Consider the following 144,179-nt stretch of genomic DNA (forward strand, 5'->3'; position numbering starts at 1 on the left):
GTTTAAGGACTAAGTTTTTTTAGTTATGGTTTGATGGATGGGTTGGGTCACCAGCATCTGTGTTTATCGGACAGATAGTTGATCAATTTCGTAGGGTAAACCCGGACATCTAGGCTTTTGTTTTTCAAAAAGGAAAAAATAAGTTGGGTAAACAACCGCCTGTATATATACTCGATTTGATTTAATATTTATTTAGATCAGCTTGAGCATTCACATCACGTATCATATTTCCAATGCTATAATTTAACTAAATATATTATATTTCTTTAAATTTAACTTTAATTTTTTAATATATCATATCCGATTCTCTGTCTTAATCTATATCATTCATAAATATTTATTTTGTTATTATTTTTTCTTTTATAGACATTCACAAACACGAGATTATGAATAGTAAAAATCTTTATATTTGGAGGATAATATTAATCATTCTTGAGGTTTGGTTAATTATGTGAATTTCGTTCAATTTTTTTTTTTGTGTGTGACTGGACCATTAAGGTTTCTCACTTCTTGCCAATTACGTCCAAATCATTAACTCCATCTGTTTTCATCGTTAAGTACGGGGCAATTAAGAAAAAGTAAAGATTTGTTGGAAATGAAAGTTAAACGAGTTAAGTTATAATAATCCAATGTAGAGGGGCTAGAATACAATATTTTTAATCTCATTTCACTCCTGTCTCGTTCTTCTGGCGACATAGTCCGGCCAACCACTTCTAGGGCATCTCCGGCTAACAACCAAATTAATAATCCCAATCAAAAATCATAACCGCTAAACAAACAAGACCCACTTGTTTTCACACACTAATTTCATTCCATTAACTTCAATTAATCAAGTTAAAGATGGGGTAACGGCCACCATCAAGTCTGGCCACCACCGCCGGCTCCCTTCACAAAATTTACTTCAAATCCAATAAATCAAAATCCAAATCGTGGCTAAGAAATCGAGTTTGATGGTAGGTCAAATGATTCTGAAATTGCAAATCGATTAATCCCGATTTCAGTTGACACCTCTCTCTTGATCGAAAATGAGATTGGAAAGATGGATACGGTGAACCGAGTTTGTGTCGGAATCAGGGCGATGACAGGGGGAGCTGGTGATGGAGGTTTCAGGCAATGTGGTTGTAACAACTCGGATTTTTTTATTATAAAATATACACATATTTCCTGACCCGTTTTCGTCTTTCGGGAAATTTAATCAATAAAATTATTAAATTAATTACATTATATTTTCTTCTTCTTTATTTATTATTTTATCTTTGGGTTTTATATAGAACTAACCTTGCACTTATGTTTTAAACCGTAATGTATCCACTCATAAACTTAAGGGACTATTTAATTATATTCAAAAGATTTTATAATTCTTTAACCCAAATCCATAACCAAATCCGTAACCCGTACCCATTTACCATACCCATGACCCGTTTATCTTACTTGAGCCACAATTATCGATCTAAACTAGGAATTGAATCGTGTTTCTGATTGTCCTTACCATCATCGGCCTAACTAACTAAACCAATTAGGAAACAAGATCACATATGATACGTATTAATAAATTTATGAACCGTCTTAACCTATAATTAAATTATATATCTTAAGCTTGATCATAATGCAATTGCTCATGTCTGCATCTCCTATACAACCCGGCGATCGAAACCCTAAGATTAATTGCATTAATAACGAAAAAGTAATTTCCAAGTTGGTTTTGATTTGATTTTAAAAACTAAATTAAACTAAACGAAGTTGTAAGCGAATAAATAAGCAAGCATTCCTCTCGGGGTTCGGGTTATTGCTCAACACTCTTGTTAACATTCGATGGATAAACCGTAATATCTCAGTTTTGTGTACATGCAATTGTTTGTGATTAATTAAGAACTAAGTACTCGAATTCCTAGAATGCGAGGTTGTTACTTAACAATCAATCAATACTATTATTCCTAGTTCTTCCCACTAAATCTCGATTGTCAACGACACCAATAACATATGGCTCAAAACTAGATATAAACAATATGGACAAGCTACAAACAATCACACAGACACATGATTATACTAACATTGACATTTAGATAATCAATCCAAGTTCAAGAACAATAAACAAAAGTGTTTTGCAAATAACCTTACATCCAGAGAGAAATACCAATGAAACTAGCCACTCATGGCTCGAGAGATCATTCTTGCATCAAGCATCTTGTTTATAACAATTCGACACATAAACAAATGAATACAATCACCCAAAATAGTGTTATTGTATTCAAAAATCGCCTCCAAGCCGTCCCAAGTGAAAAGGTATGTGAAAAGGCAACCAAAAACGGCCTAATAAGAAGACACGCAAGTGGCCCTACGCCCCGGACTGTGGTCCACGGTCCATCCACAGTGCATAAAATGACCACGGTACGGTGAAAACTGTCTGATTGGAGCTGGGTTGACCGTGGTACACGGTGTTGACCGTGGGCCACGGTGGAGCTTTCGCTCATTCTCTTGTTTTCTTCATATTTCTCTCATTTCAACTCCGTTTTCTTCGCCGTTTTCGCCCACGTTCTCGTAATTTCATCCTCTACCTCCTCCTACCTACAAACATATGAGTAACCATAGTCAACTAATTCCATGAAATTAAGTTGGTTAAGCCAATGCATTTATATCTTTTAACTCGCTTAATGGCTTCCCTACGAGTCACTCGTCATATATATATATATATATATATATATATATATATATATATATATATATATATATATATATATATATTATTCGTTTTAAACAAAACCATAATAAACGTATTAAACGTATTATTTATATTTTGACCATCGAATTTCGTTAAGGATTCTAAAACATAAATTTTATGATAATTATATATTTAAACGTTTATAGTAGGTCTCATTTAATATTTATTTAAATTAATTGTACGTAAACTCGATTTTATGACAAACAATGATTTTTATAATTAAATAATAATGATAATAATCCGTAGGGATCAATCGTCTAATCCATAACGTACCGATAATAATTGTAACTCAATCTGCATCGAACTCCTAAATTCATCATACATGTTACATCATTTATGATTCGTTTATAATATTATATTATTTAATTAGGATTATTGTCGATAATTCTCGAAGAGTGTGATTTCACTTTGTTGACATATTCATTCCCGTTTGGCTTAATCGATCAGGTGAGTTTTATCATTCCCCTATTTTACTCAATTTTCACAAACGTTTTGGGGAAATATGCGTATATCATACTATACATACATATATATATATACATATTAAAGATAGCAAACGTGTAATTGTGTGTGATTAATCAAATCTACTTGTTATGTGCTTATTTGTCTTTGTATGCAATCGTTTGACATATCCCCTTGGAGAGGGTTCTCATTCTATTGACCACCGCCCGATTCGCTTGGCAACGGTCTTATTCTTATTTGCTCATGTTTGATTACCTATGCCCGATTCGCTTGGCAATGGTTTAATCGTTAATCTATTTGCTTATGGTTTGATTTCATTACCGCATTTATTACGTTTTGCTTATTTATTATATTAACATTATTTTTTGTGTCAAAATTGGTGATAGACTCACTCAACATATTTGTTGACAAAACTCCATTTTCTACGCATATGTAGGTTGTTTGAAGTTGAAGTATGGACGCTTAGAAATATCTTAGGGTTATAATGAAGACAAACTTGGGTTTAAATTTATTATATTTATTTATTTGAATTGTTTTTGTTGTATTTGATTATTGTGTGTATTATTTGAATAAAATAATTAATAAGATATTATCATTTATAATTATGATAGTATCTTCGAGCTGTGACCAATCGAATCACGCCCCGGCATTTCTGCCTTAGGTTGGGGTGTTGTAGTGGTAATGGGGGTTTCTTGTTAGGTTTTTTTGATCTTGATTTAAAGGTTTGAGAGTGTGAAGTGAAGATGGTGGAAGACGAAGGAGACTGGATAAGGGGGATGAAACGAGAGAAACAAGAGAGATTGATTTCATTTATATTTCTTTATTGATTTTAGTTTATTTAAGTGTAAATAATAATAATAATAATAATAATAATAAACAAAATGGTAAAAAGACATAAATCCTCCTGACTTAACAATGAAAATAGACCGAGTTAACGATTTGGACGTAGTTGGCAAGAATTGGAAAACCTCAATGGTGTAGTTGCAAAAACAAAACTTTTTAAACGAAAATCGTATAGTTGACCAAACCTAATGAATGATTTTAACACTTTAGTCTTCATTTTATGACATAACATTGCCCATAACCTAACTTATCGTCCCCCACCCCTACACCCCTCCCCCATGCACACATATACACACCAAAAAAAGAAAAGAAAAGAAAAAAAAAAGACTTTTCAAAGCGTCGTTTTTTCTTATTCTCAGAGTATCCCCTCATTCCATTCATATCATATGTACGCTACTTTAACCCAATAGTCAATGTCGACATTTGCTGCTCCCGAATGCCATAAAAAACCTCAATTTTAGGAATGTTTTTCAACTTATTTTTATCTAATTTTTAACTATTTGTTTTTATTATTTCAACTAGGATAGAGCATGTGTGATACATAGGTGATTAAAAAATAAAACGAAAAAGTTAAAATTAATAATGTATATATAATAATATACCTAATAGATTAATAAGATATAAATAATAATAAACAAAATTTTACAATTCATAAATGTCAAAAAAACCTATATATAACATTGGATAGTGACCCATGTGATTAGGAGAATGTTAAGACTTAAGATCATTATATTTAAACATATACAAAGGTTAACTTATAACATACTAATAGGATATTTAATGAAATTGTATATATATATATATACACATATATATTCATTCATCTAGAATATTTCTATAACTTATTGATTGGACAGTATCTCAAAAGATACTAATTAAAGCAACAAAAATTATTTAACTTCATTGACATTAAACAAGTACACAATTTGAATAAGTAAATACATCATAATTGTAATTTGAATAAATATACTAAGGTCAACTAATTATCTTCGATCTTGAATATATCAAATACTTGAACCTGTAACATGTATAAAAATAGAGTTTGTCAACACGAATGTTGGTGAGAATACATAAGTTTTAGTTGTATATATATATATATAGGTAAATCACAATTCATATGTAAATGGTGAGCATTACAACACTTACGAAAATGTAAACAACTAAATAGATGTGGACCCGTTCCTATTGATACAAAATCAATGTACTTGGGTAAGTGTATGATCATACTAGATGAGAATAGATGAGGATGGGCTACCAACCACCAAACATATAATAAACATTTAAGCACATAGAGCATAATCATAAAGCATGCAATAATCACACATAGACATAAATTGAATTGTGTTTACAAAAGATGAAGAAATAAAACATGAGTAAAGTTGATAAGGTATACATGCTATCCCAAAAACATAAAAGATGAAAAAAGAGGGTATGTAAACTCAACCTGAATACGGAATATGGTAACGAGTTGATTTTAAGCGAATCGATTGGTCACGCGAGGATTCCCGATAAATTTGTCCTACTTTTTATATAAAGTATGAACAAAATAAACATCCAATTGAAATAAATGAACTAGACATGATAAAATGAGAGTTTATAGCAGATTTGAGATTGATAAGCGTTGCGGTTCAAGTTGTTTTGTTTGTTATAAGATGTTTATGTATCTCGAATTAGAACTTTTAACTCAAAAAGGACATGCATTCTAAATAAAGCATAAGGTATCCTCAATTTACTTATAAATGAAATAAATAAATAAATTATATTATTATGTTTTGTTTCATATTTTTTAGCTAACATACACATAACTATAAAACTTGTATTATATCTTTGTTTAAATAAACCGAATATGTGGCCGAAAGTCAGACTTCATATATCTATATTTCATTTGATGGCATTTCTAAGAAACTAATAATTCCTATTATTTATTTTGTAATGGAAGGAAGCAAAATTATTTAAAGAAATATAAATCATTTATAAATTATTAGTAATCAATTTTTTTAAAGTAATTTGTGCATCACAAAATCAAGTAATAGATATATACAACGTTATAAAGAGTCTCACCTGGCTCACAAAATAAAAAAAAATCAGAATTGAGAATATATATAGAATATATATATATATATATATATATATATATATATATATATATATATATATATAGGGTTATGTTAGAATAAAAACTCACTTGAGTTATGAAAACTCTAGAAACCCGTTCTCAATCACATATTTTTAATTGAAGATTAAATCTTGTGGTCCACAATTAAAGTTAATAAAAAATGTAAAAGTGTATTTACATTTTCTCTCTCCTGAAAACATATATAAAAATTACTAAAAAATGTAAAAAAAAATAACAAAACATCTTTTTTATGTTTTCGATGTTTTGTATTAAATGTAACAACATATATTACTTTTTGTAGGAAGGATAAGTAATTTTGTCTATTGATTTTGAATATGGAGAGTAGAGATTAGTTTAGGGGGAGATCAAGTGTGAACATAAGGTAAATGACATAAAAGGAATAACACATTTGTTAACTTTCTCTCTCCACATGCAAGGCATATGCCAAATTTTCCATCATTTTAAAACGTCCATAACTTTTTTTTACGACGTTTTTATTGAAAAACAAATTCACCATAATAACGGGTGTCTTTTGATCTTTTATATGAGTATCATATTGTAATATAAAAATTAAAATAAAATTAGTGGGTTTTCTACAAATTGTGTTTTACCGAATTGTGTTTTACAAAAGTGTGTTATACAATAATATTTTTCATTGTGTTTTTTCCATTGTGTTATTTACATTGTATCATACAATTGTGTTTTTTATTGTGTTTTTATCATTGTGTTTTTGTTTCATAATGTATTTTTCCATTGTGTTTTTTTCATTGTGTTTTTCGGACTTTTTCGGCGAGGTGGTAGCGGTGGGTGACGGTTGTGGTAGCAGTGGACGGTGGAGTGGTGGTGATTGTAAGAGATGAGTGAAGATGTAATTGGGTTTTATGTAAGTGAGTTTTTGAAATTAATTTAAGTGGATTTTGAGATTAAAGTATTAGACTAAAATACCCTTCTTCCTAGCCTATTTAAAAAAATCAAACTTCTTATTTGAATCTAACCATATATATATATATATAATATTTTAACATAGTCAGTAGATGGTGCTTTTTCACCCTCAACCCAAATCTTAGAACCCTTCACTGATTCATGTTTAAAATTCATTTTTGTTATTATAAAATCGTTAAAGAGCTTTTATCAAGAAGATCCAAAATAAGAAGAACGGTGTGTTTAATTTACCTTGACGCTGTGTTTCCGAGCTTACTTAACAAAAGAAAGGAAAGGAAAGAAAAACATTTTTATTCATTTCCTTTCTTTTCATTTTTCTTTCCTTTCCAACCATTCAATTCCTTCAAAATGGAAGGAAAGAATTTACACTATAAAACCATCCATTTTCTTTTCTTTCCTTTGCTTTCTTTCCTTTAAGGAAACTCGGGAACACACTTATTTGTTCTTTTCTTTCTTTAATAAAACTCAGGAACACAATATTTTTTTTCCATCCCTTCATTTCATTTCATTTCCTTTCCCCTGTTAAATGAAACTCGGGAACAGTAAGTGAGTCTGTGCTCAAACCGCTAACGGCCTAGCTTGTCGGAAAGGAAACATGCAGCGGTGGCTAAAAAGAAAAGGGGGAAAGATCGGTTGAGGGGAGAGGGTTTGTGAGTGCGGTGTGCTGTGAACGGGGTAATCATTATAATGCATATATATATCGGAGATATAACGCGTTTCTTATTTTCGGAAAACATCGTGATTTACGCTCGATATAATTGGTGTTAAATGCACGAATTTAAGTTCCAAAAATTGTGTCGAAAAGATCGGGTAACAGTTTCGAGTCAACACGGGAAGTTAATTTGATTGATTGATCGTTAATTTGTTGTTTAATGTTCACCGGAGTCGGAACCGCATCGCCGGAAAATTCTAACCAGGAGGAGTACGAAGATGATGATGATCTTTTAAGAAAATTTCTCTTTTACACCTTGTACTTTATTGAATTGCAACAAGACCGCTTAACCTTTTATAAAACTAGAATAAGAATTAGTTTAGGATTTATTTAAACTATTTTATTTACCCTTTTTTTTTAATAATCTATAATAAACTTTATCAAACGTTAAAGAACTCGATAACTTGATACAAAAGTAGTAATTATAATAATAATAATAATAATAATAATAATAATAATAATCGGAAACGTTACATATATGATACATTTTATTATCCTTTTGATAAATGACAATACAAGCGACGTGCAACTTAGTAATAATAAGGATCCGAATAAACAAAAAAAAAATATACGGGTCAAGTTTCGGGTTTGAAAAATAACGACTGTTACAGATAAAATAAAAAAATGCTCGTATGGCACCTACGTGACATCATATGTGAAGACTCTAGAATGATGTCACGTGAAAAACTTATTTTGCTTTAGTAGTATAGTTACATGTGGTAGAATGATAGTTAAATAAAGAATAAAGAATAACCACTTGCTAGATAATAACAAAAATATGAATATTACATAATACAAAGAAAATATAAATTAAATTCCATTGAAAATGCAATTTCAAATTTCTATTATGTGATCCGATCTGCCTGAACTAGACTGAAAAATCTAAAGTCGAGTGATTGACATCCAATCTTCGAAGATTTTTGACCCATGAAAAAAATTTTGGGGTCCTCGTATATGTAGTGTGATTAAGTGTATAAAGTTTTCAAATTCTCATAAATTCATAGGTACAATTTAAAAATGCATAATGTGGTTGCTAGCCCAATGGTAATGAAAGATGGGCTGACACCCTTCATGGCTTCATGCCTTGACACTTAAAATCCTCTTGATATCTTCAAATCAAATTCAGCTTTTCTGCGGGAAAAATAATTCCGAAAATTAAACATTGTTAGACATGATTTATAAAATTGCTAAGCCATTTTGATCAATACAATAAAATAGATCTGTGAGAGAGCGTTAACGTACCCGAAAACAATCCCATTTCCAAGGAGATCCAATGGCCTTGATGAGTGATGATGGAGCCATGCCCCAGAAACTCGACACTAATTTTGTATCACTTACATCATTCTTGCATGGGCATGATTCTAAAGACGAATCCTAGTTGTACTTTTGAGCATGCTTGATCAAAACTCTAGAGGTTCCCATTGTATCAACGGGAACCTTTGAGGGTTCTGCAATTTCCCAACTTCTTACGAAAAATAGGTTGGTCTTTAATTGCGGTAATAGCAAATTGGATGCCTTTGTTGCTACAATGATAAAAAATCGGTTCATTTTAAAACTGAGAGATACCTAGAGAATATGCTGTTAGTGATACTCGTAGTTGAAAGTATATGATATTAATGAATTTTTATATAAATGGTTCGTTACCAATATTGTTTGTTAGTCAACAATGTAAAGCCCGTAAGCAAGTTCTAACTTCTAAGAAGTGTTGGGGACTTTCAACGAAGTAAAGCCTAAGCAACTTCTAAGAAGTGTTGGTGACTTAGTCAACGATGAAAAGTCAATTGTCACTGGTCAAGTTCTAAAGTGTCTCCCGGCCACTCTCAAATAATTGGACAACTATTAATTTTTTTAAAACATATTAATAATATTATAGTATGTTTATTTTTTTAATCATCTTAAAACTTTATTTGTCTCAAAAAGGTTTATTCTTGTTGGCAAATAATTTAGTAAAATTTATTGATTAAAACTAAAATTCCCAAAAGTCCATAACAAAACAAAATTTATAAACTATACGTTATATAGTTGTTAATTTACTAATTGCTATATAAGTTATTTCAAGGGCATTAACGTGACTGACTTGGTTGAGTTTAGTACCCTTAATTTTGGTTTGTTTATTTCCATATTGTCCTCGGTATGTCTAGGCTCTAGCCCATGGTAAGGCATTTAACTCATTTGAAAGCAAGTATGGGATGGTATCGTGATGGCTCTTAGATACTTTTAGATCCTACCAACCGGTGACGAAGACTCAAGGTTGAAACCTCCATTAACTCCCACAAATCAGTCTCTTAACCAAGATATTCACAAGTCACAACTAGAGGTGCAAAAAAACCCGAACCCAGAACCGGTTTTTTTATACCCGGGTTTTTAATACCCAAACCCTACCTGACCCTACCCGTAGGGTACGGATAGGGTATGCATTTCAATACCAAAACCTGCACCCGAACCTGACCCGATTTGTACCTAGTAATACCCGAAAACCGGGACCGGTTCCATACCCGGAACCGGATTTTTCCAATATCCGAAAACGTGTTTTTCAAATACCTGATCCATACCCGAAATTACCCGAAAAATATCTGAAAAATACCCCTAAAAAGTGCAAAGCCTTAAAAAATACAATCTATACCCGAAAAATACTCCTAAAAACCAGAAAAAACCCAAAAATAGGGTTTTTTCAATACCCGAAAATAGGGTATTAAAATACCCGGTTTTAGAATACCCGATTCCAATACCCGATCCGAACCCGACACATAGGGTATGATTTTTAGAGGCAATACCCGGCCGACCTGGGTATTGCCAATACCCAATTTTCCAACACCTGATCATACCCGAATCCGGTTCTATACCTGAAACTGAGTATTTGAAAAACCTGATTTCTGCACCTCTAGTCACAACAACTACGCAGACATGACCTTTAAACATAAAGCAACCAATAGCGGGCCAGAGCACATGAGGCCCAACAACAATATATCCATATCAAAAGAGAGCTCATAAGATCCAGCTCAATAAAACACATAAAAGAAGTACAATAAAACCAACTAGAACTAAAAATACATTTGTGTATTATATATTATTTTGCTATTGAATTGAAATATTATGTTTCAACAAAAATATGGAGCAATTGTATGACTCAGAAGGCGCAGTTAAACCACATACAACATTTAATCTCAACTTTGATAACCAAAAACACTCGGTTAACTAAGAAGAGAAACAAGTATGAAAATAAACAAGCCTTTAATAAACACAACGTTCACAAACACAATACACAGTGTGATGTAGATTGAATGTCCGCGGTTGATAGACTGACAGTCCACCCTGGATGGTCCAAAAACTAGTTCGTGTGTTTTGATGTTGTGTCTACAATATGAGGCATTTATGAACCGTTGTTCTCGTCATTGACGGAACTTGAACAGTTACATTGGAGGGGCCAAAAATTTTAAACTAGTCATAAGTTCATACATATAAAGCAACCAAAATTTTTTTCATCAAATAAAGAAAATAAATTCCAAAAAATAACATGTTCTTTCACATAAATGAATATAAGCTTTCGAATAGGAGAGACAAAAGATATAGAACATAGCATAATTACAAAGACATTGGTTATATATTCTACTTCTAAACCGAAAACTCGAGGGTGCCACAACCCCTCCCCGCCCATTGTTCTCGCCCTTTCTGCTCTAAAAACTTGCATATACATATCTAAGTTAAATCTCTCTAGTTTCATAATATTTAACATAAAATTAAAGACGAGGCATCAAGAGCAAAAAAGAAAAGTTGCGCTACAACTAATCATTTCATTCATTCTTGTGTTATAAGGTTATCACTAGCATCAAAGTAATTAAGATTAGTTTGGTTTGAGAGGGGATCACCATTTTTGTTTGGTGACTTATGAGAGATGGTGATCACTAACTTTTGAGATTAGTTATGCATGAAAGGTGGTCACTATCTTGGATCACTGAAACGGTTGTATAAGGTGATCACTACCTTTGAATTAGTCAAATGCTTGGTGTGTGGTAATCTCTTCCGTTCAAGATAAACATTAGTGGAACAAATCCTTATTGAAGTATCGGGGGAGGAAATAAAGTGGAATTGTAACATTTACTTAAACCTCTACAAATATTGTTTTTTTTTATCAACAATACTTGAATTCTAGTTTCTTTCTCTCTCTCTCTCTCTCTCTCTCTCTCCTTGCCCCTTCTCGCTATCTCTATTTGTGTCGTTGTCCAAAGACTTCGCGCGCACATCGCTTTCTCCTCCTCCTTCCTTCCTATAGACCAATATCTGCGTATGTCGGCCACATATGGCCAACAAGGAATCATTGTGGAGGCTCTAACGGACTAAGTATGTCACAAGTTTAAAAAGTTAAAACTTAAAAGAGAGTTTTCTTATTAACCCTTCTTATAAATACAAAATTTTTTGATCATGTAATTTCCTTCCGTATAAAAAAAATAAATTGCAAGAAAAAAGCCTAAACAATGTAATAATATTAATTCGTCTTAAGAAACCTTTTCCCCTAATAGCTCAATAATATATTTTAATTTCATAAATAATTTTGTGTTGCACTATTTGTCACACCCTCAAAATCCACTAATGGAGTTTTACCGTCAGAGGGTGTGAACTGGCAGGATCGGAATCATCAGTTATAATCAAACCATAAAATAAAGTTTCAAAACCATGAAAACGTTTACGAGTAATTAAATGCGGAAGCGTAAAAACCTTTAATCAAAAGTTGCGTCACGCAGGACGACTTAAAACCAAAGATAACCGTTAAAAATAAGTTTGCAGGACAAAAGCGTTTTCAATCAATGCATGTTCCTAAACCGCGCGCCCGCCTCGGCTACCTGAGAATAACATACTAAAAGTGTCAACACAAGGTTGGTGAGTTCACAAGTTATATAAAAATAAATCGTTTAGCGTTTGCGTTCAGCTTTACAGCGTTACAGCGATTTGCGTTACCAGATAGTGTTATGTCAAATTATATATCGATAGGTAGCTAGTCTATACAACAAGTATTACTAAGTGTTCGACACCGAAGCTGACTCGTTTATTAAGTGCCTTGTCACCAGGTCCTCCAGACCATGGTACGTGTTAGCCAAAATTACACCCGCTCGACTTCCAGTCGAGTTTAGCGTTGGGTGGGGTTTGTCAAACCCAGTAGTACTACTCAACAGTGACTCGCTATTCTAAATATTAACCGGTTCGATGTGTAGGACTTCAAATGTTTCGTTTGCCACTTAGCCTTTACAAGTGATATATAATTTATAACAAAATCTTAAATGCGTTGTGGAGTATGTTATCTCCCCCAAGTGAAAAGCGTTTGAAAACAGTTTAAAGAGGGGAAAGTGAAACTCACTGTTTGCGAAGAATTTCCCAAAATAAATCACCAAGATGCGCGTCACCGAAAAACTCTCTCTAACATTCTATAAACAACAAAGAGATTTTTCTAAGTGTCGGAATATTATCGAGTCTCTAGACCCGGCACATAATACCTATGCACATAACATGTCTCGTGTTTCGTTTGTGAATCGTGGGTGACTTAAACAAGTGTTTTTGTGACACATTACATGTGTAAGCAATCATATACGTGTCATGTATTCATAACGTACGTTACTAGCAATTATTCCCCGTAACGGCATTTTAGTCAACAAATAACAATTAACTAGCCATTATTCCCCATGAGGGCAATTTGGTCAAATCATGGCAATCAATTAGAAATTATTCCCCTCAAGGGTATTTTGGTCAAAACATAACAATTATATAACAAGTATCATGTTTCATGCATTTTTACACAACTCAGCAGCTAGTTTCACCGAGACAGAAATCCTACTAGAAAGATTGTACTATTTCACCAATCATAGCGTCTCAATTAATTTACCAAAAATCATCACAGAAGCACATATGTCTTGGGTTTCCAGAACATATTTTATTACATTTTTATTCCTCACAGTTTTCTCACAATCATCAAATCATTACATCAAACTCATAACAGTCAAATTCATGCGCAACAGAATGTTATTTGCAATTCCCGTTAAACGAAAAATCCAATAAATGCAAGACCACTTGGGTTAGGTTCCTAACTCAATGAGTCAACTTCCAGAAGTGGAACCAACCCAATTGGTCTCGTAGTTCATGAGATATAACATTTACAACATAACCTAACAGCAGGTCTAACAGCTCAGCTTTGCACAACGTTTTTGTAAAATCATAAAAGTTAACCTTTACTTGTCCAAAAATTACAAATTTATACTCTATAGAAACTAGACTCAACCTAGTTTACTGTAGTACCAATAATCTCAACCAATTTTCATATTTACACTTCGTTACAGTCACTTAAACATCAAATACACATTCTGTCCAGAAACTGTTTGCATCCAAACTCAACATATTAACAATCTATGAACTATCATGCATTCATATGACCCTCTAGACTCCATAAACACCATCCATGCACATCAATTACATATTACATACTTGATTAGGGTTTGTGTTTGAACTCAAATCAAAGACACAACAATTTACATGCAACAAGATTCAATCTAGTTATCAAATCATCATTCAATCAACCACAATCATATTAGCTATATACATACACAAAATCGGCAGCTTAGGGTTTGTGGTTAACCCAACAAACATCAAAATCAACAACAAGAATGTATAGAATGATCAATTATACCTTCCTAGCACCTAGTTCTTCAATCAAACACTTGATTTGAGGGTTGAATGTGAGTGTATAGTGGACGGCAGCCGTGAGGGAGGGGGTATGGGGTTCCGATCGGGGTTAGGGAGAAAGAGAATAGGTTAGGGTTAAGGTTATTAGTATATATTTATAATAATAATAAGTTACACTCAAGTCCCTCCACTATCAATTGTTGTTTTTCTAACTTAACTAACTAGTTTACATCTTGAGTTAACGTTTATAACCATGTTATCACATAACACATAAGTCTAACACATAATTATCACATAATTACTGTTTTGACGTTTTTCGTTTATTTATCAATCGTCTGCGTCAACTCGTTTGCGTTTCGGTGCAATTCCCGAAAGACTACACATGTAGTAAGTGTTAAGCGTCATTTAAACCCTAGTTTAAATGTAATGAAGTGTGCGTTATAGATTTAGTGATCTTAAGTTTGAATTGACGGAGTTGAGTTAAAGGAGTTAACCTGAAATTGACGATTGTCACATCATTCCCATGTTAAAGAATTTTCGTCCCGAAAATTTGAGTCAAGTCGTGATGAGTGTCTGAAAGAGTAAAAAAAAAAAATTTCAGTTTGTCATATCATCCCCTAGTAGAAAGAAATTTCGTCCCGAAATTTAATTCATACCTCCGGTGATGTCTGACGGTTTGCCGAGTTTCGCGGTTTTCTGTGTTTGGTTAGCCCTTCAAAAAGGTGGGGATACTTTTTCAACATTTGATCCTCGCGTTCCCACGTGAACTCCGGTCCACGTCTCGAGTTCCAACGAACTTTAAAGATTGGAATTTTGCTGTGTTTGAGCGTTTTGGTTTCCCAATCCAAAACCTCGACTGGTTCCTCAATGAAACGTAACTGTTCATCAACTTGCAGTTCCTCCAAAGGAACTACTTGGGTTTCATCGGACATGCATTTCTTCAAATTCGATACGTGGAATCCATCGTGTACGCCACTGAGTTCTGTTGGTAGGTCCAGTCGGTACGCCACCGGACCAATGCGCTCAGTTATCCGGTACGGACCAACATACCGTGGGTTGAGTTTGTTTCGCTTCCCAAAGCGAACCACACCTTTCCAAGGTGAGACTTTGAGTAACACTCGATCGTTCACTTGAAATTCGAGGGGTTTTCGGCGCTTGTCGGCGTAACTCTTTTGGCGATCTCGTGCTGCTGCCATGCGATTTCGGATTTGAACAATCTTTTCCGAAGTTTCGAGTACCAGTTCCGGACCAGTGATTTGGCTGTCACCCACCTCTGTCCAGCAGAGTGGTGATCGACACTTCCGTCCATACAGCGCTTCAAACGGCGCTGCCTTAATACTTGCGTGGTAGCTGTTATTGTACGAAAACTCTACCAAGGGTAAGTGGGGTTCCCAACTTTTTCCGAAATCCAATACGCAGGCACGCAACATATCCTCCAGGGTCTGAATAGTTCGCTCACTTTGCCCATCCGTCTGAGGATGGTATGCTGTGCTCATATCGAGACGGGTGCCTAGTGCGCTTTGCAGCGACTTCCAAAAGTGCGAAGTGAAACGAGAATCTCGATCAGAAATGATTGAGACAGGCACTCCGTGTCTAGACACTACTTCCTTCATGTAAACACGAGTCAGTCTTTCCATTTTGTCCGTTTCTTTAATCGCTAGGAAGTGTGCCGATTTAGTCAACCGGTCAACGATCACCCAGATGGTATCGCATCCCGTCGGTGTCTTAGGTAAACCCGTAATAAAATCCATTGAGATGTTTTCCCATTTCCACATTGGGAGTTCCGGTTGTTGCAGTCGACCAGATGGTTTCTGGTATTCTATCTTGACTCTGGCACAAGTCAGGCATTTTCTCACGTAGGTGGCAATGTCGGCTTTCATGTTCGGCCACCAGTAAAGTGCCTTTAAATCATGATACATTTTATCTGAGCCAGGGTGGATAGAATATCGGGACTTGTGAGCTTCGTCCATCACTACAGTTCTCAACTATTCGTATCGTGGAACCCAAATCCGGTTCTCAAAATATCGGACCAAAGGCGATTTGGTTTCAAGTTGCTTGTTCATGCCCCGCATGAGTTCCGATGGAAGATTATCATCTCTCAAGGCTTCAAGTTGCGCATCGCGAATCTGATCGGGTAAGCTGGCATGAATCGTGAGTTGCAATGCTCGCACTCGTCTGGGTTTATCTGTTTCTTTTCTGCTGAGGGCGTCGGCCACCACATTGGCCTTGCCAGGGTGGTACTTGATGGCACAATCATAATCCTTGAGCAGCTCGACCCAACGCCGCTGTCGCATGTTCAGCTCCTTCTGATCGTAGATATGTTGGAGACTCTTGTGGTCGGTGTAAATGGTAAACTTGGTACCGTACAAGTAATGCCTCCATATCTTAAGAGCAAACACCACAGCTCCAAGTTCTAAATCATGGGTCGTGTAGTTCTTCTCGTGAACCCGTAGTTGTCGAGAGGCGTAGGCTATAACCTTCTCGAGTTGCATAAGCACACAACCGAGACCTTGTATAGATGCGTCACTGTGTACCTCAAAATTTTCCGTTCCCTCGGGGAGGGCTAGAATAGGGGCGCTGCAGAGTTTGGTTTTCAATAGTTGAAAGGCGGATTCTTGCGCGTCACCCCAATTGTATTTAGTGCCTTTGTGAGTTAAAGCGGTGAGGGGTTGAGCAATCTTTGAAAATCCCTCGATGAAACGTCGGTAGTAGCCGGCCAGTCCTAAGAATTGCCGCACCTCAGTCGGAGTCTTAGGTGCTTCCCAGTTTTTGATGGCCTCTACCTTACCGGGATCGACATGGATACCATTCTCGTTGATCACATGCCCTAAAAAGTGAACTTCGCGAAGCCAAAATTCACATTTCGAGAGTTTAGCATACAGTTGTTCCTTCTTCAGCAATTCCAGAATTACCCTTAAGTGCTCTTCGTGGTCAGCTTCGTTCTTGGAGTAGACGAGAATATCATCGATGAAAACAATCACAAACTTGTCGAGGTACGCCTTGCATACTCGATTCATGAGATCCATAAATACGGCTGGTGCGTTGGTTAGGCCAAAAGGCATAACCGAAAACTCGTAGTGACTATACCGTGTTCTGAAAGCCGTCTTTGAGATATCTTCTTCGCGCACTCTTAGTTGGTGATAACCAGATCGCAGATCGATCTTCGAGTAGTAACTCGATCCTTGAAGCTGGTCAAACAAATCATCAATTCGGGGTAAAGGATAACGGTTCTTGACCGTCACCTTGTTCAACTCCCGGTAGTCGATACACATGCGGAAAGTCCCGTCTTTCTTTCGGACAAATAAGACAGGGGCTCCCCATGGCGATGAGCTAGGTCGGATAAAACCCTTATCCAACAAATCTTGCAACTGAGTGGACAACTCCTGAAGTTCCGCCGGTGCGAGCCGGTACGGGGCTCGTGCTATGGGTGCTGCACCGGGTGTCAACTCTATTTGAAATTCGACTTGACGAATAGGAGGGAGTCCGGGCAAATCCTCCGGGAAAACTTCCGGAAAATCTCTCGCTGCCGGTATATCTTCAATTCGTTTCTCCTCCGCGGGTTTCTCAACAATCTGCGCCAAAATTGCCGGATGACCCTTTCGTAGATACTTCTGCGCCTTCATAAGGGTAATGACGCTGGTGGTCATGCCGCTTCTCTCACCTCGGACCGAAATGATCTCGCCGGAAGGGGTGGTAATGTGCACTATCTTATCGTGGCATATAATCTCCGCTCGGTTCTCGGATAACCAGTCCATGCCGACAACGACATCGAAACTACTAAGCGTAAACGGAATAAGGCCGATATCAAAGACATGACCTGACAGTTTTAACTTACATCCCGCAAGTACATGAGTCGTTACTATAGTCTTACCGTCAGCTAATTCAACAGGAAACTTAGCATCTAACGGAATTGGAGTTAAGTCTAAGAGTTGACTAAAGGCTTTCGACACAAAACTCCTATCAGCTCCAGTGTCAAACAATACAGAAGCAAAACAATCGTTTACAGGGAACTTACCAGTCACCACGTGCGGATCATTGCCGGCTTGACCCGACCCAATTACAAACGCTCTTCCCTTGCCATTGCTTCCACCATTACTGCCACTTCCATTACCCCCATTGTTGTCATTCTGTTTCAGCTTAGGGCAATCTTTTCTGAAATGACCTTCCTGCCCACATTCAAAACATCCCTTCGTCGTCATAGGTGGCATAGGAGCACCCTTTGCCGCAAGGTCTCCTCTACATTCTTTAGCTTAGTGACCCATCTTTCCGCATCTCTGACACTTGGCACGGTCACACTGGCCAACATGATGATAGTTGCACCGGTTGCACTTTGGATATTTCCCAGCATATCCGCTCGAAACCTGCCCGTTACCGTTGTTGTTGTTGTGATTCTGAGTGTTAAAGCTCCGAGCGAATTCGGGCTTACGGTAGTGCTGTTGCGGTGGGAGGTTCGAGGATGAAGATCTGGTGTTGTCGAACTTCCTCTTCCCACAGCTCGGGTTGCTGTTGCTGTTGTTGTCATGACTCGGGTTGTCACGGGCTTTAACGGTCGAACCCCTAGGTGGTAACGCACCTTGGGTCACCGCCTGATCCGTCAGTTTGTGAGCTAAACGGATCGCTTGTTGGATCGTGACTGGTCTGGAAGACGTCACCATGCCCTGAATCTGCGGTGCTAACCCATCAATGTACATTTCGATCCTCTTGCTCGGCGGATCCACCATCCGCGGACACATCACAGCCAACTCGTGTGAACGAGTAGTGTAGGCTTCGATTTCCGAACCCACCATCTTCAGTGACCAAAACTCCGACTCCAATTTTGAAATCTCTTCTCTCGGACAATACTCCTCTCGTATCATGTTATTGAACTCCTCCCAGTTCATCGCGTTAGCCAGTTCCAATCCAAGGATCTGGACGTTCGAATTCCACCAAGTGAGGGCGGAATCCTCAAGTGTTCCAGCAGCGAATTTGACCCTACTGGCAGGGGGACAATTGCACATCTCAAATACCGACTCGGCCTTCTCAGCCCAACGCAGGAAGCCTATAGCTCCCTCAGTGCCCTTAAACGTACTGGGCTTGCAGTCAAGGTAGTTCTTGAAGGTACACGCAACACTCGGACCTCCAGCTTGATTCTGAACGTGTGCGGCTAAAGCGGCCGCTACATGGTCGTTCAGCAGAGTTTGGAGTTCAGCTGCAGTCAAGTTGATGTTACCACGTCCACATCCAGCGTTTCTTCCAGCCATTTCCTAGAATCACAGTATAAAATGTTAAACATGAATTTTTCTTTGATATACAACACACCATACATGTAATAAAAAGATAGGTAAGAAAGAAATAAGAAACAACATCACATCACAACCACATATTAATCTAAATAAAAATTCATGATTAAAACCATTGTATTCACTACAAAGTATTTCCAATCAATCCTTAAAATCATAGAAAATTAATAGTTCGGATGGAGACAACCCCTCCATCTAAGTGTCATCATCACTAGATGTCGTCATCTGAGGACACCTCCGAGTGTGCCTCCTTCTCAGCCGGTTCTTCCTCCGGTTCTTCTTCGGGTTCCTCCTCGGGATCTTCCTCGGGATCCTCCTCAGGCTCCTCTTCGGGATCTTCTTCAGGTTCGGCCTCAGGCTCCGCTTCAGGCTCTGCCTCAGGCTCGGCCTCAGGTTCGGCTGCGTTCTGAGCAAGTTGCATTTGTAAGACATCGCAACGCTCTAGAGCTATCTCGGTTCGGGTCCTTGTTTCTTGGAGTTGCTCTTGCAAGTCTATCATCTCGGCTTGCATCTTCATCATAACCTTCATTTGTTGATCACTAGCCTCTCGCATTTCCTTCATTGCCGCTGCCATGCGGGCAATCTCCTCCTTAGTCTCGGTTCCGTCTTTTAACAATCTGGAAACGTTCTCTCTTGTATAGCGCATGTAACCCACGTCACGCTCCAAGCATGAAACAACAGCTGCGAGAACTCTCTCTACAGGTTCGGTTATGGGTGGTAGGGTGTTGGGATAAGCAGGGTGGTTCGGGTGAGGTAACGGGGGAACTTGTTCGCGATAGACCATACGTCTGATCATGTTAGGGTACCAATCCCAGCTAACGTCGTTTTCGTATATGCCTCCGGATAGGCGGTACCTCTTCGGTGCGGGAGCTTCGAGTTCCGGGACTACTCGGGGTGGTGAGGCGGTAGGTAACTGCGGTTCCTTCCCGTGAGCATGCGTCATCGAATCGGATGATGATGAGGGTGGCGTCGACATTCCTACAGGTAATCCGTGTATGCGCGTGCGTATGAGTGAAAGAGGTAAAGAGATAAGATTACAAGACTACACAAACCTATGCAGTGCGTATCATTATAACTAATGGGTCGTCGCGGTTATAGTCTAGTATGCATGCAGCTTCTAGTTCGCTATTACCAATGGCTCTGATACCAATCTGTCACACCCTCAAAATCCACTAACGGAGTTTTACCGTCAGAGGGTGTGAACTGGCAGGATCAGAATCATCAGTTATAATCAAACCATAAAATAAAGTTTCAAAACCATCAAAACGTTTACGAGTAATTAAATGCGGAAGCGTAAAAACCTTTAATCAAAAGTTGCGTCACGCAGGACGACTTAAAACCAAAGATAACCGTTAAAATAAGTTTGCAGGACAAAAGCGTTTTCAATCAATGCATGTTCCTAAACCGCGCGCCCGCCTCGGCTACCTGAGAATAACATACTAAAAGTGTCAACACAAGGTTGGTGAGTTCACAAGTTATATAAAAATAAATCGTTTAGCGTTTGCGTTCAGCGTTACAGCGTTTTGCGTTACCAGATAGTGTTATGTCAAATTATATATCGATAGGTAGCTAGTCTATACAACAAGTATTACTAAGTGTTCGACACCGAAGCTGACTCGTTTATTAAGTGCCTTGTCACCAGGTCCTCCAGACCATGGTACGTGTTAGCCAAAATTACACCAGCTCGACTTCCAGTCGAGTTTAGCGTTGGGTGGGGTTTGTCAAACCCAGTAGTACTACTCAACAGTGACTCGCTATTCTAAATATTAACCGGTTCGATGTGTAGGACTTCAAATGTTTCGTTTGCCACTTAGCCTTTACAAGTGATATATAATTTATAACAAAATCTTAAATGCGTTGTGGAGTATGTTATCTCCCCCAAGTGAAAAGCGTTTGAAAACAGTTTAAAGAGGGGAAAGTGAAACTCACTGTTTGCGAAGAATTTCCCAAAATAAATCACCAAGATGCGCGTCACCGAAAAACTCTCTCTAACGTTCTATAAACAACAAAGAGATTTTTCTAAGTGTCGGAATATTATCGAGTCTCTAGACCCGGCACATAATACCTATGCACATAACATGTCGCGTGTTTCGTTTGTGAATCGTGGGTGACTTAAACAAGTGTTTTTGTGACACATTACATGTGTAAGCAATCATATACGTGTCATGTATTCATAACGTACGTTACTAGCAATTATTCCCCGTAACGGCATTTTGGTCAACAAATAACAATTAACTAGCCATTATTCCCCATGAGGGCAATTTGGTCAAATCATGGCAATCAATTAGAAATTATTCCCCTCAAGGGTATTTTGGTCAAAACATAACAATTATATAACAAGTATCATGTTTCATGCATTTTTACACAACTCAGCAGCTAGTTTCACCGAGACAGAAATCCTACTAGAAAGATTGTACTATTTCACCGATCATAGCATCTCAATTAATTTACCAAAAATCATCACAGAAGCACATATGTCTTGGGTTTCCAGAACATATTTTATTACATTTTTATTCCTCACAGTTTTCTCACAATCATCAAATCATTACATCAAACTCATAACAGTCAAATTCATGCGCAATAGAATGTTATTTGCAATTCCCGTTAAACGAAAAATCCAATAAATGCAAGACCACTTGGGTTAGGTTCCTAACTCAATGAGTCAACTTCCAGAAGTAGAACCAACCCAATTGGTCTCGTAGTTCATGAGATATAACATTTACAACATAACCTAACAGCAGGTCTAACAGCTCAGCTTTGCACAACGTTTTTGTAAAATCATAAAAGTTAACCATTACTTGTCCAAAAATTACGAATTTATACTCTATAGAAACTAGACTCAACCTAGTTTACTGTAGTACCAATAATCTCAACTAATTTTCATATTTACACTCCGTTACAGTCACTTAAACATCAAATACACATTCTGTCCAGAAACTGTTTGCATCCAAACTCAACATATTAACAATCTATGAACTATCATGCATTCATATGACCCTCTAGACTCCATAAACACCATCCATGCACATCAATTACATATTACATACTTGATTAGGGTTTGTGTTTGAACTCAAATCAAAGACACAACAATTTACATGCAACAAGATTCAATCTAGTTATCAAATCATCATTCAATCAATCACAATCATATTAGCTATATACATACACAAAATCGGCAGCTTAGGGTTTGTGGTTAACCCAACAAACATCAAAATCAAGCAACAAGAATGTATAGAATGATCAATTATACCTTCCTAGCACCTAGTTCTTCAATCAAACACTTGATTTGAGGGTTGAATGTGAGTGTATAGTGGACGGCAGCCATGAGGGAGGGGGTATGGGGTTCCGATCGGGGTTAGGGAGAAAGAGAATAGGTTAGGGTTAAGGTTATTAGTATATATTTATAATAATAATAAGTTACACTCAAGTCCCTCCACTATCAATTGTTGTTTTTCTAACTTAACTAACTAGTTTACATCTTGAGTTAACGTTTATAACCATGTTATCACATAACACATAAGTCTAACACATAATTATCACATAATTACTGTTTTGACGTTTTTCGTTTATTTATCAATCGTTTGCGTCAACTCGTTTGCGTTTCGGTGCAATTCCCGAAAGACTACACATGTAGTAAGTGTTAAGCGTCATTTAAACCCTAATGAAGTGTGCGTTATAGATTTAGTGATCTTAAGTTTGAATTGACGGAGTTGAGTTAACGGAGTTAACCTGAAATTGACGATTGTCACACTATTGGGGTGGTGGCCTAATGGTAGAGACAAAGTCTCTTAACATCAAGGTCTTGGGTTCAAGTTTCACTACCAGCAAATAAATTTACCTTTCAAAAAAAAGAATTGATGGCCTCGTGATAGAAATTCTCAGTTAAAGAAAAAAAGGTAATTTTGTGTTTTACTTTACGTTCTCTAGGTATATGTTGGCGTTTACATGCAACATTTCTTGTTTGGAAGTTTTACCTAAAATTTTACAAGATATGACTGTAGACAAAAAACAATGATGATTATCTAATGATAAAAACTCTAAAAATTAAGCTCCTATATCAACCGCTCCTTACCCAAATTCAAATCCTCTTATAGCGGCACTCTCCTTGTAAATGCCACATATGCAATTGTAAGAATCGAACCCGGGTCCTTCTTAGAAGGAAACCTTTTGAAAAACCCCCTAATCACCCAAGCTAACTCATGACGATTATTTAATTATATTTCAATTTATTTTCAATGGCAAACTATCACACTTCTACCATCCACCTATGCATACAATTTACAAGATTTGAACTCTCCACATTTAAAATAGGAATGAGACGCCTTACCACCGCATCATAATTCAATAAATACATATCAAAATATCAGTTAATCAAATCGTCAAATGTTTCATTTAATAAAGCTAAACATAAATAATATAAAACAAAAAATAACAAATATTACAATAAATGTGTCAAAGGCTCAAGTTAAGTAGATAAGACTCAAAGACCATACCAGATCGCACCACCCACCTACTTTAGCACATCGCTTGGTACTCGTCATCGTGCCCGTGAAATCGATGCAAGCAACTTTATATACTATATATTATCTAAAAACCACCAACTGCCAAGAGCCTTGTTCATTCATGATTCATGACAGCCACCACCGTCTAAACAACTATCAAAAGCTAAGACATGAATTTTCAAATAAACATGTCCATCCATTAACCCGAACAAAGTGCACATAAAAAGTAAATCTATACAAAAGTCGGAAGTAAGACCTATACCAAAAACAAATATGCCCGAAAAAGAAAATGCTAACGGATCACAACCTCGTTGCCCATTAAGTGAGTCTGCCTCTGACAACCACAGGATCACCATTGACACGATTGTTTTCTCGTATAGAGAAAGTAGGTGATTGTGCATTTTGTAAAATAATCGTTAAGACCGTAGGTTCATAACATGATTTGATGATGCTTTGTATAGCATGCACATGTATCCATTTTAGAGATCAAATGTTAGAGCATTCACAGTACGTCCATTCTTCGTATTGTGTGAGTGTATTTTTTTTTATTTTTTAAGGTGTGGTTGTGAGTGATTGTAAGTGAAAGAGAGAAAAAATATTACTGTTTATAAATAAATTTTTGTTCACCTTTTACAATTTTTTTATATTTTTTTACAAGTGATTGTGAGCAGTGGATGAGAGAAGAAAAAGTAATGAAAATGTTAAAAAAAAAGGTACTATTTAATTGAAAAATGGATGATATGTGTAAAAGTATAAATTTGAAGATGGAGAATGGATTAAGAATGCCCTTACGTATTTTAGTTTAAAGGTTATAACTTATGTGTAAAAATAAATTTTTTAAACCCAATATCCAACTCAATCAATCTCAATCAAATTTGTAAGCCTAATACTCAACCAAATACACAGATGCCTGATAAAATAAATGGGGTCCAAATTCTAATTTGTTTAAAGCAGGTAAATCTCCACCTCTCAGCATGACCTCACCGATTAATTGCTCATGCTGCAACTGCCGACTGGCCGTTGTTTGTCCGCCCGCCCTCTGCATGTCCTGTTGTCTCTCACCCAAACTCCAAACTCAAGTTCACATTAGATATATTGTATTTTAGTTATGTATTTTAATAATGTTTCAAGTATTTTTTCGATTATATGATATGCTTTTTGATTATCACCTTTTTTTTAATATGATCCAGCCCAATTCAACCAACCGGAATAGTTGAATCGGACAAAAAAAATTATATGCCGATTTGACCCTACACCTACGGTCGAACCAAGCAAAAGTTTTTTTTATATAACTGAGCACTGATCCAAAAAATTTCCAATCACTGTAAAAATTTTTTCCAAGGAAACTATTTATTATTCAAATAATTTAACCTTCCTTTACTCCCACGTAAATGTTTGTTAACGTCTTTTTTCGATTTAAAATGCTATCAAATACAAATTTCTTCTTTAGAGTATTAAAATTGCATTTGATCCATTTTCTTTTGTGGGTGGGTTCAAATTAATTGGCCACTGAAGTGAACCCTTTATGAACTAAACAATTAACACGGAACAACACACTTATTTCATTGATTCATAGAAAACGAATTACAAAGGATATAACTAAGAAGGAGATGAGGATTCAAAGAAGAACTTGAGATGGGAAATTAGACTAGAATCGAGATGAGAGAGAACACCAATTTGCTTAGTAGGTTTTTCCTTAGGGGTCCCCCGGCTCATGTGTGCATACTAAAAGACGGGCAGCAACACTGCAAGAAGGATTCGAACTTGGGTAATAGAAACGAGTCAACGACAAGTGTTATGACTCTTTGGGAGAGACACCGCTGCTACTACGATGGATGCCTTTCGAAAAGGAAAAAAAAGCATATAATTTTAATAAGCTGAACCTGAAACCAATGAATCCAACAAGCCACTTCATATAACTTTCGTATTATGCTAATACGTAATCTTAGTTGTTATTTGATTATAGATATTTGATTATGTTTGATGCATCATTTGTATATATGACCAATATCATTTTACTAAGTATGATGTAATTATTTAAAAAAAAACACAATTATCTAGTAGAAATGTATTGAGGAAATTAAGTGGTGGACCAAGATAAGGGTCCAAACCACTCTAATACATGACTCTTATCTTTGAAATATTATAAAATTTTGTACTTTGATTATTATACATTTGAAACAGTTATGATAAGAGGATGGTCTAGACTTGCAAAGAAATGATGTCATTGGTTAAGCCTTGGGGAAGCACCATTTGTAAGGATGAAAGCAAGCCAACGTTTCAGCTTCAAGAAGAAAATTTAGATGGTGTCAACATTTTGGATATATGATGCATATACACTGAATACGACATCCATCGCTTTAGTTTATCCTTAGAATGAACACGAACACAGTTGGATGACAACTTTTGTTTTTAACTGATATTATCCAGGATTTGTCGTGTAGGATATCTTGTGAGCGATTCTAGGTGACATCACTAGGTAATCTTGTTAGGATTGGATTACTCAGGCCTTGATTTCCGACGAATTATCACTGACATATTACAGTTGTTATATACATTCATTCACCGAAGGATTTTGAACGGATTTATCGGTCGGTGAAACTCATTTGTTTAGTAGAAAAATAAGTTGCAACTATAATAATTGAGTTGCAAGACATCAGTGGCAAAGCTTGGGCTTCGCCATGGCGGTGACCGTAGTCACGGACTCAAAAATTTTCGGGTCGGCGATTCGCTTCGTGTCGGTGATTCGGGCCATGTCGGTGGTTTGATTCGTGTCGGTGGTTCGGGCCGTGCCGGTGGTTCGGGTTGGGTCGGATCAAGCAATATGACATCTATATATCTAATATTTTTTTCATTTATTCAAAACGATTGTTCTTACAATTAAAAAAAAATAAGACCTAAAATATCCATAATATGATAATAATACAGAGCCGAGAGGAGGGTGAGTACCTTAGAAGAAGATTTACTCGTTTGTTCATCATCCCTTTTTTTGAAAAAAAGAAAAAATTGTATCTTGCCTTTTCATGATTTATCTAATTAAGAAGAATCATTAGGGTCAGTTATCCATAATATGATAATAATACAGAGCCGAGAGGAGGTGAGTACCTTAGAAGAAGATTTACTCGTTTGTTCATCATCCTTTTTTTTGAAAAAAAAAAGAAAAAATTGTATCTTGCCTTTTCATGATTTACCTAATTAAGAAGAATCATTAGGGTAAGTTATCCATAATATGATAATAATACAGAGCCGAGAGGAGGGTGAGTACCTTAGAAGAAGATTTACTCGTTTGTTCATCATCCTTTTTTTTGGGAAAAAAAGAAAAAATTGTATCTTGCCTTTTCATGATTTACCTAATTAAGAAGAATCATTAGGGTAAGTTAGAGTAAAATTTCACCATATAATACCAATTACAAGCTTAATTGACTAATTTCCTCAAATCCCAATTCACAATTACAAACCCTAAATTTATAATCCTTGATTTAACAACATAAAGGTAGAGGAAATAGACTATTACCTTGCCGTAGTGGATGAGCGGGGATGACCGGCGGCGGTGGATGACCGGCGGACGGCGGTGGGGCGGTGGGCGGTGGCGAACTCAGAACTCAGAAGGCAGGGTAGAAGGGAAGCAGCGGGTAGGGTGATTGTTTTGAAAGAATTCCCATTTGTTTTTTTTAAGTTATGTTTTGTAAAAATTTACAACAAGCCCCTCCAAATTTGAGTGTTATTAAAATCTATGTTTTTTACCATTTTTATAACTTTTGTTTATAGAAACCGTAAGGTTTTATAAAAAAATCAAACAATGGGGTATTATATTAAAAAAATTGGTGGTGACCGGTAGCTTTTTGGAAAAATAAATTGGCAGTGACCGCACTTAATACCTATAAAAATTTTCGGAAAAAATCGCGAAATTTATCCTATTAACGGAGAAAACGGCAGTAACCAAGGCTACCCCCGGTCCCTTCTAACCTTCGCCCCTGCAAGACATTGTCAGCAAAGCTAACATAACCTGGACCGCATGTAACAAAAGATAGTTTTCGGGTCATCCACTAGCAGTGGCGGGTCTAGACATAAAACTCAGGGGTAACGTTCAATTTTTTTTTACCGGATTTCATACAATGTAAATGAAACAAGATACTTGGGGTGCAAATTTCTCCTCTTCGGTTTTTGAACCTTGAATCGAGCCATTACATCATGTTCTTTTACTTTATTGAACGTATCTCTTTAAATTGCACAAATTAAATCATTGTTCAAATACTCATCACCCATTCGATTACGCAAACCCGTATTGATAAGCTTCATTTTAGAAAAAAAACATATTTTAATGGTTACGTTTGTAATCAGTAAAACCAATGCTAGCTTCAATATTCGATAAAGCAAAGGAAAAGTGGTATGCTTTCGGGTTTTCACCATTACATGAGCAAGGTCACACATTCACCCGCTTTTGCAAATTTATCATCTTTCTTTAAAGTGTGATAAAAGGCCGTACGATCACAATGAAAATACACCATCTTTCTTCATTACTAAAATCATTCGAATACAATTTCGAAAACGCCAGAGATATGCCAAACTTGAAAGATTTAAACTAGACATATTTTCTAATAAGCTGGTTGAGATCTCACTAAATTTATTTCCACATTCTTGAATTTGCCTACGCAAAACCGTATTAAAAATTTCAACCTTAAAATGATGATTCTGTTGAGTATGTTTCTGTTTAATATTTCTCGTTCAAACAAACAAAAAAAAGATTTATGGTTCCTATTTGCTTTGGGCTATAAACTTTGTTTTGACTTTATTTGATTTGAACTTTTAAAATTGATGATTCTGTTGAATCTATTTCTGTTTGAGTCTGTTTCTGCTTTATGTTTCTCGTTCAAACAAAAGAAAAAACTATTAGTTGTTTTTATTTGCTTTGGGCTATAAATTTTCTTGGGAATTATTTAATTTGAACTTTTAAATTGGTTGACTTTTAAACTAATAGAGATAACGTAATATTTTTCCAGGGGTAGCAAAATACGAAATTGACCCAAAAAGAAAAAAATTGACAACGCCGACGAAAAGTTGATGGGTTGCTCATGCTACCCTTGACTAAGAGCTACATCCGCCCTTGCCCACTAGAGTTAGAATCCAAAGCTTTTAGCCGATAGTTGCAGATTTGACATGAATAACAAGCTCTTCTACGAGAGTCTCGGATAGACGCAAAATCTACTCCCTTTGATTTGACAATCTGGGATCAATCTACGTTGCAAATATCTTTACAAAGTCGTTAACCTTACTCATCGATCACCACATACACCTTATAAATACAATCTTCATCCCAAAACAAATCACCAAAAACCATAGTAAGCATTAATTTATTTGGAAACCCTAATACCGAGTCAATGAAACAAAGGTGATTGTCATCATCAAGCTATGTAAAGCCAGACAAACTTATAAAGATATATGTCACACCCTGACCAAAAGTGGCGGGACGTTTCGGGGCGCGACGGATTGCACATGAACACAATGACATTATTAAAGTGACAATATTTAAATAACTTATTCATTTCATTTAACATTAAAACACAACATCATTTCATTTAACATTAAAACACAACACAACCTGTTCATTACAAATAAAAATAAAACAAAAGTACAACAAAATAAATGGTTCATTTCACTAATAACCTAACGGTCCAAAATAAAAAAAAATGTCTTTAAATCTTCAATCAACCAATAATCAAACTTGTAACGTTGCATAAAATATATTTTATCAACACATATGTCGATAAGCAATTCCATGATTTTGTATATATAATATGAGGCAAAAATCCACCTCTCTTATGTGAAACTGTAAATAATAACGGCAATTGCTGTATATAAATCATAAATAAATGAGGCTCCTTTATAACATGTAAAAACTACCAATTACAAGGAGTGTATAATCATACTCATTGAGGATGAGGTAAGCCAACAAAAGCAATAAGCATTTAGCAATTAATCATATGAGGCATATAACACATAATTAAGCAATTATTTTAAGTAATACATAAACTAGAGTTTACGATTTGAGGATCCAAGTCTTAAATCATTTTTGTTTGGGTAAGTATGCAAGCTACCCTCAACGTATAAAAGAGAAAACAGGGATGAAATTAATCACTTGAAAAAAGTGACGTTGATGAAGAAAACTTAGAATAAAATCCTCAAGTAAGCGAGCCTGGTGGTTTAACATGCATGCCCTATATTGAAAGGCTTGGTTCCCGGGATTTTAAGTTAATTTACAAAATACAGTTAAATACATTAAGCATAAAAATAAATGAGATGTATATGAAACTGGGTCTTTGATGTTTAGTTTTACTCACATTTGTTAAGTTTTACACAGGGGAGTTGGTATAGTGTAATTGTGCACGATCTCGCTAATGTAAGCATCAAGATCCGACTTTTAAAAATTTGTTCAGTTTATTCAGTTCGGGACTTGATAAAGTGCTAAATCCAAATCCAACATAACAAAATGTTTAGATATATGAATGACTTCAACGAAATCAGTATCTTAAACAAGTTTGAGAATTTTTATTAATTAAAGTCTCACGAGTTTTAAGCGAGTGTGAGCCGGCTGTAACACCCCGACCAAAGGCGGATTATACATCGGGGCGCCACATATTGTTTCATTACTCGTGACACTATTGGGTGTCAATATTTAATAAATACATTCATTCGCGCACGCGCAGAGTAAACACAGATAACATAAAACATCATAAATCAATATATTATAATCATAATATTCGAACAGCAAAAACTTGTCTTGATACATTTTAATCTAGGTCCAAAATAAAGAAAACTTCCTATGTGTCCACAAGCTCCAGAACAGCTACTGCAAACCTGAACATGTGTTAAAATAAACGTCAAACACTTGCGTGTTGGTGAGAAATCAAGTTTAATACAATACATAGATAACAATAAATCTGCGCGCAACACGTGTATGTCTGGTGTTTAACAAGGGTGCAATCAGATTGTGATCAAGCCTAGATAGATCATAGCTCATAGTTCATAGTTCAATCCGTGCTCCCAATTGAGCACAAAAACGAGAAAACATCTGTGCAAGTGTAAACAAAGAAAACCGTAAACGATAGGTCTCCCGTGTTCATCTAATGGATCCATGAAAACTGCGGAATAGGCCGAACAAAGCGGTTAATGATACACACATACAAATAAACAGCCAAGTAAACGTCCTCAACACATGGGATACTGCGCGACTAAAGCTCATAAACAAGTTTAAGACTCTAAGTTTGTATGAACACATGAACATCCCAAAACATTAAAAGCAAAAAGGGATTGGGTACGAGATTACTCACTTGATAAACGATGCGGTGTAAGATAAAGCAAGAACCAACTTTAAACAAGCACAAGTTAACCTATAAATAAGATTATTGTTTTAATGATTTGTCTTGATTATAAGTTAGCATAAGTAAATTATTATATATAATATATATATTACCGGAAAAGCAGGACAGAACAGGGAGGAAGACGGAGGCAGAAAGGGAGGCGGCAGAGAGAGCAAGGAGAACAGGAGAGATTAAGTGCTTTGTGTGTGTAGTGTTAGGAAAAATAATACTATTATTTATAGAGAAACCCTAGGGAACACAATCCCTAGAAAAAGGGGAAAAAGATCTCAAAAAGCAAAAGATTCCAAAAGCAAAAGATATCAAAAGATACGGCAGCAGGGAAAAAGAGAAAAAGCTGACAGGGAACAGTAAAAAGGCATGGGCAGTTCAGAAAAAGGTACTGGTCAAGCATGGAAAAAGCAGATCTCCAAAGATAATGTCAGTCACTTTTTCTGCCAACCAATGGGGTTGGTGCGCATGCTGCGCCGAAAGTAACTTTTCAGACATAAAGCAGATTAGGTCAACAGCACAAAAGATAAGACAACACAAAAGCAAACGGCTAGATTAAACAGAAGAAAACTCAAAGGGTTCAGCGCGAGAAAGCTCGAGCGCGAAGGCAGACATAGAAGGTCAAGAGAGCGCGAGCGCGAAGGCAGACAGAACCAACCTTAACGCGTCGCGGAAAGAACTACATTTCTAAGCGCGCCGCGGGAAGAATCACATTTCTTAGCGCGCCGCGGGAGGAACTAAAATTCCTAGCGCGCCGCGGGAAGAACTATAATTCTTCGCGCGTCGAGGGATGAACTACGATTCTTAGCGCGCTGCGAGAAGAACTACAAATCCTTAGCGCGTCGCGGGAAGAACTACCGTTCTTAGCGCGCTGCGAGAAGAATTACAATTCTTAGCGCGCTGCGAGAAGAGTTCGTCTCGCGTATCGCTGAAACAGGTGGTCTTCACGCAGGATTCCTTGTAAGGGGTCTGGCGCGTGGAGCTGCGCAGACAACCTTAGGCGGGAAGGAACAAAGGACAAGCAAAGAGTTAGAAGAAAAAGAGGGAAACAAGGCGTAAGGGCGGGACGGCGACAAGAGGGAAAAGAAGGCGGAAAGAGAGAAGGAGAGGGACGGGACGGCGGAAAGAAAGAGAGAGAAAGAGGCGGGAAGGAAAATATATATTATTATTAAAAGTAAAATATAAGTATAAATATTAAATTATAAAAGAAAGAGATCGGGTCAGAGAAACGGGTACCTGGGTCGGGTCGGATCGGGGCAGATGTCACAGTCTCCCCTACTTTAAGAAATTTCGTCCCGAAATTTATCTCGAAGTAGGTTGCGCAGAGAACATGTGCGGGTACTTGATCTTCATTTGATCTTCCCTTTCCCATGTTAACTCGGCTCCGCGCTTGGACTCCCAGCGAACTTTCACGATAGGGATACGACTGCGCTTGGTTTGCTTTACCTCACGATCCATAATCTCAACAAGCTTCTCAACGAAATGCATGGATTCGTCAACTTGAACTTCATCAAGTGGTATGTGAAGGTTCTCGTCGGCTAAACACTTCTTGAGATTGGATACATGGAACGTTGGATGCACATTACTGAGCGCGGGCGGCAGGTCAAGTCTGTAGGCAACTTTTCCTACACGCGCGAGAATCTTGAATGGACCAACATAACGAGGAGCAAGCTTACCTTTCTTCCCAAAGCGGACAACACCCTTCCAGGGCGACACTTTGAGGAGAACAAGATCACCAACTTGAAATTCGAGAGGCTTTCGCCTGCGATCTGCGTAACTCTTCTGTCGGCTTCTGGCAGTCAGCAGATGATCACGGATCTTGGCGATTTTATCGGTTGTCTCTTGAACAAGTTCGGGTCCTGTGATTTGAGCTTCTCCCACTTCGTTCCAACAAATCGGGGAGCGGCACTTACGACCGTAAAGTGCTTCAAATGGGGCCATACCAATACTGGAATGATAGCTGTTATTATAAGAGAACTCGATCAAAGGCAGGTGCGAATCCCAATTACCTCCAAAATCAAGAACACAAGATCGGAGCATATCCTCAAGAGTTTGAATAGTTCGCTCAGACTGACCGTCAGTCTGAGGATGATATGCCGTACTCATATCCAAGCGAGTTCCTAGCGCAGATTGGAGAGATTTCCAAAAGCGAGATATAAAACGGCCATCGCGATCGGATATGATGCTCAAAGGAGTACCATGGCGGCAGACAATTTCCTTGACATAAAGCTGCGCGAGTTGCTCAACACGGTAGTTTTCACGAATGGGCAGAAAGTGAGCAGACTTAGTCAAACGATCCACTATTACCCAAATGCTATCATGTTTGCTTGCTGTCAAAGGTAACTTGGTAATGAAGTCCATCGCTACACATTCCCATTTCCACGTAGGAATTTCTGGTTGTTCGAGCAAACCAGATGGGCGTTGGTGTTCAGCTTTTACCTTAGAACAAGTCAGGCATTTAGCTACGAACACAGCAATATCCTTTTTCATACCGGGCCACCAATAAGTAATGCGCAAATCCTTGTACATTTTATCGGCGCCAGGATGAACGGAATATCGAGATTTGTGCGCTTCACTCAGGATATCAGCGCGAAGATTCTCATCAAAGGGAATCCAGATGCGATTAAGATAGCAGAGAATTCCACTCAGATTAGGGACAAAATGCGCTTCCGCGCCACACGCTAACTCGGCGCGAAGGTTACCATTACTGATGGATGCGCGCTGCGCGTCACGGATACGCGATTCAAGGTTGCTTTGGATCGGCGCAAAGTGAAGATGCGTGCGCGGCAAGATACAGTTAAGCTGGCAGGGTTTTCGGCTGAGCGCATCGGCTACCACATTAGCCTTACCAGGATGATACCGGATCTCACAATCGTAATCGCTGATGAGTTCGTTCCATCGGCGTTGCCTCATGTTAAGTTCCTTCTGATCAAAGATATGCTGAAGGCTTTTATGGTCAGTGTAGAGGATACACTTAGTACCATAAAGGTAGTGTCTCCAGATCTTCAAGGCAAAAACAACTGCACCAAGTTCGAGGTCGTGAGTTGTATAATTCTTTTCATGAACCTTAAGTTGCCTTGATGCGTAAGCGATAACCTTGCCTCGTTGCATAAGAACACAACCGAGACCTTGGTTGGATGCATCGCAATACACGACAAAATCATCATTACCCTCAGGTAGCGCAAGAACAGGAGCTTCACACAACAAACGCTTGAGCGATAGAAAGGCTTCTTCTTGCTTCGAGCCCCAAATGTACGGTTTACCTTTGTGCGTTAGAGCTGTTAAAGGCAATGCGATCTTTGAGAAGTTCGAAATGAAGCGCCGGTAATAACCAGCTAAGCCCAGAAAGGAACGGATCTCGGTAGGAGAGGATGGCGTAATCCAGTTCTTGATTGCTTCAATTTTCGATGGGTCGACATGAATACCCATCTTGTTAACAACATGACCAAGAAACTGTACTTCATCAGACCAGAATTCACACTTGGAAAGCTTAGCATAGAGCTGCTCGGTTCGAAGCTTTTGCAACACCAACCGAAGATGTTGCTCATGCTCGGCCTTGGTCTTAGAATACACCAGAACATCATCGATAAACACGATCACGAATTTATCCAAGAAAGGCCTACACACCCGATTCATTAGATCCATGAAAACGGCGGGTGCGTGGTTAAACCGAAGGACATGACCAAGAATTCAAAATGGCCATAACGAGTTCGAAAAGCAGTCTTCGGAACATCTTCATCGCGGATGCGCAACTGGTGATAGCCAGAGCGGAGATCAATCTTCGAGAAACAAGAGGCACCTTGGAGTTGATCAAAGAGGTCGTCAATACGCGGTAAGGGATACCGGTTTTTAATGGTGAGTTTGTTCAACTCGCGGTAATCAATACACATGCGAAACGATCCATCTTTCTTTTTAACGAACAACACCGGAGCACCCCAGGGCGAAGAGCTAGGGCGAATGAATCCTTTAGCAGTCAACTCTTGAAGTTGGCTTGCCAATTCTTGCATCTCAGCAGGCGCAAGACGGTAAGGAGATTTAGCTACGGGGGAAGCACCAGGGACAAGATCAACACGAAACTCGACTTCCCGAGCGGGAGGGATACCAGGAAGATCATCGGGAAAAACTTCAGGGAAGTCACGCACAACAGGGATATCGCGAAGCTTCTTCTTTCCTTCATCGGGTTTAACCACATGGGCTAAGAATGCAATACACTTCTTCCGCATGAGTCTTTGGGCTTCGGCGCAAGACATAAGTTTAAGACCGCGGGAGGGTTTTTCGCCGTAGATGTGAAGATCACCATTTTCTCGAGGTATGCGAATCAACTTCTTGGCGCAAATAACTTCGGCGCGATTATGCGTAAGCCAGTCCATACCAATGATAACATCAAAGCTTCCAAGAGGCATGGGGATGAGGTCGATCAGAAAATCGTTTTCGTTAAGGTTAAGCGTGCAATTTTTAATCACAGAGTTAATTAAAACAGTTTCGCCGTTAGCCAATTCAACTGAAAAATCTTCTTTTAAGTTATCGCGCGGTCGCGCAAGCTTCTGCTCGAAGGCGCGAGAGATAAAACTTCGATCGGCGCCAGTATCAAAAAGTACAGAAGCATAAAATCCGTTAAGCAAAAATGTACCATTAACTACGTCATTATTCGCTTGCGCTTGGTGCGCGGTTATGTTAAAAGCTCGTCCACGCGTCACTTGGTTTGAAATCTGGTTCACCGGATTCGCTTGCGTAATTTGCACTTGTAGTCTCGGGCACGCGTTCCGGAAATGACTGGGATCACCGCAGTTAAAGCACGATCTGGGTCGTGGGTTTTGGTAGGTTGGTTGTGGGTTCTGCGGGTAGACTGGTGGTATTGGCGCAATTGGGTTGGCGAGAGGGACTCTACAGTATTCGGCAGAGTGACCAACGCGGCCACATCGGTTACATTGCCGACACGGGGTTTGGGTTGGGTGGTGAAGTCTACAGGTTGGGCAAAAGGGTTGATTTCCTGTGTAAGGTTTCTTAGGTGGCGGGGCAGGGAGTGCGGGATTGGTTAAGGCATAGTTATGGACTACAGGAGGTGTTGGGTAGGCTGTCAGAGGGTTAGGCGCGTAAACTGGAGGTTGGTAGATGGGTTGCTGGACAATGGGCGGGTTGGTAAGCGCATAGGCCTTGCGCCTGCGCTTGAGGTTGTTACGGTTTGAGGGTTCAGGTTTGGTTTCTGTTGGTTCAGGGGCAGTCTTGGTGGGTTTGGTCTTTTCTGTTCCCCGCGGGAACAGGGTTCCTGCTCTGACATGGTTGTCGCTGAGCACAGCGGCCAACTCGATGGCGTCAGAGAGGGTTACTGGGTTTCTGGCCCATACAGAATCTTGAATTTCCATGGGGAGACCCCCAAGGAATTTCTCTATGGCTCGGCGGGAAGGGGTAACAAGGTGAGGGACAAGCAGGCTTAGTTCATGGAAGCGCGTCGCGTACTCGCGCGCTTCGCCACTGTATTGCTTAAGATTCCAAAATTCTTCCTCCAAGCGCTTAACTTCGTTGGGAGGGCAGAATTCTCGGGTCAGAATTTCCTTAAATTCCTCCCAGAGCATGTTGGAAGCAGTTTCTGCGCCACGCGCATGAGCTACTCCATTCCACCATGTAAGCGCTCTAGATTCCAGGACACTGGAAGCATATAGGGTTCGTCTGTCTGAGGGGCATTGGGTGTGGAGGAAAGTGTTTTCTATTTTCTCAAGCCACTGGAGCATCACGGTGGCTCCTTCAAGACCTGTGAACTTTGGAGGGTTACCCGCGTTAAAGGATTTAATGTTGTAACCAGAGGTGTTGGTATTGTTTTGGCTCAAAGCTTGGGCTATTGCGGCGGCCATTTCCTGGGAACGTTGCTGCGAGCGTCTGCGCGCGGCTTCTTTCTTCTTGAGATGGCGAGCTGATAGCGGAGGCATTCTATAAAAGTTTTAATTTTAGTTAATATCTTGGTTTTAGCGCAAAGTATAACCTCGAAAAGCTTGGTTTCGCGGAGTCAGTTACTGTCAAAAGTTAAAGTAAAATAAATGACCCTAAATGCAGACTTAATAAAGGTAACAAATTCGAATCAAGAATCGACAATTCATGTATCACCATGACTTTCCGAATTCCCAATTTAAAATATACGAGCAGACGAGTATTGGAGATTGACGATTCATGTATCACCATGACTTTTCAATCTTCAATATAAAATATACAAGAAAATGAGTATTGGAGGTTGACAATTCATGTATCACCATGACTTTTCAAGTCTCCAACCTCAGAACATAATCGTAAATGGAAATTGAAAATCAACTATTCATGCATCACCATGACTTTTCGGATTTTCAAATCCCAACAAACGAATATGCAAGAAAAATCAATAAAAATCGAAATTCAGCAAAAGTCGAAATATCGCGAAATAAATCATAAAATCATATACTGCGCAAGCGCGAGCATATTCATAAATAACGAGTAATTAACAATAAGCGCGCAAACATGAGATTTCTCTCATGCGCGAGAAGGGACTCTTAGGTATTCTAGGCCGTTACGTCTAACCACCTATCCTAAAGTCAACGAGCTCTGATACCAATCTGTAACACCCCGACCAAAGGCGGATTATACATCGGGGCGCCACATATTGTTTCATTACTCGTGACACTATTGGGTGTCAATATTTAATAAATACATTCATTCGCGCACGCGCAGAGTAAACACAGATAACATAAAACATCATAAATCAATATATTATAATCATAATATTCGAACAGCAAAAACTTGTCTTGATACATTTTAATCTAGGTCCAAAATAAAGAAAACTTCCTATGTGTCCACAAGCTCCAGAACAGCTACTGCAAACCTGAACATGTGTTAAAATAAACGTCAAACACTTGCGTGTTGGTGAGAAATCAAGTTTAATACAATACATAGATAACAATAAATCTGCGCGCAACACGTGTATGTCTGGTGTTTAACAAGGGTGCAATCAGATTGTGATCAAGCCTAGATAGATCATAGCTCATAGTTCATAGTTCAATCCGTGCTCCCAATTGAGCACAAAAACGAGAAAACATCTGTGCAAGTGTAAACAAAGAAAACCGTAAACGATAGGTCTCCCGTGTTCATCTAATGGATCCATGAAAACTGCGGAATAGGCCGAACAAAGCGGTTAATGATACACACATACAAATAAACAGCCAAGTAAACGTCCTCAACACATGGGATACTGCGCGACTAAAGCTCATAAACAAGTTTAAGACTCTAAGTTTGTATGAACACATGAACATCCCAAAACATTAAAAGCAAAAAGGGATTGGGTACGAGATTACTCACTTGATAAACGATGCGGTGTAAGATAAAGCAAGAACCAACTTTAAACAAGCACAAGTTAACCTATAAATAAGATTATTGTTTTAATGATTTGTCTTGATTATAAGTTAGCATAAGTAAATTATTATATATAATATATATATTACCGGAAAAGCAGGACAGAACAGGGAGGAAGACGGAGGCAGAGAGGGAGGCGGCAGAGAGAGCAAGGAGAACAGGAGAGATTAAGTGCTTTGTGTGTGTAGTGTTAGGAAAAATAATACTATTATTTATAGAGAAACCCTAGGGAACACAATCCCTAGAAAAAGGGGAAAAAGATCTCAAAAAGCAAAAGATTCCAAAAGCAAAAGATATCAAAAGATACGGCAGCAGGGAAAAAGAGAAAAAGCTGACAGGGAACAGTAAAAAGGCATGGGCAGTTCAGAAAAAGGTACTGGTCAAGCATGGAAAAAGCAGATCTCCAAAGATAATGTCAGTCACTTTTTCTGCCAACCAATGGGGTTGGTGCGCATGCTGCGCCGAAAGTAACTTTTCAGACATAAAGCAGATTAGGTCAACAGCACAAAAGATAAGACAACACAAAAGCAAACGGCTAGATTAAACAGAAGAAAACTCAAAGGGTTCAGCGCGAGAAAGCTCGAGCGCGAAGGCAGACATAGAAGGTCAAGAGAGCGCGAGCGCGAAGGCAGACAGAACCAACCTTAACGCGTCGCGGAAAGAACTACATTTCTAAGCGCGCCGCGGGAAGAATCACATTTCTTAGCGCGCCGTGGGAGGAACTAAAATTCCTAGCGCGCCGCGGGAAGAACTATAATTCTTCGCGCGTCGAGGGATGAACTACGATTCTTAGCGCGCTGCGAGAAGAACTACAAATCCTTAGCGCGTCGCGGGAAGAACTACCGTTCTTAGCGCGCTGCGAGAAGAATTACAATTCTTAGCGCGCTGCGAGAAGAGTTCGTCTCGCGTATCGCTGAAACAGGTGGTCTTCACGCAGGATTCCTTGTAAGGGGTCTGGCGCGTGGAGCTGCGCAGACAACCTTAGGCGGGAAGGAACAAAGGACAAGCAAAGAGTTAGAAGAAAAAGAGGGAAACAAGGCGTAAGGGCGGGACGGCGACAAGAGGGAAAAGAAGGCGGAAAGAGAGAAGGAGAGGGACGGGACGGCGGAAAGAAAAAGAGAGAAAGAGGCGGGAAGGAAAATATATATTATTATTAAAAGTAAAATATAAGTATAAATATTAAATTATAAAAGAAAGAGATCGGGTCAGAGAAACGGGTACCTGGGTCGGGTCGGATCGGGGCAGATGTCACACCGGCCATTCTTGGTATAAAACCAAGTTCGGTTCCGACATACCACAATCTTAGAAATATAAATAATATGAAGTGAAACATAAGTTAAAAAGGTTACAAAAGAGTTTTTAGTGGTTTGACGGTGATTAGCTCGTTAAGACGAGTAGTTCGACTTTTACTTGGTTTTTTTACCTAAACTTGGTTTAAGCCAACATTTGTTCCAACACTTCCAAATCTTAAGTAATATGAGTAATATAAAGTAAAACATAATTAAAAAGATAGGTTGAACTTTTGGTGGTTTAAACATTGACTATCTCGTTAAGACGAGTTTTTGGTTTTACTTGCTTTTTACCCGAAACTTGGGTTCAAGCTAAGATTTATTTTACACTTCCATATCAACCGTATAGTACCTAAAATATAAAGAAAAAGCTCAAATTTGAAGTGTTTCATACAATATGCTTGTTCAAAAGTTAAATAAAGTGCTTAAACGAGTGTTCGGTTTTGGTTCGGTCTTTGACTCTGTATGAGACCGAGGATGGTTACCATATGTCCAAAATCATAGAACTAAATAACGTAAAATTTTAAGACCTAAGCTCAAATAAGAAAGTTAAGTGAATAAACTTTCCGAAAACGACCAAACTGGCCTAAAATGCAAAAATATGTGTTTGAAGGTCCAAAAACCATAAATAAAGATGTAAATGGTTTTCTTAACATAAAATAACTCAACAACTCAAAATATCAAAAACATATACCTGAAATGGATTGAAATGCAAGATTCGGTTCCGTTGACTTTTAAAGTCAAACTTAAGCAAAACTAGCTAGAACAACTTGCAAGATCAAAAAACTTGTGAGAAGAAAGTGAAAATGAGCAGGTGAAATAACTGAGATTGAGTGGGTATCTTTGAGGAAGGATTAGGGTTTGAGGAAATGGATAATTAGTTTATCCGGTGGATAAACCGGTACACTTGATTCTTTTATTTAAATGACTTTTGATTTAAATAAATTATGAACAAGTATAAAAACATTTTTGGAGGGTTCTAGAATAATTATGGGCTAAGTCTTGGTCAGTTTGGATGGTTATAAAACACAAGTTAGAACCTTAAACGAGCGAAAGTTGAACAAATAAATGAAACTGCTGCTGCAGGTGTGTAACATCTCGGATTTTTCAAACCCGTATTCGTTTGGGTATAACCTGACCCGGAAACATTTTTAGATCTTTATTGTTATTTATAAGACTTTAAGTTTCTAATATTCACTTTAGGCCCTTCATACTTTAAAAGATGTTCAATTCTTAATTTATGCATAAAAGATTCATTAATTATCCAATTCTCAAACTACAAGGACTAAAAGCGTCAAAAATCAAATTCCTCCCATTTTGGCCGGAGCACCACGTGGTGGGATGGCCCTCCCCCACCGCGCAGCGCTATGCGCAAGCTGTTCAGATCGTTTTGTTTAAAATCGCTTCATAGTTCGTTTTTGGCCCGAAATCGCTTATTTTTGGATTAAATCAAGTGTTTTAAGCCCCAAGAAGTCCCTTAAAGCCTAGATACATGTCCATATATATTAACCCTTGTCCAAAATCCTCTGGTTATTCTATTGATTTGATCATTAAAGGCCCATTCGGTTCTTAAACAAGTAAGTTACCATATTTAGTTCGATTTAGTGAATCATATATAAACATATCATTATTTCTCTGAAAAAATCATCCCTAAACACTAATACACAAATCCCAGCCGTCATCTACCTCTGCCATACTCCATCTTCTTTGGTTTTCGCGTTAAGACGGTTGGTTTTGCTTGCTTCAGGATCTTTGACTCTTCGTTTCTCCTGATCCTTTCACTTTCCGGGTAAGTTGTAAACATAGAAATCGTTCATATACATTCCCTAGTCAATAACCTTCAATCTGTTTCAGTGGTTGAAGGGTGTTGACTGATCAAATCGTTTAAAACTCGTTAAAGGGCAAAATAGTCAAAATGTTTGACTTAACGTTTTCTCATACTTCTGATCGGATTCAACGTTCGGTCCAGAATACTTTTATTCTCGTAACTTAATTTTAAGGCTATTGACCAAAACCCGACTTCCGAATCGCTGTTCGGATTCTGGTCAGTACCAGCTCGCTTAAATCTTAAATATAACATAACTAGAGTTCTACTCATCCGTTTGGATTGATTCCAGCGGCATTAAGTTCGTTTTTATTTATAGTTTCATATCACAAAGTTTCAAGTTCTGATCATTAATCTCGTTTGAGGCGTAGTGAACGACTCGCTTATTCGTTAGCTCGTTTAATCGTATTTACTAATCGTTTGATATTAATCTAAGGTGAGTTTGATCATTCCTCTTTTTATCTATGTTTTGCAAATGTTTTGGGGACATATGCGTACTTACTCATATTTTCTATTATATATATATATATATATATATATATATATATCAAATAATCACAAACATAGTCATTATGTGTATATCAATTAAATGTTATGTGCTAATTGCTACTTGTTTAATTGTTTACTTTACAACATTTAGAGAGGTCCAACATATCCCCTTGTATAGGGTTCTCATTAGTATGATCATACGACCGTCTTAGTAACCGGAGCCCGATTCGCTTGGCGAAGGTAAACCGACACTTTTAGTCATTGTAATCAATGCCCAATTCGCTTGGCAACGATTCATTGGCACACTATCAAGTCTTTGGTTGTGTTTATGGTTGATATATGTTTGTTATGATTTGATTGATTACTATAACATGTGCTTGTTTGCGTATTTAATATTTATCATTTACTATTTATTTATTATATAACTATTTGTTGTGTCAAAATTGGTGATCATCTCACTCAACATGTATCGTTGACAAACTCCATTTTCTACGTATATGCAGGATGCTTTTTATTGAAGATTGAAGTTGGACACTTAGAGAAGACCTTAGGATATAACAAAGAAAATCGTTGCTTAAGTTTGTTTGGATCATATTCACTTATTTGGAATATTTTGTTATATTTGGATATTGTGTGTATTCTTTGAATAAAATAATTAATTAGCATTGTCATTTATATTCATGATAGTATCTTCGAGCTGTAGGCAATCGGATCACGCCCCGGCATTTCCGCCTTAGGTTGGGGTGTGACAAGGTGGCTGGTGGCGTCACGCAACTAGGTAAGGGTACCTTCGCCACGCGACGCGGCGAGGTAAATTTTCCAGAAACTTTTTTTTTACGATTTTACCCCTGGACTTGTTTAAAACCTATTTTTACGTAAATTAAGCGAGTTAAAGGCCGGTAAGGGTAATATAACAACATGACAAGTATGAAACTAGATTATAACATAAAATTCATCATTTTATTAATATCTAAAAATCTGAAACTCAAAATTGGTCGGGTTTACAATACAAAATTGAACCGAAAATGACAAATGCCGCAATATCATAAGTGAGCATTGTATCTATGAGTAACATGTGATCATTATCATACTTATTAGGTGGTTAGAAAAGTAAAATTCAGGAGTGTTTGCTTGAAATAAGTAAAAATAAACTAGTTATAGATCGTATGAAAACAGAAGTAACTCGAGATAACTTAAATCTGCTGCAAAGATAGGATTTGACTAGCATTCATTTTGTTGCTTACTAAAAGGTTTTATAGACATAACCAAGTATTACATGCGCGAAGCTTCCCACAGGCCCGGGGTCCCCGCCTCCTTTGTTTTGTTGTTTAATAGCATAAATTTACCTGTTTCGTCCGAAAATTCTTATACAGAGTGTAAGTTTACCCGTTTTTGTCTGAAAAAATTGATCCCGGCTCCCCGTTTATGAAACTTTTTATACATATTGAGTCTCCCCCCTCCCACCCCTGGTCTTCGTCTAAGCTTCACTACTTACTGATGTATTGTATATATGAAATAAAGGTCTCTAATTAGTTATTCATCTATTTATTGTTCTTTTACTTTCCTTTACATGGTTTAGCAATGATGAAAATACAGGTTTATATTTAGTGTCACGTTAGTGCAGGAAGCATTAAGAAATAAAATGTGATCAGTACACCTTATTGTGGTTTGGTGACATTTAAACACCAATTCAACCACAAAAAATACCTGGTTTCTTCTAAATGAAAATAATTTAGTGGATTGATGAATATATATCCCACCATTATAAAATATATTATATTATATATGTTGTTAAAAGTCAACTGGGTGAATAGGACTCTTTATTTATAAAATCTTTTTTTTTTAAGAAAAACATGATTTACATCCTCTTGTTACGGTAGATAAAAGATCAATAGCTACCGATTAGAGGGGTGGATATGATGTGAAATAAAATAAAAAAAAAAGTAGAAAAAATAGAAAAAGAAAAACAAAAGTGACGATGATACATATTGAAAGGTAAATATATATGTCCAATGTGAACTTACTACAATAAAAGACTAGCATGACCAATTGTATTATCCTAGGCAAATTTTGCATCGACTATAAATAGTAGAGATTTTTGGTTCATAAGTAATGTTATTGCCTCTTAAATCATCAACGCGTTTTGGGTTTATTTGGCTACTAGTTTTAGAGCCCATGTCACACACGAGATAATTCAAATTATAAAATTATAAGTAAAACAAATAATTACATAGTGTATATGAAAAAAAAATGTATTACATCTGTGCTTGTATCTATACAATGTGTACATAAATTGATTTTATTTATATCACAAAATAATTTTTAAATGAATTTAATAAAAAAAATATCCGTGCAAATTCGTATCCGAGAATGCTTCTTTTTATTGAAGAATTCATTCTCGGTGTCATACATGTATAATTGAAAGAATTTTGGTTATGAACCAATTTCGAAATTAGACTTCTCATACGATAGTAGTTCTAACCACTCAGCACAAAAGAGGCGTTACCTTTATTGATATATTTATCAATTTACCGCCAATCAAAGGAAAGTAGGATATTAAATTGTAGCAATAGATGTTCTTTAAGAACTATATTTTTCTGAGCTACACCATTAAAAAGATTTTGATAAGTTTCAGAGGGCTTCTCGACTTTATCATAATGACAACATAAAAATAACATGTTAACCCATTCAATTTTGTGTATATTTTGTTTCATTTGAGTATAGTTTTGCATGACATGCTTCCCATACAACGTTCTAATCACCATTGAAGAAAAAATTAATGTTGACATAAATATTTCAAATTTGATAAAAGTTAGAAGCATTGATAGGCATGGGGGGCATGTCAAAAGTGTTCGCAATCTTTTCTTAAATTTTAATAGTTAAGAGAAAATAGTCAATTTGTCAAATCCCGAACCTTTTGATTATTTCAACAAATGCCCATAAAAATAAACTTGAAACCCGAATTATGTTTAAAATTCTAACTTTCATACTTTTGACATTTTAAAGTCAACACTTTGAACCCATAACAAATTTGACAATAAATCTATTGTGCATTCTCAAACTTTTAAAAATACTCAAATTTTTTTCATTTTTGACCCGTAACAAATTTTGACCAATATGTAGTTAACTTGTACCAAACAATCTATTTACCAACTTTGACCCATAAATCAAATTTAACCTCTACAACAAACCCGAAACAATTTTCATTTGAGAAACATGATTTGTTGTTGAATTTTGGAATTCATCAAGTATTTTGAAATATATAGTAAAATAATATGTTAATATTTATATTTATAAAAATATAGATATTATATAAATATAGTATAAAAGGAAAGCAAATAATTATTGATTTATTACATATATTAGGGTATATTAGTTTTGGAGGGAAAAAAATTGTGCGAATTAACCAAAACATAACAAGTGTCCACATTTATTTTACTTTATTAGAATAGGTAGATGAAGCAGATGAAAGCTCCAATGTTACACGTTCTCAGGTGAGAGTAATACTAGGTAGGATGTGTACGTGACCTTCTGGATGTGACATTCGTCAATTTCGGGTCTTGTTTGTATTCGTTTTTGTATTTGTTTATTATGTAAACCGACCTGATTTGTAAACCGAAGCTTATGTTATAATCAAAACGATGGATTAATGTTACAATATTGTTTCACACTTTTGGGTCTTGAAAACATCCTATTTTTATTTTTATTTATTTATTTTTTTTTTGTTGTTTTGTGTTTTTGTCTTGATCCATTTTGCATGAAAACTCTTGTGTCTCACACCCATATTTGACCACCAACATTACCCTATATATACACCACCTTTCCTCTTCATTTTCCTTTGCTACAACTCCAAAAAAAAAAAAAACTCTCTCAAACATCAAAGATTCAAGGTTATCTTCTTAAGTGTTCTTGAAGGATTTTGGTCTTTCATCTTAATTAGTTTATGTAACTTTATTAATACTTGTTTATGGTTGTGCAACATATATATAATATACACCCCTTGTTTACCTTTGGTAGTTACTTCTCCGATTTCGGTCGGTGAGGTTTGGGACCCCATAAGGCAAGGCTTCATGGAGGACTTCGTGTCCTTGATATATATACATCTATATAACTTGTTCATACATATTAATCTTGCTTATTTTAGTTTGTTGGTCATGTTTACAAGTTCCATGGTTATGGGTTTTTAAGAGTTTATGCTTCGGTTTAACCGTAAATAGCTCTAAACCGTAAACCGAACTTTGTTACTAGTTTTGTTTGTTTAAACATACTTAGTGTTAGATCTAAGTTTCTAAAATCATTTTTACAAATTCTATGGTTATGGGTTTGTATACCTCGGTCTTAACCCGAAACACGATCCGAACCGAAAACCGAACTTTTGTTTAAAGACTTTATTGTTAACTTTTGGTATTTTTTTATTTGTACATTATTATACAAGTTATTTAGTGTTTGGACATGTGGAAACCATCTATGTACTTGTTGTGAGATGGAAACCGAAGCAAACCAATTCTTGCTCGCTTAAGACACACAAGTGTGTTTTTTTTAGCCATCAAGACTTGTATATTTCTTTAAAAATAGTTACAAATTGATTTTTAAATATTTTCTTAAGTACTTGGAAATGTTGGATCCAACTTGATCTCATAACAAAGTTTGGACCGACAAAACCGAACACTCGCTTAACGTGCGTTGTTAGTTCTAAAACAATGGAACTACATACTTGGTTAAGTCTTATTAAATTTTATTGAGTTATCTCATAACATTCAATATTTTGGAAAGTTGACCTTGGGTTTGACCAATTATCAAGACCCGAACCGACAACCCGAACACTCGATAAAAAAAACCTGTTTTAGTATCTTTATTCCAAAGGGATTTGCATTCTTGCATTTTACCCACCTTATTACTTAACATAGGTTGAGTAAATATTAAGGTTAGATACTTTAACCCGGTTTCGAGCAAACTTACATTTTTAAAGGGTTATTATTATAAATTCTTAAATAGTCACATTTTAAACCTTGAACTTTAATTATTTACATTTCTCAACATTTATTTTGTTTAAAGACCTTCAAGACAACCTTTCTAAATTCAAGACTTCTTTTCTTTTTAGGCATTGTGCGTTAAACTCGTCGTTCCAACAAATCTCCAAATTATCATCTTTCAAGTTTACTACTTGAAGGTGAGTACTTCATACCCCATTTTCCATCTTTTATTTTGGGGGTGACATTTCATACTTATTCAACAAAATGCTTTATATTTGAATCTTAAACCACAAACGTAGTTGTATACTTTACCTAAATAATTGCTCGATTTGGTGTTCTATGCTTATATGCCTATGTGTTTATCGCTTTTGGTTGGTGGAACTATAAAATCCTAGACTATTTGGCATCCCCTTATAGCAAGGTGTCGTTAACGTAATGCAATTAACGATAACTATAAAATCCTAGACTATTTGGCATCCCCTTATAGCTAGGTGTCGCTAATGTGTTTAGGGATATCTATTTATCCAAATTACCACTTTTATTTATCGTTTCGTATGCAAGTTTTGTGGCTATCTTTATTATATAATAATATGATTAAATTTACGAATTGCTCACCGACCTTTGTGTTGACAAACTTTATTTTATGAAATGTTGCAGGTTTGCATCTTGGTTGATTTATGATTGTGAAGAAAACGACATCAAAGACCTTAGGATATTAGTAAAAATGAACAATATCAATTTGCCATATTTTGTGATATCTTGTTTATGGTTATTTTATGGATAATTGTTGACATTTTCGCTGTTGTGAAATGAAATGAGTTTATTAAATACTGTCACTTTAATTAGTGTCATGTGCTTATGGACAACCGTTACACCTCGGCATGTTCCGCCGCCTTTGGTCGGGGTGTGACACTGGAAGTCTCCACTAAGGTAACAAAAACACATTAAGACTGAGCACGGTTCGGTTCGGTTCGGTTATTAGGCGAAACCCAAACCGAAAACGAAGTAATCGGTTATTTGAATATGCAAACCGTTTGGTTTTCGGTTTTCCAATTTTTCGGTTTTTTCGGTTTTTCGGTTAATTTCTGTTTCGGTTCGGTTATTTTCGGTTTTTTTTTTCAATTATCTGTTGACATTGCAAAAAATAAAAAATGAAAATGCATATTTTAAGCTTGTAACTTGTATAAGAACATGTTATAGTACCATAGTCCACATATATATTGAATTCAAAAAATAAAAATAGGCATGCTACGTGTAACTATACAAATACATAGTTGCTAAATAGAATTTAAAAATTAAAAAGCATTAAAAGTCTAGTCCCTATCTTCATTAATCATCTTATTTATTTATTTAAAAAGTTAGCCCATTGCTAATCATCTTGATAATCTTTATCATCATCAATCGGTTCGGTTCGGTTTTTTTCGGTTTTTTAAAAATGGATAAACGAATCGAAACCGAAATTTCGGTTTTAAAAAAAAAAACAAAAAATTAACCGTCAGTTAATGCTTCAGTTCGGTTTTTTCGGTGCAGTTTTTTCGGTTAATTCGGTTTTCTGCTCACCCCTAAAACACATACGTGAGTTCCTGAACGGATATCAAGACAAAGTGAACAATTAATATTGGTGGCATGAGAGGTCAGATGTTACAAAAGAAAGGTATTATATCATATATTTATGTTATTATGTTGTATTTTGTCCTAAAATAAGATTGGTTATTGTAATTATTTGAAGTAGAGAATAACTAATATAAGTTCCGAGTACAGATTCTAGTACTTACCAATTGGTCTTTTATGTATAAGGTGTTGATCATCAATCAAGTAGTTGAGTGTTCAACTGCAATCTCAAACAAGTATGCCGACTAGGATAAACTTCCGAACTACAAGCAAGCTGTGTAGTCAACGTTCAAAACTTCAAACTTCAGACTCTAGAAGTTTTGTGCATATTTTAGTATTATAACGCAAATATATATATATATATTTATACGTATGATAAGCCAGCATAAAGATGTCTAAAAACTGTCGGAGAAATAATAAAATCAACAATTATGAGGTGAAAAACATAATACATTTGCCAAAGATCAAGGTTTTAGATTTATCTCTAGTTTAATTTATTAGCCATGCACATCATTACTTATTTTCTCTAGCTACTAGTCTAGTTTATAAGGTCAAGGTTGTTCAAAAAACTTGTGACGTTTTTCCAGAAACAGTTAAAAATGTTTGTTTATCAACTAGTGTGTAAATGAGCCAAGCCCAAGATGAGGTGAGCTCGCTTGTTGGTTCCCTTATTAGCTAGCTTGTTGGTTTGCTTATTAGTTAGTTTGTTGGCTCTAAATCTACCTATTCTAATAAAGTAAAATAATTGTAGAAGCTTATCATCTTTTGGTTAATTTCATAATTTTTTTTCCTCCAAAACTAATATTTTAATTCACCATAATATACGTAATATATCAATAATTATTTACTTTCCTTTTATACTCTATTTATATTATATATATAATATATCAATAATTATTTACTTTCCTTTTATACTGTATTTGTATTATATCCCTCATACATTTTTAAAAAAATAAAATTAACATATTATTTTACTATATATTCCAAAATACTTGGTGATATCCAAAAGTCAACAACAAATCATGATTGCCAAAGATTGAAAAAAATATAATTTTAAATGTTATCATTAACACATTGTACTATCTATATCGTGGAAGATTGTAAGAAAAACAAAACTCGAATATTCTTTCATTTTACGAAATAATTTTTTAATCATTAAATTATAAATATATGTTTAAAAGATGATCCATTTTTAAAGTCAACCAATTCATCTATTATTATTATTATTATTATTATAAATTGTCATATAAATTAATAAATTACAAATACATGCTTTAATTCTATCCATTTATTTTTCGGTTAATTTATTACTAAACTATATATATGTGTGTGTGTGTGTGTGTTAAAATGTAAGAATAGTATATACCAATCACGTTTAGATATAACAAAGTTTATCATATTTAATTTCTTAGTTTTTTTTATCAAGGATTGTTTCGGGTTTTTTGTGGAACTTAATTTTGATTTTTATGGGTCAAAAGTTAGTAAATAGATTGTTTGTACAAGTTAACCACATTTAGATCAAAATTTGTTACGGATCAAAAATAGGAAATTTGAGTATTTTTAAAAGTTTGAGAATGCAAATAGATTTATCATCAAATTTGTTACAGGTTCAACATGTTGGCTTGAAAATGTCAAACGGATGAAAGTTGGAATTTTAAACATGATTCGGGTTTCAAAATTATTTTCAAGGGCATTCTTGGAAATAATCAAAAGGTTCGCGATTGGCAAATTGACTATTTTTTCCCTCGACTATTAAAATTTAGGAAAAGATTGCGAACACTTTCGACATGTCACCCCAGAACTGTCAATGCTTCTAACTTTGATCAAATTTGAAATATTTGTGTAAGCATTAATTTTTCCTTTAATGGTGATCAGAATGTTGTATGGGAAGCATGTCATGCAAAAACTATACTCAAATGATGCAAACTATTCACAAAATTGAATGGTTAACATGTTATTTTTTATGTTGTCATTATGATAAAGTCGAGAAGCCCTCTGAAATTTATCAAAATCTTTTTCATGGTTTAGTTCAGAAAAACGTAGTTCTTGAAGAATATCGGTCATTACAATTAATGTTCTCATTTCCTTCGATTGATGGTAAATTGATAAATATATCAATAAAGGTAACACTTATTTTCTATTTAGGCTAAGTGGTTAGAACTACTATTGTATGAGAAGTTTTATTCACGAAATTAATTAATAACCAAAATTATTTCAATTAATAGGATTTACTGAGTACGATGATGATGATAAACTAAAAAAGGAGCTGTCATGACAAATATTGAAACTCAAGGGGCGTCATATTATTTACTTAATTTCTCACTCCTATAAATAGGCCCACCTATCACATTCCTTCGACCCGTCCCCCACTTTTAGTCTAACAACAACGTTGCAGTCTTGCTCAGATTCCTTAAAAGCACACCTTTTTAACACACACAAAAACACTTACACCATTTTCTAGTACAAATCTTTCTGGGTTTTTGTTACAAACAAGGAAATAATGGTTACATTAAAAGGTCTTAGTCTTAGATGTATATTTACAGTTTTTATAATAATATTTCTAAACATATGAAGAAGCGTGGATCGACTTACTTATATACGATCAACGTCCCTCGGGTACGAGTGTGCTATATCACCGATGGTTTTCCGAGATACGAGTTCTTCCACCTACAAAACGAACAGCACCGTGAGCTTACCCCTCAGAAAGGGACAGAGAGGTCCTCTTTGGGGTAACCCTCCGGTGTGAGAATCAGATATTGTAGGATGGGATAATCAGGATGTGAAAATGAGTAAAGGATTTAGAGTATATTTTCCTGCCCCCTCCAACTGTGGAGGTGGTGTGGTATTTATAGTATTAGGGTTTCCAATGACTGGGCTCAGACCCAACTAGGGCCTTTTTGGCCTCCTCCTATTGCTTCGCGCCACGTGTACTTAGGACACCTGATGCTTTTTCATTGATTATTCTCTGACCAAGGTATTTCACCTGACCCATGTGCCATCACGTGGTGGCACATGGGCTTTGCTGAGTTGTCCACCCTTCATTGGCAGCTGTCAACATCGGCACATTCTTTATTCCTTAAAAGATACATTCTGGAAGGTTGCCTGATGAGTACAATCATGGTTGTCCTTATCCTGATTTGGATTAGACTATTGTCTCATTTGTTGTGTGTCGCTTACGCGCGGCCTTTATGCGCCTATCCCGGGGATGCGCAAGGTCTTCTCTTTATTCTCACAGATGTTTCATGCGCTTGCGCATATGTGATATGCGCCACGTGCAAATGTTTCATGCGCTTGCGCATAGGTTTTGGCTTTGTGTCTTCATGGCATCCTGATTTCAAGCCTCTTGTGTATATCTTGTGGGTTGACCCGCCCCGCTCGATGTTAAGGCGGGTGCATACCTCTTCAATCCCCCCCAGTCTAATGTGTGTCTTGTCTCGCGCGAGCGAGGTAAGATAGATATTAGACTTAATAGTTTGCTTTTTCAATAGGGCTTGTTTTTTCTTTTTCTTTTCTTGTACGAGGGTTGCGCGAAATTCCATCCCTTTGGTTAAAACGAATCGTCAATGCACGTGGTTGGTTGGTGTTGACATGCATCAGAGATGGAGACGTTATGTGTCAGACCTTTCGTGTGCTCGAGGTGCTACAGTGGCTTTTCACGTCTCCTCATACAGTGTCAGGAACACGTGTCGCGCTTATGTTGACCTACGCCTGCGAATGGGGGCGCGTGAGCGTAGATCTGATTATTACTTGTTTCTCTCTCTCTCTCCTGGGCCTATAAAACCAAACCTTTTGAACGGTTTTTTCTTCATCTCCACTGTCATTTTCAGAGCCTTTGCCTATCATTTACATTCTGATTAAGAGCTTTCGTCTTTGTCCCTGAATTCCGTGCTTAAAGTAACCATATTGTTCGATTCGCAATTGTATGTCTGATAACCCAGACACAACAATTTCCCCTAGTAAAGGCCGTGTGAAATCAGTGGTTATGTCTACTTTGAAGAAAACCGGCAAGGGTACTCGGGTTGCCGAGGTTTCGTCGGAGGAAGGGGGAAGAATAAAACGGCGAAAAGATGGGACGAGATCCCCTGCAAGTTGAAACAGCCTGAGCTTGATAGTCTCATTGCTTCTCAGGGTTTTCTCCCTGAGTATGGTTGTCTGCTCCCGGCAGCCGGGCAGACGGCTGCGGATCCTCCTGCCGGCTATATCTCTCTATATTCTCATTTTCTTACTCACTGTAACCTTCGTCTTCCGATGACAAGGTTTATAGGTGCGCTCCTTCAATTTTATGGGATTCACATATCCCAAGTTCACCCTTTTGGGTTGGTGCGCATGACTCATTTTGAGTTTATGTGCAAAGCTCAGCGCGAAGAGCATACTCCTCGCCGCTTTCAATATTTCTATAAACCAAAGGTTCAAGATTCTTGGTTTTCGTTTACTCCGCGCAGTCAGAAGGTTAAATGCTCTACTGTCACTTTTAAGAGCCTTCATGATTGGACTGAGAAGTTTTTCTACGTCAAAGCTGGTGTTATTCCAATCTACATGACTATGCGCGCGATCACTTCTGCGCCCGCGGATGACAATGTCCTTAAGAACCCAACGGGCACATGGGTTAAAAAATTAACTGCTGAACCATCCCCTGCCAAGAATATTTGCGAGGAAGCGTTGGTGGGGGTTGGTATGAGCAAGAGGTGGACTGACAGTGAGACTGAGCCTGTCATCCATGTTGATGGCTCAGGTGGGTTGTTTGTTCATTGCATTAATTTTGCACGAGTATAATTCGCATTGTTGATATCACTTGTCTTGTTTTATGCAGAAAGCAATGAATACATCCACGCCGCCTATGACGAGCATACAGAAGGTGGCTCTGTCGCCCTGAACGCTGGGGAAGTTGCTTTCCCTGATCGCTTCGATGATATGTTCATCCCTGTCGACTTAGAATTTTGCTTTGACAGCGATGCGCCTGGTAAGCCCTTGTATTTGTGTTTAGGCCCTTAGAATACCAAATTTGGTTTTAACATTTCTGTTGCGCGTATTGTAGATGCGCTCGCTAATTATGAGTTGGAGCCTGTGGAAGAGGAAGGGGAGGAGGCAGAAGCTGAAGCGCAAAAACTCAAGCGCAAGGCTAAAGGCAAGACTGGCGCAGGGGCCAGTAAAAAACAGAAAAAAAGATGATGCCTCTGTTGCCCAGAATCTTCCTCCTACTCAAGTGAAGGGACTTGAGAAAACCAAGGGTTTTACTTCCAAGTTTTCCTCGTCTTCTTTGCCTCAAGGTGTGGGCAGTCCTCCAGTCCACACGAGGTATGGTGCTGCCACTTCATCTCTGCGCGCGGCGGACAAGGGAAGCGGTGCTGCGCCTGCTGTTTCGTCTTCTCCAACAGGTATACTTTGTTTATATTTTGTGGTTTTATGAGCGTGATTCCGATAGAGTTATTAATGAAGCTTTGTTCACTCAAATGTTAGTAGAGCCGGCAACGTTGATGGCTCAACCTCAGGCGCAGCAAGGTGCCAAGGCTATGCCGAAGGTTGTTTTGAAGTCCTCTGTTTTGCCCTCAAAAAGGGGGAAAATGGACTTCATGGCGATGCTTAATTCGCGGACTGCGGTGCGCCAAGGTATTTATTGCGCTTTGATTGTCTGATTTTTTCCTTTAGTTCAAGTCATGAATCATTTCTCCTTGTTGGTTTTTTCATAGGAATTATAGCTGGCACACAGGCTGCTGGTGGCACTGCTAGCGCTGGCGCCGTTAGTTCTGCTCCTGCTCCAACAAGTACTGAATCTCCCCTTATTGGGATCACTAAGTAGCAGGAGACTATATTTCGCGCTACTCTAACAGCGTCAAGACCTCCCTCACCTCCTCCTACGCGCAGCCCTCCTCGTGAGACTATTTTTGATTCTTCCAAGTCGCAGGAGAAGAGACCTGTTATAGAGGATGATGAGGAGGTTGATTTTGAAAATTCTGAAGGTGGCCTCGTAAGCCCTACAGCGCCACTCGATTTCGTGGCGCAGCCTTCTTCTCATGGGGCAGGCAGGAGCTCATCAGCTGGCGCTAACCTTTCTGCCAGTTCTCCTCAGGTATAACTTTATTTTGCTCCGCTGCGCAGACTTCCAAATTAGTGTTTAGATAACTAAAACGTTTCTTTGCGATGCTTTGTGCTTGTAGGGAGCCGATCACATATACCGCCCGAGCTGGAGTATCACTGAAGAGAGCTCATTCCAATCCTTGGGCGTATGTGAAGACTTTTGGGCTCACTCTGTTCCTCCAGCTGAAAGGAGGTTTCAAGAGGACCGCGCTCGCGTGGATTTGCTTAATGACCACCTTTTTGCTGGGTCTGCGTTTTTTGCTGCCTCCCAAGAGCTTTGCCATGATTATATAAAGGTACGTGATGCCCTTGCGGAGGCCAAGCAAGAGGCTAAGATTTCTGCTTGGAATATTTCTGATGCCCGAGAGAAGGCTGAGAAACTCCAAGCAGAACTTAGCGAGAACCGGGCTAGTTCCAACGCTGCTTTTGTGAAGCGCGGGCTTGAGCTGCAAGCTGCGCGAGAGAAACTGCAAGTGGCAGAGGCAGATGCAGCAAAGCACGCGCGTCAAGCGCGTGACCTGGAGTTGGCAGTGGAGGCGCGTGACCAAACTATTGCGCAGGTTAATATTGAAAAATCTTTGTTGGAAAGTGAGGTTGCGCGCCTGAAAGAAGAGCTTGTTGCTGCGCAAGCAGAGAAGAAAGAGGCCTTGGCGGCGGCGGCGGCGTCCGAAAAGGAAGAGCTGAAGCAAGCCAAAGAAACTGTTGAGTTGTTAAACTCTCAGATTCCTGCTTTTGAGACGTCTGTCTCTTCTCTTGCGCATGATCGTCATTGGCTGATTTCACATGGTGTGACTCGTTACGCTTATGCCATGAAATATTCAGACGAGTTCCAGACCCTTGTGATGGACTGTAATGCGGCGCCGCGCATGGTGGGTCGGGCTGAGGGGTTTAAGGATGGTTATGAATATGGCATGCTAAAGAAGAATCCATCCGACTACCCTTATCAGCTCGACGCTGTCTGCGCTGATATGGCTGAGGTGGGGGAGAAGTACTTGAATACTCCAATTCCCATCCTTGAGCGGGTATTTTAACCTTAATGAGTTTACTTGACTTATTTTCATAATCTTTTGTACTTATACTGTTCCTTGTGACTTGCAGATAGCCGCGCTTGCTGACCAGCCCGATCTTGGCGCTTTAAAGAAATTACTTGATGAATGCGAAGGGACTGGTGACAATGATGATGGCGCGGGCAACGCTACCTCTGCCAGCGGCTCTGGCGTGGCCAAAGGACCTACTCCTGACGCTATCATGACAGAAGACGACTATATTCAAGACGAACAGCTTGATTATGGTAAATTTGGAGATGACGAGGAGCGAGCTGCACCAGATGCTGAGGGAGGAAATAATGATGAGGAAGATAAAGAGACTGACATTAACATAGAGACTTGAAAAACCTTTTTTTTTTTTGTGTTTGTAGTTTCTACCTCATCATTTGTAAATTTGTGAACTTCTATATTTTGGAATGAAATTTTGTTTTCCCTTATTCGCATCTTGCGCATTCCCAATTCATCTCTTTATATTGCATGCGTGTGCTTGTTGAATATAAGGTATGCTTACACATTGAAACTTGAACAAGGTTGTAAGGAAATTATTTTTACTTAATCCTTAACAGTTGTCATACTTCAAGTTACTTTGCGATATTCTGAATATGCTGACACGTGCCTTGGCATTTCATTATTCCTCTTTTGCGCGACGTTATCGTGCATTTATTATAGGGAATTATGAATGAGTTTTTTAGCCTTTACGTGCCAGTATGTGTTACTCTGTTTATATCCATTATAATCTCATGCGCGGCCCCGACCTTAGACCTTAACAACTATGCTTTGGCATGTGCTTTACCTTAGTTGTGCTTAGGTATTTTTATGGTCCGGCTGCGCAATACGTAGGATGGATGCTATGAGTAATTTGAGCTAAGGCTCATATTATTGGGCTAAGGCCCTGACGTTTCAGAGTTAAAACTCGTTAACGCGTCTGAGCTTGAAGCTCGCGCATGTATGTTTTACTTCGTTTTATTTTTAGTTTGATGTCAATACAATGTTGTCATATTGCTCAAAATTAATAAAGGGAAGTGTGAAACATGTATGCAAAAGGTAATAGAACGCATATTAAAATAGAGCGTATCATTATTCATAATGGCTTACAAAGCCTTGATTACAAACTTGAAAACTTTTACATGAAACATTTTCTAAGTTGTGTTGCGTTCCATGTGCGCGGGATCTTCTTTCCATTTAAATCTTTTAAAGCGTATGCGCCTTTTCCCAATTCTTCCGAGACTTGATAAGGTCCCTCCCAGTTGGGAGACATCTTTCCCGGGGGTATTGGGCGACTAGCTTCATTGTTCCGAAGGACAAAATCATTCTTCTTGAAGTGGCATTCTTTCACGCGCTGATTGTAGTATTTTTCTAGCGTTTTCTTGTATTTGGCTTCACTGATGATAGCTGCCTCTCTGCGTCCCTCAAGTAAATTGAGATCCAACCTCCTTTCTTGATCGTTATCCGTCTTACTCATCATGAGCACTCTATAGGATGGGCATCCAATCTCTGCTGGAATCATAGCCTCCGTTCCATAGGTTAGGCTGAACGGGGACTCGCCATTGCTGGTTTTGCTTAATGTCCTGTGTGCCCACAGGACATTAGGTAACTCCTCGACCCATGCATGGGACTCTCCCTCCAACCTTTTCTTCAGCCCATTCAGCAAGCTTTGGTTCGCGCGTTCCACTTGACCATTCCCTTGAGGGTGGTATACTGAAGTGAAGACCTGATTGATGTGCAATTCCTTGAACCAACTGGATATCTTCCTGTCAGTGAATTGTTTGCCATTGTCGCTCACGATTTCCATGGGCAGGCTAAAACGGCATACGATGTGGCTCCAAATAAATTGCTTCATTGCCTCGGCTGTAATTTTTGCCAGTGGCTTGGCTTCAACCCATTTTGTGAAATAGTCTACTGCCACTACCAAAAACTTTACTCGCCCTGGCGCTTGTGGTAAGGGACCCACAATATCGATTGCCCACTTGTGGAAAGGCCATGCAGAGGTCACCGGAATCAAGTTGTTCTTTGGCCGCATGGTATTTGGCGCATAGCTCTAACACGCTTTGCATTTTTGGATCTCTTTTAACGCGTCCAAGTACATGCCTGGCCAATAGTAACCTGCGTTCATTGTCTTGGCGATCACCATGCGCGGGCCAGCATGTATTCCACAGATTCCTTCGTGTATCTCTCTGATCACATGGCTTGCTTCCTCAGCGTCTAGGCATTTCATGAGTGGTCCAAGATAAGAGCGTCGATATAACGTACCATCGAGCATTTCGTAGTTCTGTGACTTGTGTCTTATCTTCCTCGCCTGTGCGCGATCGTATGGTAACTTTCCCTCCTTCAGGAATTCCATTATTGGAGTTATCCATGATGAAGGTGTTGTATGAATTACAAGAACAGACTTCGCTCCCACTGACGGGTTGCTCATTACTTCCACCCTGACATCTTTGCCAAAATGATCGAAGCTGGTTGATGCCATCTTGCTTAGCGCGTTGGCAGACTTATTTTCACTGCGCGGAATGTGTATGATTCTGAAAAAGTCAAATTGTTCGGTGAGTTTCTTCGCCTGCTCTAGATACAGAGGCGTGGTGTTCTCCTTGGCATCATAAAGGCCATTGACTTGTGCTGCTACCAGGTATGAATCTACATGAGCCTCTAGCTTTTTAACTCCGAACTTGTGCGCGATGCGCAAACCAGCCAGCAGGGCTTCATACTCAGCTTCATTGTTGGTGCTCTTGAAATCCAACCTGATTGCGTAAGTATACTCATGATTTTCTGGATCCACCAGTTTGAGGCCTGCGCCGGACCCTTCGTTGTTTGAAGCTCCATCAGTGAATAATCTCCAAACGTTTTCTTCATTATTGGCTTGCGGAGGGTCTACTTCGCGCTGAGCCTCTTCGACTTTTCCTTCAGGGATTTCTGCGATGAAATCAGCTAAGACTTGTCCCTTGATTGCTGGACGAGGCTTATAGGTGATCGTGTGCTCCCCTAATTCCAGCGCCCATTTTGTCAGCCTTCCTGAGAGCGCGGGACGTCGCAGGACTTGCTGGATGTTGTAATCAGTCAGGACTTCAATAGGATGACCATTGAAATATCTGTGAAGCTTGCGCGACGCATGCGTTAGTGATAAAACTAACTTTTCTATGATGGTGTAGCGCGTCTCAGGATCTGTCAGCACCCGACTTACATAATAAATTGGTGTTTGTATTCCCTTGCGATCCACCAATAATACTGCGCCAATGGCGCTCTCTCTTGCTGACAGGTACAACGTTAAAGTTTCACCAGGTAGTGGAGCTGTGAGCGCAGGCAGATTTATCAGACATTCTTTTATCTCACTGAAAGCTTGCTCGGCCTCAGGCGTCCACTTGAATTGGCTTTTCTTTAAGCAATTTCTCAATGTGTTAATGAATGGGGTAGATTTGCTTGCATGGTTTGCTAGGAACCTGTTAATTGATACCAATCTACCATTCAACTTTTGAACTTCCTTCATGGTGGATGGTGAGGGCATGCCGAGGATAGCCTCCACCTTCTCTGGGTTCACCTTGAAACCATCCTTGGTGACCATTACGCCGAGAAATTTCCCTTCTTCAACACCGAATGTGCATTTGCTCGGGTTGAGCTTCATGTTTACTTCCTTTAGACGCCGAAGGGTTTCTTCGATGTCTTTGAGCATTTGTTTTTCCTCCCTGCTTTTAATCACCAAATCATCCACGTAGACTTCTAAGTTTTTACCAATCTGCTCGTTGAAAATTGCATCCATGAGTCTTTGGTAAGTGGCTCCTGCATTCTTCAAACCAAAGGGCATTTTTGTGTAACAGAAAACACCCTTGTCAGTTCTGAAAGCAATCTTGTCTTCATCCTGTGGTGCCATTTGAATTTGGTGATAGCCCTTATAGGCATCTAGGAAACATTTGAGCTTAAACGGCACCACAGAGTCCACCTTCATGTCAATGTTTGGGAGGGGGTAACAATCTTTTGGACACGCCTTGTTGAGGTCCTTGAAATCAATGCACATTCTCCATGACCCATTGCTCTTCTTTACCATCACAGGATTGGCTACCCATGTTTGATATCGTATTGGGCGAATGATATTCGCGCGCAGTAGATCCTCTACTTGCTCATTCATGGCCTTTGTCTTCTCGTCTCCCATGACTCTTTTCTTTTGAGCAATTGGCTCAACGGACTTGAATGTGTTGAGAGAGTGCTGCGCCAGGTCTCGCGGAACCCCAGTCATATCAGAATGTTGCCACGCGAAGACTGACATATACGTTGTGAGCAATCTTTTCATTCTCACTCTTGTGTCATCTGATATCGTAGCTCCGATTGTGATTGTTTGTTCTGGGAATTTTGGGTTGAGAATCCATTCCTCTGGCGCGTTGTTTACCACTGGAAGCTTCATTCTCCCCTTTCGATGTATACATATTATTGCGCATAAATGATCTCGGTACACAAATGTTACTTCTGTTGGTGTTGGGAACCCCAACGCGCCATGCGTTGGTGACGGTATGGCGTTGAATTGGGCAATCGTTCCTCTGCCCAAGATCATACTATGGCATGAAGTGGTGGGCAAGACCAGGAAGTTGACAATTTCAGCTCGCTTGTGCTTCTCATCCCCCATAGTTAGTTCGAATTGTATCTGACCTAGGGGATGAATAATTTCGTTTGAGACACCCGAGATTGGTGCACTCACAACTTCAAGCCTTGCTTGGTCTGCTGGATCCAACTTCCTGAAACATTGCTCATACATGATGTCTGACTCACTACCGGTGTCCACCAGGACTCTTGACACCTCATAATGAGCCATGTGTGCAGTGATGACTAGAGGGCTGCTGATAGACGGGCCTCCTCTGATTCTTGGAAAGATTACTTGTTGCTCGCGCCAATCCCCTTGGATTTGCGCGCTTCTCTTCTTCGATCTTTGCCCTTGCCTTCTTCCTTCAGCTACACAGATTCTTTTAAATTTTTTACTGGCTGAGGCTCCGTCTGGTTGTTCGTTCTCTGGTCTTGGATTTTTTACCAGGTGAGCCAACTTGCCTGATTTCACATCTTTTTCGATCGCATCCTTCAAATGATGGCATGCATCAGTGTTGTGCCCTGTGGATTTGTGAAACTCACAATATTTGCCACTGTTCGGTGGTCCCTTATGGAGTAATGGCCTGGGGTTTTTAAACTAGACATTCTCTGTGCTTAACACTTGCGAAGGCGTTTTGGTGATGGGAGTCCATATTCTTGGTAGAGGTCTGTTGGGCTCTCTGCCGCCTTCCTTCTTGTCACCTTCTCCGCGATTAAGAATGTCTTTTTGGGGTTGGGGTGAACTTTGTTGCGCTTGCTTTTCTGTAGGAGAATAATTGGTTTGTTGCAACCTGGACCATACGGAGTTTTGTTTGCGCCTCTTTTCATTGTTGTGTGGTGCTTCTGTTTGATGCCCTTTATCTCTTGCTCTGTCTTGGGCAATTTGTTTTTCATTTCGCGCGAAGACTCGCGATGCTTCCATAAGCTTAGCCCAAGTGGTTGGCATGCCTTCTCTGCTCACGAGAGCTCTGCGGAGTTGATCACTGCGCGCACCTTGTATAAAGGCCACGCGCAAGAGTTGTTCAGTGATGCCTCCAATTGCAAGAGATTCCTGATTGAAACGAGTTATGTAGTCTTCAATGGTTTCATCATTCCTGCGTACGCAGTGCATGATGTCATCGGGGTCGCGCGTGTGTCTGCGCTGCTGTACAAAATGAGCCTGGAACTTTTCCAATAGCTCTTCGAACCCATCGATTTGTCCTGTCGGCAAGCTTTTGAACCAGACACGCGCTGCGCCCGTGAGGCAGCGAGCAAACATGTGACACCATGTTGGCATCGTCCAGCTTTCTAAGTTTCCAGTGTTATAAAAACCTTGTAAGAAATCATCTGGATCTGTTGTACCATCGTACTTGCCTAAACCACTTGGCATCTTGTTTTTTGTTGAATGGGAGCCTTCGCAATGCGCTCAGCGAATTTTGAATGTTTTACCAAGATGGCAGGCCTATATGGTGTGGTTACGTCCACTTGCTCTTTCGCTTGTGGGTTGTATGGTGTGTATAAATCCATATCAGCTTTGGCTCCAGGTGCTATGTGCACGTGTGCGCGAAGCTGTGAACCTCCTGCATGAGTATCTCGCGTCTTCTTCATGTTGTGCACCTCTTCCTCATCACTAATATCAGCTTGTTCGGTGTGAACAGAATGACCGTCTTCCAGCGCGCGCGTCTTTTTTGTTGTTCCCTGAATGGTTTGTTTATCAAATGCGAGCCTTTGTGTTAAATCGGCTAACTTTTTGTGTTTTACCAACTCATTGTATTTGTCCATTAAACGCCGTTGTTCGTTTATGAGCCATTCTTTAGGGTCATTGGTTTCAACTTCCGGGCCCATTGGTCCTTTTTGTTTTGCACCAGTCAGATTTTGGAACATGAGATCGTCTGGGGGAGTTTCAGTTTGACTATGAGGTGTTGTGTTGAAGGGATGGTTACCGGTGGTGCGCGCAGTGTCACGCGGCGCCCTCAGAACCTGATGTCCCTCATTAACATCCTCAAGCTCATTATCCTCCAGAACTTGATCATTGTTTCGAACACCGGAAACCATGGTGAAGAGAAAATTGATGAAATAGTAGTTTTGTTGCCGTTGTAACAGGTGATGGCGCCAATGAAGAAGCGTGGATCGACTTACTTGTATACGATCAACGTCCCTCGGGTACGAGTGTGCTATATCACCGATGGTTTTCCGAGATACGAGTTCTTCCACCTATAAAACGAACAGCACCGTGAGCTTACCCCTCAGAAAGGGACAGAGGGGTCCTCTTTGGGGTAACCCTCCGGTGTGAGAATCAGATATTGTAGGATGGGATAATCAGGATGTGAAAATGAGTAAAGGATTTAGAGTATATTTTCCTGCCCCCTCCAACTGTGGAGGTGGTGTGGTATTTATAGTATTAGGGTTTCCAATGACTGGGCTCAGACCCAATTAGGGCCTTTTTGGCCTCCTCCTATTGCTTCGCGCCACGTGTACTTAGGACACATGGTGCTTTTTCATTGATTATTCTCTGACCAAGGTATTTCACCTGACCCATGTGCCATCACGTGGTGGCACATAGGCTTTGCTGAGTTGTCCACCCTTCATTGGCAGCTGTCAACATCAGCACATTCTTTATTCCTTAAAAGATACCTTCTGGAAGGTTGCCTGATGAGTACAATCATGGTTGTCCTTATCCTGATTTGGATTAGACTATTGTCTCATTTGTTGTGTGTCGCTTACGCGCGGCCTTTATGCGCCTATCCCGGGGATGCGCAAGGTCTTCTCTTTATTCTCACAGATGTTTCATGCGCTTGCGCATATGTGATATGCGCCACGCGCAGATGTTTCATGCGCTTGCGCATAGGTTTTGGCTTTGTGTCTTCATGACATCCTGATTTCAAGCCTCTTGTGTATATCTTGTGGGTTGACCCGCCCCGCTCGATGTTAAGGCGGGTGCATACCTCTTCAACATACAAAGTTCAGAGGAGGTGGGGATAACAATCATTGAAAGTGTTGTTTCCAAAGGAGCAGGTTTTTATATTTTTTATTTTATTTTATTTTGTTTTATTTTAGTTACAAAACGTTGTGCACTTATGAAGAAATGATGAGTTATATTGATGGTGCAGTTTGTTTGGATGGAAGCCCACCCACGTACCAGCTCGAAAGAGGATATGGAAATGGTGCCAACAGTTGGTTGATTCATATGCAAGGAGGAGGATGATGTGATACCATACAAGATTGTGTTTACCGCAAAACGATGAGCAACGGGTTGGGATCATCCAAGTTTGTAAGGCCCCGAACCCGGTAGCCCTACGTTCGCATCGGATTTACTCATAAACACAGTTCTTACAAATCAGAATTCATTAAAACTTTCGCGGAATATAAAAACTTTCTTAAAACATTTCATATCAAAACACGTCTTATCTTAAAACATCATTTTGCCTTTCAAAATAAACGAAACATTAAACTTAAACATCTTGAGTCTTCCGATGCCAGCCTCTTATTCAGTGCCACGTGTCTCCTCAAGCGAGATGCCTCCTCCTACTCACCTGCGTGCATACTAAAAGTCAGCTACGCTGAGTGAGTTCTAGTTAATCAAGCAACTTATCATACAACCACTACATGCATCATATACGTATCCGAAGACACGTAGTCCACTATCTAACCTGCTTACCTTACCACTTAGCCTCTTATTTACACCTACCACCTTACCAATTTGCCACTTTAATAACGTATAACGTTATGCCACTTTGCCACTTTGCCACTTTAATAACGTTTAACGTTATGCCACTTTGCCACTTTAATGACGTAGTCACGTATAGGCTTACCCTACCACGTACTATCGTCATGCCACTATCACTCTTACTACACCCTTGCCACTTCTAACACGCTCTACCTCTACTTATCTACAACATGCTTCATACCATTTACATAATAAGCAAGTCACATCATAGCATACATACACACTAATAACCACTTGGCAATCACTGTCCTTGGCGATGCTTGCAATATCCGAAGATCGTTCACGCACCAACAAGTATTATATAATAGCTACCTCGTATAACATCTATAGCATACACTTACCACTTAAGGTAAGTGTATTCACACTTCACATCGAGTATGCACACAGCCCCGAAAACATAACAAGGAAATGGGGCTAGAAACTCACCTGAACTCTGCTTCTTCCTCCGATAGTTGTAAATCCCTTCTTTAACTGAGCTCGGCTGACTGTATAAGTTACACGTATCAATACTCGTCTGATTTAATCTGGTGGCCTAGTATTAGATTACTTTTACTTATCGTTTTAATTTATTTTCTAATCGAACTTGACTCTAGGCGAAGTTATACCTTAGGCGAACTTAGCTTTAGGCGAAGTTAAACCTTAGGCGAACGTAGCTTTAGGCGAAGTTGTCATCAGGCGAACTTAGCTTTAGGCGAAGTTGTCATCAGGCGAACTTAGCTTTCAGGCGAAGTTGTCATCAGGCGAACTTAGCTTTCAGGCGAAGTTGTCATCAGGCGAACTTAGCTTTCAGGCGAAGTTGTCATCAGGCGAACTTAGCTTTCAGGCGAAGTTGTCATCAGGTGAACTTAGCTTTGCAGGCGAAGTTCATCAGGCGAACTTAGCTTGCAGGCAAAGTTGTCGGCTGCAGCTACTGTTCGTCCTTAATCATCTTCGTTTCTTAACCAAATAACTCGATTTAGGTATCCACGTAATCGTCTGACCAGTGCCTACAAACCCCAACCATCAAATCGGCCTAACATCGATGTTTAAGGGGTGCTATTTAGGCATATAGGTTACGGGTTCTTTTAGGTTAACAATTAACCTATCAAATCTTAACCATTTTCAGTAAGTTTAGCTTTGTAGGATTCGTTTTTACCATACAAACACCGATCTATCATTTCTATACTAATCCAAACCTAAACGAACATGTTCTCGATATAAACGTACCGTAAATGAGTCGAACTACGAACACGAGCTGGTCTTGTTGCTTTGGTTCGTCACGACAATCTAGCACCAACGAGCTCGGGTCCTTGCCTTTGGATCTTGGTTCGGGTTGTGTGTGTTTTGGAGTGTGTAGAGATTAGGATGGATAAATGGATGGAATGGAAAGGATTGGGGTTTAAGGGAGTATTTATACTCCCTTAAGCCCATGGACCGAAGGCCCATATTTCCTTTTGGTCCATATCTAATCCCATCTAATTATCCTACTAAGTCTTCATATTTTGCTATTATTATTATCATTCCACTAACTCGTTTATTTCACCCGACAAAATAATATATTAAATATTACCTTAGAAATTTCGGGATGTTACAAAGTTGATGCCGGAGTTGTACTTCTCCAGGATCTTGAGCAATAGAGCAGATCAGAATCCTAGTATGGATCTAATATTTGCTTAAACTGTTTTGCGGGTTTTAAGGTTTAATGTTTTTATTATAATAATGTCGGATACATTCTATTTTCAGGCTTCTATAATTGGAATAGGGTTTATATGAGATATTGTGACGGGTCATCGTTTACTGGAGATGTGGAAGCAGTTGATCCTGTAAGCTGTTTAATTCTATACGTTGTTCAAAAATTTATAAATAAATAAATTATTTTATACCCAACCCTGAACTATGACTCGATTAATGTTTACCATTTGATTATTATAGGTCAACAACTTATACTTTAGAGGTGCAAGGGTGTTCAATGTCATTGTTGAGGAACTCATGAGCCTTGGAATGAAGAATGCACAAAATGTAACCTACCCTCTTTCTGATTCGCACGAAAATGTTATCCGTTTTTGTTGATTAACATGTTTGACTAAACGAGTAAGAAAATATCAACAGGCTCTTCTCTCTGAGTGTTCCGCTGGTGGATTGGCAGCAATATTGAATTGCGACAAGTTTCGTGGATACTTTCCAGTAAATACTAGAGTAAAATGTGTTCCCGATGCCGGTTATTTCGCCCATGTGTAAGCCCATTGATTTTCCTCCCTTTATTGCACACTTGTGTTGCACACACACGTATTTATAGAGAATCTATCGTTCACAACATAATTGGTTGTGTTACTTATTGTATCAACACGCACGATACTAATGCAAAGGTTTCAACAGCAAAGACCTCTCGGGGGAGTATCGTTTCGAACAATACTACGACAGAATCGTAACATTACACGTAATCTCTATCTCGCTAACTCACTTTCATTCACTCGAGTTCAATGAGTTCATTTGTGTCTTATAAGCACTTATTCAATTTCTATGATTGTAGGGATCCGCAAAAAATTTACCATCAGGATGTACTTCGAATATGAAACCTAGTTTAGTAAGCACGCTATCCATCTAATGCGGTTTATCTTTGTTTTGTTGTACTTGTTGACTCAAAGCCTTACGTGGTCGTCAAAATTCGATTCCCATTGCAGTGTTTCTACCCTCAATACGCTATGCCTTATGTTAAGACGCCTGTGTTCGTAGTAAACTCGGCTTACGATACATGGCAGGTAGGTTTTATGTCGGTATTTCGTGGCATTAGATCATAATATGTTGTTTCTAATTAGTGTTCTTTGTTTTACTCAAGGTGTTCTATATTTTGTCATCATATGAAGCCGATCCAAAGGGTGAGTTCACCAAGTGCAAAAATGATTTGTCACAATGCACGCCAGACCAACGCAAACGACTCGAAGGTGATCATTACAATTACCATTATTTTCTTTTTGGTTTTAATCCTTATCAAAATAAAATAAATAAATAATCTTTTTTAAGGCAAATTCTTTGTTATCCACGGGACTTGAAGGGTAGGGCCTTTGGGTGTCACTAGGTCACCAACCCCATGACAATAATAAATAATCTTGATAAAGCGTTTCAAATATTACGAAAATAAATTAAATAATTTATTTAAATGTATTTCACTAATACCTTTTTTTTTCTTTTTCTTCATTTGTGCAATAGATTTCCGGTCAGATTTTCTGGGGGCGATTTCGGTTGTTGCTAATAGTTCAACGAAATGAATGTTTATTAACAGTTGCTACACTCATTGTGAAACCGACCAAACAATGTGGTTTGAAAAGCCTACTTCGAAATTGGAAAACAAGGTATTTTCTTTGTTACTTGTGTTTTCGCTTTAATATTTCTCAAAAATGGCTAATATTTCACATTCTGATCCAAATTCGAAATATTGCAGAGCATGGCAGAGGCAGCCGGTGATTGGTTCTTCGACAAAAATGGGTTCCAAAAGGTCGATACCGATCATGTGGATCCACAGTATTGTTAGGCTCCGAACAATTATCAAAAGTTTAGCATACAAAGATACAAAACCTTCTTAAACTGTATTATTGTTATTTATTGTGCGTTACCTTGTTAAATAAATACATCTATGAATGTTAAAAACGTCATAGTTATGCACTTGTTGAATTAATAATTGTATTTTACATATAATTATTATAAAACGAAAGAAGTTCATATATGGTTTAGATTGATTGAGCGTGTGTTACAACTTTATCCAAGAAAAATACCACTTATAAAATGTTTTATAGTCGTGGGCCCCTCCATTATCGTATTGCATCCAATTTCTCTTGTCTTCATAGTTTGATCACGGACTATGGATTGCACAGAGACCATATTCCTGTGGTACCAAACTTATAATTAACCCCTTTGTCCTTCATGTTGTCAACTCAAAGTAACATTCTTCCAGCACTTGTGTTCAGAACTTATGATGTAAAACTTGAACTAGAAGTTGTGAGGTTGATAGATATTCAGTGTACTACTACTTAATACTTTAATTTACTATATACGTATCTTTATGTGATACTTTTTGTGAACATTTTGCTCTATTTATTTTATTTGTACTGAAATTTATAAATATATCTAATGTAAAAAATGATTAATGAACCGTGTACTAGATTGTTTTAATATTAATCATAGGAAACCGACCTTATTAGTGGTGTAAAATTCATGAAATGATAACTGGTCTGAATCTACTGTCTACAAGTGTTTGCAAGTTTTAGTCTAATAGTTCTGGTTAGTTTAGTCAACAGTTTTATGTCAAATATGTAAGCAGGTTTAGGGAAACGGGTTAATCTCATGTCAATTTGATGGGTTAGAGAGTTGGCTTGTTTGTTTTAATAAATCGTTTAAGGGCCTTTTTTTGGTCAAATCTTAAAGTTGTTGACTATTTTATGTAAAGCTTAAAGGTTAAAAAAGAGAAATGAACTTCAAATTATTATATAGTGTAAAATCAAATGTTTGTAAATTGGTAATTTCTAAACTCTGCATACCAATATATACACATTTGCATAGTTTACGTTTGTTTTAATATCTAAATATGACATGCTTTTATTTATAAAAGAAAGTGAGATTTGCGGTCCGTGTCTCCGGTATTATTTGTGTCGGTTGGGCGGCTAGCAGGTACGACAAAGGCCTTGAGCATTCTTATGGAGATCCGTGTTTTGGTGGTAGATTGCAGTTTTGGAAATCATGTGAGATCTCATATTCCAAGCCAAGCCCAATTGGCAATTGGGCATGAATACGACCGATTATTCTTTTTCCTAATTTTCTTATAATTGACATATAAAATTATCATTATCAAGTGGGTCGCCGTTGGTGACACTTTTTATACGTTGACAACTTTGTTTTTGTAGGAGATTGGAACCAGTGGCGGCCCCACTGTTTAGAAGGCCTAAAGCAAAGTAAAAATCATGAGGTCTTTTGTAGTGTCTTTATTCGATTAACTTTTGAATTATTTAATTTATTTGAGTCATTAACAAAAACTGATCCGGTAACTATAAAACACAATTCAAACCCATTTTTTATACCCAACTACAAAATATAAGTAAACTGGTTAAAAAAAATCCAACTTCAAGTTATGGTTGATAAATTTGATTCAACTATGCCTTAATACACACTTGTGTAAGTACCAAAAACATTATTTGTGTATAATACAAACGCTAGCAAGTATGAAGCTGCTGAGATTGAGCACGGGTCTTCATGAACCCAACACCAACCACTTACCACCACAACATAGGAAAGGAACATTCATAACTTTTAAAGTAAATATAATATATCTTAAGTTTATAATATTTTTATTGTTATTATTATTTTAAACGAGGCCCCAAAATTTTGGGGGCTTAAAGCCCTAGCTTTACATGCTAAGCTTGTCGGGCCGCCCCTGATTGGAACACGAAGAACGTGCGGAATTTACAGTGGATACTTAGATGCTTTAATTTGGTGTTCGGGATAAAAATAAACCGGTTATATGGGATCCAGGTTGAGGCTCTGTAAAGATCGGTGACGATGGAACTAATCGGGTGTAAAACGAGGTCGCTTTCTTTTAAATATCTCTGGCAACAAGTAGGCGCGAATATGAATTTGATGGGTTTGTGGGATCTGATGGCAGAACTATTTAGAAAACGGTTATCAATATGGAAAGCTAAAAATTGTCAAAATTGGAGGAAGCTTCGCGGTAATAAAGTCGATGTTTAACTTGTTGTCGACCCACTATTTTTCTTTGTACAAGGCTTTGGAAGGGGCGTTGATAGAATTTGAAGGGTGTTCTTTTGGGACAGGTTAGAGGAGGAGGCCAAAATAAATTGGATGACATGGAATAAAGTGATCTCACCGGTGGAATAAAGGGGCAAATAATGACCTAGTAAATCCAAAAGTAACTAGAAACGAAATCAACTCCAAGACTAAATTGAAGTTTTGACCAAGCACGAATTTATGTTGAAACTAACTTTTACTAGTTTGATCTATGGGCTACTATAGTAACAAATTTAAAGGAACATCATTTTGTAATAACCTGGCCACAAGTGAACAATCAGCCTGCTGTAGTTCATTTGTAAACTTCATCAGTATCACCCAATTAACAAATTAATAAATAACACATAAATCGAATTAGTAATTAAGAAATCAACAAAACAAAGTAACAATTTACCCTCGCTCCTCATAAAGTAATTAACCAAGAAAGGAACCAGTTTTGCACTTTTCATTTGCGATTTTGCATTTCACAAATCGACTGATGTACATATTTTATCTCAAACCAGTAAACGGGTTGAACTTGTCACCTCTACTTGACTACTTAGGCTATGGTATTTCAGATGATGATAAAGCTTTTATAAAGATTTGCAAATGAATATTAAGGAACTCCAAGATAAGCTTAAAGAACTAGAAGAACAAGATTTCGAGGTGGATGATGATGAAGTGGAGGTTTGTAAACCCAAAAAGGAAGACATTTTATGTTCAATTTGTTTCCATTTATTCTCTTTTTGATTTTACCCTTTATACTTGGTGCATATTCACGTAACCCGAAATCCCGAATCAGCTCATACATGAATACCGAAGTCAAATAATTTGTCAGTTAAGAGCAAAATGTTCAAACTGATTATAACTAAGGGTAAGGGGTGTTTAAACAGTTTGTTTTCATGGGCTGGTGTGGTCCAACCTGAGCAACCCGAACATGACACGAACACTCACGGGATGACACAAACACGGTCTATTTAACCAATTTTTTTTATATTTATTTATTATTGTTTTTGCTGGCATATTAATACTTTATAGTTAAAATTTTATAATAATAGGTACAAATATGTATAAAACACTTACATTTTTAGTTATAAAAGTTAAATGCTAACCTATTTTATTTTTTAAGTTTTGGTATAACCCAACCAGTTTATTCTTGACATTTAACATAGTTAAAAATATATAACGAAAATAAATGAGGAATATTCTCATAATAACCCTTTTGAAATGAGAGAATCCTCTAATAGCTCAAAAACTTTCAAAATTCGGAAATAACCCTTCAAATCTCGCCTGGGTGTCACATCCCGGCCCAAGGCAGCGGAGCATGTCGGGGCGCGACGCGATTGTTTCAATGCACACGACACTATTAAAGTGGTAATATTTAAGCAACTCATTTATTTCATTTAACATCAAATACAAAACATCATATTCATACAAATACAACAAAATACAATGAAATAAATAGTTCATTTAACTATAACCTAATAGTCCAAAATAAAAATAACGTCTTCAAAACTTCAATCAACCAATAATCAAAACATGTAACGTTGCATAACATTTTGCCAACACGAATGTTGGTGAGCAATTCCATGATTTTTCTATATATAATATAAGATAAAATCCATAACTCTTATGTGAAACAGTAAATAACAACAACAATTGCGGTATATAAATCATAAAATAAATTAGGCTCCTTTCTAATAGGTAAAACTACCAAATTACAAGAAAGAGTGTATGATCATACTTACTGAGAATGAAGATGCGGCTAACCAACGAAAGCAATAAACATTTAGCAATTAATCATATGAGTCATATAACACACAATCGAGCAATTATTCTCAGTAACACGTAACTTGAGTTTGCGGTTTGAGAATCCAAGTCATATATCATTTTAGTTCAAGTAAGTATGCAAGCTACCCCCAAAGTATAAAAATGAAAACATGGATGAAATTACTCGCTTGGAATAGGTGACTTCAATGAAGAAATACTTCGAATAAAACTTCAAGAAAGCGAGTCCAACGATTTAACGTGCGTGTCCTAGATTGAAAGATCTTGAGTTAATATTGAGCCTTGAAAATAGAATATAAATTATAAAATAGTTCATAAAAATAAAGCATGGCTTTTAAAGATTTTATGTTATATTTTACAAAATGCGGTTAATAAAGTATGCATAAAATAAAATGAGCTTTACATGAAACCGGTTTTTTATGTTTAGCTTTACTCAACCTTTGTTAAGTTTTACATATGGGAGTTGGTTTAGTGCTAGCGTGCACAATCCCGCTAATGTAAGCTTCAAGAACCAACTTTTAAAGATTTGTTTGGTTTAGTCGGTTCGAGACTTGATAAAGGACCAAATCCTAATCCAACTTACCAAACTATTTAAATATATGAATTACTTCAATAAAATCTGTAGCTTAAGTAAGTTTGAGAATTTTTATTAATTAAAGTCTCAAACTCGGTTTTAAGCGAGTGTAAGTCGGCCCGGTCTTAGTATAATATATACCAAGTTTGGTTCCGACATACCATAATCTTAGAAATATAAATAATTTAAAGTGAAACATAAGTTAAAAATGTTAGAAAAGATTTTTGGTGGTTTGAACGGTGGCTAGCTCGTTAAGACGAGTAGTTCGACTTTTACTTGGTTTTTACCCGAAAGGTTTAAGCCAAAATTTGAACCAACACTTCCAAAATCTTAAGTGATATGAGAAATAAAGTAAAGCATAACTAAAAAGATAGGTTGAACTTTTGGTGGTTTGAACATTGACTAACTTGTTAAAACAAGTGTTCGATTTTTCTCAGTTTTTACCCGTAACTTGGGTTTAAGCAAAGATTTGTTCTACACTTCCATAACAACCATATAATAACTAAAAATATAAAGAAAAAGTTAGATCTAAAGTGTTTGATGCAACATGGTTGCTTAAAAGTTAATTAAAGTGATTAAACGAGTGTTTTGGTTTGGTACGGTCCTTGACTTGGTATGAAACCGAGGATGGTTACCACATGCCCAACACCATAGAACTAAAATAAAAAGGAAAACTCAGATATAGAATGTTTCATGCAACATAGTTGCTTAAAAGTTAATTAAAGTGTTTAAACGAGTATTCGTTTTTGGTTATGTCCTTGACTCGGTACGTGACCTAGGATAGTTACCACATGTCCAAAACCATAGAAAAAAAATGAAGTAAAATTTTCATATCTAAACTCAAACAAGAAAGTTAAGCGAGTAAACTTCCCGAAAATGACCCAAACGGACCTAAAATGCATATATGTGTTTGAATTACCACAAGCCTTAAACAAAGATGAAAAGGTTTTCTCAACATAAAATAACTTAGAACAGCTATAAATACCAAAAACATATACCCGAAACTGATTTAAATGCAAGATTCGGTTCTGTTGACTTTTTGTGACATTCGTCAATTTTCGATTCGTTTTCGTATTTGTAAACCCGACCCGTTGGGTCGTTTCGATGTATTAAATATTTTAATAAAGTGATTCTCGACATTTAATGTTCATTATTCGTTGTTATTCAATTGTTTATAAATTCCCGAGCCTTAACGTACGAATAAACGCGTAAATAATCCAAAACCGAACACTATTTAATTCGATTATTAAGTTTAGGGTTAAAAGTGTAAAACTTGAAAACTTTATTTAACTTAGAAGATATTTATATTATCATTTAAAGGTTCTTGAAAGTTTAGGGCTAAAACTGTAAATTCTATTTAAATTATAATATTATAATTACCAAACCCTACCCCGCCTCCCCCCCCCCCCCGGTTACCCGTTTTCCCAGCGAACCTCCGGTGGCCGGAATCGGCGCCGGAGGTAGCCGAAACCTCGTATAACGCGTGTTTTAACCCCGAGTAAATATACCAAAATGATTCTCCGTCAATATTAAGCAATAGCCAACTAATTAATTGTGATTCCTTGCCGTAAAACACCTCGTAATCGACGCCGGATTTCACGGGATTCACCATTAATGCAATAACCGCGTCCACGCTCCTCCTACTAGTATAAATAGGACCCTAACCTTCATTAGAACTCGCTCACTCCTCTTAATCCCCCTCTAATACACCGAGTTTCTGTAATTGGGAGTTTCTTTGTTAACTTTTCCGGCAAACTTAATCTCGACCAAACCAAAACGTATAAAGGTAATTGTTGTATGTTTATTATTGTCGATGAACCAATAAACAATAACCCTAAACTAATTTGAACAAACATAGAACAGAAACCCCAATTGATAAAATTAGGGTTTATATTCTTGATAAAGGAAGAAGATGAATTTTCATTATTATATATATATATATATATATAATGTTTTTCAGATGTAAAACGAATATGACTCATAGCCCAACTGTTAACTACGTAACATGTATCCAACAGACCTGGGTTCGAAACCCGGGTCAAGCGCTATTTCATTCTTTTTTTTTTCCTGATAATTTGTTTATTATTATTATTAATATTAACTAAAACCAAAAAACTGTAATACTATATATGTATATTTACAACCAAGATCTTAACGAATATTCAGTCTATAGCAGCCGGTAACACACTGAACATATACCACCCAGGCCCGGGTTCGAAACCCGGGCCAGTCACATTTTTTTTACATTATTTAATAACAGTTTATTAATAATTAATTTACCTTTTTAATCATTTAAAAATCATTATAAAATCATAAAAACCTTTTTAAATTAAAAAAAATTATGTAAATTGAATATAAAATACATCTCACCATTTTACGTTTAAAAAAAAACAAGTTTCTCGATTTCGTAAACCATCATTAAAAATTGTTATTAAACGTAACGTAAACTTTAATGTTCTAAAATCGTCTCTTAAAAGCAATAATTACGTTCTCGACTTACAAACAATAGTTCAAGTATTTCGAACGTGTAAACTTCATATCCTCGCAGTTAAAATACTTAAAATCATATTAATAACCAATTTGCCGTTAAAACATGTATAATAATAATATTATAATCAAAGAATGCAAAATAATATAAAATTGTAATGAAATAATAAGTTCTAAAATTATTCGTGCAATTAATCAACCTTAAAAATCCCGATAGAGTAGTCGTTAAATGTTGCCTTTATTCTTATTTATAGTTCGTACGGATTGATCGCTTCGGTTCCTTTGACGCTTTCAAGTTATTTTTATCATTTCGCTTCAATCATAAGGTGAGTTTTCACAACCCCTTTTTAAATGTTTTAATGTTTTGGGGTGGCATATGCATCCATTATAAAATTCAAGTGTTATTACTTCGATTAGTTACAAACTACAATTCAATCATGGACTTGTGTGCTTATTTGTTTAATTGTTATATACGTGGAATTCAAGTAGTTGCTTCATTAAGTATGATCATACGCCCCCCTTTGCACTCAGGTCCATTTGTATCAAGTGGAAAAGGGACCTCATTATCCAAGTACGTTGGTAGCCCCAACTGGAAAGGATCTTCGTTTGTTCTTTACACTCAGGTCCATTGCATCGAGTGTAAAGAACCCTTGTGTGCTTTTCACAAGTTTTCATGGAATTGTATGGTTTTTACGTAGTATTTAAACTGTGGAAATCTCACTAGCTATATTTATAGCTGGCCATATTTTATACATATGTTACAGGTACCGTGATTAGAGGATGAAGGACTAGAAGACGCTTAGAAAAACTAGGTTATTTAATAAACGAGACATTTGTTTTTGTTATGATTTGATTTCAATTTGTATTTTTATTTGAACTTGTGTTACATGATACTTTAATGAATTAATGTTATTATGGTCACCAAATAGTGCCACGTGTGTTTGAACAATCTGTACGTCACACTCGGGCGTTTCCGCTTTAGCCGGGGTGTTACACTTTTAAAGTCAAACTTAAGCAAAACTAGCTAGAACAACTTGTAAGTTCAAATAATTTGGGAGAAAGAGAGGAAGATGAGTAGGAGAAAATGGCCGAAATAGAGGGGTATTTGTGGGAAAGATTAGGGTTTGAGGGATTGGATAAAGAGTTTGCCCGTTGGATAAACCGGTACACTTTGATGTTTTATTTACAAATGAGTTTTGAATTAAATAAATTTTGACCATGGATAAAAACATGTTTGGAGGGTTCTAGAATAAGTATGGGTTAAGTCTTGGTTGGTTTGGATGGCTACAACATGAGTTCGGGCCTTAAACTAGCTTAAACTAACCAAAACATTAAAAAAATTGATTTTACTGAAACAAACCAGCCGGCTGAGGCCAGCCCTACGCACCATGTGAGGTGGGGGTTCTCGGCCAAACTTTGGATTTTTTTCAATTTTAGTCCCTCTCGTTCGTTTTAGGTCGTTTTGAGTACAAAATAAGCGTTTTAGACACCGTTAAAGACTTTAGAATGAAACGACATGTATGAAGCATGATTACAATATAAAATTAATTTATTAACATCCAAAGATCCAAAAAAACAAAATGGGCCAGATTTACAATACGAAAACAAATTCAAATCGAACAAAAAATGAAAATGCCACACGGGGCGACACCTAGGTAATCGAGCCGATGAGATTCAAAAATGATTTTAAGTAATCCCGTCTTCTCCGACCAAATTTTAAGCAATCCTGTTTGCTCCATCCAAATTTTTGGGTAAAATTAATTTGTCATTTTCTTTAACATTTTTTCTCTTTCCTCCAACTACTACTTCTTCTTCTTCTTCTTCTTCTTCTTCTTCTTCTTCTTCTTCTTAATCATCATCGGCTCTTAAAATCAAGAACCAGTTAACCGTTCCATGGCTAAGGATTGAAACTTTAAATCGGGCTTGTAAATCATAGGGGTCAACTAAAATTATATTTTTAAGGAAGAACTTCAATCATTTCTTTAAAATTGAAGAAGAAGAAGAAGAAATGTTGAAGGAGGGAGAAAAAATTTATAGAAGAGGACATTTTTTCTTTTCAAAAATTTGGAAGGAGTAGTCTAGATAGTTTAAAATTTGGCAGGGGAAAACGGGATTACTTAAAATTTGGATGGAGCCGACGTGATTCAAATCATTTTTAAATCTACTCAGCTCGATTACCTAGGTATCGCCCCATACGTGATTTGAAGGGTTATTTCCAATTTTGAAATTTTTTTTGGCTATTCTGAGGTTCTCTTTCTTCAAAATGGTTATTATGGGAATTTTCCCAAATAAATGGATTAAAGGGGTTAATCCGTGAACCCGCTGGGTTGTCATAAACACCACCCATTTGTCTAACGGGTTCGGGTTCATAACGAAACTGACCTGAACTCGTTTATACTAAACCTTAAAACCGTGAATTTTAAACTTAAGTTTGAAGTGCATAATTGGTTTGAATCTTTGTCTATGAAGGTGGAAGTGAAAATACAAGAAATCGGTGCTTGAGAGTTTTTGCTTAAGCTAATGTGCTTGACTACCTGATATAAGCCATGTGTTGTAATTGATTCAATTATGGGCTTATCAGCTTATGGTTACAGAAATCTAGGAGCATAAAGGATGAAATGGGAACTTGTGAAAACATTTTGTCATGAAATTATCAAGAACTAAATGGACAAATCGTGCTCATACGAAAAAGATGTTACAAGCAAAAGTCAACCTTTTTCTTTGTTGATTCAGTTAATCAATTTTAGTGATTTTCAGTTTATGGAGTATGATATGTTTGAAAATGCGATAACCTTTTTAAGGTGCTTTATTCAAACTACTTAGTGGAGGATTTATGCTTTTAATCTGTGCATTGTTGCGTGATACATGTTGTGAATGGTCGTCGCCACAATATCATACGCTTTTCTACTAGTAGTAGCATACATAACTTACACATGGTAAAAAAAAAATAATAATAAATAAACAAATTAATTTGATGGTTTTTATGTACATAGGCTACATGAATGGTAAAAAAAACCCGAAAAGACCGAAATAGGTATACCATAGTATGTGATTAAAATATTTTGTATTGTACGTTGTGAAGTATATACATAAAATATAAAATATAATCTTATTATTTAGAGGCATTTACACATATCCTCTTGTTAAGTTACCTTATTACATATTTACCCGTCCCTTAAAAATCAATTACATATTTCCCTTCCCTAAACCACACATATTACATATCTCCCCATTTCATTAAAATTAACTAAATAAATGACTGTTTTACTTTTAATGACATAATTAAATAAGTATTTACACATATCTCATTCCTTAAAGCATCAATTGCATATCTCCTCAAGTTCAATCCAAACCGAGTCAATGTAAAGACTAACATATCAAACACTAATAAACCAATTGGCATCGAACTTTTTAATCAATAGTCAATATAAAAAAGTTTTGGATTAAAATTTTTTTTACCAACAAAAACAACTCAAATATAATAAAAAAAAAGTATACATGAGACGGCGGGATTCAGAGGGAAAAAGTGGTGGTAGTCATTTATAAGGCGGTGATTAGATGGCCAGAAGCTTGCCGGAAAAATCAAGTTTGTTGGAAGTAGGTTGGAGAAGATTATTTGATGGTGTGGGTTTAACTCTATAATTACTAATATAACTTGTTTTTTAATTAATTTATTAATAGTAAAAGATATGGGTAACTTGGTAATTTGATATGAAAAGGGAAAATTTGTAATTGCTTATTTAGATGTGAGGAAATATGTAATTAAGGGTGTTAAGTAAGGGAAAATATGTAAAAATCTCTATTATTTATTATGATAACACTAAGATGTATGTTACATGTCATTTTTCTTATTTGTAATAGTTATATATTAAGAAAGCATAAAATAATTATAATGGTAAAAAAATATACTTGAAAATCTCAATGAGTGTTTTTCTTTAAACAAACTAAATGGTATACTGGATGCTCGTGGGTATGCCCGATACCAACGAGTATTGGGTTGGTATAAGACACGATCTTACAACCGAGTATGAGACTGACATTACTAATACGACAATACCTGGATCCTTTCATCCCTAACAGGCTATGTGTGAGTATGCAAGAAGTATAATATTTAAAAAAATATGAATTATTAATAAAAAAATAAACAAAGTAGAATTTTTTTTTTATCACAACACAGACATATATATGTATGTATGTGTGTATACAAGTTCACTTCGGTTTTTTTTTAATTATGCTTCAATTTGGTTATTTTTGTTTGATTTTTTTAATTTTTTTATTTTTAGATAGGTTTTTTCGGTTTCATACTTCCATGCACACACAAACAAACCTATCAAATTCATGACAAGCTTTAAATTTATAATATGTCATAAATTCATAATTAATATTTTATTTTCTTTTCAAGTTATTAATTAATAAGATCATTAAATGGTTTAATTCATTGACTTACAGGAAAAAAGAATTTATTTATACTTTTTATGAACCCGATTAATTAATGTTTCTTTACTTTTCTTTACTTACTTTTAATTAATAAGCATTTACCCTTTTTAGTTAATGAATTTATTTGCATGAAACCGCAGCATTCAGTTCCTCTCAAACTTTAATTTTCACCTCATACTATTGGAAACTTATGTATTACACCTTTGGGTTTGATTTTAATTAATCTTAAAGTTTACTATGTTGAATATGAAACTTTTAATACGTATGGAGTTCGCCCCCCTGCGTTTTCGTTCAAACTTTGTCACCGGTGTTAAGCGGATATAACTAAAACTTGTATCAAAGATCGAGTACGTACGTCAACTTAATCTAGGGGTGCAAACGAGCCGAGCCCGAGCTGGACTAAGCTCGTTTAACTTACACAGAGCTCGAGCTCGGCTCGTTTCGAGCTTTATTTTCAAAGCTCTAGCTCGGCCTGTGAGTAGATTTTCAAGCTCGGGCCCAACTCTTTTACTATTTATCAATTATTTTTTATATAATTATAATTATTTTATATACTTTTTTCTATTATAACTTTATGTATAAAATAGTATATATTATTTAGTTAATTTTATTAATTTTTTATAACATTATAGATATTAATTAATAATTATTAAATATATATTTTTAAAAATCATATACATGGCAGGCTCGTTTAGGCTCGTAAGCCGGCTTGAGCTCGATAAGTGAAGCTCAGGCTCAGACTCGTTTATTAAATGAGCTTACTTTTAGGCTCGAGCTCGGGCTCGATCGAGCTTTTTAACGAACCGATCTCGAATAGCTCGCGAGCAGCTCGGCTCGTTTGCACCCCCTAACTTAATCTAATCATATTTAAGCCACGACACGCCATTCCTTTATCTAAACAAGTTGAGATGCCAAAAACAACAAAGTTGTTGGCTTGTAAATGACTAGTACTCAAGTTGTAAGTGGATTAAGTGATCACAAACGATTTAAAGAGTGTTAAACAGCTAATAATAAAGATGTAACTAAAGTCATTAGCGTTGTCCATAAATCCAAACTTAAGGAGTCATCATGACAATATTAAAACTCGAAGGGCATCATATTAGTCACATTAATACTACAGGGATCTTAATCGAACCACCCTTTCCACACACCATACTCATACATGCATATATATATATATATATATATATATATATATATCGAAGCTTACACCATTTTCAATTACAAATCTTTCTGGGCTTCTGTTAGAAACAAGAAAAAGGATGGTTTCATTAAGATGCACATTTATAGTGTGTGTGATGTTGTTTCTAAACATCCAAAGTTCTGAGGAGGTGAAGCTAACCATTATTGAAAGTGCTGTAGCCAAAGGAGCAGGTGCTCCTTTTTTCCTATTTGATATATTCATAATTCTAGTAACATAAAGTTGTAAATTGATCATGAATTAAGGAGTGACGAGATTTGTTGATGGTGCAGTTTGTTTGGATGGAAGCCCACCTGCATACCAGTTTGATCAAGGATTTGGAGATGGCGTCAACAATTGGTTGGTTCATATGCAGGTTTGACATGAATCACACCAATTGTTTTACGTAAATATATCATATTTTGTATAGATAATTAACAAACTATTCATTATTAATGGAGTGTTAAAGACTTGTCACTTTGTGATATATGGTTAGACAAATTTTACAAATACATTTATGAGTTATGACTAAGGAGAAGGAGACAATATAATTAAGTTAGTATATTAGCTTTTACTCTCGTATCATTAATATGGGAGACCGAAATATACTTTGATCAGAGGTACGTGCTAAAAGACAATATGAGATTTTGAATCTCAAACTATCTCCAATGCTACGTAGACGCCCTTAGGCATTCTTAACCGTCACGTCATTTGACACGTAATATCCTTACAAATTCTTAAAAACCTTAATTTCATCTCCAACCCTACAAATATCCTTACCCTTTTTAATTTCCATCTTATCACTTATCTTATTACACACAACATTTATATAAAACTGTTTTTTTTACTTTGAGCCCACCTCACAATCAAAAAGCAACAAAAACCAAAGCCGTTATGAAAGGGCATGGTTGCTAAGGTCAAGGTTCCCGGTAGTAAGAGCTACTAAGCTAGGGCCACTAAGGACATAATTTAAGTATTTAATGCATATGATTTTTAGATTCAAGGATATCAGTCAGTTTGAAACTTAAGTCTTTTTTTTTTGTCCAGTTCTATCTACGTGCGTGAATATGATGTTGGGTCAACTTTGAAAAGTATAATAAATGTCTTTTAGCTTCTAACCGAGTCAAATTTCTAATATTTGGCCTCCATGTGACTTAGACTTGTATACCCTATTACCCTAACAAATATTTTAGTCTTTCATTCTATACGTGGGTACATGATACGTGAATTTATTCACTTGGACCATGACTATATATGTCTTTTATCTTCTACCCGAGTCAAATTTATTTTCTGAACCATTGAAGTATATATCTCATAAAAAATTGACTATTATTATTATTATTATTATTATTATTATTATTATTATTATTATTATTATTATTTGAAATTTATCATATGAAAGAACAAATGATGACACATTGACAAAAGGCTTCATTAGTGTTTTTTGAAGCTAAAAACACGACATGGCAATACCACATGGCATCTTCTCATTACCGAAAAACAAAGTATAATGTTTTTTAGGTAGACATGTCATGTTTTCATATTATGGTAAGGCTTTTAAATTTACATGTAATGATTTAGTATTAGATAACTGATTAAATTTTTTATAAGGCTAGTAAATTGAACTTCAATAATAATTGGGTCAAAGTGCCTAGGCTCGCTATTTTCCCTAAAAAATAGTTGTGAGATTTGTTGGATGCAAAGCCAGAATGCTTGGCAAGTGATCTAGCCCTTCAAACTTTATGTTAATTATTATGATTACTTGACATATTTTTTTATTACATTAACACTCACATGTAATGTCGTCTTAGGCAGGAGGATGGTGTCTGAAGAAAAGTGGATCTACTCACTGGTAGCAGATCTACTTTCCTCGGGTTTTGATTGTACTATTTCACCGATGGTTCTTCTGGATCTATGTTCTTCCACCTACAAAATGAACAGCGCCGTTAACTTACCCCTCAGAAAGGGACAGAGGGGTCCTCTTTGGGGTAACCCTCCGGCGTGAGAATAAGTATATGTAGGAGAAGATAATAATGTGAGAGTAAGGGAATCTGGAGAGTATTGCTTAATAGCTGAATACTGTATGATTGTGTGACTGTGTTTTTGTATGTCTTTCCTTGTGGAGTTGATGCTGTATTTATAGTGCTAGGGTTTCCACTGATTGAGCTGGGACCAAATTAGGGTTTTGTTGGCCTCCTCCAATCGATTTGCGCCACGTGTCCTTGGAGACACCTGGTGCTTTTTCATTGGTTATAATCACGTGGTAACCCATGAGTCATGCTGAGCTGCCCACCTTTCATTTAGCAGCTGTCAACATCAGCATATCCTTATTCCTTAAAAAGATGCCTTCTGGAAGGTTGTCTGACGTGCACAATCAAGGTTGCCCTAATCCTGATTTGGATAAGGACGAGGTTGATTATGTGCATGTGTGATATGCGCCCATCCTGAGGATGCGCGAGGTCTTCTCTTTATTCTCACGCGCAGATATTTCATGCGCAGATGTGATACGCACAAGCATGTAATACACGTCCCGCGCGGATGCCCCACGCGCAGCTGCGCCATGCGCAACTGTGATATGGGTGGGCATGTATGATGCGCAAGTATGTGATATGCGCCGCGCGCGGATGCGCCACGCACGATGTGATATGCATAAGCATATATGATGCGTGAGCATGTGATACGCGCGAGCATATGTGATGCATGAGCATATGTGATGCGTGAGCCTATATGATGCTTGAGCATATGTGATATGTGCAAGCATGTGATGCTTGAGCATATGCGATATGCGCTGTGCGCATAAGTTTTGGCTTTGTGCCTTGATAATATCTTTGATTTCTAATGTCTTGTATATATCTTGTGGGTTGACCCGCCCCGCTCGATGTTGAAGCGGGTACATACCTCTTCAAGCCCCCCCAGTCTAATGTGTGTCTTATCTCGCGCGAGCGTGGTAAGATAGATATTAGACTTACTGATTTGGTCTTTTAATGGTGTTTTGTCGTTTTCTTGGTTGTTTCCATCGTTGCGCGAAGTTCTATCCATTTGGTTGAAACGAAGGGTCCAAACACGTGGTTGGTTGGTGGTGACGTGCGCCGGAAACGTGTCAGACGTTTCGTGTGCTCGAGGTGCTACAGTTGCCTTTCATGTCCCCTCGCACAGCTGTCTGGAACACGTGTCGCGCTCGCATTGGTTTGCACCTGCGAGTGGGGGCGCGTCTCTGCTCCGTGGCTGTTCCGTTACGTTTTCATGTCCCCTCAAACAGTGTCAAGGACACGTGCCGCGGCCACGTTGGCTTACAGCTGCGAGTGGGGGCGCGTGAAATCCGATCAGTTGCCAAATTTCTCTCTCCTGGGCCTATAAAAGCAGGCCCTTAGGAAAATTTTTTATCTTCATCTTCATTGTTGCTAATTTTCGAATTTCTGCCTTTCATATTCTGATTTGAGTGTATTCATCGTTTTCGAATCTTCGATTATCTGCTGCTGCAGTTGTATGTCTGATAGTTCAGACTTCTCTAACCCCTCCATCACCTCTATTGCCTCCCGAAGACGCCGTGTGAAATCTGTGGTGATGTCGACATTGAAGCAAAAGGGCAAGGGGAAGAGGGTTGTTGAGACCACATCGGAAGAAGTAGGGAGGACCAAGGCCACGAAAAGGTGGAATGAAATCCCCTGCAAACTGAGGCAGGCCGATCTCGACAGCCTCATCTCGTCACAGGGTTTTCTCCCTGTGTTTGGCTGCATGTTGCCTGTGGCCGGGCAAACGGCGGCGGACCCGCCTCCCGGCTATATTTCACTGTACACCCATTTTTTCACCCACTGCAACCTTCGTCTTCCGATGACGAGGTTTGTAGGCGCGGTGTTACGGTTTTTCGGGATTCATATATCCCAAGTCCATCCGTTTGGACTTGTGCGCATGACTCATTTCGAGTTCATGTGCAAATCACAGCGCGAGGAGCCCACCCCTCGGCGCTTTCAATTTTTTTACAAGCCCAAGATCCAAGATTCTTGGATCTCCTTTATTCCTCGCAGTCAGAAGGTTAAGTGCAGCACCGTGTCATTCAAGAGCCTTCATGACTGGTCTGAGAGGTTCTTCTACATCAGGGCTGGTGTAATCCCCATCCGCATGACGATGCGCGCGATCGATTATGCGCCCGCGGATGCGGATGTTATTAAGAACCCAACCGGCGCCTGGGTTAAGAAACTGACCTCCGAACCATCCCCCGCCAAGAAAATTCGCGAGGAGGCGCTGGTGGGGGTCGGCATGAGTAAGCTGTGGGCCGACAGCGCGGCGGAGCCTGTCATCCAAGTGGACGGCTTGCGTAAGTTATCGCATTGCTTTATTTCCGCGCTAATAAAATTTGCCTTTGCTGATATTATTTGTCTTGTTTTTGCGCAGTAACCAAGGAGTTTGTCCACGCCGCATACGACGATCAAGTGGAGGGTGGCTCCGTCCCGCTGGGCGCTGGGGAGGTGGGCTTCCCAGATCGCTTCGATGACATGTTCATCCCTGTGGATCTGGAATTTGATTTTGATAGCGACGCGCCTGGTAAGCCTTCGCACTTATGCTTATTCCTTTAGAATACCAATGTTTATTAACAGTTCTGTTGCTTGTATTTGCAGATGCGCTCGAAAACTACGAGCTGGAGCTCGCGGAAGAGGAGGAGGAGGAAGAGGAGGCGCCCCTACTAAAGCGCAAAGCTAAGGGGAAATCTGGCGCAGGGGGCAGTAAGAAACAGAAGAAAGATGACACCCCTGTCGCTCATCCCCATGCTCAAACGAAGGGACCTGAGGAAACCCAGGTGTTTACCACCAAGGTTTCTTTAGCTTCCCTGCCTGTGAAAGTGGGCAGACCTCCTGTCCACTTGAGGTATGGTGGCGTGACCTCCTCCCTTCGCGCGGCTGAAGAGAGAAGCAGTGCCGCGCCTACGAAAGGTATACTTTGCTTACCCATAATGGTTCAATGAGGGCGATTCTGATTGAATTATTATTAAATCTTTTTGCATTTGAATGTTTGCAGAAACGGCGACGGAAGCAGATCAGCCGCAGGCGCAACAAGGTGCTGAGGCTGCGCCGGGTTCTGCTTTGAAGTCCCCTATTCTACCCTCAGAAAATGGTAGAATGAACTTTATGGCGATGTTCGCCGCGCGAACAGAATTGCGCCAAGGTATGTTTTGCGCCATTGTCTTCTGAATTTTTTGTTTTGATCAAGTCATAAACCATTTTTGTTGTTGATTTGTTCATAGGAGTTGTAGCTGGCGTACAAGCTGCTGGTGACACTCCTGGCGCCGTTGCCGGCGCCGCTGGTTCTGCTCCTGCTCCTGCTAGTGCTGAGTCTCCCCTTATTGGGATTACAAAGGAGCATGAAGCCGTATTGCGCGCCGAACTGGCGGCGTCGAGACCTCCCTCGCCTCCTCCTACGCGCAGCCCTCTCCGCGAGACTGGTTTGGAGCCCTCCAGGTCGCAGGAGAAGAGGCCGATTGAAGAAGATGAGGAGGATGAGGGAGCTCAAGCTGAAGACTCCTTCGGAGTCCGTGCCAGCCCTGCGATGCCACAAGACTTCGCAGCGCAGAGTTCTGGTCAGGCTGGCGCTGACTTTTCTGCTTCATCCCCGCAGGTATGTTTTAATTTGTTGCTCCGCTGCGCGTACTTCCATATAAGTATGTTTTTATGACTTAGAACATTTCTTGCGTTTTGCAGGAAGGTGACCACGTTTATCGCCCGAGATGGAATATTAACGAAGACAGTTCCTTCCAATCCATGGGTGTATGCGAGGACTTCTGGGCTCATGCCGTGCCTCCTACTGAAAGGAGGTATCAGGAGGGGCGCACCCGCGCTGACTTGCTCAACGATCACATTTTCGCTGGGTCGGCTTTCTTTGCTGCCTCCCAAAAGCTTCATCGTGATTATATTAAAGTACGCGATGCTCTTGTGGGAGCCCAGCAAGAGGCTAAGGTGGCCGCCTGGAACCTTTCTGATGCTCGCGCACGAGCTGAGAAACTCCAGGCGGAGCTCAGCGAAAACCGAGCAAGTGCCAACACCGCCTTTATTAAGCGCGGTCATGAGCTCCAAGCTGCGCGGGAGAAGCAGCAGGTGGCGGAGGCCGAAGTTGCCAAGTACGCGCGGAGAGTGCGTGTCTTGGAACTGCAGGCGGAGGCGCGTGACCAAGCTATCGTCCAGAGTATCACTGAGAAATCATCACTGGAGAGTGAGGTTGCGCGCCTGAAGTAGGAGTTGGCGGCCGCGCAGGCCGATAGAGATGAGGCCTTGGCGACGGCAGCGTCTAGCCAGGAAGCACTTGATGCTGCGCAGGCGGAGAAAGAAAAAATTTTGGCGGCAGCAGCGTCTGATAAAGAGGAGCTAAAAAAGACCCAGGAAACTGTTGAGTTATTAAACTCCCAGGTTCCTGCCCTCGAGACGTCTGTTGCTGGCCTCGCGCAGGATCGCCAATGGCTGGTGTCACAGGGCATGACTCGTTGCGCTTTGGCGATGAAATATTCTGCCGAGTTTCAGGCCCTTGTGATGGACTGCAATGCTGCCGCGCGCTTGGTGGGTCGAGCTGAAGGGTTTACGGATGGCTATGAATATGGCATGTTGAAGAAGAACCCATCCGAGTACCCTTACAAGAGCGACGCGGCCTGCGCGGACATGGCCGCGGTGGGGGAGAAGTATATGAATACTCCCATCCCCATCCTTGTGCAGGTACCTTGACCTTAATGAGTTTTTCTTGATTAATTTTCCAAGTGTTTTGTACTCAATACATTTCTAATGATTTGCAGATAGCTGCGCTTGCTGACCAGCCCGACCTCGGCGCGCTAAAGAAGTTGCTCGATGAATGCGAGAGGGCTGGTGGCGATGATGGTGGCGCGGGGGATGTTGCCCCCGCCAGCGGCTCTGGCGCGGCGAAAGAATCTGCTCCTGACACCGTCGTGATAGAAGACTCCATTGAGGAGGAAGAACTTGACTATGGTCAGTTTGGAGATGAGGAGCGGGCCGCGCCAGATGCTGCGGGAGATGATGAGGGTGATGAAGTGGCTGACGTCGACGTGGAGACTTGAGAAGCCCTTTATCTTTCTAATTTTTTTTTTTTTTTGTTATACTTGTAATTTGTAACTCATCACACTTGTAAATTTCAATGCTATGGAATGAAATTTGTTTTCCCTTTTTCACATCTTGCGCATTTCCATTCATCTCTTTATGTTTGCTTGTATAGATATAAGATATGCTTGCACGTTAAAATAAGAACAAGGTTGTAAGGAAATTATTTACTTAACCATAGTCCTATTTTGTAAGTGGTTTCGCAGTATCTTGTTTGTGCTGACACGCGCTATGACTTTTCACTATTCCTTTTTTGCGCGTCGTTGTCGCGCGTTTTTTATATGGAATTATGAGTTTTAGCCATTACATGTCAGCATGTGTTACTCAGATATCCACTATGATTCCGCGCGCGACCTCGACCTGAGACCTTAACAACTATGATTTGGCATGTACTTTGCCTTAGTTGTGTTTAGGGATTTTTATGATCAGGCTGCGCGGGATGTAAGATGGATGTTTGTGAGTGTTTTGAGCTAAGGCTCTTTGTTTTGGGCTAAGGCCCTGACGTTTTTAGAGTTAAGACTCGTTAACGTGTTTGAGCTAAGGCTCGTAGGTTTGGGCTAAGGCCCTGACGTTTTAGAGTTAAGACTCGTTAACGCGTTTGAGCTAAGGCTCGCGCATGTATGTTTTACTTCGTTTTATTTTGTTTTGAAGTCAATATAGTGTTGTCATATTGCTCCAAATTAATAAAGGAAGTGTGAAACATGTATGCAAAGGTAATAGAACAAATATCGAAAGATTGCGCGAATCATCATTCATGATGGCTTAAAAGCCTTGATTACATATTTGAATTTTTACATGAAGCATTTTCTAAGCTGTGCTGCGTTCCACGCGCGCGGTATCTTTTTTCCATTCAAATCTTTTAAAGTGTACACGCCTTTCCCCAATTCTTCTGAGATTTGATAAGGTCCTTCCCAATTGGGTGACATTTTTCCTGGGGGTATTGCGCGGCTAGCTTCATTGTTTCGAAGGACAAAATCATTTTTCTTGAAGTGGCATTCTTTAACGCGCTGATTATAATATTTTTCCAGCTTTTTCTTGTATTTGGCTTCATTGATGATAGCCGCTTCTCTGCGCCCTTCAAGCAAGTTGAGGTCCAACCTTCTTTCGCGCTCGTTATCAGTCTTGCTCATCATGAGTACCCTATGGGATGGGCATCCAATTTCTGCTGGAATCATAGCCTCTGTCCCATAGGTTAGGCTGAACGGGGATTCGCCATTGCTAGTTTTGCTTAATGTCCTGTGCGCCCACAGGACATTAGGTAACTCTTCGACCCAAGAATGGGATTCTCCCTCCAACCTTTTCTTCAGCCCATTTAACAAACTTTGATTCGCGCGCTCCACTTGGCCATTCCCCTGAGGGTGGTAGACCGAAGTGAAGATTTGGTTGATGTGCAATTCTTTGAGCCAGCTGGATATCTTCCTGTCAGTGAATTGTTTGCCATTTTCGCTCACAATTTCCATAGGAAGGCCAAAACGGCAAATGATGTGGCTCCAGATAAATTGCTTCATCGCCTCAGCTGTGATTTTTGCTAGTGGCTTGGCCTCAACCCATTTTGTGAAATAGTCTACCGCCACTACCAAAAATTTCACTCGCCCTTGCGCTTGCGGCAGGGGCCCCACAATATCAATGGCCCATTTGTGGAAAGGCCATGCGGAGGTCACTGGAATCAAGTTGTTCTTTGGCCGCATGGTGTTTGGCGCGTAGCTCTGACATGCCTTGCATTTTTGGATTTCTTTTAGCGCATCCAAGTACATGCCTGGCCAATAGTAGCCTGAGCTCATTGCCTTGGCAACCACCATGCGCGGGCCAGCGTGTATTCCGCAGATTCCTTCGTGAATCTCCCTAATCACATAGCTTGCTTCTTCAGCATCCAGGCATTTCATGAGCGGTCCAAGATAAGAGCGTCGATATAATGTACCATCAAGTAGTTCATAGTTCTGCGCCTTGTGTCTTATCTTTCTAGCATGTGCGCGATCGTCCGGTAACTTCCCCTCCTTCAGGAATTCCATTATTGGAGTTATCCAGGATGAAGGGGTTGTATGAATTACAAGAACAGATTGCGTTTGCACTGACGGGTTGCTCATCACTTCCACCCTGACATCTTTGCCAAAGTGATCAAAATTAGTTGATGCCATCTTACTCAACGCGTCAGCGGACTTGTTTTCGCTGCGCGAGATGTGTATGATTTTGAAGAAGTCAAACTGCTCAACGAGCTTTTTTACCTGCTCTAGATATAGAGGCATGGTGTTCTCCTTGGCATCATAAAGGCCATTGACCTGTGCAGCTACCAAGTAAGAATCAACATGGGCCTCTAGCCTTTTAATTCCAAACTTGCGCGCAATGCGCAGACCAGCCAGCAGGGCTTCATACTCAGCCTCATTGTTGGTACTCTTGAAGTCCAACCTAATAGCATAAGTATATTCATGATTATCAGGGTCCACCAGTTTGAGGCCTGCGCCGGACCCTTCGCTGTTGGAGGCTCCATCAGTGAATAGCCTCCAAACATCTTCTTCATCATTTGCTCGCGGAGGGTCTACCTCGCGCTGAGCTTCTTCAATCTTTCCCTCTGGGATTTCCGTGATGAAATCCGCTAAAACTTGACCCTTTATTGCTGGACGGGGCTTATAGGTGATCGTGTGTTCACCTAATTCCAGCGCCCACTTTGTCAGCCTTCCGGAGAGCGCGGGGCGTCGCAAGACTTGCTGGATGTTGTAACCTGTCAGAACTTCAATAGGATGACCATTGAAGTATCTATGAAGCTTGCGCGACGCGTGTGTTAGTGACAAAACTAACTTTTCCATGATGGAATAGCGCGTCTCAGGGTCTGTCAGCACCCGACTCACATAGTATATTGGCGTTTGGTGTAACACCCCGACCAAAGGCGGATTATACATCGGGGCGCCACATATTGTTTCATTACTCGTGACACTATTGGGTGTCAATATTTAATAAATACATTTATTCGCGCACGCGCAAGGTAAACACAAGATAACATAAATCATCATAAATCAATATATTATAAATCATAATATTCGAACAGCAAAAACTTGTCTTGATACATTTTAATCTAGGTCCAAAATAAAGAAAACTTCCTATGTGTCCACAAGCTTCAGAACAGCTACAGCAAACCTGAACATGTGTTAAAATAAACGTCAAACACTTGCGTGTTGGTGAGAAATCAAGTTTAATACAATACATAGATAACAATAAATCTGCGCGCAACACGTGTATGTCTGGTGTTTAACAAGGGTGCAATCAGATTGTGATCAAGCCTAAATAGATCATAGCTCATAGTTCATAGTTCAATCCGTGCTCCCAATTGAGCACAAAAACGAGAAAACATCTGTGCAAGTGTAAACATAGAAAACCGTAAACGATAGGTCTCCCGTGTTCATCTAATGGATCCATGAAAACTTCGGAATAGGCCGAACAAAGCGGTTAATGATACACACATACAAATAAACAGCCAAGTAAACGTCCTCAACACATGGGATACTGCGCGACTAAAGTTCATAAACAAGTTTAAGACTCAAGTTTGTACGAACACATGAACATCCCAAAACATTAAAAATAAAAAGGGATTAGGTACGAGATTACTCACTTGATAAACGATGCGGTGTAAGATAAAGCAAGAACCAACTTTAAACAAGCACAAGTTAACCTATAAATAAGATTATTGTTTTAATGATTTGTTTTAAGTCTTGATTATAAGTTAGCATAATTAATAAGTAAATTATTATATATAATATATATTACCGGAAAAGCAGGGTAGAACAGGGAGGAAGACGGAGGCAGAGAGGAGGCGGCAGAGAGAGCAAGGAGCAAGAGAACAGGAGAGATTAAGTGTTTTGTGTGTGTAGTGTTAGGAAAAATACTATTATTATTTATAGAGAAACCCTAGGGAACACAATCCCTAGAAAAGGGGAAAAAGATCTCAAAAAGTAAAAGATTCCAAAAGCAAAAGATATCAAAAGATACAGCTGCAGGGGGCAAGATAAAGCTGACAGGGAACAGTAAAAAGCATGGGCGGATCAGATAAAGGTACTGGTCAAGCATGGCAAAAGCAGATCTCAAAAGATAATGTCAGTCACTTTTTCTGCCAACCAATGGGGTTGGTGCGCATGCTGCGCCGAAAGTAACTTTTCAGACAAAGCAGATTAGGTCAACAGCACCAAAGATAAGACAACACGAAAGCAAACGGCTAGATTAAACAGAAGAAAACTCAAAGGGTTAAACGCGAAAAGGCTCGAGCGCACGCGCGAGGGTGAAGGCTGACAGAACAAACCTTAGCGCGCCGCGGGAAGAACTACACTACGAAGAAGTTCCGGGAGTTACGAAGGAAGCTTCGAGCTCATATTGGTCATGGGTTGAGAACGGGAATGGAACTCTATGAGATCGAATCTCCCGTTGTTCCTCAGTAGCTCAGTGGTAGAGCGGTCGGCTGTTAACCGATTGGTCGTAGGTTCGAATCCTACTTGAGGAGATTTGAAAATCGCCGTCAACACCCCGGTGTAGGTCCGGGATACTCCTTTGTTCCATAGCCCTGGGGCTATTTACAACTATCCAATTAAGAATTCTCAGATGTACTAGTACTAGCAGTGCATCAAAGATGCAGTCATCGATTCTACCGCCGCGGGAAGAATTACCATTCATAGCGCGCCGCGGGAAGAACTACCATTCTTAGCGCGTCGCGGGAAGAACTACCGTTCTTAACGCGCCGCGGGAAGAACTATAATTCTTCGCGCGTCGAGGGATGAACTACGATTCTTAGCGCGCTGCGAGAAGAACTACAAATCCTTAGCGCGTCGCGGGAAGAACTACCGTTCTTAGCGCGCTGCGAGAAGAATTACAATTCTTAGCGCGCTGCGAGAAGAGTTCGTCTCGCGTATCGCTGTAACAGGTGGTCTTCACGCAGGATTCCTTGTAAGGGGTCTGGCGCGTGGAGCTGCGCAGACAACCTTAGGCGGGAAGAAACAAAGGACAAAAATAAGAGAAGGGGGGTTCAAGGCTTAAGGGCGGGACGGCGACAAGAGAGAGAAGGCGGAGAGAAGGAGAGGGACGGGACTGCGGAAAGAAAGAGAGAGAAAGAGGCGGGAAGGAAAATATTTTATTATTATTAAAAGTAAAATATAAGTATAAATAAATATTAAATCATGAAAGAAAGAGATCGGGTCAGAGAAACGGGTACCTGGGTCGGGTCGGATCGGGGCAGATGTCACAGTCTCCCCTACTTTAAGAAATTTCGTCCCGAAATTTATCTCGAAGTAGGTTGCGCAGAGAACAGGTGCGGGTACTTGATCTTCATTTGATCTTCCCTTTCCCATGTAAACTCTGCTCCGCGCTTGGACTCCCAGCGAACTTTAACAATAGGGATGCGACTGCGCTTGGTTTGCTTAACCTCGCGATCCATAATCTCAACAGGCTTCTCAACGAAATGCATAGATTCATCAACTTGAACTTCATCAAGTGGAATGTGAAGGTTCTCGTCGGTTAAACACTTCTTGAGATTTGATACATGGAACGTTGGATGCACATTACTGAGCGCGGGCGGCAGGTCAAGTCTGTAGGCAACTTTTCCTACACGCGCGAGAATCTTAAATGGTCCAACATATCGAGGAGCAAGCTTACCTTTCTTCCCAAAGCGGACAACACCCTTCCAGGGCGACACTTTGAGGAGAACAAGATCATCAACTTGAAATTCGAGAGGCTTCCGCCTGCGATCTGCGTAACTCTTCTGTCGGCTTCTGGCAGTCAGCAGATGATCACGGATCTTGGCGATTTTATCGGTTGTCTCTTGAACAAGTTCGGGTCCTGTGATTTGAGTTTCACCCACTTCGCTCCAACAAATCGGGGAGCGGCACTTACGACCGTAAAGTGCTTCAAATGGGGCCATACCAATACTGGAATGATAGCTGTTATTATAAGAGAACTCGATCAAAGGCAGGTGTGAATCCCAATTACCTCCAAAATCAAGAACACAAGATCGGAGCATATCCTCAAGAGTTTGAATAGTTCGCTCAGACTGACCGTCAGTCTGGGGATGATATGCCGTACTCATGTCCAAGCGAGTTCCTAGCGCAGATTGGAGAGATTTCCAAAAGCGAGATATAAAACGGCCATCGCGATCGGATATGATGCTCAAAGGAGTACCATGGCGGCAGACAATTTCCTTGACATAAAGCTGCGCGAGTTGCTCGACACGGTAGTTTTCACGAATGGGCAGAAAGTGAGCAGACTTAGTCAAACGATCCACTATTACCCAAATGCTATCATGTTTGCTTGCTGTCAAAGGTAACTTGGTAATAAAGTCCATCGCTACACATTCCCATTTCCACGTAGGAATTTCTGGTTGTTCGAGCAAACCAGATGGGCGTTGGTGTTCAGCTTTTACTTTAGAACAAGTCAGGCATTTAGCTACGAACACAGCAATATCCTTCTTCATACCGGGCCACCAATAAGTTATGCGCAAATCCTTGTACATCTTATCAGCGCCGGGATGAATAAAATATCGAGATTTGTGCGCTTCACTCAGGATATCAGCGCGAAGATTCTCATCAAAGGGAATCCAGATGCGATTGAGATAGCAGAGAATTCCACTCAGATTAGGGACAAAGTGCGCTTCCGCGCCACACGCTAACTCGGCGCGAAGATTACCATTACTGATGGATGCGCGCTGCGCGTCACGAATACGCGATTCAAGGTTGCTTTGAATCGGCGCGAAGTGAAGCTGGGTGCGCGGCAAGATACAGTTAAGCTGGCAGGGTTTTCGGCTGAGCGCATCGGCTACCACATTAGCCTTACCAGGATGATACCGGATCTCACAATCGTAATCGCTGATGAGTTCGTTCCATCGGCGTTGTCTCATGTTAAGTTCCTTCTGATCAAAGATATGCTGAAGGCTTTTATGGTCAGTGTAGAGGATACACTTAGTACCATAAAGGTAGTGTCTCCAGATCTTCAAGGCAAAAACAACTGCACCAAGTTCGAGATCGTGAGTTGTATAATTCTTTTCATGAACCTTAAGTTGCCTTGATGCGTAAGCGATAACCTTGCCTCGTTGCATAAGAACACAACCGAGACCTTGGTTGGAGGCATCGCAGTACACGACAAAATCTTCATTACCCTCAGGTAACGCAAGGACAGGAGCTTCACACAACAAACGCTTGAGCGTTAGAAAGGCTTCTTCTTGCTTCGAGCCCCAAATATACGGTTTACCTTTGTGCGTTAGAGCTGTTAAAGGCAATGCGATCTTTGAGAAGTTCGAAATAAATCGCCGGTAGTAACCAGCTAAGCCCAGAAAGGAACGGATCTCGGAAGGAGAGGATGGCGTAATCCAGTTCTTGATTGCTTCAATTTTGGATGGGTCGACATGAATACCCATCTTGTTAACAACATGACCAAGAAACTGTACTTCATCAGACCAGAATTCACACTTGGAAAGCTTAGCATAGAGCTGCTCGGTTCGAAGCTTCTGCAACACCAACCGGAGATGTTGCTCATGCTCGGCCTTGGTCTTAGAATACACCAGAACATCATCGATAAACACGATCACGAATTTATCCAAGAAAGGCCTACACACCCGATTCATTAGATCCATGAAGACGGCGGGTGCGTTGGTTAAACCGAAGGACATGACCAAGAATTCAAAATGGCCATAACGAGTTCGAAAAGCAGTCTTCGGAACATCTTCATCGCGGATGCGCAACTGGTGATAGCCAGAGCGGAGATCGATCTTGGAAAAACAAGAGGCACCTTGGAGTTGGTCAAAGAGGTCGTCAATACGCGGTAAGGGATACCGGTTCTTAATAGTGAGTTTGTTCAACTCGCGGTAATCAATACACATGCGAAACGATCCATCTTTCTTTTTAACGAACAACACCGGAGCACCCCAGGGCGAAGAGCTAGGGCGAATGAATCCTTTAGCTGTCAACTCTTGAAGTTGGCTTGCCAATTCTTGCATCTCAGCGGGCGCAAGACGGTAAGGAGATTTAGCTACGGGGGAAGCACCAGGGACAAGATCAATACGGAACTCGACTTCACGAGCGGGAGGGATACCAGGAAGATCATCAGGAAAAACTTCAGGGAAATCACGCACAACAGGGATATCGCGAAGCTTCTTTCCTTCATCGGGTTTAACCACATGGGCTAGAAATGCAATACACCTTTTCCGCATGAGCCTTCGGGCTTCGGCGCAAGACATAAGTTTAAGACCGCGGGAGGGTTTTTCGCCGTAGATATGAAGATCACCATTTTCTCGAGGTATGCGAATCAACTTCTTGGCGCAAATAACTTCGGCGCGATTCTTCGAGAGCCAGTCCATACCAATGATAACATCAAAGCTCCCAAGAGGCATGGGGATGAGGTCGATCAGAAAATCGTTTTCGTTAAGGTTAAGCGTGCAATTTTTAATCACAGAGTTAATTAAAATAGTTTCACCATTAGCCAATTCAACTGAAAAATCTTCTTTTAAGTTATCGCGCGGTCGCGCAAGCTTCTGCTCAAAGGCGCGAGAAATAAAACTTCGATCGGCGCCAGTATCAAAAAGTATAGAAGCATAAAATCCGTTAAGCAAAAATGTACCATTAACTACGTCATTATTCGCTTGCGCTTGGTGCGCGGTTATATTAAAAGCTCGTCCACGCGTCACTTGGTTTGAAATCTGGTTCACCGGATTCGCTTGTGTAATCTGAACTTGTAGCCTTGGGCACGCGTTCCGGAAATGACTGGGATCACCGCAGTTATAGCACGACCTGGGTCGTGGATTTTGGTAGGTTGGTTGTGGGTTCTGCGGGTAGACTGGTGGTGTTGGCGCAATTGGGTTGGCGAGAGGGACTCTACAGTATTCGGCAGAGTGACCAACGCGGCCACATCGGTTACATTGCCGACACGGGGTTTGGGTTGGGTGGTGAAGTCTACAGGTTGGGCAAAAGGGTTGATTTCCTGTGTAAGGTTTCTTAGGTGGCGGGGCAGGGAGTGCGGGATTGGTTAAGGCATAGTTGTGGACTACAGGAGGTGTTGGGTAGGTTGACAGTGGGTTAAGCGCGTAAATTGGAGGTTGATAAATGGGTTGCTGGACAATGGGCGGGTTGGTAAGCGCATAGGCCTTGCGCCTGCGCTTGAGGTTGTTACGGTTCGAGGGTTCAGGTTTGGTTTTTGTTGGTTCAGGGGCAGTCTTGGTGAGTTTGGTCTCTTCTGTTCCCCGCAGGAACAGGGTTCCTGCTCTGACATGGTTGTCGCTGAGCACAGCGGCCAACTCGATGGCGTCAGAGAGGGTTACTGGGTTTCTGGCCCATACAGAATCTTGAATTTCCATGGGGAGACCCCCAAGGAATTTCTCTATGGCTCGGCGGGAAGGGGTAACAAGGTGAGGGACAAGCAGGCTTAGTTCATGGAAGCGCGTCGCGTACTCGCGCGCTTCGCCACTGTATTGCTTAAGATTCCAAAATTCTTCCTCCAGGCGCTTAACTTCGTTGGGAGGAGCAGAATTCTCGCGTCAGAATTTCCTTGAATTCCTCCCAGAGCATGTTGGAAGCAGTTTCTGCGCCACGCGCATGAGCTACTCCATTCCACCATGTAAGCGCTCTAGATTCCAGGACACTGGAAGCATATAGGGTTCGTCTGTCTGAGGGGCATTGGGTGTGGAGGAAAGTGTTTTCTATTTTCTCAAGCCACTGGAGCATCACGGTGGCTCCTTCAAGACCTGTGAACTTTGGAGGGTTACCCGCGTTAAAGGATTTAATGTTGTAACCAGAGGTGTTGGTATTGTTTTGGCTCAAAGCTTGGGCTATTGCGGCGGCCATTTCCTGGGAACGTTGCTGCGAGCGTCTGCGCGAGGCTTCTCTCTTCTTGAGTTGGCGACGAGATAGCGGAGGCATTCTATAAAAATTTTTAATTTTAGTTAATATCTTGGTTTTAGCGCAAAGTATAACCTCGAAAAGCTTGGTTTCGCGGAGTCAGTTACTGTCAAAAGTTAAAGTAAAATAAATGACCCTAGATGCAGACTTAATAAAGGTAACAAATTCGAATCAAGAATCGACAATCATGTATCACCATGACTTTCCGAATTCCCAATTTAAAATATACGAGCAAACGAGTATTGGAGATTGACGATTCATGTATCACCATGACTTTTCAATCCTCGATATGAAATACACAAGAAAATGAGTATTGGAGGTTGACAATTCATGTATCACCATGACTTTTTCAAGTCTCCAACCTCAGAACATAATCGTAAATGGAAATTGAAAATCAACTATTCATGTATCACCATGACTTTTCGGATTTTCAAACCCAACAAACGAATATGTAAGAAAAATCAATAAAAATCGAAATTCAACAAAAATCGAAATATCGCGAAATAAAACATAAAATCATATACTGCGCAAGCGCGAGCATATTCATAAATAACGAGTAATTAACAATAAGCGCGCAAACATGAGATTTCTCTCATACGCGAGAAGGGACTCTTAGGTATTCTAGGCCGTTACGTCTAACCACCTATCCTAAAGTCGACGAGCTCTGATACCAATCTGTAACACCCCGACCAAAGGCGGATTAACATCGGGGCGCCACATATTGTTTCATTACTCGTGACACTATTGGGTGTCAATATTTAATAAATACATTTATTCGCGCACAGCGCAAGGTAAACACAAGATAACATAAATCATCATAAATCAATATATTATAAATCATAATATCGAAACAGCAAAAACTTGTCTTGATACATTTTAATCTAGGTCCAAAATAAAGAAAACTTCCTATGTGTCCACAAGCTTCAGAACAGCTACAGCAAACCTGAACATGTGTTAAAATAAACGTCAAACACTTGCGTGTTGGTGAGAAATCAAGTTTAATACAATACATAGATAACATAAATCTGCGCGCAACACGTGTATGTCTGGTGTTTAACAAGGGTGCAATCAGATTGTGATCAAGCCTAAATAGATCATAGCTCATAGTTCATAGTTCAATCCGTGCTCCCAATTGAGCACAAAAACGAGAAAACATCTGTGCAAGTGTAAACATAGAAAACCGTAAACGATAGGTCTCCCGTGTTCATCTAATGGATCCATGAAAACTTCGGAATAGGCCGAACAAAGCGGTTAATGATACACACATACAAATAAACAGCCAAGTAAACGTCCTCAACACATGGGATACTGCGCGACTAAAGTTCATAAACAAGTTTTAAGACTCAAGTTTGTACGAACACATGAACATCCAAAACATTAAAAATAAAAAGGGATTAGGTACGAGATTACTCACTTGATAAACGATGCGGTGTAAGATAAAGCAAGAACCAACTTTAAACAAGCACAAGTTAACCTATAAATAAGATTATTGTTTTAATGATTTGTTTTAAGTCTTGATTATAAGTTAGCATAATTAATAAGTAAATTATTATATATAATATATATTACCGGAAAAGCAGGGTAGAACAGGGAGGAAGACGGAGGCAGAGAGGAGGCGGCAGAGAGAGCAAGGAGCAAGAGAACAGGAGAGATTAAGTGTTTTGTGTGTGTAGTGTTAGGAAAAATACTATTATTATTTATAGAGAAACCCTAGGGAACACAATCCCTAGAAAAGGGGAAAAAGATCTCAAAAAGTAAAAGATTCCAAAAGCAAAAGATATCAAAAGATACAGCTGCAGGGGGCAAGATAAAGCTGACAGGGAACAGTAAAAAGCATGGGCGGATCAGATAAAGGTACTGGTCAAGCATGGCAAAAGCAGATCTCAAAAGATAATGTCAGTCACTTTTTCTGCCAACCAATGGGGTTGGTGCGCATGCTGCGCCGAAAGTAACTTTTCAGACAAAGCAGATTAGGTCAACAGCACCAAAGATAAGACAACACGAAAGCAAACGGCTAGATTAAACAGAAGAAAACTCAAAGGGTTAAACGCGAAAAGGCTCGAGCGCACGCGCTGAGGGCGAAGGCTGACAGAACAAACCTTAGCGCGCCGCGGGAAGAACTATTATCCTTAGCGCGCCGCGGGAAGAATTACCATTCATAGCGCGCCGCGGGAAGAACTACCATTCTTAGCGCGTCGCGGGAAGAACTACCGTTCTTAACGCGCCGCGGGAAGAACTATAATTCTTCGCGCGTCGAGGGATGAACTACGATTCTTAGCGCGCTGCGAGAAGAACTACAAATCCTTAGCGCGTCGCGGGAAGAACTACCGTTCTTAGCGCGCTGCGAGAAGAATTACAATTCTTAGCGCGCTGCGAGAAGAGTTCGTCTCGCGTATCGCTGTAACAGGTGGTCTTCACGCAGGATTCCTTGTAAGGGGTCTGGCGCGTGGAGCTGCGCAGACAACCTTAGGCGGGAAGAAACAAAGGACAAAAATAAGAGAAGGGGGTTCAAGGCTTAAGGGCGGGACGGCGACAAGAGAGAGAAGGCGGAGAGAAGGAGAGGGACGGGACGGCGGAAAGAAAGAGAGAGAAAGAGGCGGGAAGGAAAATATTTTATTATTATTAAAAGTAAAATATAAGTATAAATAAATATTAAATCATGAAAGAAAGAGATCGGGTCAGAGAAACGGGTACCTGGGTCGGGTCGGATCGGGGCAGATGTCACATTTGGATCCCCTTGCGATCCACCAATAATACTGCGCCGATGGCGCGGTCTCCAGCTGACAAGTACAATGTAAGGGTTTCGCCAGGAAGTGGAGCTGTGAGCGCGGGCAGCTTTATGAGACATTCTTTTATCTCACTGAAAGCTTGCTCAGCCTCAGGCGTCCACTTGAATTGGCTCTTCTTCAAGCAGTTCCTCAAAGTGTTAACGAATGGAGTAGATTTGCTGGCGTGGTTCGCTAGGAACCTGTTGATTGACACCAATCTACTATTCAGCTTCTGAACCTCTTTCATGGTGGTTGGTGAAGGCATGTCAAGGATGGCTTCCACCTTTTCAGGGTTCACCTTGAAACCATCCTTAGTGACCATTACACCAAGAAATTTCCCCTCTTCCGCGCCGAAAGTACATTTGCTCGGGTTGAGCTTCATGTTGAGCCATTCATTCGGATCATTTGTTTCTTCTTCTGGACCCATTGATCCTTTCAGTTTCGCGCCGGCAAGATTTTGTAACGTGAGATCGTCTGGAGGAGTTTCAGTCTGGCCGTGAGGGGTTGTGATGAAGGGACGGTTACTGGTGGTGCGCGTAGAATCACGCGGCACCCTCAGAAACTGCTGTCCCTCATTGACACCCTCACGTTCAATATCCTCCAGAGCTTGATCAGCGTTACGAACGCCAGAAACCATGGTGATTGATTTTTTTTTATGTAGATCTGATGAGATCTGATTGCCGTTTGTAACAGTGGATGGCGCCAATGAAGAAACGTGGATCTACTCACTGGTAGCAGATCTACTTTCCTCAGGTTTTGATTGTACTATTTCACCGATGGTTCTTCTGGATCTATGTTCTTCCACCTACAAAATGAACAGCGCCGTTAACTTACCCCTCAGAAAGGGACAGAGGGGTCCTCTTTGGGGTAACCCTCCGGCGTGAGAATAAGTATATGTAGGAGAAGATAATAATGTGAGAGTAAGGGAATCTGGAGAGTATTGCTTAATAGCTGAATACTGTATGATTGTGTGACTGTGTTTTTGTATGTCTTTCCTTGTGGAGTTGATGCTGTATTTATAGTGCTAGGGTTTCCACTGATTGAGCTGGGACCAAATTAGGGTTTTGTTGGCCTCCTCCAATCGATTTGCGCCACGTGTCCTTGGAGACACCTGGTGCTTTTTCATTGGTTATAATCACGTGGTAACCCATGAGTCATGCTGAGCTGTCCACCTTTCATTTAGCAGCTGTCAACATCAGCATATCCTTATTCCTTAAAAAGATGCCTTCTGGAAGGTTGTCTGACGTGCACAATCAAGGTTGCCCTAATCCTGATTTGGATAAGGACGAGGTTGATTATGTGCATGTGTGATATGCGCCCATCCTGAGGATGCGCGAGGTCTTCTCTTTATTCTCACGCGCAGATATTTCATGCGCAGATGTGATACGCACAAGCATGTAATACACGTCCCGCGCAGATGCCCCACGCGCAGCTGCGCCATGCGCAACTGTGATATGGGTGGGCATGTATGATGCGCGAGTATGTGATATGCGCCGCGCGCGGATGCGCCACGCACGATGTGATATGCATAAGCATATATGATGCGTGAGCATGTGATACGCGCGAGCATATGTGATGCATGAGCATATGTGATGCGTGAGCCTATGTGATGCTTGAGCATATGTGATATGTGCAAGCATGTGATGCTTGAGCATATGCGATATGCGCTGTGCGCATAAGTTTTGGCTTTGTGCCTTGATAATATCTTTGATTTCTAATGTCTTGTATATATCTTGTGGGTTGACCCGCCCCGCTCGATGTTGAAGCGGGTACATACCTCTTCAGTGTCATACAGTAGAAGATTGTGTTAAAAGAAAAACGTTGAGCTACGGATTGGGATCTTCAAAGTTGATGTCGGAATTGCACTTCACAGGGCTTTTGAGCAATCAACAAGATCAAAATCCTAGTACCCATTTGACCTAACCATAAATACTAAACTTAGCATATATTCAACTTTTAAGGTTTCTTTTAAGTTTAATGTTGAAACATTTTATTTTCAGACCTCTATAACTGGAATCGGGTGTACATGAGATATTGTGACGGGTCATCATGTACCGGAGATGTGGAAGAAGTTGATCATGTAAATCAATAAATCTTACACTTTAAACTATATACCCAGCTCAGATAATCTTAATTATAACAAAGTACATTTTTTAATATGTTACCCTTTCAATATAGGCCAACGAACTATACTTTAGAAGTGCAAGGGTGTTTAATGCCATTGTAGAGGAGCTAATGAGCCTTGGAATGAAGGATGCACAAAATGTAACTTGCCCTTCTTCGGTTAATTAGAAAAATATTATTATACCTTTATAACCTACCTTCATAAACCATCGATGGGGTAAAGTGTATTAATATTTTGTTATGGTGTACAAAAATATGTGATATCATAGGTTCTTTTCTCTGGGTGTTCAGCTGGTGGTTTGGCTTCAACATTGCTTTGCGACAAGTTTCACGGATTCTTCCCACCAAGTACTAAAGTAAAATGCATTGCGGATGCCGGTTATTTTCCTCATGTGTAAGCCCATTGTTTTTTCTCTTTCAAATATGCGCACAAGTATACATAGAGCTAGAATTTATCATTCGCAACAAATATGATTGTTTTCTAATGCAAATGTTTCAACAGGAAAGACCTATCTGGAGAGTACCGTTTTGAGCAATACTTTGACAAAATCGTCACCTTACATGTACTCCATCTCTTTCTCTAGGCTCAAAGACTTTACTTTTATCTTTTATAAACAATGAATCAGTTTTCTATCATTTTAGGGATCGGCGAATAGTTTACCATCCGGATGCACTTCAAATATGAAACCCGGTTTAGTAAGACCGCTTATCGATTTAATTCGGCCATTACTCTTTGTTTACTTGTTTAAATCAAAATTGTACTAATTTTTCAAAATTCAATTTCCATTGCAGTGTTTCTTCCCTGAATTCACTATGCCTTACATCAACACACCTATTTTCGTAGTAAACTCGGCTTTCGATACATGGCAGGTTAGTTCTATATATGCATATATTTCGTGACATTCGATCATAACATGTGCATTGTCTCTCATTAGTTGTTTTACCTTAAACTTTTCAAGGTAGCCAACATGTTTGCAACAAATGAATCCGATCCCAATGGTGAGTTCACTAAGTGCAAAAATGATCTGAAAGAATGTTCGACATCGCAGCTTCAACGACTCCAAGGTGATAAATGCAATTACCTTATTTCATTCTTGATATAACATTTTCATGACATTGTTTTCCCATTTGCGCTACAGAGTTCCGTTCAGGATTTTTAGGGTCGATTAATTCGGTTACTAAGAGTCCAACCGAAGGACGGCTTATAAACACTTGCTACACTCACTGCCAAACTGATGAATCGACGCGGTTCGCAAATGCTACGTCGAAACTAGGCGATAAGGTAAAATGCATTGGCTATAGTGTATCTTAAACATAGTTATTGTTTCACATATATATATATATGTTTGTTCTAAAACGAGAGGTATTGCAGACCATTGCAGAGGGAGTTGATGATTGGTATAATGACAGAAGCGAGTTCCAAAAGATAGATACCGAGCATGTGGATCCACACTATTGTTAGGCTCGCTATGTTTGAATGTTAATGATGACATTATAACTTATGAAATATGTTATTATAATTGAAATCACCCGTTAAAATACAAGTCCATTTGTTCACTGTTGCATTCAATTGGTATTAGGCCTAGCCAAAGTTTTTTTCTTCATCTTATTGCATCAACCTTTTATTTATTCGTGGGTCGAGAATTCCTTTGAACGAAATTTATTTTTCATAAAGATGTCATTCTCACAATTGGAATACACGTATTTTTCATCTGTCGATTTTATGTGTGTGTGAATGTGATTGACGAACAAGCTAGACATAAGCACTACACGAACGGGTGAAATGATAAGCGCTAAATGGTGACCTGTCTTTAGCTAAAACCAATACGCATCTCGTGAGTTGAGCGCTAAAGTGTTTCTCCGCCATTCTATTAACGGCGCCAGTGCATAGCTACAATTGATATATATGTAAACAATTGATAATCCATGACAGTTGGGAAATTAATTTGCCACACCATTCAATGCCAAAATTATTAAAATAAATAAATTGTCTATATATATAAACCTTTATTTATTTTTAACAATACACTCACAATTCACTTTGTAGTTCTCACATATTTTATAAAAAAATGGATCGACTATATCCAACGATTTATCTTTTTTTGGGAGGTGAATGATGCGGTGATAATTAAAGTGATTTCAATGGGGGTAAAACTTTTTATCGAGCATAGGCAAACATCAGTACATCACAATCGGAGCTGCTTAGACGGCGACCACCACTATAACGGAATCTTGTGGGGGCTCATAACCGGTTGATGCAAGATTATTTTATTGAAAAACTTTGTATGATCATGTTTTGTTCTGATGCCGTTTTCGTATGGGTCGCCAACTTGATTTAAAAAAATAACTAATAAAATGATAAGTATTAATTGCAATTAGTTAAAACGGCTACACTTGATTTAAAAAGGACTTTAGTGAATTAATTTTTATCTGCATGGCGTCTATGTGTCATTTTAACTAAACAAGTAGTTAAAACCACTACGCATGGCCTAAGAAGTGGGCGCCAATTTTTAATGAGAATTGAAGTTTTAAATAGAAGATATTGGTCTATTACTATTGGCTTAGAATCCTCCCACACCAATCGAGATTCTCACACATTATTTTTTTTTCTATACGGTTCATTAGGGCTATACGGTCATATAGAACCTGAATCTTGCAACTTTGTGTCGGATGTTTGTCGCTCATTGCTTGTCCCTATACGGTCCATATAGGCCTATACGGGCAGTATAGACAATTTTTTTAACACAATTTTAAATATTAATACGTTGATATCTTAAATTTTATGTATTAAGTACATAACTACTTGGCTAAGCAAAATATGATATTTTAAAATAGAATAAATTGTCTATTAATAATTACATAACATACATGGCTAAATAATTTGTAGCTGTACCATGAAAACATTCGTTTAAAATTATATTATAATACACTTTATAATAGTATATACACAATAATCAATCCATGATTAAGCAAACAAGAAAACATTTGGCCAAAACATACTGATAACCATCTCATACAGTCGTTTTTCGACGGCGCTTAATAGTGGTCAAAAGTAGGCTGACTTTTTCTGCAAAAGTTTTATATACGGTCATATAGCCCTATACGACCGTATAGGTTTTATGGTGTGTCAGGGAGCAATACGAGATATTAAACACCTATATTGCTCGTATAGGTTTATACGGTCGTATAGGTTGCAAAAAACTTTTTTTTTTGTCCCTGACAGTCATGCGTAGCCTACACGGCTCGTATAAGCCTATACGAGCCGTATAGGCACGTCTAACCAGATGAAGGTTGGTGTATGAGGATCAAATCTCTTATTTAATGGCATATTGCTTAGAAAATTTCATGTTTTATGATTTCTTTTAGGTAGGATTCATCAGGGCCGCCTGGGGGTGGTGTCGGGCGTATCATCGGCCAGGGCACGTTATTTTTAGGGATCAAGATTTTTTTGTACATATTTTCGTATATATACATTTAAAATATAAAACTTATAAATCTTTACCATCTAATAATTTTTATGCCCAAAACTTTTTTTTATCAATAATCCATTTAATCAAGTTTAAATTATTAGGCCAAAACTAAAAACTAAAAAATATATATTAAAACGAAATGCAAAATAAAAGAAATAGTGGTTGATTGAAATTTTTACTTGGCTCCTTCATTCTTTGTGAATGCTGAACAACAACCAACCCTGCCGACCACTATTGTTTGTTCGTCGTTGACCACCAGGCTTCTCCGCGTTTGACCAAGCAAGCCACCAAGGACCAGGGTATGTTTTTTTCCCCAATGTTAGGAGAACTTCACGAATTATCGGTTAGTCATTAGCTGTTACCGTATTTGATTTTAATAATATATTATTCTATGTTTGTTATTATAACATCAAGTGCCGTTTAAAAAAATTAGTTTATATATTAGTTGTTAGGGCTACGAGACTCTTTATTTCGGCTTGACCGAGGTATTTAAATACTTGAAGACAGTTTGGGATTCATTAATTTTATTGTTTGGTTGAATCATGAAACTAGGGTTCGTGCATCAAATTTGGAGATTTTAATACTGGTACCGGAAACATTGATACTGAAAATCCTAAATGAATACCGACCGGTTTCACGGTTTAGGCATTAATATGCTATTGTCAAAACTTAAACTCTAATTCACAAGTTCAGTTTTCAAGCTGTCCAAAAATAAAATAACCAAAATACAAGTTCTCCATAATTAATCACATTGTCCAGAATTTAAGCCTAAAACATGGCGGGATACCGGATTTTTAGTAAAGTTGAGCTAAATTACACACTAGCATCTTATAGTGGGCTAAGACAAGAAGCCCAATTTTTAAAACATATGATATATTATAAATAATTATATAAATCTAATATCAAAAAATAAAATTTGTATATAAACAAATCCTACGGTCCGGTCCGGTTTTTTACGGCCGGTTTTCAATAAAAACCGCAAGCCAAACTATTCATTGCGGTTTGAAAATTTTGAAGCCGACCGACCGACCGAATGTAAAAAAAGAACCGACCGCGAAGCCAAACCGATGACCGGGGTTTCGCGGTTTTAAACTATGAACACCATAATCGTACCGATGTCGTTACTGTAACATATGTGGCCTATATATAGCAAAGCAAAAGAAAACTCAATATCTCCGTACTAATTCGCCACACACTTGACAATCTCTCCGGCGACGAGGAGGTAAATTTTTAGTACTCGTTAATTAATTTTTAATTTAACGCTAGCAGTTGGTCCAATTGCTTGTTGATTGAGCTAATTACACTACCGTCGTATGGCTGTTATATCTTTGATTACATGATTGGGGATCTGTAGATAATATATTAGGTCAAGATTTTCAAGTTGTAAAATCAACTCTCTGAAAAATTAGGGGTTTTGGTTAAAGCTGGTTTGTTATTCCCAATTTAGCTTCCAAATTATTTTCCATGAATTCTGGCCTCGGGTTTTTCATGAATATGTGCACGGTTTGGTTTGGTTTGGACTAAAACGGACCAAACTAAAAACTGAAGCTTTGCTTTCTGAGTTATTGAAAACCGTTTGGTTTTGGTTTTCGGTTTGGGTTTGATTCGGTTTCGGTTTCGCCATTTGAGCTTGAAAGTTTTGGGTCGAAAAACATTTTGGCCCAAAACAATGATTTTGGGCCTAAATCGTTTCGTTAATTAGTAACTATCTGATTATTATATATTTGGGCTCAAAATTTTAGTTAAATATACATTTGAGTTTAAAATTTACTAATTTTTTCTAAATTACTTGAAATAAAAAATAAAATATGAAAATCTATAAATTTTTGGGTTTGATTTGTGCAGAAATGATTTTGATCAAAGGTGTGCACGGTTTGGTTTCGGTCGGTTTGGACTACAACCAAACCAAAAACTGAATCTTGGGTTTCACTGTTCGGTTTTCCGTTTTTTGGTTTGGGTTCAGTTTCAGTTTTGCCATTTGAGCTTGAAATTATTGGGTTAAATAATTTTGGGCTTAAATCATTTTTATTAATAACTATTTGATTATTTTTCATCTGGGCTAAAATATTTGAGTTGAATATTTGTAAAAATATAAATTTGTGTTAAATATTTGTTTACTTCTTTAAATCACTTAATATGAAAAGTAAAATATGAAAGTCTGTAAATTCAGTTCGGTTCGGTTTTTACTAGGTTTTTATAAAATCATAAACAAAATTGTCGGTTTTTGTTTCGGTTTGCTTTTTCCGGGTTCGGATTGTTTTTTTTTTTTGTTTTCATACGCACTCTTAAATTTGATGTAAGGTTAGTAATGTGCAAGTCGTATATTTAAGGTGTATATCGTTTTTAAGAGAAACTTTTTCTTAGAATGATAACATTTGTCAAATGGAAGGTTAAATGGGAACCCCGGAGACCTCTCGCGAACCATGTCCGGACCGAATACTAGATGACATCGGTGGAGCGTTTAGCATGGGTGTGGTTGGTGGTTCAGCCTTCCACTTCTTGAAAGGCACTTACAACTCTCCCAAAGGCGACCGCTTGCTAGGCGGGATTCAAGCAGTGCAGATGAATGCTCCACGCGTTGGTGGCAGTTTTGCAGTCTGGGGCGGCTTGTTCTCCACTTTTGATTGCACAATGGTGTATCTCCGCCAGAAAGAGGATCCTTGGAACTCGATAATAGCCGGTGCTGCCACTGGTGGGTTCCTCCAGATGCGCCAGGGGCTTGGTGCCGCCTCCCGGTCTGCGGCTTTTGGTGGTATTTTACTTGCTATGATCGAGGGAGCGGGAATCATGTTGAATAAGATCATGAGTGCACCTCAGAATCTTCCTCCTATGGTAGAGGCCATGCCGCCTAATATGAGCGGTGTACCGCCAGTTCCGATGGGCCATCTTTCTAATCAACCTCAAGTAAACATCGATAGTGTGCCTTCTCCATCATCTTCGTCGTCGTCATCATGGTTTGGAGGGCTGTTTGGTGGTGGAAAAGAGAAGGAACCCGCCCCAAGTAATGGTGCGAAGACACAGGTTTTGGAGAGCTTTGATGCTCCAAACCCACCTTCATTTGAATACAAATGAATAGGTACTATGAAAATCAGGAAAGATATTTGAAGCGTATTCATTTATGTTAAAAGCAAATGTTCAAGTGTAGGTTGTTTAACATGTTATGCTTTGACATAATGAAAGTTATCATGGTTTATCTAGATTATAATGTGCTCATTATATCAAAGTTGTATATTTTGCAATTTGGAAGCCAACGACTTGAGAAATCCTGAGGTTTAAAAGCTTATATGATATCCATTGCAAACTTGGTTAGTTGGTTTATGAGCTTATGAAATCACATCATGAATAACTTAGGACATGTTCGTAACGCTTTACTTTTTATAACTTTCCTATTCCTAATAATAATAAAGTAAGTTCTAACAAGTAGCCTTACATTATCATATGATTGAATTATTACATCCATTATTATGTATTTGAATAATAATAATAATAATAATAATAATAATAATAATAATAATAATAAATTAATTAATTGATTAAAAGCTGCTTTATCAATTTTCTTTATATCCATCAAAAGATGTCATGAAGCAACATCTGTATTTTATTGGATGGATCACACCTTCAATCAATTTTAGTTTGTTAAAAACAATAATAATATAATTAAAATTTTAATAAACATCTTATTATAGTTTTATACTTAAAAAGGAAAAAAAACTTAAAAAGAGGATGAGAGCATGTACACTGTTGTGAAATGTTTTTTTATTGAGTTGTTTTTGAGGGTTGTGTTATTAGGTTTAATTAAGTGATGAAATTGACTAATCAATATGATTATATTAAAATGGACAAATAATCCACAAAAGCATGCGTTATAGAGAAATGACGACAAATATTATCTCTCATGCTTTGTTCTCGAGGTCAGAAAATGACACCACGATCAGAAATTAAATAAAACAACTCTAACTTTTAAAAAATACAATAACTTAATCCGTGTTTAAAAAACAAAAATACATCCAATATACAAAGTTGTAGTTTAGGCATAATGCAAATTTGTAAACTTATATACACTATACAATAATCAAAATGAGATAAATTATTAATGATTATAAATGGGTTGGGTTGGGTTGGGTTGGGTGACCAAACCAATGGTTTTCAAAGGTTAGATGATTACAAGATGAGTGGGACCAAAACTACGAAATGGAGATGCATCCAAATTTCATATCCTCCTCTTACACCGCTTTTAAAACCTGGCAACGGGATTCGGCCTATTACAGTGGGTACTATATGGACTTATTGCAGTGGGTACTATATGGAGGCGTTTAGTTTCTAAGGTGGCTATGAAAGGGGCTGGCAAAGAAATAATCAAATACCTTAATGATTTCCAGTTTGGGGTTGGTGTGTCGGGTGGTGCGGAGGCCATATTACATAGCGCCAACAGGGTATTGAGTGAGCGCCATACTGATGGGTCTCTTGCAATGCTTACAGTTGATTTTTCTAATGCACTTAATATGGTGGATAGATCAGCTTTACTTCATGAGGTAAGGATCAGATGCCCTATTTCCTTGTGGGTGGAATTTTTATATGGGCAGCCATCAAGACTATATCTTGGGGATGATAATATTTGGTCCACCACAGGGGTTCAACAAGGAGACCCATTGGGACCACTTCTTTTTCCCTTGTTTTACACCCCCTTGTGTATCATATTCGAGACAATTGCAAGCTTCTTCTTCATGCATGGTATCTTGATGATGGGACAGTCATAGGAGATTCAATGGAGGTGGCTAAAGTGCTGGATATCATTAAGGTGACAGGTCCAACTTTGGGTCTTGAACTGAATATTAAGAAAACTGAGCTATTTTGGCCTTCTTGTGATGGTACGAAGTCTCGTGACGGTTTATTCCCTGCTGACATCGGGAGACCATTATTAGGGGTGAAGCTTCTTGGGGGAGTTGTTAGTAAAGACACCGGGTTTATTAAGGGTTTGGCAAAGAAGAGAGCTACTAATGCTGTTGATTTGATGCGTCTTCTCCCAAAACTTGGTGACCCGCAGAGTGAGTTACTTTTGCTTCGATCATGTATGGGTATTGCTAAACTTTTCTTCGGTTTGAGAACATGCCAACCTGTACACATGATGGAGGCAGCGGTGTTTTTCGACAAGGGATTGCGTGAGGCGATCGAGGACATTGTAGTTTGTGGAGGTCCTTTCTTTGGAGACCTCCAATGGCGACTTGCTTCCTTACCCATTAAGAATGGGGGTTTGGGGTTGTATTCGGCAGTAGAGGCTTCCTCTTATGCGTTTGTGGCCTCGAGAGCCCAATCATAGGTGCTTCAGGATCACATTTTGCGAGACAGTGGTATATGTGGGATGGATTCTGATTATTCTTGTTCTCTGGCTTGTCTTCGTGATATGATTCCAAGCGTCGATTTTAGCAGTTTCTCTAACAAAGAGACCGCCCCCTCTAAAGCCTAGCATGCATTGGCGAGCGCTCTTTTTAGTAAAATTGTTCACGACATGGAGTCACACTTTAACATGACAAGCAGACAAAAAGCCATTTTTGAGTGTCTACAAGCACCACATGCTCAAGATTTTCTTCTTGCTATCCCTATAGATGGGTTAGGCCAGCATATGTCTCCAGTGGAGTATCGTAGTATCCTTAAGTATCGCCTCATGATTCCTCTATTTCCGGTTGATGAGATATGTCCTGTTTGTCGTAAGGCGTGTTTAGACTCATATGGGGAGCACGCGGTGCACTGTAAAGAGCTCCCGGGGTTCAAGTACCGACACGATCTGGTTAGGGATGTGCTCTTTGATATATTCAGGCGAGCTAGAATTTCTGTTAAGAAAGAAGCACCTGTGAATTTTCTGACTGACCCATCAGAGGGAAGATCATCTCTTCGACCGGCTGACGTTTTGGTGTTTGGATGGATAGAAGGGAAACACGTGTGTGTGGATTTAACAGGGGTTTCTCCTTTGGTGGGCTTAGGGAGTAGTGGTTACGCAGTCGGTCAAGCCGCATTAAAAGCTGCTTCAGGTAAGGTGGCAAAACATGAAAAGGCGTGTCTTGACAACCAACATGTATTTATTCCTTTTGCTTTTGACACTTTTGGTTTCCTCGTGCTTGAAGCTGTGGAGCTACTTACCCGTGTTCAGCGAGTCATGCATAGTAATGTTATGACTCCAAGATCAGCAAATATAGTTTTTAAAAGATTGGGTTTTGCGATTCAAAAAGGGGTAGCGGCGCAGCTTGTTGCCCGCTTGCCTTCTGTTTCGATGTAATCTAAACTTTTCTTTAATAAGATTTTAAACCTATGCTTGTATCTCTAAGGACAAGAAGAATAAAAGTATAATACCTTATATCTGTGTTTCTATTGTAAAAACAAAAAAAAAGCAATACAAAATTTAAAAGAAAATGGAGTTTAGAGCTTTAGACAAAAAAAAAATACTTTTTATTTTATTGTGTTATCTATGGTAAATTAAGATCATTTATATGTTAATTGGCTAACTAAGTTTACAAGGATCTGATTGTGTTAAACAAATCTGATTAAGGTAAAACTCTTCATATAGAGAAATTGAAGTAGGCATCAAGGATTACCAACCTAAAAATCTCACCATATTTGATGGAACTATGGAAGTACTCATAAAGGTAACCATCTTAACAAGTAAACTATCATTGTCACCAAGCACGATAAAATTGAAGGGAGATATAATGAAATAGAAAATGGAATTTGAGTTTGGGAGGATTAAAAAATCACACCAATATTTTTTTACCATCAAGATTATTAGGCCGTTAGTTACGATAGTGATAGAATATGGGCTAGACATGTAATATTAGACCATTCGTTACAACAGTGATAGCATAGAGACTAAACATGTAATATGATGTCTTATACTAACACCTATGATATTAAGCTTTAATTATAAGAAGTTATTGAGTTTTCTATGCACCCTAAAAGTATGTGGTCTAAGTAATAAAGTAAGAAACAACAATAGCCATGCTTTGAGAGCTAAAGTGTGACAAGTTAGCTTTTGCTTAAGAGTATCAACTATCAAGTGTTAATACTTTGTTACGAAAGTTTAAACCAAAATACAAAGGACAAGATTAAAAATGTCATAATCTAATGTCAGTTAAAGAAGAGATGTAGGCACACATTAGGTTACATGATAGGAGATGGCTTGAATACTAATGTAAGGTAAATAATTAATCCAATTTAACCAATGCTATTAAAGATTTAATGTCAGTGGTATGCTTTTGAAGATAATACGCGTGAGTTTTGCCATCTTATGTCGTGTAAATATGTATATACACTTCAGCATACCTAAAGTAAAGCTATCAATGAAGAATGCCAAACGAAGAGTTCATGGATAAGACGTGTTGGTTCCATTCGATAAGGAAGCTGAGCATCCATCGATAGACGAGGTGGAGGAACCAATTAAGGGTCCACCGTTGGAAGGGTTTAGAACTTGCTCAAGTCCTAGAAGGAGACGAAGAAGGCCGGCGGCCTCCTTTTCCACCAACGGTCCAACACTCAAGTTGAGAAGGAGGTTAAAAGAGAATTTTATCAAGAAGTTGAAAGAAGACTTATAGTGAAAAAAGTTTCATGTAAAAGTAGTGGCCAGGTGACAAATTAGTTAGCTACAAGGGAATGCAATCTGAAATAATGATAAATAGAATAAGTTTAAGCAACACAAAACAAGATATTTCTGGTACCCTAGATGTCAAGGTACACAATGTTGGAAAATTAATTAGAAGTGTGTGTGAATGAATGTCTCAAAAGTTGGTCAAACGATTTAATGATAATAATTATTCTCTTAATGATTATTATTATTAATTTCGGTTTTGAGCATTTCGTAACTGATAGTCAATGACATTAATGATCATTATTCAGTAATGATTATTAGTTTCTGTTTCATTGCACTAATGATTTCATAACTGATGGTCAATAACATTAATGATCATTATTCAGTAATGATTATTATTTTCTGTTTCATTGTACTAATGATGACCATTATGATGATAATTATGCACTAATTACTAAGTATTATTATGGTTAACAATAAGTTATGAGTTTTAGTTTTATTGATATAAAACTAGATGAAATGCTTCAGTTCATACACCCAGATGGAAAAACACACAACTCTATCTTCCTCTCTGCTGCAACATCATACGATTTCGTTTCAGACAAGTGATCAAGTCCGACAGTCCGCTACTGCTTCGAACCGGAGTACCCTGGGAACAGACCGCGAATCTGTTTAAGGGAATTGTGTCAAACACAAGCCCGGTTTACCGTTATCATTTATTGTTTCTATTTATTATTTCTGGTTCTAATACAGGAATACCAACAAACTTAAACAGATTACTAATTGTTCCTGTGTTTTCGTTTCAGAATGGAATCCCAATAATGGGTTGTATACATCAAGGCAGACCATAATGGGTCAAGCACACCGGCCTTGAAATGACTTTATGTGGCAGCTCAGTTTCTTTTGTCTAGTTCCGATGCTAGTGATCCAATGGACTTCGCAGCTTTCTTTGGGCCGAAGTGTAACATTGTTAAGCAGACTAATTTAGTAGGTCTGATGGGTTGGGCCTATGGGCCGAAGTAAAAATGCTCCCGCGATTGCTACTTTTGCTGTAGCGGTCACAACCAGTTTGGTTGCACCACTGCCTAATGCAGTTATGTCTCATGCTGAGAAACCGGAAAAATTCACCGGTGTGAATTTTAAAAAGTGGCAGCAAAAGATATTCTTTTATCTGACCACGTTGAACCTAGCGAGGTTCTTGACTGAAACCGTTCCCCATGTTGATAAAAGGGAAATGGATGCTCATTCGGTGAGCGCGGTTCAAGCTTGGAATCATTCGGATTTCTTGTGCCAGAATTATGTTTTGAATGGTATGGTGGATGCATTGTACAATGTGTAATGCAAGTCCAAGACTGCCAAAAAGTTATGGAAGTCTTTAGACCGCAAATACAAAACAAAAGATGTATGTGTTAAAAAGTTCGCGGTGGCTAAATTCTTGGACTTTAAAATGGGAAAGGCTTCAATCTTGGTCCTAAGGGGAGAAATAATAATAATAATAAATAAATAATAATATTAATTTTATTAATAAAATAAAGTTCCAATGAACTTGTTACAATTGTGGAAAGCAAGATAATAGGGCCAATGAGTGTAAGCTTCCAAAGAATGAAAATGCTCGACAAGTAAATATGGTTTGTGAGGTTGATAACCTCTCGATTATGGTCACCAAAGTTAACTTGTGTCGAAGCAAAACAAACAAGATCGTCATTCGAAAAGATTAAACGATTCATCGAACCGCTCGAGATGATCCACACTTATGTGTGTGATCTAAAAGTAATTCCTACTCGTGTAGGGAGTAAGTACTTCGTCACGTTTATTGATGATAGTACAAGGTATTGCAATGTGTACTTACCTAAGAGTAAAGACGAGGCTATTGATAAGTTTATCGTGTTCAAAGCCGAAGTTGAGAATCAACTAACTCGGAAAATCAAAAGAGTAAGGAGTGACCGAGGAGGTGAATATGTTTCACTTTTTTTTTATTTGTGTGAAAGACATGGAATCATACATGAACTCACGCCTCCTTACTCCCCTCAATCAAATGGCATAGCGGAACGCAAGAACCGCACTTTGAAACAAAAGATGAATGCCATGATGATAAGTTCTGGTTTAAGCCAAGACATGTGGGGGAAGCAATCTTATCGGCGAATTATGTCTTAAACATGATACCCAATAAGAAGAAATATGTAACTCCATACGAATTATGGAATGGAAATAAACCATCATATAAATACTTGCGAGTATGGGGTGCCTAGCCAAGGTAGTAGTAACACCACAGAAACGGCTACTAATAGGACCCAAAACAGTGGATTGTATATTTATAAGATACACTCGTTCTGGTGGTGCATTTCGTTTTCTTGTGCATGATTTCAAGAACCCTGGAATAAACAAAGGCACCAAACTAGAAACAAAGGATGCATCATCGTTTGAACATATGTTCCCATGCTTAGGTAAAGGAAAACTGAGTTGTTTTAGACCGGTTAAGGAAATTGTTCTATAAAACGAGGGTGCAAAAGATGAACCTCGAGAACAATCCGAAATAGAGGAAGTTGAAATTAGAAAGAGTAAACGGGAAAGGATTGAAAAATCCTTCGGCTCTGACTTCCTTACCTACATGGCAGAAGAGGAAACTCAAATGTAACAACAAACTTAATGATAATTACTATTATTAATTTCAGTTTCAAATGTTGCGCTAATGATCATTATTCTGTTTTATTACACTTTAATGATCATTATGATGTTTGTTATGATTTTTATGATAATTACTAAGTATCATTATGACGTTTGTTATGTTTTCAAATGTTGCACTAATAATCATTATTCTGTTCTATTACACTTTAATGATCATTATGACGTTTGTTATGATTTTATGATAATTACTAAGTATCATAGCCATAAAAGGTGAGATAGATTCTATCTTACAAAATTATACTTGGGGAACTAGTGGATCTTCCTCAAGGATGTAAACCACTATGATATTGATGGATCTTCAAGAAGAAGATGAAACCAGATGGCACCATCGATAAGTATAAGGCAAGGTTGGTGATCAAAGGATATAAACAACGAGAAGGTTTAAATTACTTTGATACGTATTCGCTAGTTACGCGAATAACCTGCATCAGGTTGGTGCTTGCCATTGCCGCCATTTGAAATCTGGAAGTTCACCAAATGAATGTGAAAACAGCTTTCTTGAATGGAAATCTGGAGAAAGAGATTTACATGGAACAACCTGAAGGTTTCATAGCCATTGGACAAGAAAAGAAAGTTTGCAAACTTGTAAAATTCTCGTATGGATTAAAACAAGCTCCAAAAACAATGACATTAAAAGTTTGATCATGTCATGCTTGATGACAGGCTCAAAATCAATGAATGTGACAAATGTGTATATGTGAAGGACGCATCAGATGGATATGTCATTCTGTATCTATGTGTAGATGATATACTCATTGCTGGAAGTGATGACAAAATCATAACGTCCACAAAGAACATGCTAAAGGCAAGATTTGACATGAAAGACATGGGTTTTGCGGATGCGATTTTGGGAGTTAAAATCACACGAACCCAAAGTGGACTTGTTTTAAGTCAAGCCCATTACGTGAACAAAATTCTTGAGAAGTTTAATGCTAATGACTCTAATGTAACTAGAACTCCCATTGACGCGAGTCAACATCTAGCTAAGAATAGAGGTGAACCCGTTAACCAGTTGGAATACTCAAGAATTATCGGCAGCTTGATGTATCTTATGAGTTGTACTATACTAAACTTAGCATATGCTGTAAGCAAGCTAAGTAGATACACGAGCAACCCAAGTTCAATTCATTGGAACTGTGTGATTCTGTTGCTTCGGTACCTAAGATACACTCGGGAATACGGGTTGCATTATAACAGATATCTGGCAGTTTTCGAAGGACACTATGATGCAAATTGGATATCTGACACGAATGATTCCAAAGCAACAAGTGGGTATGTATTCACACTTGGAGGTGCTGCTGTATCGTGGAAATCGTTTAAGCAAACGGTTATAGCTAGATCCACGATGGAATCAGAATTCATCGCCCTAGATAAAGCGAGCGAAGAGGCAGAATGGTTACGTCAATTTGTTGAGATTATACCAAGATGACTTAAGCCGGCATCGGCCATTTGTATACATTGTGATAGCCAATTGGCAATTGACAGAGCTTATAGCACAATGTGTAATGGTAAGAACAGACATATTAGACGTAGACATAATACGGTACGACAACTAATCTCTACAAGAATTATCACTGTTGACTACGTGAAGTCAAAGGATAATATTACGGATCCGTTAACAAAAGGCCTAAGTAGAGAGTTAGTTCAGAAGTCGTCCATAGGAATGGGACTAAAGCCCTTGAAAAATTAAAGGTTCATACGAAGGAAACCTAACTCAACAGATTGGAGAACCCAAGAATTGAGTTCAATAAGAAAACCTAATTGTATGAATTAATGAGGTCACTGTGTAGGGAATAACCCTACGTATTTAAAAGGTAGTTTACTACATGGTTGGTAAACTCCCTAGTCCATTCCTAAAAGTGACAAGTGTAAGGCTAAGCCTATGGCTTTTAATGATTCGACTAAGATAACCATACATGGTGAATCACCTATGTGAGAGAGAAGTGGGGTCGCTTCGAAGGGTATTGTTGGGGCACAATACTTTATGGCTCTCGCAGAACCAGGCTCATGTTCATGACCATAACGAACATAACTATAAGGACTTGACTTTGTCAGAGAGAGTCTTGTGTGAAGTGTATTGTCGTCTACACAAACGACAGATGAGTTCAAAGACATCGTTGTCTACTTAGAGTCAGTGGGTTAAGTGCGCTTCATAAGCAAAGGTTCAAAGAATAACATCTACCTATTGTATGCAAGATTCAACTGCTGAAATCTAATCGGAATAATGTTGTTTCGACCTCCATTCATGTGGAGGATTGCTGAAAAATTAGTTAGAAGTGTGTGTGAATGAATGTCTCAAAAGTTGGTCAAACGATTTAATGATAATAATTATTCTCTTAATGATTATTATTATTAATTTCGGTTTTGAGCATTTCATAATTGATAGTCAATGGCATTAATGATCATTATTCAGTAATGATTATTAGTTTCTGTTTCATTGCACTAATGATTTCATAACTGATGGTCAATAACATTAATGATCATTATTCAGTAATGATTATTATTTTCTGTTTCATTGTACTAATGATGACCATTATGGTGATAATTATGCACTAATTACTAAGTATTATTATGGTCAACAATAAGTTATGAGTTTTATTGATATAAAACTGATGAAATGCTTCAGTTCATACACCCAGATGGAAAAACACACAACTCTATCTTCCTCTCTGCTGCAAAATCATACGATTTCGTTTCAGACAAGTGATCAAGTCCGGCAGTCCGCTACTGCTTCGAACCGGAGTACCCTGGGAACAGACCGCGAATCTGTTTAAGGGAATTGTGTCAAACACAAGCCCGGTTCACCGTTATCATTTATTGTTTCTATTTATTATTTCTGGTTCTAATACAGGAATACCAACACACAATGTGAAGGTCTGAGGTAACAGGAAGGAAATGAGGAAGTAATTAATAAGAGATTGATTACCGGGGGATTTATACAAAGTTAATTTGTCTGAGACAAAAACTTCATCTTGTTTCCTTTGGTAAATTGTTTTCCTTATGGTAGACATATCATCTCATTTGTTATGCCGGGATAGATGTTAGGATTAGACATGAATGAATAATCAATAAAAGTGACCATTTGGTAAGGCTGACGAGACTTTCTTATTATCAGTAAGAACAATATATCCATGCTTTATAAATTTCCTGAACATAAAAATAATGTTACTTCATATATTAGAGGAACATAACATGGAACACTTCTATGAATATATCTCATATATTGGACGGACATAACATGATATAGAGCAAAAGAAAATTTCAAAATAGCTGTTGTTGGTCTTCTGGTCAATTGACACGAGAGTAATGGTTAAGACCTTGGATCTTATGGTCTCAGATTCGAAAGATTTTTCCCTAATGGTGTTCCCGGTTGAGTCAGAGTTGGAATGTCAAATTCAATATGCACAGTTGGCATCTCATCTCACTAATAATCACTCGTGTATTGAAAATAGCTTCAAACGATATTAAAAAAAATCAAAATAGTTTATTCAAAGTATTCTCAGTAACTTTTGTATCTTAACCTCTATAATTAGATTAAAAGTTAATATACTTTTTCTTTTTTATTTTCAATTAAATAATAATTTGTACTTTTATCATTATTTTTTCTTTGTCTTCCACTCAAAATCACTTTTAATAAATATTACAAAAGTTAAAGAGTATAAACAATATTTCTCCATAGTTTATGAGAGTGCTCTATATTAAACTATAACACCGCTATATCTATAAAATAAAAATCGTCTATTTACTGACATGACAGCACGGGTCGAAAATCGCCCCCGTCACTCACATTATCACTCAAATGTATCCTAGCAATCACCCTATAAATTGCAATGAATTAAGTCATCAAATCACATCAAGTAACAGGGCAAAATCAAAACCCCACCTTTTTAATCCTTTCTCTCTCTCTATATGTTAACACAAATCATATAGAGTGAGAAAGAACAGCAAAGTACCATCAATGGATCTTGGAAGATCTTCTAAAACCTCAAGAAACAGTCTCATCATCTTTGATTACAGTGTCAAAAACCACACTTCTTTAATGTCTTCTTATAGTTTCTCTGATTTGATGTCTGCATCATCATCTTCTTCATCCAACCCTTCTTGTAATCCCATTAGTACCTATTTATAAAGTTACCATCTTTCTTGTGTCTTACCACTTGTTTCTTGTAAAGTTTGAATCTTTTCTACTGTTCTTGAAGAAATAATGCTGCTTGCATCACCATCCCGGATCTTTTTCAGGTACTTGGTTTTTTTCTTATTTGGGTTTTATTATTTCAAGATTTTAGCAAGTGGGTTGCTTTCTTTTTGATCTATTTTGCAAGTTTTATGGGGATTTTGGAGTGATTCTTGAATAATTTGTGGATTTTTAACATGGGTTTGTTCTTAATTGTCATAATTAGGTCTGGAATTGATCTGAATGTTGATAATAAGTTCAAGAATTTGAGTAATTTGACTACTCCTGCCACCATGATCAAGCAAAGTAAGAGAAGATTGAGCTCATCACCACCCATGGCAGCAGCTGCTCCTGTGAAAACTGGTGGTTTTTCTCCTCCCAAATTCTACCAGGAGGTTTGAATCACTGAATTCATATCTTTTATTATTATTATTATTATTATTATTATTATTATTATTATTATTTCTGAAATTAGATTCAGCCAATCTTTAATTTTCTTGTTGTGTAAATTCTTTGCTTGAAATTGAGATTATCATGAAAAAAAACTTCAGGTTATGACTACTGCAAGAGCAAATTTTACACAAGAAATATCTTTCCAGTGTAAAGACAAAGACATATCCCTTGCAAAGGTAGTAACTTTATTTAAGTAACTTCACTTTATATCTTAAAATGATTGGCTAGGAGAAAAAGGCATATTGTCATGAAAAAGGTTCTCTTTTTTTGTGGCCACAGTATTTATTGACCATTTGAAAAATTAGTGGTTGTAAGTGAAAGTGAAAATCTTTATTTAGATGTGGCTTTCTTCAACTTGAAGAATACTTCAATTTCTCAAACTTTGATGATTGTTTTAGTACATTAGGCTCATTATTCATAAATTCTTATCTTTTCTGGAAACTGAACACTCCCTTTAACTAATTATACACTTTATACCTAAGGCTGAGGGGTGTGGAGCGCGAGAGGGGGCGCGTGAGCCCATCCGCTCGCGCCCCGGGGCGCGAGCACCACACCACCGAGGCGCGAGAGGGGCGCGAGCACGCAGACCAAGGCAGGCGCAAGAGGGCTAGCGGGAGAAAATAGGCGTAAAGTTGGCCTGGGAATGCGTGAAGAGCCGTTGGGGCTTAGAAATAGAGCCGTTGGCTCTTTTTTTTTATTAAAAAAAAAAATTGTGATGAAGATCCGGTAAGAAAAAGATGTGTGATGAAGATCCGGTAAGAATGAATGCAATTTTTCCGGCCATTTAAACCATTTTAGACTTTGTAAATGAATTGTGATGAAGATCTGACAAAGATGTGTGATAAACTATGATTATGTTGATTGAGGCAGCTGAGTGGCGGTGGCTATGAAGTATCTAATTAGGGTTTGAAGTTTTTAGAGTAGGGAAGAGGAGAGAACGTGAGTTTATATATTTAGGTTATTTACCCAATTTTTTTTATTAAGTTACACTTTCCCTCCTGCAAGTTTTAGTTTTATAAAAGTTAACCTTAAACCTATGCTAATGTGTGTAGTTTTATGTTCTTGTTCTTAAGTTTTTTTTACAAAAGGATTGTTAAATATGTCTACTTAAAAAAAAACTACATGTCAATATTTTTAAGACTAAAATTGTGATGAATGTTTTGGATTTTTGATTATAATGTATGTTTTTTTAGTTTCTAAGCCGTTGGGGCTTAGAAATAGAGCCGTTAGATATTAATGTGTTTTTTTAATTAATGTGTGTTTTTTTAAATAATTTATGAGTTTTTTTAATAATACGTTTTTTTAATACATTTATAAAAAAATAAAAAAAAAAAACCGCTCGCGCCCCTCCACACCAGGGCCAGGGGCGCGAGCGGGGGCTCCAATTGTTGGGTTCGTAGGCCTTGTTGGCCCGGTTTATTATATGAAGTCAAAAGAGGAGACGGGTGTGGGCGGTCGGGCCCAAGCCCGGCCCGGTTTAGATTTCTTGCATAATAATTTACTAACCCTAGTTCTGTCTCTATATAAACAACATTATGTACTTGTAATATTTGGTCACTCAATAAAGATATACCTAGTTGCCACCCGTGGACGTAGGTCAGTTTAGACCGAACCACGTTAAATCCTCGTGTTCGTTTATTGCTTTCGTGTCGTGTTCAGTTTCGTGTGTGTGTTTAATCCTAACAAGTGGTATCTAGAGCTTAGGTTCAGATCACGCGAAGAACACGTTGAACCAGCCGAGTCGCCGCCAAATCATCCAGCCGCCGCCACCCTACTGCGCTAGGGTTCCGCTACCGCTGCCGCTGCTACAGTACCGCCGCCGCTAAAGTACCGCCGCCGCCGCTACAGTACCGCCGCCGCCGCTACAGTACCACGCCGCCGCTACAGTACCGCCGCCGCTGATTAGAGTTCCGCAGCTGCTGGTTCGTTTTCTCTGATCAGCTCCGGTGAAGCATAGTACGAGACATGAAAGTTTGAATCAAGATCCTATTTTTGTTGAAAAACAGTTGTCAAGTCAGAAGAAGCGTTAAAGAAACGGATAACCAGTTGCCAACCGCGTTTGTCAGGTTTTATCGTTTCAGTTTAAAATTTCAGTTTCTGATTTACAGTTCGTATTTCCGCTGCGGTTTAAATAGGTTGATTTTTAACAGAGTTCAGTAGAACAGTCGTTAAGTTCAGGCTCGTGCGATTGCTGTGTTTGTCTCTGTTTTATCCAGTTTTTCGTTTTAGTCATTGTCATGGCAGGAGACGGAAAAGTTTTCGATACAGAAGTTTGACGGACAGAAGTTCGGTTGGTGGAAGATGCAGATTGAGGCACTACTTTGTCAGAAAGACTTGGATGTAGTGTTTGAGGATGAAAAACCAGAAAAGTTGTCAGAAGCAGATTGGAAGAAGTTAGACAAGAAAGCTAGGGCTTGTATTACATTGTCGTTGTCGGAAGATGTGGCGTTTAACGTCATGAAAGAAACCACAGCCCGTGGTATGATGGACGCACTATTCAACATGTATGAGAAGCCTTCGGCAGCGAATAAGGTCTATCTTATCAGAGAGCTAGTGACAACTCGAATGAAAGAGGGTGGGTCAGTTACAACTCATATCAATAATCTTAATTCGATCTTGTCCCGCTTAGTGTCAGTTGACATTAAGTTTGATGATGAAGTTCAAGGCCTCTTGTTATTATCCTCTTTGCCCGACAGTTGGTCGCAAACAGTGACTGCAGTTTGTAGTTCGTCTACAAATATTACTTTCGATGGGATTCGAGATCTGATTCTGGGAGAAGATTCAAGACGTAGAAGTTCAGGTGAATCATCAGGCAATATGCTAGTCACAGAAGGTAGAGGTAGGGGAAAACAGCAAGGCAGTGGGAGCAGGAAGAGGAGTCAGTCTAAGACTCGTAAGGATATTGAATGTTGGGGTTGTAAAGAGAAAGGACACTTCAGGAATTAGTGTCCGAATGGTAAGAAAGAGGTGAACGTTACAGAAAACGACACAGATGACGGGGTCAGTAGTGATGAGGCTTTGGTTTGTAGTGTTGAGAGTAGCGTTGATGCTTGGGTGATGGATTCTGGTGCATCGTTTCATGCCACTCACTGTAGTGAAACGATGAAGAATCTTAAAATTGGGGATTTTGGAAAGGTTCGACTAGCGAATGATGATATTTTAGAGGTTACGGGTATGGGAGACGTTGATTTGATAACTTCAGCCGGTACTTCTTGGACTTTGAAAGACGTGAGGGTTATTTCAAGTTTGAAGAAACGTTTGATTTCAGTTGGGCAGTTGGATGACCAGGGGCACGATGTTAAGTTCGGGAATGGGCAGTGGAAAGTAGTCAAAGGGAATCTCGTGGTTGCTCGTGGCAAGAAAATGGGTTCGTTGTATATGGTCGATACGTCACCGAAAGGAGTGGATCCAGTTTTGATGAAAGACAAAATCCGGTTCACAGAATCTCGTGGGCAGAAGAAGGTTCGTTTTGCAAGTAACAAACCCAGAGCCAAAGTGAAGATTCAGGATGAACGAGCTAGGAAGGTTAAATCAGTTGGGGGACATCGTGACAGTGGGAGCACAGGTCGTGTTTCAGTTACAGTTCCAGGTCGACAGTGGATTAAGAAAACCAGCATTCCAGCTGTAAAAGTCTCTCCAATGAATTACTTGCTGAATATGGAGAGTGTTTGTTCTCAGGTTATCTCAGGATCCGGTAGTTCGTTACAGTGGGAGCCGGTAGGGACAGAGAACGGGTCAGGGGCAGTTTCAGCCATGACTGACGTGTTGGAGCTCCGGGGAGCTTCAACGGGCCTTCAGGTTAATTGATGAGAAGGCGGTGGCAACTAGAAGAAGTTTAATGTTCAGATTACAGAAGTACAATCAGGAGTGCAGACGAGAGTACTCAAGGCCTCCGAGTGGGAGATTGTTGGGTTCGTAGGCCTTGTTGGCCCGGTTTATTATATGAAGTCAAAAGAGGAGACGGGTGTGGGCGGTCGGGCCCAAGCCCGGCCCGGTTTAGATTTCTTGCATAATAATTTACTAACCCTAGTTCTGTCTCTATATAAACAACATTATGTACTTGTAATATTTGGTCACTCAATAAAGATATACCTAGTTGCCACCCGTGGACGTAGGTCAGTTTAGACCGAACCACGTTAAATCCTCGTGTTCGTTTATTGCTTTCGTGTCGTGTTCAGTTTCGTGTGTGTGTTTAATCCTAACACCAACACCCATCTTATCAAGTTTCTCTCTCTGCCACACGTCACAATATTATTGGCTGGAGCCCCCACTCGCGCCCCCACTCGCGCCCCCCACACCCCTCAGCCTAAAATGATGGTTAGTTAAGTCAAGTAGGATGGTTTAAAAAGTCAAATCACTTAAGTTTCAAGATCAAACTTTATATTACATGATGGAAGTGACAGTTTTCTAATTGTCACTCCTTGGTTTTTTTATTCAATAAATCAGATTAAAATTGTAATCATATAGTTTAAGTAGCACATATAACATACTAGTCATTTTTTTAATCAAATTTGGACTCCTAAAATTATTATTATTTTTTAATCAAATTTTGAGTATTGGGTCAACCTTTCCTGGATCTATACCAAAAGATTAACCGTTTTCACTAACCCGACTCATCTCTAATCTAATCCATTTTTTCAAGAACTCACATATTTATATCATATATAAAGGCTTGAGTTTGTTCTCCATATATTCTGCAGGCTCTGTTGCATATTTCTACCGAACATGAAGCATTTATTGCTTTTAACCGCGAGATGGATGCCAATTCATTCCAAAACGAACGTGAAGGTAGCAAAGTGTTGTATGATGGTCAAGATTTAAGTCAAACAGATTATATGATTTTGGCGGGAAAGAAAATGGAAGATTGGTTGTTAGAATTGGATGTCATTGCAAAAGAAGTCGAGGTTGATCTAATTTCAAGAGACATAGGTTGCCATTTGACTGAAGTTTTGGAGGCAGTCAACAGTGTTCTATTCGAGTCAATAGGTTTCAAAAGGTCAACTGTAGTGGATTCCAGTTGTTCCTATTTGCACTCTGTGTTAAATTCCAAATGTGGCAGTGGTAAATATCTTTTTTCCTTGTTCTGGCATTCTTTAAAAAAGTTTCAAACTTTTATAAATCTATGTTCAAAAGTTTCGATTTTTATACGACTCTAGGAATTTTACTTGCTTGCAACATTTTTACATGTTATTAAAATGATGTTTTTGCAGCAATTTTGCTTAGCATAATTTACATTGAGGTTTGTCGAAGACTAAATTTGACTATCGTTGGATCTCGCGTGGGGGAAGACTTTTTGATCTGGCCGGAAACAGAAAATCCTGAGGTAAGATGATTTGAGAGTGTTTGGATAAACAGATTTTAGTTATAATAAAATTACCTCTTCACCCTTTTCTCAATATAATTTAGGAGACTTTTATTCTCATTTTACAACTGATTATCTAGTTCTGATTATTTACCACACATTATTTAGTATCACATAATCACTTTTATAACATATAATTAAATATCATCTTCAACAGGAGCTTTTTAAGGTAAGATCAGGACACAGCTTATTTGGGATAGTCAATGGACGGTGTGTTGAGGATCCAAAGTCAAAGGCATCAGATTTAAACAGCAATTCACTTATGGGACTGGACATTGCTACAAACCGGGATATTATCGGGATTTATCTTGCTAATTTGATTGTAAGAAAAATTTTACATTTTCTTAGTAGCTAAAGGTTCCATCTTTTTAACTTTCTTGGTCTTCTATAGAGGCTTTATTGGAAACGGGCTTCGAGAATGACTCGTGGGTTAATGTTGACTTCTCCTCTTAGACCCGTTGATGATGATAAGGCCTATGGCTCAAGTATACCGTTGTTGCGTCCTCGAGATCTAAGGTACACATGTCAAATTACTAAATTGCCCTTTCTTGACATGACCAGTTTTCTAATTGTTTAGGCACTTGTTTCTGTTTTCCCTACAGGTTTCAAGCGTGACATGAGAATTGAGAGGGGAATATATTAAATTCTGACCAATGCCCAATAATCCCTGATCTCTGATATTAAATATGAAAAGATAAAAATAACCTTTTAACACACAAACCTTTCCAAAAGTGGAAAGTGTCCAAACCGAATGTAACCATAAATAAATCTAAATTAACCCATGATTGGACGGAAGTCATTTTTATAACTGCCGTGTTACTGATATGATATTTATAAGTCACATGAGTAAAATCTTAATTTGTTACATAGAAGGAATTATATCCAGTTTAGATTTGTTGGATACTTGCCTATCATAAATAGGGTCTATTATATATGGGATTAGCCCACTTGCTAGTGGCTCTTGCCTCTTAGATGGGAAGTCCCGGGTTCAAACCCGGGCATGAGGTGTATTAGTTTGTTGTGGTGTAGAAGTAGTAATAGAAATATGATAGATTTGCCGTTAACGTTAAAAAAATAGGGCATGAGGTGTATTAATTTGGAGTAGGAATATGATAGATTAGCCGTTCAAAAAATAAATAAATTTAAGACCATGAAATTACTTATCATTGTTTGAAACTTATTGACCAGAAGTCAAAAGTTGACCTTTTTTATACTGTACATCAAATGCATAACAAGAACTTGAGTTCTATACTGGTCAATTCTTGTTTTTGGCATGTCATTTTATTTTCTTATGCACTAGGCTGGCGATCATGGCATCCGAGAAACTATTGATATTACAGCCTCATAACTGGGCTTTAAGGAGAGATCATGGCATGATGTTGTATTTCAGCAGGTATATATATTTTCAAATACATAATAGGAACCTGATTATTGGTCAAGTTTTTATTTTTATTTTTTAATTTATCTTTTTTTTTTGGTGTAAATGGCAGGGAATATGGAGAGGCAGTTCAAGAACTAAGCATATGCATGGCTTTTGCACCTGAAGAAGAGGCTGAAATCTTGGAACCATTTGTGGAGAAACTGCACTTGCTGAGAATTGAATCATCATGGAAATCATTGGGGCATAAAGGTCATTTGACGGTTACTTGAAAACATGTTTGATTGTCTCTTCCTATTTTAACTTGTGTTGTTTTACAAGTTGATATTGTAGCTCGGAGGTTGTTTAACCTTGTACTATTTGGGGTTATTACCTGGCTTGAACCATGATTATTGCCCCTGAATAGTATACCAGCGATATGCACGTTATCGGATAATACAAGTGAGATGTGACTATATGAGTATGATAATGGCGACGAAAGTAAATAAATGAGAGTGAAAACACAATTTACGTTTTTCCATTAACGTCATGGATGAATTCTATTACAGATTTACAACATGTATATACACATAACACATACGTCTTTTTTTTTAGTTGCATGTAAAATTGCATCTACAATGACGTTAGGTCGCCTTTATGACCACTTGATGTTTTTGTCAATGTCTATGCTACTTGTTTCGAGGGTGTTACACCTCCACCTATTTTAAATTTTGGTCCACGCTCCATCGCCTCCAATGTTGTCGCCATCTACAAATCGTCATCACAACAACCTACTAGGCTCCTTCGTGCCCGCCATACTCAGTGTTATTGTGATAGTGGAGGTGTTGATGGTAGGAAGGACTGATAGGTGGTGGCTGTGTGAGGTGGTAGGGGTTGAAGTGACGATCGATAGGAAGGGGGGGGGGGAGCAAGGGGTGGTGTGACGGTAGCGGGTGACAACAACTAAGGATGGAGGATGTGGAGGTCCTAACGACGATGGTTGCATTGTTGGGGCATAGTGATGGCGACGTGGGAGCTGAAGGTTCCAATTCCTTTCCCTTGGTTGAATTTCATACGAATTCCTTTCGTTTTATTAACCAAACTCGCTATCGTTGGAATTAAGATTTCATTCCACATGAAATGAATGTCAATTATCTTATTTGGATAGTTTGGAAAGATGACTCTAGCATTTTGTATTCTCACAAGTTTGAATTATCAATCGTAATAGTCAATCGTCTCAATTTCTTCCATGGTGCATGCTTGATTTTTCATTGAAAGTCAAGTGACTATAACTGTTTGAATGCCAACTCATCCGCCACTAAAAGTTATACCGTACTTCTTACGCGAGTAACAGTTTGATACATGAGATTTTATTAAAAAAATTAATACTTGTAGAAATATATATTGTAGAAAGTAAAAGTAAAGTCCCACATTTAGACCTCGAAATGAACTGAATGATCAGCGTTCGGGAAATTCGTTTATGTTTGTTCATTTAATAAACGAACGAACATAAACACGCAACTTGTGCTCATTTCTATCACATTCATTTATTTCGTTTATTTTCGTGAAATGTCCATTAGATTTTAATGAACAAACACAGACATATTCATTTTCTAAACGAACCCACATAAACACAAGCAATTGTCCGGTCAAGCGTTCGTGTTCATCTCCGTTCGGTTTTTAGTTTTTAGACGCTGCCTAAAGCCTACTAGCATCCAAGCCAAAACATACTTGTTTAAGCACCCATCTCAGGAGTGTCATTTTGACCCACCACTCTCGCCGCCACCTTCACCGTCACCGTCACCGATGCTCCTCCTCTCACTCCGTCCCACCACTACCACCAGACTCTCACCCTACCATCATCACCTATGGAAACCCTTACCTTCCACTTCCCATTTCCACACCTCACATAAACCCCAACTCAAATTACTCCCTCTCGTAGTCAAAACTTCCGTCGATAACACCGGCGGCACCGGCGGTGGCAACGGTGACGGCGGTGGTGGTTCAAACAATTGGTGGGACCGATGGTTTGACAACAACGACGACAGTAACAATGACAATAATAATAATAATTCAAACCCTAAACGTGTTTTATATTTTTTAATTCTAGCATTAATCATCCAATTCGCTTCACAAGCTCACGCAATATATACCGAAACCGAAACCGAAACTGATACTGATTCCAATGAGGAAGTGGTTGTGTGGGAAGTGAAAGGGGGTAAACGAACGAAACTGATAGCTGATGAGTTGGCAGATATGTTTGTGGTTCCACATGTAAATTGGGCTTGGTGGCCGTTGTCGTCGAAGAAGACTTCGACTTCGACGGTGTCGTTTGGGAATGTGGTTCCGAGTATGTGGGTGCAATGTAGGGAGTTGTTTATGCGGTTGATGCTACCGGAAGGGTATCCGGAGAGTGTTACGAGTGATTATATGGAGTATTCTCTTTGGAGAGGGGTTCAGGGTATTGCTGCTCAAGTTAGCAGTGTTCTTGCCACTCAAGTAAGTGTTTTTTTTAAATATTTATGTAAATCTTGTTATTTTGGCCTTAAAAGTTTGAGAATCAGGTAGGAGTAGTGTTTGAATAGGGAAGAGCGAAACAAACACCGCTTACACTATCCAGACACCATTGATATGTCATACTGGTCATACGGACCAACCTTATGTCATGGAGAAAGTGGTAATGAAGGTCATATGGGTCGTATTAGGGGAAAATCATATGACCCGCATGATGTTTTTGACTGACAAAACCGATGTGAACACTTACAGGGAGAAATTGGCCATATGGGTCATATGAGGTGCAAATCATATGGCCCATATGATGTTTTTGACTAACAAAGATATGACCATTTCTTGCCCTATCATATGACCCGTTTGATGTGATAGACACGGTAGTATATAGTATGTACTATCGGGGTGGTGTTTTTGTATAGCAAGCCCCTTTGAATGTTAAGGGATCATATTTTATAGGATTCTAGTGGCACACTTACATCATGACCCTATCAGTTGTAGTTTATCGGGTTTGAATTCATGAAAGAATTTAAGATCAAATGGTTTAAGCATTGCAGTTCACATAGTTTCATTTGTAGGATTATGGTGCTATGCGTGTCTGATTTTGTTAGCACGTTCTGTTAGAGTGACTTTGTATCTGGTGTATATTATTGTCAAATTTCTAAATGCAAATGTTTTACTCTTAAGTGATTGCTCACAATATAACTGGAATTTGTAGTTATTTGTTGGTTTGACTAGTTTGTGCTTTGTTCATAGTCTTTGCTATATGCGGTAGGGTTGGGAAAAGGGGCAATTCCAACTGCTGCAGCTGTAAATTGGGTACTCAAAGATGGAATTGGATATTTAAGCAAAATCTTTTTGTCGAAATTTGGTCGGCATTTTGATGTGAATCCAAAAGGATGGCGATTATTTGCTGACTTTTTGGAAAACGCTGCTTTTGGTATGGAAATCTTGACTCCTGCTTTTCCCCATCTTTTCGTCCCGATTGGTGCTGCTGCTGGTGCAGGCCGATCTGCAGCCTCACTTATCCAGGTACTTTATTAATGCATATAAAGTTTCAGTTGAAAAGAGGTCGATTTCATAACAAAAACTTATATAACCATGCTGATAAATCATCAATTTACAGGCTGCAACCAGAAGCTGTTTTTTTGCTGGTTTTGCTGCTCAAAGGAACTTTGCTGAGGTAATTACTACTGCTTACAGTTGTTTCTAGATATTATCAACGAATAAAAATGTAAAAAAGGAAAATAATTTAATTGTATTTTCATATGGGTATGGTCGTTTTGTGTGATTCTTGATAAAAAGATTTAAAATGGCAGGTAATAGCAAAAGGTGAAGCTCAGGGAATGGTGAGCAAGTCAATTGGAATAATGGTTGGGATCGCGTTAGCTAATTACATACAAGCTTCTACACCTTTGGCTCTTGCTTCATTTGGTGTAATCACTTGGATCCACATGTTCTGCAATGTCAAATCTTATCAGTCCATTCAATTAAGGACTTTGAATCCTTATCGCGCAAGTAATTATATTTTATATATTTGTTGTTTCAAGAAAAGCATACCTTTTTGTTATTCTGTTAACCGAACTTGTGTTTCATGGTGCGTAAACAGGTTTGGTTTTTGGCGAATATCTGTTAAGCGGTCTTGTTCCTTCGGTTAAAGAGGTCAATGATGAAGAACCCTTTTTCCCTGCTCTACCACTTCTCAGTCTTAAACCAGCAAGCAAAGTAAGTAATTTTTATGTATAGGATACATAGCTTCAAAAATTAAAACATAAAATTGTGCTATTTTATAGGATGCATAGCTTTAGAAAGTGAAGCTTGCTTCCAAGACACTGTCAATTAAGGGGTGTAAATGAGCCGAGCCAAGCCTGAGCTCGGCTCGTTTAATTTACGAGTGCTCGAGCTTAGTTTGTTTTGAGCTCTATTCTAGTACGAGCTCGGCTTGCGTAGTTTTTCAAGCTCGAGCTCAGCTTATTTTTTATTTATTAATACTTTTATTTGTTTGTTTCATTTATATATGCATAATTATAATCTTTATATATATCATAACATGTATTATTAAGTTATTTTTATCACATGTGTATATATAATAATCATTATTATGTAAATATATGCCTTTTTAATTATATAAAAGTTATATTCATACTAGGCTCGTTAAGTCTCAAGTTTCGAGGCTACTCAAGCTCGATAAGTAAAGCTCGGGCTTGGGCTCGTTTCAGACAATGTAGATTGTTTTTTATGATTAATAAAAAGCTAAAGAAAATGGACAATTGAGTGCTTGCGGGTTAACCAACCCAATTCGGCCCGTTTCAGACAACTTAGATTGTTTTTTATTTTGTTTTATCTCCAGGTAGAGAATAAATTACTCTCACCTGAAGCTAAAGAAGCTGCTGCTAACATCGGTCAACGTCTTGAACTTGGGTCAAAGCTCTCAGAAATTGTCAAAACTAGAACAGATGCACATGCATTACTTGAATTGTACAAAAATGAAGGCTACATCTTAACAGAGCAAAATGGCAAATTTTGTGTAAGTAAATTCAAATTTCACTCTCATTTTATTTACTTTTTGTTTCACTTTTAACAATAAATTTATAAAAACTAAACACAGGTGATATTGAAAAATACATGTTCACCACAAGACATGCTCAAATCGATGTTCCATGTGAGTTACCTGTATTGGTTGGAGAAAAACGTCGGGTTAAAGTCTGTAAGCATATGTGACGATTGTGGGCTCGGTGGAATGTTGCAAATATCTTTAGAATATGTAGAAAGAGAATTTAATCATGCTAAACATGATGGTGAACTTGCAGGTTGGGTTGCTGATAGTCTTGTAGCTAGGCCATTATCTCATAGAATTCGACCCGATTGTTGATCAAATGTCTAAAATGCCTTAATAGAAAAGATAGTTTTTGGTTTACAGGAATAGTGGAAATAGGAATTGTTTTGTTAGTGTTATTTTGGCAACTTGTGAAATATGCACCATTCGCTTGAGGGTGTGTTTGGATTTGCGTTTTGAAACTGATTATGTTATTACTGTGATATCCAATCCCAACAAAACCGGTCGGTAACATGTAAATTTTTAGTTCACATGTTCATGTTCTTTAGACAATGACAGAACCATGACTTTTTTTTAGGGGTCGTCAGAAGTCCCTTTTCTCTATGGCTACAACTAGAGGGTTTTAATCATATATTTTCTAAGAAAAATCGTATATTTATATACAAAAATCTAATAAATTCTCATGATCGAAAAGCAAGCGGCCGCTCTTGACTCATCATATTCATCTGATTTCATATTCTTTAATCTCATCACATAGAATTTAGTGAAAAAGTTTTAATAATCTTAAATCATACTCTTTAGTATCATTAAAAAACAAGTATTTTCTCAATGTTTTTGAGAAATGTTACATTAAAACACATTTTGAAACATTAAAGTCACAAACTTGTTTAAAATACATGTACTGCAAAATTACCTCGGACCATCGACTATACCATTAAGAGCGTCCATCTTGTTTCATTGGTGGATTGAGTTGTTGAACCTAAACACAAGTCATTTTTCTATTCTTGTTTTAAAAACATCAACCTAACAACACATTTAAAATCATGTAACCCAAACACGGCCCGATAAATCCATTTCTCTAAACTCGTTGACGAGTCAATGGGTAGTTAGTAGTTACTAGTTCTAGTAAGCAAGTTACAAATATGTTAAATGTGAAACATTGCGTGCCATCCTTTTAATTAAACATGTCAACAGAAAAACATGCTGTTTTATTAAAACGAGTCACATATGATTATTTTGGTGTCGTGTTTCCGGTCATTTGATTATTAACTATAACACAATCTCTTGTTCCGTCACGAACCAGTGAACAGAACAATGAACCTTCAAACTAATCTTGTAGAAATTAAACCCACCGTTCAGTTACCCCTTCACAAACCTCACCGGAAGTCATCCACCGTCCAATTACCCCACCGGAAAACCCTCCGCCCACTCAAAACCGCCCTACCAAAACCCATCACCACCACCACATCCTCCGACATTCTCCGGTTATTAGACTGCCTGGGCTTCCCAGTCCCAGACGCATTATACATCTCTCTTATTAAAGAATGCACCCACTTTCTCAACGCCGAAGAAGCTATATTACTACACACCCATCTCACCAACAATCGTCGTAACAAGCCTCGGTTGGATTTGCTCAATCGTGTGTTGATTATGCTTATTTCGTGTGGGTGTATTCCGAATGCCCGCCAAGTGTTCGACGAAATGACTAAAAGAGATTTCAACTCGTGGGCGATTATGATTGCTGGGTATGCTGATACTGGTGACTATGAGGAGGTTGTTAACTTGTTTATTAATCCTAAGTTACAGTATATTATTTATAGTTGTAATAGTTTCCCGGTTTCGTGGGTTTTTGTTTGCGTTCTCAAGGCGTGTGCCAATACGTTGAATTTCGCACTTGGGAAGCAGATCCATGGGTGGTTGATTAAGTCAGGGTATTCGGATGACGTGTTTGTGAGTAGCTCGTTGATAAGTTTTTACGGGAAGGTGGGGTCGTTTAAAGATGGGGATTTGGTGTTTAATGGGATTTCGTCAAGGCGTAATGTTGTGGTGTGGACGGCGAGGATTAATAATAACTGTAAAGAAGAAAACTTTCGTCAAGTTATTGATGTTTTTAAGCAAATGGGGAAAGAGGGTATTAGGAAAAATAGTTTTACGTTCTCTTGTGTTCTTCGTGCGTGTGCGAAGATAAGTGATGACGGAAACTGCGGGGAACAGGTTCATGCGAATGCGATTAAGTTAGGGTTAGAGTCCAAGAGTTATGTGCAGTGTGGGTTGGTTAACATGTATGGGAAGTTTGGGTTGATTAATGATGCTAAACGGGTTTTTAATGTGAACGAGAACATGAGAAATCATGCTTGTTGGAATGCTATGTTGACTAGTTATGTACAGAATGGGTGTGTTATTGAAGCCATTAAGTTTCTTTATCAGATGAAAGCAGCCGGGGTGCAGCCCCAAGAATTATGGCTCAATAAATTGAGGTCTTTGTGTGGGAGCGAGTTTCTTGAAATTTGATATCAAATCGCCTCGGTTAATGGTTTAAGGTTAGCTATCACAACTCCTGTTTACCTACCTTACCTCTGCTTGCTTATATGAATATATGCAGGGTTGTATATATAACACTTGTCTATATAATACAGTTAGTTTAATGCACCATGAAACTTTTATATATGTATTATGCATATAATGAAATTGTATGTAAAATTACTTGGTGTTCGCATTTTTGAACTTTTAGATGTAAATGTTTCTATTGATAGATTTCTCTTGCTCGTTATTTAGTATAATGATCTGCATACCAAGATAGATACAAGGGCAGAAACAAAGGGGTCTACCGACCCATGGAATTTGTCAGGTTTATTTGAATATAAAATCTAAGTGTTTCTATTGATAGTTCGGTTCCTATCAGTTCTTGATGCTGCATATGTATAGTTTGTCATCCAACTGCAAATGGGCTCTATGACAAATCCAATATGCCGAAATGCGAGGCATATGGTACTCTCTTTTAATTGTACCATCACATATCATGGTTACCATACACGTGTGCAGTTTAATCATCTAATGGTGTTGAAACTTTTCGGAACCCTTCCAAACAGGAAAGCAATTGCTACAAGAATGCTCAAATCTAGTATGACACCAAACCTGTTCGAAATTAGGATACCAGTCCCATGCATAACTATCTAATATTCCCGTGGTGCAAGTCAATTTGAGAACGACAATGAAGTATATACTTCATGGATTGCACTTGTTAAAACCGTTTCCTAGGCACTGTGTGCAATTCAATAACTCGTCTAATAGTTGTTCCCTAGTATAGAGCCACTGATTTTCACCATACCGAGACACACAACTACTGTCCGTTATCCATAACTTCCATCACCCGTAACATCTTGTATATGCGTGATGTAAGAAGGGTGGAAGATGAGAAGATCTTCAAAAACTTTTTCATTGGTGTATGCATGCAGAATGAATAACAACTTTGCTCTGATTCATTTATAAGTCCATAAAGGATGAACTATGTCTTGATGGTTCATGATTCTTGTCTTCAGTTTTTAATCCACTTAAAGTTGACGCATTTAATTATATAGTTGTGTCCATAAGGAACTAGAGTTGGAGGATCAACATGTTTCATTTTCGGGTGTCCACGGTTAGTTTCCTTAACCAAGGTTCAACAAATCAAATTTTTCTATGGATCGAGATTCCCTCTTAGCTCTTTTAGTAAGCTGTATTTGACAAGTGTAAGGCCCCGACCCGAGCACCTTACTGAACGTTGGAATTACACATGAATGAATTCAATTTATTACAGCGGAAGCACATAGAATTTGTAGCGGAAACAAACACTTTATATTAAATTTCTTTATGTATTCTAATCTTTAATATGGATAGCCTGGTGTGCACTCCAAGCTCGTCAAGTTATCTATAGTGCCTGCCTGCATGCATACTAAAAGTTAGCTACATGCTGAAATGCTGAACGATTTCTAGTTTCATAATCAATAGGTTCTTCTTTATCATTCTTTTTCATAAAATATGATTCATAATAAAATCACATCTTTCAACCACTCATACATAACCTATCATTACTCGTTTATTCTTTACTTATTCTATGTTGGTCTATTAATCAATCCATAACTAGATTCATACATGCTTGCTCATAACAGAGCCATCTATGTCTACTCATGACCGAGCTAGCCATCTATCCTTGCTCATGACCGAGCCATTTGAAGTTAGAGGGATTTGTCATCCTAACTTGTTGTACATGCATGAGGACCAAAGGCTCTACGCGAATACGCACTCATACTTCTATACAAAACAATCATACACATTTACCTTCATATAACCATTTTACACAAGTATTAGTAGGGCTTTCTCCCTAAATCTTTTTGTTCTCTCAACCATTATACGAATATATATTAAACAAATAATATATAAACACATTCTTACAAGATATACAATATTAGTTAAAGTTGTGTATAACTTATTTCACATACGAGTATGCATAAACCCCAAAAACGTTTAAAGATAAGAGGGGGCTAGAACTCATCTGGATCCTTTGGCATTTCAAATTAATAGTAATTCACTTTCTTAACCGAGCGTAGCTAACTGCTATATTATACAAACTAGCTTTAGAACCCGTGTAATGCACGGAATACTTAAAAGAAATACAATTAAAATATGATGATTGATTGTTTTTTTAAACCTATATTTATCAAATTAAATGATTTTATAAGTTGAAATTACATTTTCTAATGGTCAATTCATACGAATATGTGGTGTATTCTTACACAATTTTTTCATAATCACGAAAATAAAAAAGATGCATCTGGTGATTTTATAAGTTGTAATATTTCTTTAATGAAATAATAAATTCTAATAAAAGATGATAAAATGTTTCATTGTAAATGACATAAAAAACATCTAAAGCTAAGGTTACGAAGTAAAGGAAGTCCGAGAGAAGTGGTGATCTCATCTTGCTTGCTGGGAGAGAGGAAGCTTCCGGACCACCTTTTCCAGCCAGATAGCGAGCGATCACTCAGCAATGAACACTAACTGAAAGCGGCCGGGAATGAGTACCTATCCCTTACGGGAATCGAACCCGTGTCTTCGACATGAAAAGACGATGTCCTGACCACTGGACGAAAGGGACCAAAAAGCCATTCTTCATATACCGCTCCGTGGGCTCCGAGAATAGAAGTGGTTCGTTTTCTTTCTATACGAAATTACATATATAAAATTAGGGTTCTCAGTTTTACCCGAAACCCGAACCCGAGAAAAGATTAACCCGAACCGAAGTAATTCAGGTTGGTTCTTGGGTCTGATTTATGGGTTTTCGGTCAACCCGAAAAACCCGGATAAACGTTAAGTTTTTTGCCAACTAAAGTTATCAAAATCTGGCCTTAATCGACTGTTGTTATTCAACCTATTATATATCGGATGCTTATAATTAATTTATAATTTACGTTTATGACTAATGGTAAACGTAATTTGAACAACCAAAACACAATTGACTAAAGACGATTATGGTTGGAGTTTGATTTACTCTTCTTTTGAATTTTTTTATCAAGTTATATTGCTTTATTATTTGGTCATTTACGTTACGAACAAAGAAGAATATGTGTTTTCAATTTTAGCATCGTAGTGTTTAAAATAATTTTTGTTTTCTAGGATACTCAAAACCCGATTAACCCAACCCAAAAAACCCAAACTCAAATTACATATGAGAGATTTAGGCTGACTTTCGGGCCAAGATTTAAAACTTTGAAACCTGAAGAACCAGACCCGAAAAACGCGAAACCCGAAAAACAAACCCGAAGAACACCCCTATTAATAAAATTAACATGAATAAAACATTTTTTGTATTACAGTTTCAAAAGAGATTGATGATAACCCCATGGATCCATGGATGAATGAATATGTGGAATAAATTTGGTATTTATTCATAATTTATATTTGTGTTTATCATCTTAAACTTATAAATATCATTTATTGAATTTTTACAACATTCATCTCTTACACTTAAAAGTGTATTTAAATTGATTTAATAAAAAAAAATATAGATCTTATTTCATTAAAGATATAAATATTTTGACTATATTGGCATAGATATTTGCATATTTCTAATCCATATAATTTAATAAGTAGTTATTTGATTAAAAAAAATGATTGATATGTTTTGATTTCACTGGCATAAATGTGTTTTCATTAAAAATAAAAGAAAAGTTTGAGCGGGAAATTTTAGCTAAAAATTAATCTGCAAATAACATGGTTCCACAATTATTTTACTTTATTAGAATAGATAGATAGATATTAGTTAACCAATCTACCAAAATCATCTTATCTAGCATGGTTGGTTACCTTAGCTTAACCAAGTTAACGGGGTTAACTAAGTTAGTTTTTTTACAATAACCGTTCATGTAATTACTCATTAAAATCAAAACGATTACAATAAAGTGGCAGGCAAACGGGCAACAAGCTGCGCCACAACCCCCTTGTGAATAGCAAAACCAATTCTTAATGAAGTTTACTAATAAAATTAACCGATCATGTTAATTAAGATCTAGTTTAGTTTCTAACTTTGCTAACTTTATTTAGTAAGGTAACAAGATGATGAACTAAATTTTATTAACGGAATTAATCAAGATTAATTATTTTGTTTTAACTCCATAGACTTAATGAAGTTTACTTAACGTGACTTAACGGAGTTATTTGTTGTTAATTTATCTTGGATCGGGTATCAACACTAAATTGGGTTTTTAACTCCACTAATCCAGGCCCAAACAGCGAATACACACAGCTGGCCTTGCATAGCTCGCATAGAGGTGGTTCGGAACCGGTTAACTGGTTCGTTTCAAAAACCGGTTCCTAAACCGAACCAAAGCCACGGTTCGTATAACGGTTTGGGTATTTTACAATCAAACCGGTTTTAAAACCGTTTTTTTTTCTTAAATCGGTTTAAACCTAACCGAAACCGGTTTGGGTCAAACCGGTTTCAAACATCTAAAAATCAAACCGGTTCGATTTGTAAAAAAAACCGGTTTTGTACACCTCTAGACTCACACATGCTCGCAGTGTTGGGCCTTGTTGCTCGCACCTGGGAACCACAATTGGGGTCGCAGATCAGGGCTAGGCTGCTCGCAGTTGGGCCCCATGTTGCTCGCAACATGCACAGATGCACTGTTCTCCCTTGCCCTAAGTTTGCACTCCCCACCTACCATTTATTGGGATCCTTAGCATTAAATGTCTTCCTACCCGTTTATCCATTTAATCACACAACTAAGTCCCAAAAACAATTTTCTAAGCTTTACGTCGTACAACATGTTAATTATTATTTGATATAATAATACCGTTCTTTTCATATTTCTTCCATTGGACACTGAACCAGTTTCCACCAATACCCTTGTTTCAACCAAGAATCTATTGTTCTAATCTTGTATCCATGGTTCTCTCATTTTATGAACACCGGTTCATAAGCTCTTGAACGCAACTTTGATATATTTACAAAAACTGTGACCAACTATTGGTCATACGTCCAGGCCCCGAGCTAGGGGTGACAAAAACAAATAATCCTACTTAAAGGTTAGGTGTCCAACAACTATCTTAGGCATATAAATCAACAGAATGCTCACTGTATTGTTCGTGAACCTTTTGGTGGAAAGTTCGTTTATGCTCTTATTTAATAAACGAACGAACATGAACAAAATTCTTTGCTCCTTGTGTTTAATGAATGATCATAAAATCAAATTCTGTTCATTCTTAGTTTCTTATATATGTTCATGAACGTTCGTTTACGCGCGTTTATTTTATTATTTATTCTCATGTTTGTTCATTTATGGTCATTTATGTTTGTAAGTTTACGCTTGTTTAAATTCGTCCATTTACCCGACCAATATATTCATTTTTAAACTTTAAGGAATGTTTCAGTTTAATCTAGTTTTGTAAAGTTATTATGTCACCAATTATATTTTGGTGTTCATGTTATCTTTTAATTGGTGTTTGCTGGGTTATGTAGTTCATCTATGTTTAGTTACATTCGTTCGTTTGTGTTCATTTATGTTCGTGAACTGCTCATTTATACTCATAACAAAGGAACACGTACAAATGAACACGAACACACTCACTTTTTTAAAGAACCCCAACAAGAAAACCCCTTTCGTTAATTGTTCGTGTTCAATCGTTTGTTCAGCTAATGTACTTAAACGAACACACCTCGTTCATATTCGTTTACAAAGTCTAAATCAACCACATGAATGTATGATCTATAAAATTTAAATGTGCATAAAATTTATTTTATCAATGAATATCTTGACATGGACATAGATTGGATTCCTGGAATGAAGGGAGTCCATTTGAACGATCTGCCTGAGTACACTTGAGTCACAAAACACAACGATCCTGCGTTTCTCTTCCTCCTCGGAACTGCTCTAGCGGCCGATCAGGTCTCACATATCCATGCTTTCGAGGCACTAGAGGCCAGTCTCGTAAGCGAGATTAAATCCATATTTCCTAATGTCTATATTAGTAGATAATATATATAATATAAAGGAGAGATTTACTCCTTTCTACATCTAACCATTTAAACATAGCAACTTCTAGATTAAATATATAAATACAATATATTATCTGCGAATAGTCTACACCATTTGACCTCTTCAATTATTTTTTAACCAAATTTCAGAACAAGAAACCAAAATTGCTGTAACACAATTTTGAGCAACGTTTTGAACACGGTTTGAATCTTTGCGAAGCTTTCACATAGTAGAACACAAGCCCGATACATAATAATTGTGTTAACCACAATTATATATAGTTATGTGTGTATTCAAAGTTATTAAATAATAAATTTCCATTTAATTAGCAAAACAAAAATTTTTCATCAAAAGGTTTATATAGTTGCAATTGTCTCGAATCTCCCAACTAATTCCATGCAGACATGCAGTATTAAAGAGCTTTGATTATTTTCTATTACCTACATGCCATATGATATCAAACACGTGCTTTTAGAATTAAGCAAATATCAACATGGGTCAATTTTTTTATGACCATGCTATTAATTAAATAATACAAAAACAGAAATTTGGCATATATATATATGACAATATTTGTCACACTTCATTCACCCTAAAACACACAAACCACTTAATTAATGGATCCAGTGCCTCATGTGGTGATCGTACCATATCCCGCACAAAGCCATATCAAGTGTATGCTCAAACTAGCCAGGCTCCTGCACCAAAAGGGCCTCTATATAACCTTCATCAACACCCAAACCAACCATAAGCTGCTCGTAGAGTCCGGTGGGACTCTCTGGCTCGATAATGCTGTTGGTTTTTGGTTCAAAACAGTTCCTGATGGGCATCCTTCAAAACACACTCAAACCTATGAAGTATGGAATTTCCTTCGAACCCATTTCTATGATTCTTTTCTTGATATTATACTCGGGATCGAATATCCGGTTACTTGTATCATTTGTGATGGTTTCATGACTTGCATGAATACAATTAATGCTGCTGAGAAACTTAACATTCCGATCATGCTTTGCTGGACCATGGCTGCATGCGGATTCATGGGGTTTTATCAGGCCAAAGTTCTTATGGAGAAACAAATCATCCCACTTAAAGGTCAGGACTCACTTACCATATGGATTTTAGGTTATAAGAGAAGAACCTTAGCCAATGGTAAAGTTGTTGTCATGTGACCATGACATCGACCAATCGAAATCCCTTGAACCAGGGGCATGACGGAGCCTCTTGCTCTAACTGTCAATAATAATTTACTTATATTTTCTCCCTTCTTTAATATTTATATCATTACATAAATAAATTTGTTTATGGAATTTTGTTAATTGTCATACATCCAATGATCCATACTTCATTCTTAACCATCCTTGTGGAAGGACAAACCAACTAAAAGCACCTAATTGGGGAAATGGCAGACACTGAGAGAAATATACATGTATGTTGTTAGCTTAGATGCGTAAACAAACTAAACTTCTAGTTGTTTGATATTGGTTCGCTAAAACTCGAATCAAACCCAAGTTGAGCCTAAATATATATTTAGTAAATGAGATTGAGCCCAACCTTAATTTGTATTCGAGTTTAAGGCTTAGCCCTAAACAAGCCTACAATTTATATAAATATATAATAGCTTTTATATGATGTGATAGATATATATTAATAAGTATTGTTATTGTGGTTATTAACGTCCTTGTAACAAATATATAGACGGCTTGGTTTGGGTTTAAGCCCCTACCAACAAACACTGAGATTTTCGGTTATGAGATTTTTAAAAACGATCGGTTTCGGTTAATCACTCGCCTAGTATTTGCTTTAAACGAGTGTCAATATTTGCATTTGGAAGTATTTTGGCAAAATTACAATATCAAATCGGCATAAAAGAATAATTGACATGAAGGATATGTCGTTTTGTGACATACTATACCCTTACATTTTTTTTTCCGAACGACAACTTTCATTAAACAAAGGCAAAACTAGCAAATCGCTAGCGCCAACAAACAAGGAGAATTAAAAGGAGAAATGAGACCACTCTTTCCAAGTTAAATTTTAAAAGATGGCCTATTTTTTATCCAAAAGAACGCCAAAGACTTTGTATCCTCCATTTTTGGGAAAATATATGACCGCTACTATACTCTTACATGATTTTAAGATTTCAGTGTTTTACTGCATAAATGTTAAAAACTAATAAATTTAATGCACCATATATTGGTTCACCGGTAAATGAAGAAGTGAATACGAAATAGAATGAATCAAGTTAGAATAATTTGGAAAGTGTTAATTCTCTTTTTGGTTCACTTCAGTTAACTTGGCTTGGTTTTTTGTCAGTTAATTCAGTTACAGTTTAGTTATTTAGTTAACTTACTCACACTACTAGAAAAAAGAGTATCACTGATGGAAAATAATCGGATTTGGCCATGGTGACACTCCTTTATTTTGTGGTGTCACCCTAGATATATTCTACTCATGCTTTATATGCTATCCTAATCCTAATGGTGTTACAGTTGCATATTAGTTAGCTTTTCTTCTTATACTAAACTAGGATAAAACTAACTTAAAAACCCTAACCTTAGGTTTTGTAAGTTAACATTAAACCCCGAGTAATAACTTAAGATTAGTCTAACATTCTTATCCTATATGGCTATATAGATAATATGGCTCTATTTTGTCCATTGTAATAGGTGACGCCCTTGATTGGTGAAATTGTTATGTTTACTAATTTTTCAAGTCCAAGAATCGGTGGTTTAAGAACACGTTAATTTTGATTACTCCAAAACTTTATTAACAAAGAAAACCACGTCAAAAAGTTGATTGCAACCCTTACCAAACCTTAGTATATAAAGATTAACCCAAACACATTAGACTACAACTATTTTTCGAATAACTAGATTATGATAATTAACCAACCTGTTATTATTCAAACTCAACCACCTAT

At 38.2% G+C, this 144,179-nt stretch overlaps 5 protein-coding genes, 2 non-coding genes and 2 pseudogenes across 8 annotated transcripts in view; 8 read left to right on the forward strand and 1 right to left on the reverse strand.

The window, feature by feature from the left end:
• Window positions 1-63,158: 63,158 nt before the first annotated feature.
• Window positions 63,159-68,099, forward strand: LOC143588034 (pectin acetylesterase 8-like; annotated as a pseudogene). Its single transcript, XR_013145016.1, has 13 exons — window positions 63,159-63,215; window positions 63,760-63,841; window positions 63,937-64,097; window positions 66,129-66,186; window positions 66,276-66,355; window positions 66,465-66,551; window positions 66,642-66,766; window positions 66,909-66,969; window positions 67,063-67,116; window positions 67,214-67,291; window positions 67,369-67,474; window positions 67,740-67,882; window positions 67,972-68,099. The product of XR_013145016.1 is annotated as a pectin acetylesterase 8-like (transcript).
• On the forward strand, window positions 67,928-104,069 carry LOC143588035 (pectin acetylesterase 7-like). Its single transcript, XM_077069155.1, has 11 exons — window positions 67,928-68,051; window positions 85,784-85,879; window positions 102,484-102,563; window positions 102,662-102,748; window positions 102,877-103,001; window positions 103,110-103,170; window positions 103,250-103,303; window positions 103,400-103,477; window positions 103,567-103,672; window positions 103,747-103,889; window positions 103,980-104,069. Exons 1-11 carry the CDS (start codon window positions 67,928-67,930, stop codon window positions 104,067-104,069), a joined length of 1,044 nt encoding a protein of 347 aa, XP_076925270.1.
• On the forward strand, window positions 92,273-92,344 carry TRNAN-GUU (transfer RNA asparagine (anticodon GUU)). The gene has a single exon. It is a non-coding gene; the product is annotated as a tRNA-Asn (tRNA).
• A 3,209-nt stretch (window positions 104,070-107,278) lies between the features above and the next one.
• Window positions 107,279-109,176, forward strand: LOC143588041 (mitochondrial import inner membrane translocase subunit TIM17-2-like). Its single transcript, XM_077069158.1, has 2 exons — window positions 107,279-107,299; window positions 108,467-109,176. The coding sequence occupies exon 2, from the start codon at window positions 108,472-108,474 to the stop codon at window positions 109,147-109,149; it is 678 nt and encodes a 225-aa protein (XP_076925273.1). The 5' UTR covers window positions 107,279-107,299; window positions 108,467-108,471; the 3' UTR covers window positions 109,150-109,176.
• An 11,280-nt stretch (window positions 109,177-120,456) lies between these two features.
• On the forward strand, window positions 120,457-127,005 carry LOC143588042 (uncharacterized). Its single transcript, XM_077069160.1, has 7 exons — window positions 120,457-120,574; window positions 120,736-120,904; window positions 121,061-121,138; window positions 125,663-126,023; window positions 126,173-126,285; window positions 126,482-126,646; window positions 126,716-127,005. Exons 1-7 carry the CDS (start codon window positions 120,540-120,542, stop codon window positions 126,899-126,901), a joined length of 1,107 nt encoding a protein of 368 aa, XP_076925275.1. The 5' UTR covers window positions 120,457-120,539; the 3' UTR covers window positions 126,902-127,005.
• Window positions 127,006-129,487: 2,482 nt separating this feature from the next.
• On the forward strand, window positions 129,488-133,243 carry LOC143588043 (protein root UVB sensitive 1, chloroplastic-like). The gene is made up of 7 exons (XM_077069161.1): window positions 129,488-130,180; window positions 130,946-131,221; window positions 131,316-131,372; window positions 131,509-131,707; window positions 131,799-131,914; window positions 132,540-132,716; window positions 132,798-133,243. Exons 1-7 carry the CDS (start codon window positions 129,488-129,490, stop codon window positions 133,059-133,061), a joined length of 1,782 nt encoding a protein of 593 aa, XP_076925276.1. The 3' UTR covers window positions 133,062-133,243.
• Window positions 133,244-134,060: 817 nt separating this feature from the next.
• LOC143588036 (pentatricopeptide repeat-containing protein At1g31790 pseudogene) lies at window positions 134,061-135,325 on the forward strand (annotated as a pseudogene).
• Window positions 135,326-137,808: 2,483 nt separating this feature from the next.
• Window positions 137,809-137,880, reverse strand: TRNAE-UUC (transfer RNA glutamic acid (anticodon UUC)). The gene has a single exon. It is a non-coding gene; the product is annotated as a tRNA-Glu (tRNA).
• A 3,964-nt stretch (window positions 137,881-141,844) lies between these two features.
• Window positions 141,845-144,179, forward strand: part of LOC143588044 (UDP-glycosyltransferase 85C1-like) — a 3,385-nt gene continuing 1,050 nt past the window's right edge. Inside the window, exon 1 of the mRNA XM_077069162.1 lies at window positions 141,845-142,351. Within this exon, the coding sequence (XP_076925277.1) occupies window positions 141,877-142,351 (475 nt within the window). The 5' untranslated portion in view covers window positions 141,845-141,876. The remainder of the gene's footprint in view (window positions 142,352-144,179) is intronic.

The sequence above is a fragment of the Bidens hawaiensis genome, unplaced genomic scaffold (assembly GCF_021521415.1).
Source record: "Bidens hawaiensis isolate Kalapana, Puna unplaced genomic scaffold, B.hawaiensis_p1.1 tig00035957_1, whole genome shotgun sequence".
Taxonomy (NCBI): Eukaryota; Viridiplantae; Streptophyta; class Magnoliopsida; order Asterales; family Asteraceae; genus Bidens; species Bidens hawaiensis.

Excerpts from the sequence above, each read along its gene's own strand:
- LOC143588035 (XM_077069155.1), top strand. The coding sequence starts at position 67,928 with ATGGCTAATATTTCACATTCTGATCCAAATTCGAAATATTGCAGAGCA. Across the intron at positions 68,052-85,783 it reads ACCGATCATGTGGATCCACA|AAACGGCGACGGAAGCAGAT; the intron begins GTATTGTTAGGC and ends GAATGTTTGCAG. Across the intron at positions 103,171-103,249 it reads ACAAAATCGTCACCTTACAT|GGATCGGCGAATAGTTTACC; the intron begins GTACTCCATCTC and ends CTATCATTTTAG.
- LOC143588041 (XM_077069158.1), top strand. The coding sequence starts at position 108,472 with ATGGGAACCCCGGAGACCTCTCGCGAACCATGTCCGGACCGAATACTA.
- LOC143588042 (XM_077069160.1), top strand. The coding sequence starts at position 120,540 with ATGCTGCTTGCATCACCATCCCGGATCTTTTTCAG. Across the intron at positions 120,575-120,735 it reads CCATCCCGGATCTTTTTCAG|GTCTGGAATTGATCTGAATG; the intron begins GTACTTGGTTTT and ends TGTCATAATTAG. Across the intron at positions 126,286-126,481 it reads CGGAAACAGAAAATCCTGAG|GAGCTTTTTAAGGTAAGATC; the intron begins GTAAGATGATTT and ends CATCTTCAACAG.
- LOC143588043 (XM_077069161.1), top strand. The coding sequence starts at position 129,488 with ATGCTCCTCCTCTCACTCCGTCCCACCACTACCACCAGACTCTCACCC. Across the intron at positions 130,181-130,945 it reads GCAGTGTTCTTGCCACTCAA|TCTTTGCTATATGCGGTAGG; the intron begins GTAAGTGTTTTT and ends CTTTGTTCATAG. Across the intron at positions 131,708-131,798 it reads TTTGAATCCTTATCGCGCAA|GTTTGGTTTTTGGCGAATAT; the intron begins GTAATTATATTT and ends GTGCGTAAACAG.